General features: G+C 41.2%; 1 protein-coding gene and 1 long non-coding RNA gene across 20 annotated transcripts; one reads left to right on the top strand and one right to left on the bottom strand.

Annotated features, from left to right (window-relative positions):
• Positions 1-56,059: 56,059 nt before the first annotated feature.
• Positions 56,060-70,433, bottom strand: LOC309588480 (uncharacterized protein). 5 transcript variants are annotated; one of them, XM_082307873.1, is made up of 7 exons: positions 70,223-70,433; positions 69,114-69,287; positions 62,862-68,690; positions 62,543-62,747; positions 60,280-60,491; positions 59,436-59,564; positions 56,060-56,491 (listed from the first exon to the last, which is right to left on the bottom strand). In XM_082307873.1, the coding sequence occupies exons 1-3, from the start codon at positions 70,292-70,294 to the stop codon at positions 68,502-68,504; spliced, it is 435 nt and encodes a 144-aa protein (XP_082163999.1). In that variant the 5' UTR covers positions 70,295-70,433; the 3' UTR covers positions 56,060-56,491; positions 59,436-59,564; positions 60,280-60,491; positions 62,543-62,747; positions 62,862-68,501. The 5 variants fall into 5 exon arrangements, with proteins under 5 accessions (XP_082163999.1, XP_082164000.1, XP_082164001.1 ...); XM_082307874.1 differs by having other exon boundaries at positions 56,060-59,564; positions 62,862-63,247; positions 67,211-68,690; XM_082307875.1 differs by having other exon boundaries at positions 56,060-59,564; positions 62,862-63,223; positions 67,211-68,690.
• Positions 70,434-70,534: 101 nt separating this feature from the next.
• Positions 70,535-118,859, top strand: LOC309588482. Of its 15 annotated transcripts, none has more exons than XR_014227777.1 (10): positions 70,535-70,651; positions 88,162-88,374; positions 88,479-89,062; positions 89,688-89,795; positions 92,198-92,356; positions 92,884-102,656; positions 109,716-109,847; positions 110,880-110,962; positions 111,090-111,181; positions 115,426-118,859. It is a non-coding gene; the product is annotated as an uncharacterized lncRNA (long non-coding RNA). The 15 variants fall into 15 exon arrangements; XR_014227779.1 differs by having other exon boundaries at positions 88,162-89,062; positions 92,884-95,763; positions 96,100-102,656; XR_014227782.1 differs by having other exon boundaries at positions 88,162-89,062; positions 92,884-96,215; positions 102,572-102,656.
• Positions 118,860-144,179: the final 25,320 nt, after the last annotated feature.

The raw sequence follows: 144,179 nt of genomic DNA, 5'->3' as shown, positions 1-144,179 counted from the left end.
AGAAGAAAATCCCACTGTATTGAAAAATGCTCCAAGTACCGAGCCACCTGCATTGATTTTGAAAAATGCTCCAAGTTACAGTGCCACCTGCATTGACTGTGGCAGACGATCTCATTATTGAAAAGTTTGTGAGCATATGTAGACCAAAAAAAAAAAAGAAAAATAATAATGCCTGTACAATACAGTGCTCCAACCCTACAATAATAATGTGAAACGGTTGTAAACCTCAATCTAACACCAGCACAGGGTAGCTGCACACAGACAGGAAACCATATGCCATGTGGAGGGTGCGTTATCAGTAAAGACATTGCACTAGTAAAGGGAATAATGTGAAAATGTAATCAAGCACTTCAAATATTAAAATAGTCATAGTGGATCATCTGCATTCCACAATGCCAATATAAAAGCGGGGAAGGCACCAAGAGTAGCTTTACAAGATGAAGGTGCAGTTAATACTGACAATTACAAAGTCACTGCTAGTCACCAATAGTAGTAAATTCATAACCCTAGTGACACGCAGGATGGGACAGACAAGTGATTCATATAATAGAGAGACAAGGAACTCTAGAAATCTAGTCTGAGCAGACACATATTGCGGAATCCCTACAGCAAAGCTGCTGAAAGATTATCAAAATGTTTTTGAAGGTCTGAGATTTCTTCCAGGCACTCTGCACCTGGAAAAAGATTAAAGAATTTGACTGCTATAGCGCTTGCCCCACAGAGTAATTGCTGTATGAGGAGGAAAAAATGCGAGCTATAGAGATATTGAGGTGGGGGAAAAGGTAACTTTGCTGGTTGCAAAGTCTATGCAGGGAATCGGCATATGGTCATCATGGAAAAGCCAGCCAAGTTGTGATTTTTGCAAAGCTGAGCACCTTGGAGCTCGCTACAAAGTGTGTGTCATTGAGGAACCAGTGGCAAAAATGAAAAGCAGCCATCTTTGGTACTGAGTATTGAGGGTACTGGCAAGTGGATGTGCAAAACACTTACCTTACCACATTCTGGGCATCAGCAAGTAAACAGAGATGGTTAAGGATGGCATTTAAGATCAAGGCTGAAATGAAGATTATCAGTGCTGCCTGTAAGATATATAACATACAGGGTCTATTACTGATGAGACCTTCATGGACTGATACAAGGGCAGAGGAGTCGAAGCGGTGTCAAATCAAAACCTCAAACTCATCAAACTGTTGGAAACAGTCAGGGAAGTAACTCCATAGCAGAATGGAAGTAAGACAAAACAGCGGTTGTCTGCGATGCTGTATTTAGAATGCAGTTTCTGGGTTGCGATGTCCTGGCCCCAGTAGTGCCACTTCCATGGTTGATACCCGCAGTGAATTGGTATTTACCGCCCTGATCATTTTAAGCTCTTACCTGTTCTCAAACTCTCCCTGAGAGTATTTAGTCCTAGCTTCTCAGCAGCCATGTGGAGATGTTCTTTAAAAAGGCAGTTAGTGGCTTTTATGTCACATCACTCTGATTAACAGAGATGAGTCAATCATATTGAAAAGGGATTTTGGTAATAAGTTTTGTGTGAGAAATGTGAATTTTGGGTACAGGGATGTTGAACCATTTGCATCCTGAGGCTTTTAAATCTTTGTACGTTTCTATTTTGACAGCTGCCTTTGCCCACTATAGTGCTACGTTGGCCTATATGGAGGCAGTCTATTGTAACGTAAACATAATGACTATCGGAAATGTAAGCACCTGAGGAAATTTTGAAATTAAGCCCTGTGAACTCTAATGGCGGAAATGCCTCCTCTGAACTGGGCAACTTTGTACTTTCTATAAGGAGCCGCTGAAAAGTCTTTACTGGGAAGTACCTGTTTCCTGCTTCAGCCTGGCGCTTCCCCCGTGAGTGGGAACGTGCTTGAGAAACAGCCCCGCGTGCCTGTCTCAAACCTCGGTTGCAGTGGTCAGTATGGTGTTGCAGATGCCACTGTCAGAACTCCTTTAAAGACCTGCAGCCTCCTATCTCGGTGAGTCTAGCTGCAGATCTGGCTATCTGCCTAGCTGTAGAAAAGGAGCAAAGGCATTTGAGCAAAAAATGACCATCAACCACAGGAAAATGTGTCACTAAAACTTCTGATAGTAACCCTACAAGTCTTTTAGTGCACTGTTTCAAATAAAGTGTGCAGTACTATAAAAGAGACAGATGAGTATATGATTAACAACCTTATGTAAAGAGTTTGTAGCAAGAAATTGTGCAACTTGAGTAAGATCGTGAGATCCTCGGCCTGATAGAGAGAATAAGCCAAGCCAGACACGGGACAGTGTCTGGGCAGCGACTGGAAGGAACTGTGGAACAAGCTGCTCAAGGCAGACGGATATGTAAGAAGGGACGGATGCAGGGGAGGAGTCATGCTTATCTCCCAGAGTTATCGAAATGAGCAAAAAGTCCAAGATAACATCATCTGAAAGCAGCTCAATCAGTTTGTTGAGGGCAGAAAATATTTAAGAAAGATATAATGAAGCAACAGATTAAAATGCTAGCGATATCATATTCTTGTCATAAAAACCCCAGTTAGCCAATACCTGATGAGCAGTTGTAAAACATGATGCAATGAAGCCAAGGGAAAAAAGATAAAGAAATACACAGCGTTTCTGAATGGCCTCGGAGACCTTTTCACCTGAAGCCATACAAATTGCCTCATTGTTGTAAATTGCTGTTTGGATTTTGAGAAATCAGTTGAATTGTTAGAAGTTGTTACTGTGACCGTTGTGGACAGAGCACTGATGCTTCCAGGTAATGTGGTGTCCCAGACTCTGCAGTTTCCATTGGTGGATTTCACTGTGCTTGTATTGAGTTTGGGCGATTTACTTGGCAAAGAGAAATCAGTCGTAAAGCATTATTGTCATTCCACAACCATTCAAGTGGTGGGACTAAATCAGCATTTTAGGTTGCTAAAATTCTCTTAGACAAAGCTGCAGCAAAGAAAGAAAATAGATGGAAAGTTATTCTTGCCCGAAAAAAGTGCTCAGAGAAAACGTAAGAACATCCTGCTACAAAATTTGGTGTCATGTTGAGGTCGGACTTTGGTGCCTATTGCTCCAGCCTGCAGCCTGCAACAGCTGTCTGAGAAATAATCCTGTCTTGGTGCTCTGTAGAGTCTGTTTAGACTTATCTTTCCAGGCTCTGTATAGAATCATAGAATAGTTTGGGTTGAAAGCGACCTTTAAAGGTCATCTATTCCAACCCTCTGCAATAAGCAAGGACATCTTCAACTAGATCAGGTTGCTCAGAGCCCTGTGGTAGTTCCCTATGAAAATCATTATTTATTTAGACTTTGACTCCTAAAAGATTAGCTTTTAAGGCCTGAGTTAGTTTTTTATCTCTTGAGATGCAATATGTACTGGCTTCCAGATGATGAAGTGTAGGGCAGAAACCGTTCCATATAGTGTTGCTAATTTCCCTTACAAGTAAAGTGATAAAAGCAACTTGAAAAGTGTGATGTGGCCCCACTGGTGAAAGAGGGACAGGCCTTTCAGAGCAGACTTCCAAGAGTTCTGGGCTTCACAGAGGCATGCATTTAGTGAGCAACCAAAACCCATGGAAGTTTTTCCCCTCTGTCCTTCAAACTGGAATGTGTAGGATTTCTGTTTATACACATTAGTAGTCCTTTTGAGTTCCAGAGACAGCCTGCATATATAGCCATTCCTGTGAATAAACACTTTCAAAATTGAGATTTCATTTCATACTGCTTTGCTCCCCTAGAGAAGGGGAGTTTTCATCCACTTGCTCATTAGAGCACACACTGCTCACGTAATGGCCAGGACTTGCAAGTCTGCTTATCTGGTGTCTGCAATTTATTAAAGACCATGTGCTGAAGAGTTGCTGTAAAATTACGTGAGTGTGGAAGGAAGGTACGCTCGCCACAGTGACAAGTGATGAGGTGCAGATGAGCTACAGTAGTAGCTTGGTTTTAGGACAGGGAGGCAGCAAGTCCTGACAACGTTCTCACACTCCTTCCCTCTGAGGCATTGAATAAGTTACTCCCCTGCCTCAGTTTCTCTATCTGTAAAAACGTAAGAACAATGTGATGATAACTTGCTTCCCCCAAAGGGATTTGAGTGGATTAATTAGCTAATATCTTTTAAAATGCTTTGAAGGTGAAAAGTATAGTGCAGATATAGCCCTATTAAAAGTCTAGGCCCAAACATTCTTATTAATGAGTGTATTATTCTGGAAGTTCAGCATAATGTGCAATATAAAAAAGTGCATTTATAGTGATGCAGTTAGTTAATATTCATGGCTTTGTTCTCAGCTCATAAGTTTGCAGTGAGAATACAAAGATGGGAACGAGAATAAGGGATTATTGTAAAACAGGGCAGAATGCATGTTGTGGACTAATATAACAAGTCGTTTTGCCACTATAAAACTATCTTCAGACAGCTGCAAGGATTTTCATGTACTGGAGCTGGAACAGGAGAAAAGGAACAGATCTTGGTAGATTTGCTGCTATAATAATAATAATCCGTTTTCCCTTCCAGGCAAAGCCACGGGGCTAGACCTCGCTTGTTGTGGTGTTTAGTCACCTTTGCACTTTATCTTACCTGCAAATCTCAGGCTGGGAATCAAATTGCAGCCCTCCTCAGCAGGCTAAGTCACTGTGATCCACCTTCTATTGTTAAGGAGTCATTGCTAAACCAAATGCAGGAGGAAAATTACTTGTCCTGGGGTGAAACACAGAGAGGCAACGCTGTCCTTCTGTCTCGGGGAACCTGAAGGCAATGAGGCAGGAGAACTCTGATTTTTTAGCTTATAACCGAACCTGGTTTTTTTTGTTTTTTGTTTTTTTTTTTTTTTTTGCTTTCATAGTGATATTTCTTTTTGTGTCTGTATGATCTGAAACCATTACGACTTCTGTGCTTTCCTTTGAGTTAATATTTAATTCCTTCTTAAACATTAACCTTGGCTAGAGTTGCTTTTGTAAAAGAGGTCTGCTGTGCTAATAACACTAATCATTTCCTTTGAAAAGCATGGGAACAATGTGGAGCACTGTACACGTCTGAAAAGTAAACTGTCTTTTAATGACACATGTTACTGTTTCGCAACACAAATATTTTTTTGCTGTTTCTTCTGATGTTTACAAACTGTTCCTGCCCCAACTGCAATCCATGAATATTCTGTGGTGAACCCACCTCTTGTGCCTGCACTTTTGTAGTGAAGCAAAGCAGTAAGGCAGAGATCAATGTCGTTTTACTCTCACCATTTCATGTGCTATTAAGTCAAGTGCAAGTCAAATATAAATATATATGTAGCTATAACTACCAGATGAATGGCGCTTGGCACAAATGTTTCTCAACCACAGACATCAGGAAGAGGATTTTTTTTTTTAAGTTATCAGGCACCAAAGACTGCATGGTCAAATGAATATTATCTGTTTCTGCAGAGGTGCATGCATGGGTACGGTACCCTTGAGGTGGGAGCCCAGCTGGTCTAATCCCCTCTATAGGCAATGGGAATTCAGGGCCTGGGACTGTGGGCAGCAGAGGCTAGAAGAAGAAGAGGAGCTGTTTCCAGATGCTCATGGTGGGCTCAGGTCTGCAGGTGGAAGCAGGTTGCTAGAGGAGGTTTGGGCTGGGCTGCGCCGAGTGCCTCCACTGGGGCCTGGAAACCCCAGCTGTGCGGCGTGAGGCAGCCAGCAGCGCAGACCCGAATGTGGGGCATTGCCCCGCAGCTGGAAAAGGCTTTTCCTCTCCAACTTGGAGTTTAGCTATCCTTATTACCTGAAATGTGAGATAATGTCAATTTTTCTCCCTTTTCTCTCCTTATAGAGGAGTGAGGCTCCTCTATAAGCAGCATTTTAGGTAATTAATGGATGTTAAAAAAAAATATTTTCCCTTCAAAAACTAGTCTGCATATCAGCACCTTAACTCTTGGACTATTTCAGGCATAAGTTCTGAAACCGATACAATGAAAGCGAAACCTGGGCAGGGAAGGTATTTTATGCTGGCTGTGTTGGGGAGGTGAATGCAGTGAGGAGAGCCAGGTTTGGTGCCTGCCCCATGAAAGCCAAAGCCATCTAGGGAGCTTTAGGGCAAAGGGGGGAGAGTGGCAGATTTAATGACATTTTGGGCTTATGTTTCTATGAACAGGAGTGAAGGGGTTTGAAGCAGCGTCCTTAGCACCCAGACCCAGTAATGGTGGCTGTGTTGGGTGCTTCTGGCAGGTAGAGGTTTGAAATCACCTCTGCTAACATAAGTGCCTGCACCCTCCTGGGCCCCAGTGCTTTGGGCCAGGATGGCAGAGCTATGAGAGGTGCCAGAACCAGTGCTTGGTGCTGTCGTCACCCCGACTCGCAGGGCCCTATCTACCATGCATGCTGCTGAGCACCTGGCTGAGCAAGGGGGGCAGCAGCGCAGGACCAGAGAAGACGCTGAGGACCGAAGGAGGTGCTGCCAGGGTGGGAAAGGAGAAAGATGTATGGTGGTGTGACAAAATTTTTGATGCAACTGCTCTGTGGGAATATCTTGTCAAGGAAGGGGTGTATGCTACAGTCACATGTCCTTGCTGGATGCTGACAAGGGATGCTGAGACTCCACCAGGGCCTCCCACAGGAAGCTATTAAACCCACGTATTCTGGGTTATTTCTTCTCTAGGGCATGATCAAAAGCCTCATCAGTGTTGTAGTCCCAGAGGCCTCTTGGCTGCCTCTAAGTGTCCCTCCCTGCGCCATCATCAGAGTGTTTTTCTATGCGGAAGAGTGGGGCTACTGCCTGGGCTGATGAGGAGCTGAGAGAGGAGAGGACCTCTTCTCCTGGAGGAGGCACTGGAGGGGGGGTGGAGGTGAGGTAGGAAGGGATATTCTGGGTGGTGGGTAGCAGCAATAAGAGGAGCTGTTTCTGGACACCTATGGCTTGCGTGGCTCTCCTCTTCTTGCTGATGCTGTTCTGAGTACAGTTAGCGCAGGCTTTCAGCCCTCCGCTGCTGCAATTAAATTATCCTAGATACCTTTTCTGGAGGGCAGGAATTGTCCTAATTATTTTGCGGTTCTGGCAAAATCAATTTTTGTTGCTATTCCCCCCACATTTGCATAGTAAGCCATGGTGACCAGTCAGCAGCTCTGCAGAAAGCATCCCAGAAATGCTGCCCCTCCAGTTCTGCCAGGCTGGGTGACTGCCCAGTTTATCTCCTTGGATGTGCTGGCCCCGCTGAGCTCCCCCATGCTCTTCTTCAACCTTCAGCAGTCCTAGGAACAGAAGAGATCTTGGAGCAAAGGACTCGTTCGGGAGTTTGGTGCATACTGTTTTGCAGGATAGGTGGGAACAGAGAGCTGGGCCATTAAGTATTTGAAAGAAAGGAGAAGAAAACATTGACACTTCCTTCTCCAAAAAAGTTCTGAAGCTCAGGCACTGCTTTGCTCTCTCCTCCTCCTTCTACCTTGTGAAAATTATACCAGTCCAACAAGCTCCTTTACTCCTCACCCTTTACTTCCTGGAAAACAAAGACATGCAGAACTGGAAAGGACCTCCTGGGTTAATGAGTCTTGGCACTCCTGTCTCAGCAAGCATGTTGCACTTGCGTGATCCCTTTCTTAAATTTATGAGGTTTCTTCTAAAAGCCAAATATGATTTTTTTTTTTTTTTTTTTGTGCTAGAACCCTACATGGAAGCCATTGGACTAGCTTAGTGACTAGTACCTTTCTTGTAATTTGTAGACTAAAAACCCCCCTCTATCCAGTTGACATCAAATATCAGAAATGGCCTGCAGTTTCTTTTGCCTGACAGAGGTAACCCTGCTATCTTTCAGCCTCCAGGAGCTGTTTTGCCGCACGCCCAGCTGAACTTGGTGCCCGGACACCCATTGCTCCCTGTGCCTGCTGCCTGGCTGAGCTGACTCCCTCCTGCCCAACCTAATTTGTGTGTTGCTGCCTCCACTAGCTCTCTGCCCCGACAGGCTTCCCCTTGACTCAGATCAGCCTGGTGTGCAGAGTAACAATAGGTAGGAAGGTGTGGAAATGCTTTTGATGAGGAGATTGGCATAAGAAAACGTCATGAAAAGGAGTGGTATTTGCAGGAGACCAAGGTAGGTAGAAGGTGGGAGTCTGCTTTACCCATTAGACAGGGCCTCTGCAGGATGTACAGATCTAAAATGAGACAAAAATAGGAAAGAAATAGGAAATCAGAGTGGAAATAAGGGGAGATGGACCCAAACCTGAGTCTTGGGGAAGAGAGGGCAGGCTGTCGTTTATCAGGAATGGGCAAGAAGCACCCCAAGCAGAAGGGCAGCACAGTCAAACCAGTAAGCAAGGAGAAGGATTTTGACAGTTAAAGCGATGTGTTCTTGCATTGACAGATACACCGCTGTCATACAGCGAGCTGTGTTTGTGTTAGGCAGCAGGTATGAGATGACTGTGAACCCTGCAATGCTGAAGTATAAACTTCTCCCTTTCTTTGTATAAAAGCTCCAAGGATATCCCAAACACAAGACCCTGCATTTCAGATTTCTCTGTTTAGTCTGTGTGCTATAATTTAATCTAATATGACAAAATATTTGTAAGCACACATTTGTTTTGTCATGTGTGTGTTTTACTCCTGATCCGAAGTAGAATTAACATCTCGTTTGTGATGCTCTTTCTTTAAAAGAAAGAAAAAAGGCCTCCTCTCCAGCGCTGGCCTGATCTTTTGCTAATCTACCACGATCAAGTTTTATGACCCAGGGTCATGCTAATCCCCAGTGGTCATGTAGTTACTATAGTTTCACTGGTAGAACAAGGTTTGCGCACTGTGGTGCAGCGTCTGTTTCTGGCTGGGGTAATTCTGGACGTCTGCGTGGGCCCCGCTCCGACCTCTCGGCCTCCTTTGTAAATAGATTCGGTGACTCTTTGAACCAAGCAACGCCCCTTTTCCGCTCATTCAGCTTTTTCTTCTTTGCTTGCATGCTTCTCGGGTTGGGGGGGGGGGGGGGGGCGTTACTGTGGTCCTGGGCTTAATGTGACTTTGGAGTTTGAAGTTGCATGTTAAAAAAAATAAAAAGAGGGAAAGAAAAAAGTTTGCTCAGATTTTGTCTCCTGCTTCATAAAATTTTGTGTTGCTATTGACTTGCAGATAAGTAATCTTCCTAGGACAAAGGTTACAGTAAAACTGCAAAACCATGTAACTAGCAAACTTTATGGATTCAGTGGATGGACTATGGGTGCAAATATCAATAGTTCTCTACTGTCTTAAAAGATGAGCTGCTGTTTCTTTCTCTTCCCAGTTAACCTCTGCATACCTCAGTTTCACCATGTGTCAGATAGGAATAATGACAATTTTTACTTACTTTATAAATCACTGGTGATTCTTAGAAGACAGGATAATACCATATTAATTAGTTTGGGGCAAGGTGAGATAAAGCCTTAGAGATTCCTATCTGCTGGGCTTATCTTCTAACTAAAAGATATGCTATGATTCTGTTTGTTTGTTTTATGCTTGTGAAAAGGAAAACTCCATCAAAAAGTGTGATATTGCTTACATAAATGCTGCTATGACTCTGCTGGTGACAGACTGTTGTTTATTAGAAACCCATAGAACTCCAAGAGTTCAGTTTAAGTTGTGTTGATTTCTTGATCCATTGCTTTAAATTTATGTTTAAATTTAAATTCATTGATTCAAATTGCACTGAGAAAATAAGTATTCTCAATGGGCGTGCAATTTCCTTGTGCACCTCTTACTCACAGGAGGAAGAGCTGAAGGGCTTGGTGTGGAGCAAGGCAGGAGTGATATGATGCATGACTACTTAACATGAAGGCCCTGCTCAGTGCTGGGCAGGATTTCGGCACGTGCAGGTTCCCACCCTCCACTTCTGCCCTGGGACCTGCGGAGGGGGAAGCCAGGCGATGCCTCCTCCTGTTTTGCCTGCCCTGCAACTGGAGAATGTTGGTCTCCAGAAATGTCAGCCCATGTCAAGCTGCTTTCAGCAGCTCTAAGTTTGCTAATGGCGTTAATTTGCTTTAAATGCTTTTCCCCTTTCAGAGTCTCTGCCCTTTGTCAATGGGATGGGACCGGCCTCCTTTTGAGTTTGAAATGTGGAAACCTTTCTACTCACTTGCCAGGTGAGCTCTATGTTGGATGTAGCAAATGCAGTTTGATATCTCCAGCAGACTGTCTCCTCTCTGTGTATCTTATCCTGTAAACCCTTCTCAACCTGGAGGCAAAAGCTGAAATGTCACAAAGTAGGCAGCTGCTTCTTCCTAAAACACCTGTGAGTCATTTCCCAGTGGGCATGAAGATGAAGATAACCTGGAAGGCTTGCAGGGACAGGCTCCGTTCATCACCTTGCAGTTCCTTGCTAATCTGTTTTAACTCTCCCAGACACTTTTTTCCTCAGTCTTACAAAACATTTCAAACCTCTTGTCAGCCCGGAGGACCACGTTGACCATTGGATATAGGAGGAAGCTGGGGGTCCAGGAACATCTGACCTGAATCTTAAACTAGCATGCATTTAAGGTGTTTGTGAGCTTTGATTTCAGGGGATAATGACAGCTATTCTTATTTCCATTATTGTGAAAGCAGCTACTGACACTGCACATTGGACACCTGACAGTCCACAAACTGATACTGTTGTAGGTTGTCACCTCAGTGATGCAGAGCTACCTTTCAGTAATAATTACACAACACTAACCATGATGCAGAGATAATTGCTGAATTATTTTTAATATCTTGGGAAAAGCTCCATAATTGTACCAGATGCAACAGAAGTATGCTGTTTGTCTAAAAGAAGAAAGGACCTTATAAAAAGAGATTCTGCTCCCCTCCCCCCCCCCCCTTTTTTTTTTAATAGTATCTTCTGTTCTCCAGGTAAATGAAGGTGACGTACTGGCTGATGGAGAAGAAACTATTGCAAGTTGCAGTGTGATATGCTCAACATGAGCTCATGTGTAGCTTTAGAGGCAAAAGCCTATTTGCCGAGGATTAATATAATAATCCCTGCTCTTTTGTTTTAGTGTCTTGTATCTGAGCCGTCTGCTGAAGAGAGTGAAAAGAATTTAGGCAAAAGAATGGAAAGGGCTGGATTGCTTAACCCTGAAGTGGGGCCAGGCTGATATAGGGTGCCGCTGCCTGATGTATCTCTAGGCTGCAGCATCAGGCTGAGGGTGAGGTAAGCTACAGTTTGCTTCACTTCATGGGGCTTGAGGGGTTCTGGTTTCTAGCTGTATTCTACCCACAGAAAATTCTCTCATGTTGCTCATATTTCTCTCATTTCTTTTCTTGATGTCCTCATATTGTCAAACCCACCCATATAATTAAATAGCAGAAAAAAAACCAATTATTTTTTCTATTTTTTTTCGTATATTTGAGGTTGTGGGGGTGCACTCTTTCTCTTGTTTTTCAATTATTTGCCACAACTACAAAGGCTAGAGATGTATTTGTTTCGAAAAAAAATCCATCCACCCCCCACCCCACCCCCAAATGAAAGCTGAGTAGCTCACCTCATCATCTGGATGCAAGGCTTTAAGAAACTCCTGGAATAACATGAGAATTACTAAAATTGGGTAACTAAAATGAGATTTGTACTCAAGTTCATGACAAAACACCTGTTGTTTGGTGTGAAGGCCCTGACGAGCAATAATGCTAATGGCTTGTAAAGCCTGCAAGATCATTTAAAAATGTTCTTACATGAAGTCAGGTAGAAGCAGGAATATTTTTCAAAGATTTTTTTTTTTTTTTAATCTTGCATTGCATCATTACTCTCTCTGAATAGCTACTGTGCACAAAAACTGAGCTAAAAGCTTTGCGGTTTGTTCAAATGTTTTCATTTAACTCTTTGTTAAATAGTTATTTGGTATTTAGTTCCTCTCATAATTTGATATCCTTTGCTAATGCACTCAGGAGGACATGTATCAACAGAGCAAGTGTGTTATAAGCCTATTAATTTTTTATTTCTAAAGAGGTCTAATTTTTTCTTGATGTTCATTTCCTAAGTAAGAATTACTGTGCTAAACAGAGTAATTGTGAATAAAAGAAAATACTCTTGAGAATAAGTAAAATAACAAAATGTGGACATCATTCTTGTTTAACTCTTCTGCTTTAGTCATAAACCCAAAGATACATTTAACTTTTTTAATAGTTTGTGTGTTTGGGGAATATGTATAGTAAATCAGTAATTCAAATGAATAAGTCAAATGACAGTGGATTTGAGCTCTACATTCCCTAAAGCTTTTTCCGTTTTAAAGCTCAATTTCATTTACTTCAACACAAGTGTCTTTGGAATGCATTGCAATGTGGCCTCAAATATTTTGTGAAATAAGCCATGATTTTAGCTCCTAACATATATAAGCATGCTATTCCATAACGAAATGTACTCATTTGCTACAGGAAGAGTTGCATTAAAGATTAATAACATCAATACTTTGTGCTAAAATAAATTGCAAAGGTTTACTATTTATTTAGATCTGTCTATTTAGTTGCATTGTTATTTAAGAAGGGAACATAATAGGATTATGTCAAAGCTAAGCCATATCTTCCCATACAGAAAAAAAAAAAAGGCATGTCTGGTTGTTTTGTGTTTTGGTTTTGGGTTTTTTTGTTTTTTTTTTTTTTTGTTTTGTTTTTTTTTAAAGATTGAGGATTTATCAACAAAATCGTAAGTATTGCTGCCCACTACTGAAAGATATGATTTTTCCATCATCTGAGCGGTTTCTGGATTGAAAGACCTGGTAGATATATTGACTAAAAAAAGATTTTAAAACCCAGAAATTATTGCTGTAGCTAATGTAGCCTTTTTCTGCACACGTAAACTTTTGTAGCTCCACTAACAAAGACCTTCAGGTAGGTTGTGATTTCCTAGATCAGCACAACTTACATCAGAGTAATTCATCCAGTTGACAAAACTGTGGTCCTACTTCAATTGGCAATGATGTTTTTTCCCTGGAAAACACTCTTATTTTTTCAATGGTGGGGACTGCTAAAAGGAAGAGGGAGAGACATCTTTAAACTGTCTCATGCATTCTTTCAAACTATACATAGGCTTGTAGAGAATAGTGGATCTGATGATATTCATAAATATTCCCTTTTCCCCTCCTTTTCCCTCCTAAATTAGGGAGGGTCTTAGGGAAGGGCAATGGGAAGCATGAAACACAGGAAGAAGCATCTGAACATAAGTAAATTTCTGACACTGCATGTGTCTTTTTTTTAAAAAAAGTATCAAATCACACGTCGACAAGATATCCATCAAAATGAGTTATAACAAATAAAAGAACTGTGTGATAAAAGGTAATCACAATTTACAAAGCACCTACTGCGTGGGAGGGTGAAGAAAGGGGATAAAATTTCATTGGAGATGAGGCTTGCAATTTATTTTGCAAGAATTAATATGGAAGAGTCTTAATCAGTTATGAAACACAATGAAGTTTGTTAAATAACAATCGATATTAATAAAATATAAACAATAACTTATAATCACTTATTGCTTTTTTATCTATATTACCTGTTGAGAGTTTTTTATAAGCATATAAACTGATATACAAGATACAGGGATCTTTTGCTAATTAGTTACTCAGAGCTACTGCTTGTGACTCCAAACAACATGTTGTCCACTTTGAGTGCTGTGCAGTAAACAGTTACTATTGTTAGCCTCTGGGCAAGCCATGCCCTGGCATTATCACTTATTTTTTTCATATAGTCTGCTATGGAAACCTTTATGATATGAGTCATGATTTGCTGTTAAGAAAGTCCTGAAAATTCACTTTTGTCTGCTGAAAGCATATTGTCTGGGAGCAGCACAGCAAATACTCAACCACAGTCATCGCATTAGATCAAGACTCAATCGCGTAATGATAAGGTTTTCTGCAAAAGAATAGCAGATATTCACAGGACAGCAGCTTACTGCTTTCTGCCAGCAACATCTCGCTAATGCGCAGATAACATGGCAGTGTGTACCAGAGAGGATGCTCAGGAATTGAGGCAAGTTGGAGAATGGTTAAAGGCTCTTGACCATCTCATCCTTTGCTTGGCTGCCCCCGTGACTTCAGAATGATGTCATGAAGCAATTGCAGTCAGATGAAGATGGCCCTGTGAGGGGACTTAATATGCTTCACATGGCTGCATCAGCCTGCATGTTCGGCAGCCACCTATACAGGGAGTAGGTCCAGGATGTGGCACAATCAAAGTAATAAATTTAAAAGGCTCCCAGTGGTGGGCCTTCACTTTAAAATTGTTGGGTAAAATCCTACTCTGTTGACCTTGGGGTATCGCCCATTAATTTCAGGAATCTTCTACTTCTGGAGAATTGTGTGCCAAAGCAGAGAAGGAAGAGAAATTGAGAGTGGTTGGTGGTGTCTTGCAGTAAATTGTGCACCCCAGATTATTAGGATGCCCTTTCCATTTCATTCCAAACTTCCCTCCTCTATGCAGCCTCCTGCTGATTTCCTCTAATGGTATCAATCGTGGTAGGTTTTGGGTTTCAACCCACTGTTTCATGTTGAAGTATGCAAAAGCTAAAGGAGGATGTGAAAGAATGTGCAAGACCTTGAGGACAGAGGGGAACTTCCCTCTGAAACTCTGTGAGAATCTCCGAGGCACAGCAGGTATATTGCAACCAGGGTTAGGTCATAAGTTTTTCTCAACAGTTCTATAGTTAGACTGACAGTTACCACGTGAAAAAGTTCAGGCCTTGGTACCCTTTTGGTTACAAATGGTCCTAAATGCATGATTCTGTCTGTCATTCTGCTATGACTCTTGCAGAAATATAGTCAACGTGCGGACACACACGTGATGTGTGCTGTACTTGGCATTGCTGTACGAGCTAGGCTCTGCATCTGCAGTCTGTCCTGAAGCATAATTCAAGTCTGTGATGCTTTCTGCCGAGCCCCTTGGCTCATTCCTCTTGTTTGTGTTTGCTGTAAAACTATCTAAGGAACTTCTGTGAGATGAGGTTCCCGGTGTGGGTTTTGCTCTCCTCTGCTCCCACTGCCGGGTGCTCCAGAGGTTCTGATCAAATTCCAGGTTTGGTGCAGCACGGAGACTTTATCAAGGGAGAGCATGCTGTATGCAAAGCATGTTGAAGTGCCCTCTTATGAAATGAGGTTTGACTTTCTGTGATATCAAAAAGAACATTAAACCAGAATTTAATATATCCTGGGAAATCGTATTTCACAATCTGACGCCTGGAGCCCTTTTCTTTTTAATATGAGGATCAGAATTCTGATCTCTCTCATGGTTTGCCTAAACATTTTGTGTTAAATGACAGTAAGTTAATAAGTTCAAAATAGTGGGTGGTTAACTAGTGTTTAGCAGGCTCACACTTTGTCTGAATGGGAAAGCTCTTGGTATAAGATAAGAAGTGAATCTAAACTAGTAAAACTAAATCAGTGTAGCCACATCTTATAGACATTCCTGTTTTGGTATTAAACTAGATGGGGTTATTTTAGCTTCCTATTTATGAAGGCTTTTAAACTAAATAGTGAGTCTTACCCTGCCTTATCCTGGAACAAAGGTCTATCCACGTGAGGGAGTTGTGTTAATGCATCTCTAGCTGCTCAGCCATCTTGGTAGGATTGTTTAAAGCCTTTGAGGCAAGGAGAGCTACTGCAACTGTTGCCAAGTGACTTAGTGAAAAGAAAGAAGACGACACGTGCTAAGTGTGCAGTGACTCCTCTGATAACACGTGATAGCGTGGAACAATGGGGTGGGCAAGCTCGATAAGAATTTCCAGTAGCTTTGCACTGAGGGAAAGGAGCTACGATAGCCGCGCAGAAAGCGGTTTGTCGTAGCCTGATGAAATGGCAATTTTTGTGAAATGAAAGGAGGGGAGTAGGTGCCTTCTGCCCGAGCCAGTAATGGGCTGCTGAAGCCAGGCTGGAATTATCACGCTGGGACACTGTTGTGGAAGCTACTGTGAGCGTCGCCTGCTCCTCCCACAAAAGTAATGGTAACAAAGGTGGTAAGATAATGTCAGACAAGAGTGATGTTAGTATAAATGCTAATATGGCTGTTTCTAAGGGCTTTTTGAAATATCAGTAAAAGCACTCTTGTAAAAAAGTTCATAATATAGTTGCCCTCATGAGGAGAGTGTAGCATCTCCTGTGGTCATACAGCATGACTGTACATCACCTTTTCTCTGTTGTCAGATGAGATACTGTATGGGATCGATAATAATTTCATGTACTTTGCTGAGATGTGAACATGCAATCCTGCTCGTCCTAGCAGTTAGCTACAGCTAAGTCTTTTGAGTGGTCTCCTTAAAGAGAAAAAATGGATGATGAAGTAGGGTATATCTTGGACTCAGACAGTTTACAAACAATACCTATAAATCCCTAGATATGTTGTTTATCAATCAGTAGGAGAAAGTTTCTTGGCTTTCTAGCTAAGCCTGTTCTCCGGAGGTCTCTTAGTTTTTTTTCCTAAAGTGTTGCCACAAATCTTTCTCTGCTGCCTATTGATTACTGTGCTTTGCTGGTCTTCTCTCTCACATGTGCAAGGCTCCAGCAAACAGCATGTAGCCTCCAGCTTTGCTCTTTTCTACCTGTCACACATACATTTGCATTTAAATCCCACAGAAAACTCCTCAGGCTGTGCCTGGCTTGGTTCCTATTCGTGACTTTTTTCACGGAATATTTTGCTGGTGGTTCCTACCACCTGAGTTTTTTCTATTTCATTAGATAGTTTCTTTATCTGTACTAGCACTGTATCTGCTTTCTTTATCTGTACTAGCACTGTAGTCACCAGCTTCAGTAGGCATACCAACTGTGTGCTAGCATGGCATAACTGTTCAAGGTGAAAAGAGGTGAAAAATTCAGACCATGGAAACACTAGATGGCTTTTCCTAGACTAGACAGAGAAATATAATGTCCTTGATTAGGGTTAGGGCAATCATTACAGAGATTACATTGCAACAGTATGCAACTATTTTAAAATTTACCAGAACATACAAGTTCAGTTCATGGGTATGAAAAAATGAAGGGGCATTTAGGAAACTTTCAAATTCTCTGCACTGGTCCAGTGCAGCTTCATGTCTGCTCCTGGGAGAAATTTCACTAGCTCAGTGGGACTCTGCTCAGAAAGAGAAACCTTAATTTGCTCTTGCATACGTAGAGATGAATTATAGAAAAATTGTGATATCACAGTGCTGCAAGGATGAATGCCCATGCCATGGTGCTACGCCTTGGCTGACTCTGCAACTTACAGCAGCAGATAAAAAAAAAAAAGCATTATAAAAGCAAACTAAAACATTTTCCATATTTTTTTTTTCTTTTCAAACTGTCTCAAGAAGGTCTAAATTATATGAAGTTGGCAGGTTCAAGTGTGACTCAACTCATTGTTTTCATTCTCTCCTTTTGGCAGCCTTCAGTAATTCCAGATGTTATTTCTCTAACCACATGGAAAAATTCTTATTAAAAAAGGGGGTGTGGGGGGAATAGAGAGAGAAACTGTTTTCCTGCATTTGGTACATTTTTAAAGCAATGATGATGTTGCGTAGACAGTGCTCATGTGCAGCAGGCGCTAAGGCTAGCTGGAGGCATGCCCAGGAGGAGGCAGCCCCAAGATAAAAGGCTCTGTGTTATAGGGGAAAAATGAGAAGAAAGCCAAAAGCAGCTAGTTAGTTCAATAAAATGGTGTTCTGTCATTCTAGGACTCATTTGTTGGGAATTGTAAGGGCAGGCCAAATGGGGAATTTTTCCTGAGCCCACTGTATTGAGGAAGCTTGGAGAACTATCGTATCATATCAAGGAGAGAATGAATGTTTTTCTTGCACTGTGACTATGGGGGAATATATAGTTAACTCATAAATAATGCCTTGTTTTGAATGGAAGAAGGATCCATGTCTGTTTGGACAGTGTGCTTTTAGAGCACATGAATCCACTTACTTTGCTTGGCTTACCTAGCATTGCTCAGTTTAGGGAGAAATGGAGAAAGCACTTCCTAATTTAATATAGAATATAGGCTTGTGTCTGTTGTGGTAGCGCTGCTTTGCAAGGCAAGTCCAGCTTCTCCTGCATGTTTGAAGTCTCCTTCAGGATCCAGGAATTCCAGAGGTCTGAACCAAACCACCCCTGTGCTAGAGGGGCTAAAGGGAAACCCCTTTCTGCAGTTCCCAGCCCAAGGTGAAAGCAAAAAGTGGTGGACTGAACCACAAAGCGATAGTGCCTCGACAACATGGGATAATCCTCGGCTGAGCAAAGCTGAGCTCCCAAGCTCATGTCCCACCAGGAGAGAGCCCTCATGGTGTGTTTACAGCCCCCTCCTCTGGAGCCAAACTGCACCTTGTACCATCATCGGTGGCTTGCCTTTCCAACCTAGCAGGATGCTTGAGAGCATAAGTATGTAAGCTTAGGACCCTTCAAGTTTAGTAAAATAATAAATAGTGCATAGAAGATCAGCCACTCTCTCTGAGCTATAATGCAGAGTACCAAATCTTATTAATAAAAGCTGGTCTGGTGAATACACGTATAGCAGCAGGCTCAGAACAAAGCACACAGGAGGAAAAAGCAATGTGCTTTTGAGAACTGTGAGTTTTCCCTCTTAAATGAAGCTTTTACATAAAGGACCTCATTGACACCTCCTTATAAGACCAAGTTTTGGAGTTTTCTCACTCTTAGGGGAAAAAAGAAAACCCTTTCACTGTGAAAAGAAAGGCCAGCCTGCATCTAATTGGCTTGCTATGGTTTACTTTTTTTGCTGATATTGCTTTTTTTTTTTCCCCCCACAGTGCACAAGCTGCAGCAAAATGGCGTGATGCTAGCAAAAAAGAGAAGGGTTTTCTATCTGTAGGTGGTTCAGTGCTGAGAGCTCAGAGAGGGGAAAAAAATGCTCTGTTATGTCGTTGTTGGTAAAAGTGAGAACTGTTACTGGAAAATATTTTGTTTTGAGATTAGTTGGTGGTAAGCCATGACTAATGCTCATTGTGCCAATGTGTGCTTGCATTTGGGTTACCAGGTCCCCCTTCTGCCCCGCTTGCTTTTATGTTGCTGATGGAGCCTGCTAAAACTCGTACTGTAAGGTCTTTGGTGCAGGGACTACTTCTTCAAGATTGTTTGCACATTGCTTAATGTAGTGGGGGCCCTGGCTCAGGGCTAAAGGCTTTGGGCATTATGATAGCAAAAATAGTAAATTCAGTGGTGGTTCTTGGTTGCACTGACCTTTGCAGCATCTGGGTCACTTCAGTTTTGGGACTCTGGGGACCCAGAGCTGATGTTGGGTTTCATTCAGGGGGTGGAAGCCAAGACTCCAGCCATGTTCATTGTGAAGTTTTCAAAATGGAGAACAATTGTTGATTCAAGTCCAAGACATTTTCTGGCTCTGGTAATCTTGTGTTCAGCATGATCACAATTAAATACATTCAGGATTGGTTTTAGGGGCTTAGTGGGATGTATTGTGCTAGAAGCAAGAGAAAACAATGCATTTGTTACTGGTTTTTGTTTTATTTTAAGCATTTACTTACTTTGGGGTTCTCTGGTTTTGTGGATAACCCTGAGGATCTTCTTGCAAAGCTAGCACTGATTGCTTTACTTCTGGGTAAAAATAAAAATCGGAAAGAAGGCCACATGTAGCTTTTGTCTCCTTCAGGTATTCAAGAAAGAACTTGGCATACTAAGCTTCATCTGGCAAATTAACAAAAATCTCTGTCCCCAGATGATCAGTGATAAGACGCTATGCTGGGAAGTGATGTGATGATGCAATTGCTAACAGCTAAGAAGTGCTTGTTCTAGCACTGACTCTTGATGACCTACACTGGACCAGATTCAGACAGGACTGCTACAGTCAACAGCAGCTGCAAAGTTGTAACAGTATACATTTTCTAGAGCGTATAAAAGCCTGTCGGAAGGATTCACCCAAAACGAAAGGAAACATGCTTGGCAATATGGCGTCTAGCTTGGGTTGTTTTCTTCTGCATATTGTAGGGAGAGGACACAAGAACTGTGCTGCTTGAAAGGAAGACCTAAAGAAACAAGTGTTCATATAGAAAGGATTGATTTCATTCTGTTCCTCGGGCACTGTTTAAAAGAGGTGTTTGTATACCTTGGTGACATAAGTTAAAATAAACCATTAAACATTCCGGGTTTTCAAACTCCTCTTGCATGAGACAAGGTAGGGAGTACACTGAGGAAGTCCAATGTGTCTGCCAAAATATTGGACTAACCAGCCAGGCAAAAGCTGACAATATTGTTACTGACAGTATTTTTTCCTGCAGTTTCAGATACTTGCAGGCTTTAAAAATCTCTATGGATATCTTACACCATGAGGTGTTAGACAAAGTTCCAAGCTTTACTGAGTTCCCATCATTTTATAAAATTCTTTCCAGAGGGAAGTTTAAGAAAAAAAGACTTCAGTTTAGAGTCTTGTTGGCTGGCTGACTTCTGTTAAAGAGTGTTTGGTGTACTCTGACTCATCGTGGTTCTCCATACTTGGTTTGTAGATAGTTCTTTGCTTCAACAGCAATCCAGAAGAACCACCACTCAGTGATTAATGAGTGATGCTTTTCTAAAGTAGCTGGCTGTCATTTTTCTGCTTCTTCTCCAAGTACTAGCAAAGTCTGATATCTTTTTCTTGTGTGCAAAGCAGCTGTAGGCAGCAGCTCCTCAACTAGACAAATGTTCTGACTAGAGAACAAGGTTTCATAATTTACAGGATATGGCAAACTTTGTGTCTTTTGTTCATGGTGTAGTGATAAAGAGAATACCAACATGTCACTCATGAAGTCAAGGTAAGTAGGTGATGTGCTATCTTTAGACTGTGGTTAGACTCATTATAAAAATCAATATTGTTTTACTTAAAACCATGAAGTCACCTCCTAACTGCTCTCTAAGATTTTTCTTAAGAGAAGGAAGAGCTGAGCATGCTTGGTTGTTTACCCACAGGGGAAGTTGCCATAATTTATAGGTGAAGAGGTAGTGGAATCAATAGTGACAAGTACAGAACAGATATTAAATTGGGTAGCATGGAGCCTGAAGGTCCCTGAGGCCTGTGGCAAATCAATCCATCCAATGGGACAGGACTCTATTTTGATCCTTCATGTAGCTCTCCTTATTTCTTGCATATGTGGAATGCTGATCCCCATCACAAAGTGCAAGGACCATATGGAAGATGGAGTCATTGAGAAAGTAAATGCTAAGTACATTTTTGCAAGGGATAAGGCAGAACGTAGTCAGTTTATGCACAAATGTTATAGGGAGAGGACTGGCGCTTTGAAAGACTCTTAAAGGTATAATTGCAACTCTTAACTGAGTTATGCAGAAACCAGTATTATCAAATACTAATGAGTATGGAGGATAGGTGGAGACTTAACAATTGCTTTAGTTTCTGCATTCAAGGGGTGCCTGCCAGAAGTAACATTGTCTGGAAGCAGCGTGGCTGTTTCTGGCGATAGTTAGTTTTGAAACGCTTGACGTTTTCAGTAGTTTTCAGTTGACTCAGGCAGAGAAGTCTTAATTATGAAAGTGTGTAATGGTAGTAGGGGAAGCTCCACATAGCAGTGAATAACACTCCAGCTTACAGTGAATATAAAGCAGAACGTTTTTAAACAGAAGGAGAAAAGAGCAACGTTGGGAAGTGCTCGTGACTGCTATAAGGCTGAAGTGTTACTTCTGTCATCCTGGGGAGCAGATGAGCCTGGTCAGAGGCAAGATTGTGACTTGAGAGACAGAATGAGAGCGAGAGTTTATGAAATGGAAGATGCAGAATAATCCTCGCTGGTTAGACTCTGCGGGGCCAAAGGAGATGTTGAGCAGGGGCTGAACGCTGAGACTTGCAAGCTCTAGCGTGTTCAGTATCCATCATTTCGCTGCGGTTTGTTGGCAGTCCTTCACAGGGGCAGCATGTCCGAACCGAGGTTATAGCAGTTGTATCTGTCCAGCAGAAACAGGAGGCACATGAAGAACGGCGGAAAGCTGATCTCTACTTGGAAATCTTTGCCTAATAGGGAACGTAACAGTAACAATATAAGAACTCCAATATAAGGTCCTGTTGTCCTGCCTCTGATAGTGGTCAGTAATGAGCTAAAAGAGCAGGACAGACTTAGTGATGCTTTTTTAGTGTACCCTCCCAGTTTTCAGTAGTGTGTTGCATTCTGGAGCCACAGTTGATATCCTCGAAGTTAGTAGCCCTTGACGGATCTCTCTTACACGGCTTTGTGCAATTGCTTTTGGACCCCTTTCAACCCTGATGTCTGCAATATCCTGTGACAATGTGCTTCACAGCTGAATAATAACTAGTACAAGAAACAGTCCTTTTTCATAGAATCATAGAATCATTAAGGTTGGAAAAGACCCTTAAGATCATCGAGTCCAACCGTTAACCTATCACTGCCAAGTCCACCACTAAACCATGTCCTTGAGCACCACGTCTACCTGTCTTTTAAATACCTCCAGGAATGAAGACTTTTGTTTCAGAGTAACCTTCTGATAGTTTCATTTAGTGTGCCCTCACTTTCGTATTATTTGTCTCTGCAGTAAAAAATAGTTTGTTTTCAGATGCATAAATACCCTGATATGGGTTTGCCATGTGACCTCCCAAACAGTTTCTGATATTTTAAAGTGTTTGTCAAACAACGCTTCTAGAATGTCAGTGATGTCATTCTATTGTGTTGGTTGCGTGGTGGGATGTAGCGAGGATGATGGGACTTATTGCTGCTGACACCTGCAGGTCCTCATAAGAGAGAAGTTAGTTACCAGGCTCTTCATGTCTATCTTTAAAATGGTTAAGCTGACCGCTTAGGTATGTGTAGCTGGGAGAGAGAGATGTGGACTTCTAAGAGGCTGTGGTATGACTTGGTTGTTGTACTGTGCAGTCAGGATCATAAACTAAATAAAACCAGCATCTCTTAGAAATCTTGGATATGAGTAGTTAGTGACCAACACAGTTTATCTAAAATCCGCAGCTGTGTCTCATCTGAGTATTGTAAGAGGAAACAACTCAACCTGACTAAGAACTTTCAAGATCAGACCCATAGTACTGATGCTGCTAGCAGATGATTTAATCTGCGTATGAGACTTTAATTTCTAGAGTGCTACACTGGAATAACTGCTTTGGTGATCTCTGCCTGCCTAACACTGTTGCTTTTTATGACAGACAATGTAGGTCTTCCTGTTTACTTTCCCAACCAACAAGTCAGTCAAGTAACCTTTTAGGAAATACTGCAGGTCACTTCTGAAGCATGCCTCACTGCATGGAAAACTTTATTGCCGGGATGAATGATATTCTTGGATATTCATGGGAAATAAACAGCAATAATCCTGACAGGAGGTGTTGGCAGAATGAAGTGTGAACAGGAAGCGATTAAAGATAAAAGGCAATCTCAGGAGTTACCTGTAGCTCGCTGTGTGATTATAGGTGTGGCTGGAACAGGTCACAACAAAACATAGCACCTGCCGACAACAAAGTGAATTGGGATCCAAAGTTCGCTCCTCTCCCAGGCTGGACCTGTGTTATATAACCAGGCTGATCACACCGAATGAAATATCTGGTGCTTAACGCATGCTTTTTAGCTTTGACTGTGTTTCAGTGTAGATGGAAACAGATGCTATGTGTCTTATAAGCGAAGCTGAAGTGACTCCTGGATTAAGCTTCCAAGATGTTTAGCATTAAAACATTTACCTTCATTTTCATTATAATTATGCAGTGAATGAGGCAGGAGTCTAGGCAAAACCAGTGTGTGATCATGTAATAAGGACTGCCTCATAATGACAAGGGAGGCAAATGATGGTTGCACCATCATTAGTGTGTTTCCCAACCACTGTGAGGTGGTTTTTTTTTTTATAGGTTAGGGCTTTTTTTTTTTTTTTTTTTTTTTACTTTTAGTCCCATTGGCCACCTTCCTTACAGATTTAGTGTAAGTTTTAAATAATAGCGTACGTACTCTCTAATACAGAACGTCATGTGTATTATCTATGTGATTATCAAAGTATCATTGCCTGGTATCGATTTTTTTATCTTTTTTTTAATTTGCTATGGGTTCTCATTTATGAATAACAGGATATGTGTGACAAATGTGGGCCATGTATTTTGTGCATGTTATCCTCTTCCATTTCTGTATATACAAAGCCTGAATTCTTGGGCTTTGGGAAAAGAGACAGAAAAGATGAAATCATGAGTAATATTTAGTGTTTTAATGGAGCTCTCTGAAGTTACTCTTCCAGTTTACAGCCTGGAATTGATACTCCTCCACACCAATCATGTAGCCTGCCCTCAGCCTCCACCACCCTGACCTGTCTTCAGAGGAATCTTCTAAGTCAATCCAGAAGTGAGATGTTTTCCCATGGGGAGCAGGATGTGCAAGTCTTGCATGGGACATGCTCTTCCTGCAAACAGGTAGCCTTTATCTGAGACCTGTCATTTACATTTCAAGTGATGTGGTCAAGAGGTGAGTGGACTACACGGTGTAATTAGAACATGCATATGCAGCAGGTGAGTTCACAGGTCCGAATCTGAGCATCCCTAAACCGGTGGTGGTGCGAGGGGGAGATGGAGTGAGAAGATCTTAGTGCTCCATACCAAAACCCCTCCATGCTGAGGTCCGTCTCTGGTCCCTGCTCTCTCAGATGGAGAGTGATTACCACTCTCCCTTATTTATTCCTACTCTTTTCTTTCCCCTTTGTGATTTCTTTGTGCTAGTGTTTGCGTTTGTTGCCAGGTCTCGGCTTGCTCAGGCTTTTCAATTGTTTGCCTAGGTTTAATCTTCTTTGAAAGGTCAGTCTTGTGCTAAAGAAGGATGAGCGCTGTGTCAAGCAGTGCAGTTTTGGACGTTCTACAGTTCTGCAGTCTGGGAAGTTCACCATGTGGTACTCCTCATTAGCTCGAGCAACCAAATTTACCAGGAGCAGAATGCATTACTTATGCAAGTCTTATGTAAGATACTTGGCAGAACAATTTAGACATAATCATTGAGGTAAGAGGGTGGTTCCAGGATGTACCCACTGTTCTTAAAATATTAGCTCAACAAATCAGCAGTAGGTAAGCAAAAGGAGCAGACTAGTTAGCTAAGCAGTTTTTTTTGTTGATGAGTCTCTCTAAGGCACTGCCCCACCTGTGATGGAAAAAAGGCCAATCTCCCATCTTTTGAACTGCTGCAGAGAAATTTGCTTAGACACCAGAAATGTTGCTGCATTCCCTCACCTGGAGAGGGAGTAATCGTTTGGGACACATGATTTGCAGTTCAAATTCCAGCTCCTCCCTGGGTAGGTCTGTTTACTCTAAACTGTTGGCTGCGTTTGGGTCTACGGGCACTCACACACACAAATGGCAAACAGGTTTGACTTGACTGAGGACTTCACAGTGGGGAGGTTGGAGGCAAAATGCAAAGCCCTGGCAAATGAAAGACATGAAAAATGAAGCAGCCTAGTTATGTTTAAAAAGTCTTAAGTATCCAGCCTTTTGTTTCCTTTACTCACAGCTTTGAGGGGAAACTGGCTTAAGAGGAAAAGAATAGCTAGACTGCTCCCAGTAGATGTGTATCTTCATCTAGGCTGCCTCGTACAGTGCTTCCCCGTGCCGTTTCACTCCTGCATTGCACAAGGCTAAGTGACTTTACCCTCAGAGCTGTCAACTCTGGAAAGGATTGGGACCATCCGAACAATGACTAAACTATTTTTCAAAGTTTCTAGGATTAAATGCTAGTTCTCAGACATGCCTCCCAAGTGTTTTGCTATAGATATGCACATATGTTCTTTGAAAACACAGAACAGTAACCACATGAGTTTTTAATTGCTCAGAAAGATAAAATTTCCTTTGCTAGCACCTTTCAAAACAATTTTTATGTGTTGTTTCTAATGTTAGGGCAGAATAGTCCTTACAGATGTAACCCAAACATCTGAATATAAATTGCTTTAGAAGACATCTTTCACCAGCAGGCAGATGGAAATATTTCTGATGTGAAGGGGGAGGGGAAGGAGTCTGCACAAAGACGTGAGCTCTGACTCACCCCTTCAGATCTCCTAAAGGCCATATTTGCACTAGCCCTGCCAAGTGTGCACTATCGAAGGCTTTGTGCTGCTTCAGGGGCCCAGTGGAAGCCGTGCCTGAGAAGAGCTCCCATGGAGGCATGAGGTTATGGAAGCTGGTCAAAACACAGCTGTGAATCCCAACAGTGTGTGACAAAACAGTGAACTGTTGACTCCAAGCCTCATCTTGCACCTGCTCTAACAGAGCTCTGCATTGCTGCAACACCTACACCTGACCCCCTCAAATTAGGGCTAGGGCCCAGAGTTTTGGTAGGGAAACAATGGTTTGGAAGCTTTTCTGCTCTCAGATGTGAGGCAAAATGCAGACAACTTCTTCAGTTAAAAGGACATGGCATACGAAATAAAATGAAGTGTAAGGGAAACAATGCTCACGTTATTTGATGTGAATCATATAAAGCAACAAAAATATTGAAGACCATCAAAAATTCAGACAGCTGAAGCTAGCTGGGTAGAAGGTATGTAGGGAAAAGCTATGTTGTCCAGTGTAAAATTTCAAATTAATTTGCTTCAGGTGTGTTAGGGCTCTGTACCAGCCTTCAGTGAACATTCCTGAGTTTGAAATGTGCTATGTAGAAACTCATGACGCATGAATCCATATACAAGTTTTGGAAGTGAAATGTAAATTTTCTTTCTACAACAATTAATATTCCGTGAAAAGAGATGTGCTGGGTCTAGCAGTGTTGCTACAGTTTGTGTGTTGGTATTTGGAAAAAAAGAATGGGAGAACATGCATGGACAGTAGGACAGGAAAGCCAACAGCCAAAGTGCTTTCTAGAGACACTGCTTTGAGAAAAGAGAGTGATCATGGACTAAGGGCTTGGAGTGGGAAGGTAAAGATACCACCACCTGGGGCATGGTGTCATAAAGTAGATTGAGCCAAAACAGAATAGTGATGCTACAAAAAGGGGAAGATCCTGCCCCCACATCAATGTTCATTCCCAGCTGTTGTGGTACTGACAGCTCTTCTTTTTTCTTGGCTGGTTGGTTGGTTTATTGGCTCTGTGAAAGGAAAAGTGAATGACAGAGACGATGCCCTTGGGAGGGGACTGGGCCATGTGGCTGGGATAGGCGATGGAGGAAAGCGCTCGCTTTCTGCAGTGCTGAGCTGTTATGCTGGTGCTGGCCCGAGCTAGAAACCACCAAAAGGGGTGACAGCAGCTGGGGGTTCATCTCTCCCACATCTGACTCCAGAAATAGACCTAGCAAATGAGTACTGCAAGCTGGAATTGCAGGCAATTCCTATGTACCTTTTGCTCTCTGCTGTGTACGTGCTGCCCTGTGTTGTCCTCATGTTCATTAGTGAGGCATCTACTGAAATTTAGTGACATCACTAATGCTTTTATTTTAACCTCAGGAAACCTGGGCTGATGTTTTCAGATTTGGAAACTAGTGGCAGCACCAATATCTAAGATGTGTGTAATTTTCTCTGGGGAAAAAGGAGGAAATGATCATTTATAACTTATGTGAGTCACTGCTGATATTCAACACCATGTACTGTAAATGTTTCTATTAAAGAAAAATTTGTATCTATTCCCCAAGAACACTGCAGGCCATCTAGCAGTAAAACCAGTATTTCCGCTGAGGAGACGGAGGCTCTTCTCCCCAAGAAGCCTTTCTTTTTTTCTCCCGCATTATGTATAAAAGACATACAAAGCCAGCTGGTCAGATGGATTAGAAAGCACTGCACTACGTCAATGGGCACCCTTGTTTGTGTTGTTGAGAAAGAGATTCTAAGTTAAGAAAGAAAGAAATGACTCCCCTGTAATCGCCACTTAGGAGGAGACCCTAGTGAAGTTTTTGTTTTTTAAAAGGCTTTGGCAAAAGACATTTTGGACTCTCGGATTAGTTTATGTTCCCTCCCCCTCCCCACTTGATCCTTAAGGATTTGCCTGAGTCATGGATTTTTACTGGGCTTGTTAACTCTGTTGTTGTGGGGTTTTTTTGTTTTTTGTTTTTGTTTTTTTTTTTTCAGCCAAGGGGATAAAGAAATCTTTTAGCAAGAGCCACTCTCTGGGGATTAGCTGCGAACCGGCCGAACAACGTGGTGGCTCCCCGGAGGGGCTGACCCCTGACTCCCGGGTCAGGTGGTGGCTCATCTTTTGCCTCCTAGCTGAGGCAAGCTGAAGGTTCCCAACAAGTGTTTTCTCCGTCCTCACTGATCTCCCTCCATGCAGTGATGGGCAGTCCAGAAGACGGGCTCTGTGTTATCACAGCTGCTATTCTGCAAAACCAGGGAAAATGATAAAGTAGATAGAATATCAAAGGATATGGTAACTGTTATTGGAAGGAAACCGTAACCTCTTTTACCACCTAAAGGGACCTGTCTGCTTTCCTCCTCCATAATTTTCAGAGCTGCCTTTCCAGCAGGGGTTTCCCCCGCACAGCAGCGGTGCTTCAATTCATTGTGGAGTTGAAAGGTGGCAAGAGTGGCTTTTGGAAAAGTTTCTGTTAGAGATGGTAACTCTACCCGGTCCTGATGGTATCATGGGTGCTGTGGTGGTGGCAGAGAAAGGTTTCAAGGGAGCCGCTTGCACAAGATTTAACTGCTATATGAATTGAACCCATTTACTTTGGCTGGGAAATTACAAGTGATGTATTTGGGATGCAAAACACAGTAGGAAGAGAAGCCAAAAATTGAACTGAAACCTTACATGTAACAGAGGTCAGATTGTGTGTGTAAAGCTAATATGTACATGAGTATCACTGAACAAATGAGTTATGCAGATTAACTCTGCTTTTGAGAAAACTGGTTAAATACTATGCTACCCACTGTTTTACACAGTCTTTGAAATCCTGGTTGTTTTACAAAGCAGTCAACTGCATCTTTTATCAGGTTATCAAGGGCTTGGATCAATTAACGATGAATTAGAGTCTAACCTACTCTATTGAAAGGTCTGTCAGTCACTGTAGTGTACTGATAGGTTTTCAAGAAACAGCTGTGGAGAAGGAACCTTTCCCTCCTAGCTATTGTTAGAGGAAAAGTAACAAATTGCTTTCATTGTTGGAAGGGAGAGTCAGCTCACACAGTCAGGTTTAGTGATGTGTGTTATTTTTTTATGTGAATAAACTGGATGGAATTAGATGAACCTCCAGTGTATTAAAACATTGCACCTTAAAATGAGGTTTCCCAACAAGTCAAAGGAATTAAGCTCCAGTGCAACTTAGATGCCCTTGCATACAAAAAATGGGGGAAGAGGGGAAACAGTGTTATTAAATATACTGTAAATGTTTAAGTATATATGCATTTGATATATGTTTGTATTTGCACATGAATATATAAGTGTTAACTTTTTGCTTCCCAGGTATTAATTAGTAGTTGATTTGTTGTAAACATGCATGGCAGAGGAATGCTCTTAGAGGCTTTATAAAAGGAAAAGGCTGTAGCAGCTGTAGAGGTATTTAGGGAGGGTCTCTGTGCATGAGGAGGCAGGCAAATAGGAAGAAGTTGTATAAAAAGCTGGCAAGGAGCAGGAGTAATCAAGGAGGGGCAGGTGATCTGCAGTAAGCATAGGAGGAGGAAAGCCTTTAGGATTAAGAATATGGCAAACTTTGTGACTTTCCAGTATCTCCTTTGTCACTCACTCTGTGCAGACCTGGATTTTTTCCAAGATGGTTGCAGGTGATGAAATGCCTAGTCAGTACAAGCAGTCTTAAAACTGTTAGCCACGGGGAAACACAGAAAGCTGCAGTGTGCATTTCTCCAGTGACGGCAGCTGTCGTGAGTGCATCAAACTTACCCTATGGAAAGCTAGGGCAAAAAGTATTAGATTAGGTTCAAAGTCTCCCTGTTGACTGTTGGGGTCCTTACTGGCCTGGAGTAAGAGTTTGCAGCAGACTGCTGGGAGCTTGAGGAGGAGAACTGCAGCTGGCGGTTTCACATCTTGGCTGCAAAGAAGCCTTGTGCAGTAAGGGTCAGGTTGCTGAAAGTAAAGTGACATGCTGCAGCAGATCATGTCTCTTTTTCTACTGGGGACAGCCAGTGCCCTGTCCTCATCTTATTGCTCCTCTTCCTTGCTCCTGGCTGCCTACTCCCCCTGGCTGGCAGCAAGTCTAGCGCTCATCAGGCCCTGTGTGAAATGGATTCAACTCACTGGCCTGGAAGAAAACTAACGTGACAAAAAAGTGAATTGTTTGCTCCTGGGTTAATGAACTGAATCAGCTCAGTGAAGGCTCTGATGAACATTAGTTTGATGCAAGAGAAAGGGTGCATTAGCATGATTGGGTTGGAGAGAAGAAAGGGCAGGGCGGGAGCGCGGGACGTGCTACTTCTGGCAATGATGAACAAACTGTGAGAGTGACTCAACTCTGACATGTAACTTCCCCCAGAAGGGTCTTAATACGGGACTGTGAAACAGTAACTGCTTTTAGCACAAGCTGTGCCATCGCCTGTCATTATCATAAAGAGCCAGTGGTATGTGTGCTAAAACAAGAGATTACAGCGCACATGCAGGACTCCCAAAGCCATTCAGAGAGAGAGCAAAGCACACGATAGATGTTGGTCACGCTGTTGAATGCACTGCTGGAAGTCACTCTGGCACTGTAAAGATGAAGGTTGTATCAGAACTTACTGTGGGGGGAAATAAGTAATCAAGAGGAAGGGAGATTTATTCTCAGTCTCCCAATAACCATCATGAAAGCATCATCCTCCCAAAGAAGAAACTTGCTGTCTGTAGAATATGATGAAAAAGCGTTAATCATAGATTAATTTGCTTAGACTGGACTTTCAGGGTACTCCAGGGTTCTCATTTATTTTGGTTCTGAAAAGCATTTATCACAGCTTTATTAAGGCTCACGTGACAAGCGTTTTGGAAGCTCTGTTTCACATCAGCTAGCCAAGTTCCTTTTAGTTGTGTTGTGCTGGAGGTCAGGGCTGAGACCTTTGCCTCACAAGGCGACCCAAGAATTTGGGCAGAGAATTATGTTCTAGTTTATCAAAAGTATGAAGGAGAAAGTTTGCATTTCATAGTGTGTTCACAGCTTCAGTAAGTTTGAACAATCAAGTCTCTAATGAATGTAAGTAGTATGAGTAGAGGAAAGTTTTTCTGTTCCTTTAGTAAAGGAAAAAGGTTAGAGATTTTACCCTTAAGCTTTTTGCCCTTATGTCTTTTTCTCTTGTCATTTCATCCCCACCTTGCATGCTTTTTTCTTGTTGCTCTCCTTAATTAAAAACATATAGCTAAAGTTAACAGAGAATGAACATATTGCTTTACTAGGAAGGTTTTCTTTGCTCACAATGTAAAGTCAAACCATTTTCCAAGTAGTAAAATTCTGTAGACAGTGAATTGTGGACGTTCAGATGTGTCTGTAACTGTGGGACTCTCCCTTCACAGCTTGCACCCGGTGTTATCCACATACTTTCTGACACCTCTGTGCTTCCTTTGCAATTCTGTGTGGTCTTTGGCGGCAGAAGTACAAGTGCTTCAGCCCTGGGCTGACTGCACAGAGAGGTGAAGGACTCTCACCACCTTTCTTTGGAAAGGCTCTGGTATGGTGCAGTGCAAATATGATGGGGTAGTCTGTGGGCTGGGGTTAACTCTACCTGGATAAACCAGGCCTGTTGGTACTAACTTGCCATCTAAGACTGTGAAATGGCAAATGAGGACATCACACGTTGCCGCGTCACCCTTCAAATAGCTAGCGGCTTTCCTGCTGAAACAGAACATCACACAAAGGTGTCTCAGCCTGGGGTGTATCAGAGAAGGAATGAACCATGCATCTTTGCATTGGTCATGCTTCAAGGGATAGCCCTTAAACTTCAAAACCGAAACACACGTTTTTGTTCATTTTAATAAACCAGCCCATCTTCAATACTCTTTCAACTTAGTTGTAACATTTATAAGTATAACTGGAGCATTTAGGGTAGAGATATCCGAAAGAGCCAGATACCATACAGTTGTCCTTGATACAGTCATCTGTATCAACTTCAGGATTTAAGTGTCTCCTCAGATATTGCTGTAGCTTTAGGAAGCTTGGGGCTTTGCTGCAGCTTAGTCACATTTGAAAAGTTCATCAAGTCTTAGCAAGAGTTCTGATCTGACCTGAGCTGGCTGTTAGCTTTCACATGTTATTGGTATTGGCATTGTGATTCCTTCTTTCCTCAAAAGAAGCAATAGCCTTTATTCACAGGAGGAGGACTCTGTGGAAATGAAGACTCTTATTTCAGTTTTTTTTTTCTTTTAGTTATAAATACCCTTTGAAATAAATCTGCAAATGCAGGATATAATTCAGATCAGCTGGAGCAATACATTCAGTGGATCATGCACAGAAAATTGTAGGTGTTCCTCATGTGTCATCCAGATTTTTTTAAAATGTTCTTGGCTAAAACATGATGTTTTTGTGTGGACAGCAGTACTAACGTTCTGTTGCACCCCCCACCCCACTGCTAACCACCTGGACTTAAGCTATTTTTATAATTGCCAGATTTTCTATAAGCAAAATGGTTCAAATTTAGCATCTGGATGGAAATGCCTGGCATGCTTTCTGTGGTCATCTTTGATTGCAGACATTACAGAGTAAGGCAAATGTGCTGCAAACTTGTGGTATGTTTGCATCTTTGCGAAGGGATTGATGACTGGCCTAGCTGAGTTACTCAGGCATAGGCCACCCACTCTCTACATTTGAGCCTTCCTAAAAGATTGGTGTGTCTTGAAGCTGGAAATTGAGTAAACCTGTGTTGAACTGGAAGTATCCACAAAATCTGGATGTAGAGCCCAATGGGATTTTGAGTCTGGCAAATTGATTTAACCAAGAATAGCTATAAAACATGTGATATACGCTGATATTCTTTTCTCCAAATAACCTGAAGTTTTTCTTCAGCGTTATTAGAGAGGACTTTAGAGCGACAGTCTGGATGGGGACCCTTCAGTGTTTCCTCACACCTCTTTGCAGATGCCAAAATTATCTGTTCTCCTTTTCTGCTCTACAAGTTTCTTTCCATTTTCTGTTTTGTCTGAGCTCAGGCAAACTAAATAGAGAGCACTTTAGGTATGTAGAGTCACCTTCCCCTGGGCCTGCATGCTTTCTGTGACACTGTCTAGGCTGCCACCCTTGGATTTCTACAGGAAGAAAGAAAATTGTGACTGACTGAAGTACAAGAAAAAGGAGAAAAACAGATTCCCCCCCCCCCCCCCCCAGTCCACATGGATTAAGAGAATTCTCTCTGCTTTTCCTGATACAAGAAATAAATTATTGAAGTGAGCAGGAACATGGTGGAGTGATGGTTCAATATCATCTTTGATCCTGTTGCCTCCAGAGAAGCTGATCCTGAGCACTGGGGACTCCCACAGGTCCCGTTGCGGTGAGAGTCCCCGAGCCTGTGAGAGAGTGGCAGGTTGCTCCATCCTGACGGGCTGTAACTCCCAGTGCTCAGCATCGCTGGCACGTGGTTTCGACTTTGCTGCGAGGCCCTCAGTCTCTGACATTTACACACATTTTCAGCAGTGGGACAGGGTTCAAATGACATTAAAAGAGACAGTGGGAAGCTGACAACTGAGTGTCAACAGAGTCTCAGTTGTTGTCAACCTTTTGCAGAGTCCTACAACCGTTCTGGTGGAGGCGCAGGCCAGGTTGTAGACCTGAGTATCTCAGCCCCCTGATGTTTTGCTGGATATTATTTACCTATGGTTTAGGCCAGAGACTAGGAATCTGGGGGCTATAGGCTGAAATAATTTCTTGGTTTCTTTGCATACAGGCAAAACTGCGTGCTCAGTCCTCTTTTTGTGCAAAGCTCCAGTGAGCCTTTGAACATGGGTGCCATTAATGCGACAGGGCCAGGATTTTACCGCAGGCATTTTTACATCTGCATGTATAATCTGCTCTGAGCAGCTTCAGACAACACTGTGATTAAAAATACCTGGGCAGGCCTCCATAAGTGCTGTCTCTGTGCCACATTTTGTAGCACTGTACTGATGTTACGTGCGTGAGGTGGCAGGGGAGGAGGGTGATTTTCAGAGCAAGTATTGTGCAGGTAGTCCTCAGGACTATAGGAGCGGGAGCTCTCTTCAAATGATCATTTTAAGTAGTAAAATAGGGTGTTGCTTACTGGCCAACACAACAGGCACTTGCTTGAGGCTCCCAGCACCCGCTTTGAGGCATTGCAATACTTGTACAAACAGTTTTCCTTCCAGCTCTTATCCTTCACCGGTTCCTTACGCTTCTTCCTTCTGTGCTTTCCTGGTTGCCCCATGTCTTGGTGGTCTCTGCTCCTCTTGAGTGTGATTCCTGGGAGTGCTGCGCTTCTGCACCTTCCTGTTACGTTAGGAAATGTCTAACCCATTACCTTTAAGAAATGTACACAGTAGGAAAGACATTGCTTTCCAAAAAAACACAGCACAGGTATCTAGACCTGTTCGTTCCTTGGGTTTTAGGTCTGGGGCTCTGCTTTGATCCAGCCCCACAAACACTAGGTCTGAACTTGTGCCAGTGTCTGATCTGACGGTGTTTTGATTTGAAGAAACACGCCAGTATTTCTTTGATTATTTTTTTGATTTTTTTTTTCCATGAGAGAAATTAAACTTGAGTGGTTTCAGGGGGAATATTTTAACTATTTGGAACAGTTTCTGTGATATGAAAATGGTGTGATCGATAGTTGTTGAAATACAAGTGACAGCCAAACCCTGGGCCTCGTGTTCCTGTGCTCTGCAAAGGGCCTGAGCCCAAGACAGCTGGGGAATCCTCCCAGGCTTTGCAAATCCCTTTAGGTAAGTTCATTAGCAAGCAAAATAAATGTAAATCAGTTTAAATAGAAAGCTAGGTTAAGGTGGATAGTTCGAGAGGTGCCCTGGAGAAAGCCATTGCAGCCCTTTACCATTGACCTCGGTGAGTTCGCTATCTCCAGAGCGTGCCTGCTGAACCTTGTGCTTTCTGCTGTGCGCTAATGGAACCTCCTTGAACAGACTACCTGGAGCAAGGAGATGAGCCTTTTGTCCCGAGAGACTTACTCGCTCCCTCTTGTTCTGATCATGGGGCTGCTTTGGCAATGTTTTGGGTGGATTTTCTAACCTCTTGAAGTGTTACTTGGGCCCAGCATTGTTTGAAGGAAGAATTCCTTGTGCTGGAGCCTTTCCGTAAATAGCTCCAAGTGTTTTGGCAAATATAAATTGTAGCCTGGTATCGCTTACAGCTTTTCATTGCTGTCTACTCTTGCTGTTTCTGCTAAGAGGTGTGTTTTGAGCACCAAACAAATTTATGTATATCTGAAAAATGAAAACCGTCTCTGAGCAGAGAAGCTGATCAGTAAAATTATATCCAATTTTCTTATTGGGTGACTGGTATGCTAAGGTCATGGGAAGGCTTTGCAGACAAGAGAGTTGTATTTGGAGCCTGGAGTACACTTGGCAGTTATGTGAATTGCCAAAGATGTCTGAGAGAAATCAGTTTCTGTCAGTGTCTCGATCAGTTTGGTATGTAACGTGAACCTCTGACCAGCTCAGCAAGTGCTTCCAGCTGGCTCCTGCCCCCAGGCCCCACGGGCACAGCTCCTAGTGCAAAGGAGCAGTGTGTGAGACGACAGGGTTGTTGGAGAATGCTTGACTACGTCTAATTTTTAGGGGCCAAACATAGTCTCCACTGTTTGATGTTTGGAAGGAGGACTCCTATGTGTAGCAGTTAATTTCTGGTAGTTGCTGTTGTCTTTGTGAATGCCTGGGGTTGCTGCAGTCTGCCAAGTATATGCCCAGTGGGGCACTCTGATCTGCCCCTCTCTCCACAGACTTATGGAGCCTTTTCTGAATTTTTGCAGAGAAGTTCAGGATGGCAGTCGCTGAGGCTGGGACCCTGCAATTCAGCCATAGTCAAGATTCAGGATATGCTCCAGGTCAGGCTACGCATCAGTCTCGTCCTTTCCTTGCCTCCTATCTGCAATAATACATGATTACCCCTTCTTTTGCAGCAGCAGCACCAATGCTTATGCAACTCTGCTGCGCTGTTTCAGGGAGCTGATCCAGCCAAAAAGTAACCTGAAAAAGAAGTGACGAGCTGTGTGAACCAGCTCCCTAGGAGGTCATGTAAGTGTTAGTGCTGGCCCGTGGGAGAGAGTGGGAACACATATCCCAGAGTGAGGGAAGAGCTCTAGCTGTGTGTCGGAAGAGTTTATACTGCATACAACCTCAGTGATTTGGATGGGGAATTTATAACTGAGAGTCTTATCTGAGTCACTGACTAATTGTTAATATTACCATGTTTGCCCTGCAGTAAGTAATATCAGGAGGCTGCAGTCATGATAGGAGCACTGGTGTGCCTAGCTCTGTGTACACACCAGAGGAAAACTGCGCAGTGTTTGCAGTCTCCATAGATGTAACAGGCAACCACAAACAATGGCAATACAAACCTGCTTCATTCAGAAGAGCGATGCTGTTCCTGACAAAAAGTTCCTCTCACCCCTCCTGCCCCTGCTGGACAGAATACAGGGCAATAACTTTGGAGAGGTGCCATATATATATATATATATACACACGTATAGTGCCATATAAATATGTGGTACATCCTCACAGCTGCAGGGAAGCAGGACTTCTGGGCTATAGGTTGTCTCCATATTATAACAGTTACTGAGGGACTTATCCTACAGGAACTTGTCTGAACTGAAAAAGTCCTGTCTTGACTGCCTCTGCAACAACCCATTGCAGTGGGTTTCTGTCTTATCCAGTGTTAATTGTGCTCTCCTAAAAATTCACTAGATGTTCCTTATTTCTGTATCAAAGATGAGATGAACATTTGTTTCTCATTTATCTCTTCCACGGCATTCATAACTTTGTCAATCAGTGTAAGTTGAACTATATTAAACTTTTAAAGTGAGAGGAAACCCAGCCTTCTATGACCTGAGCTGTTAGTTGGGGGAAAACTGCATCTATAGGGGTGGGAACTGTATAGTCTCCTTTATGAAAGGGCTGAGTCTTCACCACTCCCATGGTGTGATCTGCTCTTAGTACGTCTGAGAGTTGAGGTACGTTTGCAGTTACATGCTGCAAACTGAAGGAAGAATTCCTCTAGGCACTGCTGTGGGTTTAGCTCCATGACTTGATTCAGCGATATTGTGGATTTTTTGTGTTGAATTTAGGTGTTATTGGGTACTTCTCTCTTGCTGAAACATTCCTCTGCAGTAGAAGTTTCTGTAGTGAGTGTGCGTATCAGCTTTTCAGCCACCACTGCCTAGTACCTGGCATTTTAACTTCGCCACCACTTATTTTATGTTATTACCCTGGACTGTGAACCACAGTTGAGGAACAGATATATATATATAGACCCCGTCACCCTGGAGCAACCCTCGGGGGGGGGGGGGGGGGGGGCGGCAAGACCAGCAGGGGCTGGTATCCTTTTTAACCAGTGCTGTCAATCCTTTATTGTTGAACCATTTAAAAGTAAGATGAGTGAACTACAAGCTTTAAAGGAGTGTACTGCTGCCCTGTTTTTGTGAGGATCACGGTCACATCTCAGAGTGTGTCATCTGTTCAGGGGCACACTGCATCAGCTGCTGCAGGTGCCTTGGTGTCCTTACTGCTGGATGAACGCAGCCTCGTTCAGGGAAAAAATGGGAAACATTTCAGGAATTGGCAAGTTTGAGAGGATTTCTTCAGTTACGATCATGTGGCTCCCAGGAATCATTTAAGGAACAACTCCCTTAGTTCAATTCAGAACAGAACTAGAAAGTGAATGCAGTATGCTCAAGTCTTGTTTCCTGTGTAAGGACAAGTAATATAAAGTAATTTACATCAGATCTTTTCTTAAAAACTAATGATCGTTTCCTTCCCCTATTCTTTGGTAACTCTAAGGATGTAATTAGATGTTAAATAAATTGGATTTGGCACAAGACAAACTCTAAGAAATTCCTGCTTGCCACTCCTGGTGTTCGTGGCTGGTCCTGCACTGCAGTTTGTTGCTGCTCTGGTTGTGCTGATGCAGCTGTTTGTGGGGTTGTGCTGAAATGATCCAGGTTAAACATCTCCACATGCAAAAATATCAAGCACAAAACCTGTTTTTTTCCTCTTATCAACTCAGATCTGTAGATCCATTCTGTTTTATTTATACACATCCCTGTGCAAATTCACACTAGTTTAAGTGAGGTGGCACTGGACTGTGGCATGGAGTAGAGGTGGGTGGCTTTGCATGCAGGGAAAATGGGTGGCAAAACAGGAGACTGAATTGAAGCGTGTAAACCAGTGATACTGGTAATTCCTGATGCTCCCTGTGGGCTGAGCCAGCTTCTGCTTTCCGTTCATATGCACGCACAGAGACTCCAGATGGAAATGGCCTCAGCTGGTGGACTACCTGTCAGTATGGTATTACTCACCAAACATGACATTTAGGGGATCTACGTTATTCTGAGATGGTTTTATACTTGTTTTATATTTAACAAGAAAGAACCTGTGGCCTCTCACAGACTCTTTTAATAGGAACAACTGTATTATATATAAAAACTAAACTCAACAGGACCCTTTACAGTGACTGGAAGGAAAATACGAAGTTGAAAAACCAGACTACTGACTTCAGCTCTATCTCTGTGTGTTTAGTGGCATAAGTTCTTCCTTCATGCCACAGTAGTAATGCCAACTTAGATTTTTGGAAAGGACTATTGGCTCTGAAGCTAAAAGATGGTACATAAAGAGAAAAGACTATTACAAGATAAACAGAGGCAGTTTCTTCTGAAGATCTTTTAGCATTTCCCTGCCCCCTTTGCTTACTAGTATAGGAAAGATGGAATGATTTTCAAGGCGTAATCCTTTTTCTCCCAGGCTATGCAGTTTCTACCTCTAGTACAGTAAGGTTTGTTTGAAGATGCTGCACAGTGGTCCCAGCCTCTGTTCGTTTGAGTTCGCTACTGCCATTTGATAACCAGAATATCAAGATGGGTTTGGTCTTTTAAATGCAAGGCTACGAAAAGTTGTTAGGTGTCTGTGCATTGTTGGATGGCACCCTGGTACCCTGGAGCCTGCTTAGGAGAGACTTTTACTTTTCCTCTAACCTCCACAGAATCAGCTAAGTCTGGATAACTCCAGATTTTGTCTCCTATGAGCATGCTGGTTGGAATTGATATGTAAAACCTTAAACACCCAAGAGCTCAACCAATTAAGAGAGATAATGACGAACTGGGTTGCAGCGAACTCCCATTCACTTGCAGCATTCTCCGGTTTAAAGTTTCTTTAGAGGAGATGCAGGGATAACACTCCGGGGTGGGAACACTTCCTTTTTAAATTACTAAGCAACATTATTGTCTTAAATGTAAATTAGATAATTAGCGAGGTCAAGAGACCACACAAAAGATTTTATTGGTTTGAATAAAATGCAGCCTGGCATCAACTAGTATAGTAACAACCGGATTTTCTGAGTTGGTATGAATCACCATGTTAGATGCAATTTCACCTTGTGTCTTTGCTCACACATCTACTGTGTTTCCAATTCATTATAGGGCTGTAATTACTTAAATACAGCTTTGCTTGCTATAGATACTGTATTACCTACTGCATTTCTATATAAGGGCTTGGCTTTAGTTTCTGTTCAGTCTTCATTCTATGCTTGATTTTCCTTTGACTTTTCTCTCCTTAGTGCTTTGTTTCTTCTTTTCTCATGAGGGTTTGTTTAGAAGTTATGCAGACTATTTTTTTTAAAAAACATAAAGGCAAGAGTTTAACAGGTTGTAAATTACAAAGCTGGAGTTGTCTTTTCGGCTATCACCCATGTGTTTTGGCTTTTACTACCTATTTGGCGTGCACTACTTTTTCATCCAGATGTAAGTAGTGCTACTAAAGTGAAAAAGCTGTGGCTGTGCTACAGTAATGTTTTTCACTAAGTTCTTCTTGTGCTAAGGGCTGTAAATCCTCCCAGCAAAAGCGATTTGTTATTCTCTAGATTATATTCTGAATGAATAACATAGACAAATGATGAGAGAAAAGATGCTGTATCATCTGGATCATGTGCAAAAGGAACAGGAATATTGGGAAGATGTGGTGTGAACATATATGAAGTTTATAGTAAGTTGGAAACTGAATCGAAGTCACGTTGTTCCTGTTTTAGAGCATTACAAGAATTATCTCCCTTTCCTCCAGATTCTCCCACCCTAAATTTTGGATTGGCATGGTTGTTACAAAGTACTTTAAATAATAGTATGTAAATTTTTACCTGCAGATGACATGGAAAATTTTAAATAGCTCCTTATTTTCTGGGAGATGTGGTTAAAAAAGCATTGTCTTGCCTTTATTTACACATGAGAGACAGGGTTCCTGCCAGCCAGCCATGGGAGCAGCGCTTCTCCCAAGTGAATTGCACTGCGAGGTGTTTAAAGCAGCAGAGCTGGAAGGGAAGGGAGGACTGGCTCTGCCAGTTAGGGAGACACGGCTAAATAAATTGAGCGCTTTATGCAGTGACAGGAGCTGAATCATGTGCCAGACAAAGCAGACAGCAGGCGTAAAGCCCAGTTAGCATCCACCAGTTATTAAGTAATATCTGACCACAGACATGAGGGTGACAGAATTGGATTTTATTTAATTCCTCACAGGCCTGTGAGGTTGCAACCTCGTGCTTTTACTCAGACCATGTCTCTTTCAGGCTAGAAGTGCAGCACCAAGGCTGCTGCGAAACCTCATTTTTATTTTCATGCCTCTCTGAAGCGGTATAGCACGCATCTTCAGCAGGTATGCTAGGTGCCCTTGTTACAGTGGGTGTTCGGTGTACTTGGTGAGACGGGGAAATGTTACTGTCTTTCCTGTTATGGACAGTTATTGCAGCACAAAGTAAACAAGGCCCAGACCCTCAAAGGTACTTTGATGCCCGACTCTAAATGATTTCAAGGACATTCAGGCCCTGCATGTTTCTGAGGCTCGAGGCCAACGCGATTTTGTGCGTTGACACCAGCAGCACAGGCTGTGTGGCAGGCAGCGCTGGCAGAGCCAGGATTTCTAGGTCCCGGGCTAGTGGCTCAACCGCTGGACCAGACTGCCTTTCCTAATCTTTTGTTCAGATCTCTGCCTTAAACCTGTCTGTTCTGCATGATGAAAACCACTGTGTTTTTTACGCTGAAGCTGTGCCTCTGAGCTTGAAAAGACTATGTGCTTCTTGGGTATGGGAGGTCTGTTTTGTTGAACTTCTGTGCTGTGGGAACAAAAAGCCCAAGTTACAGTGCTGGGTGAGCAACAGTCAGCACACACTCACCCCAGACCTCTTCACTGATTGAATCCTGCACTGTGAGATCATACTGAAATAATAGCACAAATTGCCAGAAAATTTGGAGTGTTTAGATTGTGTTTAGCAGGAAAATCTTCGGGAAAGGGTCCACACAGTAAACAAACGATGAAGTAAAGAGAAGAATGTTTCTACAAACTCTTTGATCACGCATACGTGTATTACATATGTGTGTGTGTAAAACCAGAGTTTAATAAAAGCACAGATGAATTCCAGGTAACTAGCAGACTGAAATTTGCCTTGGTTAGAGAATTCTGCTGAAGAAGTGTGCTTTTTTAAAATTAAATTTTCTGCTTGATGCCATGTGACTGGCTTTAAAAAGTGAGCGAAGCTACCCAAGCTACCCTTCACTTGCTTTGAATCTGCCTGTGAGTTAGAGAAGACAAGCAGCAGATAATTTTGATGGAGATTTAGGGAAGGGGGAAAAAAAATAAAGCCAGCTCGGCGCTGAGTATCTTTCTTCCCTCCCACTGCAAGGTTTATTGATGCTGTCTGCAGATTTGTGTTTGCTTTACTGCTGGTAGTTAGAACTGGTGATCAAAGGCTAGTATAGCTGTACCCATGAAGGGACATAATTGGTTGGACTCTTTGAGTCCTCTGTAACAATACTCGGTTTTGTTGTGTTAGGCAGCACTCCACAAAGTATAAAACATTGTATGATTGCTGGGGCAGTCGGTCAAATGTTTTCTTCTTGTCTCCATTCCTTTTATACAGGAAACCAATATAGCTCAGCGCTCAGGGATGAAAGCTTTAAACCTGGAGGTGCCTGGTGCTTCCTGAGAATCTCGTGTTCAGTCCCAAAACAGCTTTGCTGACAGATATATTTTTATAGCTTATTATTTTCTCTCCTCATTCCTGTTTCATTTGAATATAATAGACTCTTTATTTTTAAATGCTCATCTGTTCCTGCTGTTTATATCCTCACCCAAAAATCATAATTCTCTGGGTTATTGTCTTTTTTTGTTTTTTGACATCATGTTTGGTTACTGTTGAACATATGCGCTACAATGCCTGTATAGAAGGGACGTTGTTTATTTTTTGAGTAATAAATTTTCCATTTTCTTTTCTGTCTTTTCAAAAGAATCCCACATTCCAATTTGAACCAAAAGGTTATAGACCTATTTATAGTTTTTGAATTTTGGCAGTGATGTAAGCATATTGTGTGGTTTTATGACTTTGAGAGAAAAAGCTGGAGTTGCAGATGAATATATAAAAATGTTATTTTCCTCGTTCTTCCTTTAATACGTGGAGAAAATACTACTGATGCAGGTCCTCCTAGATGTAGCTTGTATGTTCTGAGGACTGCTCCAGGGTCCAAGCAGACCATGTCTTTAAGCTACTGAGGCAAGTTTCCCAGTGGATTCAAACATGATCAAATTCAATGGAATAAGATATACCGAATGGCTTCATTGCTTGGCAGTGTTTAAATGTGGAATATGAGCCCCATGCTACTAGTGAAGTTATTTTTCTTTTCCATACCTTCCAAAATTATCTGTCTTGTTTAGTCATTTAAAAAGAATAGATGCACAACTTTCTGGTGTGATAGTTTTTAATTTAGACAAATAAGCAGCATAGGGTAGAAAAACAAGTTTTTAGGAAACATAACATTGTATGCATCCCATCAGTTACAATTTGCTGGGAGGCATTACAGAAGAGTGGGCCTCCAAAAAGCAGCACGAAGTCCCAGGAGCTTAAAGGCTGCAGCATGCTGAAGACAATCACAAAAGCGACACAGCTACCTAGGCCGCATTTGTAAGGACATCCCAGTGCGTAAAAGTGTTCAAAAGAGATTTAAAATCTATGTAAGAGGCAGGCAGCATGCCTGATACTTGCATTCTTCATATAAAATCCATTTTAGGGTGCTGTCTGTGAGAGCCAGCCTCCCTCTGCTACTGCCCCCATGCAGACCTGCACCCTCCAGCCCCGGGGGGACAAAGTGGTGGCGTTTGCCCAACTGCCCTTTGCACGCAGGCAACTCTGCACAACACCAGGTCAGCGTGACATAAACACACCGTCTCTGACATGTTTGCAGCGGACTTCATTGAGAGTTCCTGCCCCTTGAAAGCAAAGCAAGCGGGTTCTTAGTTGCCCATCTATAATTAGCAGCTGCTGTGTCTGCCTTGGAGAGTATTTGAGAATAGAACTAGTGGGAAAAGAGACTTCTGTCCCAGAAAAACTGTAGAGATTAAAATGTTATATATATGTATATATGTGTGCGTTTATATAGAACATAACTTTATACATATATGTAGATATATAAATTTAGTCTCCAATTTAATCATAATGAAAACCCAAATCATTAAAATCTTCATTAGAGAATATTTCCTCTTCTCCAGATTTGTTAAGGTTCAGTCATAATGCAACATATTGAGACAGTCAAATGCTTTGCTGGAGTTTTGATATTCTGTGGAAAGAAATGGTTTTGCTGAAGTGGGATTTGCTGCTCAAAAGCTGTTTCAGGAATGCCTTTCTGTTGCATAACTTAATGTAGTACCTGGGAATTATTTTAAGCTCCTTGCAAAAGAACAGCCAGAGATCTATTACATTATAATTAATAATTATAGTGCAATTAATAATTACTATTATGATTACCTAACCCTTTTAAGTATGTGTGTTCTTTTTATGTGCTTTTCTCCTTGCAGATTGATCATCCTATTTATGGTATTTCTGTTTGCATGTATTTAGCACCTATTAAAATGAAACAAAGCGCATTCTCAAGCAAACTAGAAACTGCTTTGTATGAAATTAGAAACTGCTTTGTATGTTTGGAGGCCATCTCAGTGGGACTGGACTAGCATTTTTCACCACCCTGTGCTGATGGGGCTTGGACTTTGCGTCATGTCTTTTTCCCAGACCTTTGACAGAAAATGCTCTCTCTCTGTTCTCAGTATTTTGAGCATTACTGGTAATGGTCTAATGATTAACTCTTGGAGCAATGGGGAACCCAGTGTATACCATCATCCCAATATAGTGAATTCTGCCAGCTGCTGAAGGAAGGAAACCTCTGGAAGTTTGCAGAATATGACACATTTTGTAACCAGATAATGCAATTGGCTTTTCATGTTTCAGTCAACATTAAAGGTTATAGACTCTTTGTCATTGTCCATATGCCCCTTGGCAATTAGACAATTTTAAAATCCTCAGTGGATAGAGGTCAGTATGCAAGTCCGCACAGGAAATGTCTGCAATTGTATCTGAACAAATTCCAGATACAATTTTAAAGAGTCCTAGAAATCATTTTTTCCCTCCTTCCAAAATAAGTAATGACATAAAGGGATAAAACCACCTGCGTAAGTGGTCTCCAAAATCTAGTGAGATTAGGCCTAAATTTGGACTTCACTTTGAGGCCCTGTACTGCTTGCAACACCCTGTCTATACAAGAAAGATGAGTCAAGCTTTGTGTTTTTTGTTTCTTTTTCTTTCCTGGCTGTGATGGGGTCATCTGACGCAGTTACTGCTCACGCTTACCCAGATGAGCGATGCAGCAGTGGTGTATCTCTTGCTACGTCAGCGTTTTCAGCTGAGTTTGTGTATCTGCAGAAGTGGCTCACGTCTGCTGACATGCCTGACCAGCACGGATGTGCTGGAAGACTCGAGGGTCTAAAACACTATGCAGCTCTTCCTCTCCCTCAGATAAGCCCTTGCTAGCTGTGTTTATGTTGGTATCTCCTGGGCAGCTTTCCCATTCTGCTTCAGCTGCTTCTCTCAGCACAGCCTATTATGGGTAGGTCTCAAAACTTTTCCTTTTTCTCTCAGATTCAGATCTCTGCATTGTTGGGGAAGGACAGATGAGGCTTTGGGATTCAGGAGATCTGAGCATTGTCAGGGTTTGTTTATTTTTTTTTTGTGTTTTTTTCATTTTTTTCTCTTCCTCATTGAAATAAACTATAAAGAGGAGCAATAATGTTTGCCTGCTTCACTGGTTCATGCAAATGTGTATAACAGTTTTTGAGATACTTGCAGGAGAGTCCCCTTAGAAAGTAAAGTGTTATTTGTGGCGGTAGTGTGCTGCTATAATCATGTCTGAATCTTCCATCATTTAAACACAAGTCTAAGTTTTCTGCACCTCAGTTTGGAATCAGTTATATAATCATGACTAGAATCCAGGGTGCCCCGTACGTGAGTAACGTACCAGTTATTTGTGCCTTTTGTAGGCTAAAGAACAAGGCAAGACAAGCAATGGACGAAGGTTTCTGTCATGGCTCAGAACTGATATAGACCAGGTATTGCTTTCCTCCCTTCAGTTTGATAAGGTTTTCCAGTTTCTTCAGCCTGGTTTCTTTTATGCTGCTGTATTTATCATTATATGGTTCTTGGTTTTGGTTTTGGTTTTTTGTTGTTTTTGGTTTTTTTTTTATTGCTGATAATAGCTTATTGAGACTTGAGGAACTTTATTTGCTTAACCTTGGATCTCTGGAAGAGAAGCTGGTTACTTTGAACCTTTCAGCCTTCTGCTGTTAAAAGTGTTGAAAGAAGCAACTCTAATTTAGGACTTTTATTGCAATTTTAAACACACAAATAGACGCCTTCATTCTTACAGTCGACATCAAAAGGCCAGAGAGTCTGGAGTTTATCAACCATATATTGGTCATTCAGCATTAATCAGCTTACACATGCCTATGTCTCTATCAGGATCTCTTCTCCTTCCAGTGTGTTCACTCAGCCCCAGTGCTGGAGAAATACAAAGTCAGGAGGAATCCCAATAGGCCCCAGTTGTTACGTGCTGTAAGTAAGGACAACTTGGCTTCTTGACATACTTTGGTACAAACGTAGTGTTTTGTCACACGGATGAGTCTCTATGCTTATTTATACGCAATGCCATTACACTTCAGCCACAGAGTTTGGATTTTCTGTTTGCACTTCTCATGAAGATTGCTTAAAATAACAGATCCTAACTGTTGCAGCCTGCTTGGTTAATTTTATAACTGATAAAAACAATAAACTAATAAACGTCAAAGTGCTTAGGTCCAAAGTCCAAAAATGTAAAGAAAGAACAAACATCTAAATGTTTGACAGTTAATATTCAGCCCCTGCATACATGTATATTTGTGTGTTATAATGCTTCCCTTTTTGTGTTGTACAGTCTGTGCGTCATCACTGCTTAACTCTGCTCTGTGTTGTGCAATTTGTTTGGGCTTGCATCTTAAAAGTCAATATATTGGTTTTCGTTAGTGCTCTGGTTCCATAAAGCGAATTATCTCTTTAGATGGGAAATACGGCAGAAGAACGTTGCTTTAGAAGGACAATGTTCTTCTTTGTGTGTATAACCCTACTTAACAGAGATTGTTTATACTAGACTGCATGCCTTTTTTGTGTTAGCTAAAATAAGATTTCATTGCATGTGCAATACACAGAACAAAATTTTAGAAGCACTTTTCTACCTAAAGCGATGGAGTTAAAACATGCTTCCTTATTCTTCCCATTCTGATGTTTCCTCTCAATCCTACTATTATTACTTTCATTCACTAAAGATAAGCTCGCTTGCCATATAAATCTAGCAATAGGCAAACTCTGCCCTGGAAAGCTTATGTTAATGTATAAGAATGCTAATATTCTTGCTAGATAAGCTACTTATGCAGAACAGGAAAAGTTACTAGGTCACACGTGACCTGCAGTCATGCAGGAAGTATGTAAGAAATACAGAAATTAGCCCAGATCTCCCAAATTCCAATCGGTATGTTAATCAAAGAGCATCTTTCCTCTGTTCATTTCCTTTCTCTTGCTCTTCCTCATCTCTGGTACACACTTTATGGTGATAGTCCCAATAACAATGCATGACATAAAGATAATATATGGAATATGTGGTGGGGAAATTGTAAACTTTTTTTTTTTTTTTCTCCCCAGCAGTCTGTATTGTGGCAGAGAGGGTAGAAGCTGCTGGATGCTGTGGCTGAGGAGCACAGCTGAGAGGATCTACTTGTTCACCTTTGAGAAAAGGGGTCTGTCCCTCCCTTTCCCTGCTGCTGGCTCTGGTGTATGTAGGACAGTGTGCTACACTCAGTCAGTCCACTGGTGTGACAGAAGATGGGTCCTGGGTAGTTTTTGGTGCGTTACTGTTAAGGTAAGGGGGTGTACAAGTGCTAAGACCAGTTTAAGAAAAGCTTAGGGAATTTCCCTTATGCGGACCTTTCCACTTTTCTGATTCTCTGCCTAAATTTGTCTCTGGAAACCACCAGGAACTCTTTGAGAGAAATTATTCCATGGTGATAAACGTAGCACAACTGTTCTGTAATTTTGCTTTTATTCACTAGATACAGATCAGTGTTTTTCTTTTCTTCTAAAGTCTCCTTTATGTTGCGGGATTGTCTAATGACAAGCTCTTCAAAGGAGAGAAACAATATTCTTACGCACATGGAAGCCTTCCATTGTTTCCCCTGCTGCTCCTTTGGCTCGATGCTGTATTCAAGGAGTAATTGTGGGAAGTCAGTGCTCCTCTTCCTAAACATAAACTAGGTTGAACTGCACTCTTCCTGTCTGCTATTGTTAGCCAGAGCATTAGAAAATTGCTGTGTACCAACTCAGTCATGGAAAAGAAAAAGCAGGACAATTAGTGTTTTTTCACGGCTGAATGCAATGCCTACATTTTCACCTGCTGTACATAGGATTGTTTGTCAAATAATCTTAATGAGAGGGATGATTTCATTCCCTTTAATGAAATAATCTGGGGAAATAAAGCAAACAGGTTTAGGTTCTGTTTTTTTCTTAGTAATGACATTGTCTTTCAGACCAGTGTTAGCCCACGAAGGGAGCAGTTGTATGTTTGTTCAGCAAGCACGGTAAGGACTTTTTCAAACATTTATAGTCTCTTTAGCTAAGATAATTATTAAATAATTTGTCGTTAACCTTCTCCATGTTGCCATAAGAGAAGTCCGTGAAATACAGTCAAACTTAAAACCATATAAATAACTAGTTTCTATATTTCTTAGTGCCTTCTTGCTTCAGATTGAGATAGTTAGGTGAAAGTTGGAGCAAAATCAAAAACAAAACAAAACTTAGTATTTCTGGATATATTTATTTGCAGCAAAGAATTAGCATAAAATATGTGTCAGAGAAATGCATTACATGGTTGAATACTATTAGGGAAGATCTTATAAATTTGTTCTTTTCAAGCCTGGATAGTTGAAATGAAGCTCTTTCTGCTGCTAAAATTTTCTCCACTGATATATCCTGGAGATTTTGTTATTCACAATATTCTTTCCAATGCAAGGAATTTTCAATGAGGTCAGAAGAAGTGTTGTTTTAGGGCAAGTGTGAAATATTATATGGAAATTCCTAGTATAGAGAAACCAATTTATTTCTGTGTTTAGAATTAGTTTCAAGGTTTTTTGTTGTTGTTGTTTAAAAGATACTTCAAGAGCACTTAATTTTCTGAGCAACACACCTAGTTACCAACTGTTTTGAAGACTGTCCGCTTTTAAAACATTTATTTTGTGACATAGTAGTATATTTCCAAGTATCAGATACGTCTGATTTGGGCCCAAGAGATTAATCAACTTAATCTAATGTAACATTTTTATTCTTTTTGTTCCTGCTTCTTATAAGGAAGGAGATTTATATGGCATCCTTATAAGGTGGAAGGAAGCATGTATCATTTCATAACGTGACTCAGAGGAGCATATCATGCTTTTGATTAGGGTAAGAAAATTTTCTTTTTTTAATTCACAGACAGTGAATGATGATAAGTATGCTGGAAGGATTTTTAGGTTAATGAGGCATAAATAAGTGTAAGCTTTCCATGAAGAGATGAATAAAGTGATTGTAGTTACTGTGGCTGAGCAATGTATTTAAGAATATCTAGTACTGCGATTCAAAAATGCTCTTTTAATAACCTTTTTGTGCAGATAACCATAGGCCCACGTGAATGTGAAAAGTAAGGAGTCCTTTTCTGTGCAGAAGTGCTCAGTTTTAGAGCTGTGTTTGAAACTGCAAGTCTTCTGCAAAAGCAATGGAAAGACAAGGGTTCATTTGGCAGAAAGACTGAAAAATTGTAGGTCTTGAAATGTGAAATGAGAGCTAATAGCTTGTGTGATAACAAACTTTACTGTCCTACATGGTCAGTTGAAAAGACTAGATGGATTTTGGGATAGATGCTAATCTTAAAAATATATGTTTTCATGTTCTTGTGTTCCAGAAAAGTCATTATTGTGGGCTGAAAAATGGTTTAAAAAGTTGAAACCTATTATAATTTTCTGTCACAGCAAAGAGTTGATGGGTTTCAGTCTAGAGAAATCAAGGCCTCATTCAAACCAAAGCATTTAAATTCAGTAAAAGCTGCTGGAGCAGAGTCTATCTAAAATACTCTGGCCATAGTGTATGAGGTCAGCAATGTGGTATAATTGTGCTTGAGGGTCTGGTTTTCAAGGAATGATTTGAAGTATTCTCATAGCAAAACAATACTATCTTCCTTATCGCTTGTGCTCCGGGGTGCCATTTGGTCCTTGTATCTTAGGGTCTAAAATAAATATTCAGCAGTTCTGTAGGGATAAGGAGTAAAACCCTGGCCCAGCTTGAAGTCAGTGGTTTTATGTTGATCTCATATATACAGCCTAGAGTATTCCCTTTTTTTTAGAGCCATAGAGAGTTGTTGCAGTCCTTCGCAGGTGGTTAAACTGTGTGTACACCGAGCTGGAAGAGCATTTCTTGACACAGGATGAATGGTTCTGAAGACGTTTGTCCCATCTAAACTTCCTGGCCAAACTGCAAGAAACTGGAAGGGCAGCGAGAGGGTTGAAGCATGCTATGATAAGCTGTTTGAGGCAAATGTGGTGCTTCCCGTGGTGCTAAAGTAACACCAGTTTTACAGCTATGGGACACATGGGATTACTTGTGAAATCTTCCTGACATTGGAAGATTTCAACTTTATGTAGGTCAGATTTGCATGAGAGCATGGTTTATGTATGGGGCCTGTTGTTTTAAAGCGGAGTGTAATGACTTACCCATTGTCCGGCTGAGGGCTCTTTTTTAATGTTAAACACCCATGGAACTACGGTGGAAGCGGCCTCAGTTGGCCACATTTCTGAGAAAAGTGCATCACAATAGAACATTAGTCATCGTTGCTTGATAAAAACAAGAAGGGTGAATGAAAAAGCGTAGCACAATGTAGAGCTCTCAAGAGCAGCTTATATTGAAAGAGCTGCTTTTTTTTTTTTTAAGTGTGTGTGTGAAGACACTGCTGCTACTTGAAAGCCTCTCAGTTTTAGGTTTGAAAAACTACAGACTCCTTGGGATTGCAGGAGCTGTAGCAATGGTTGATTCAGCCCTTTATCCTTTGGAAGAAGAGAGAGAAAATTCTGGCTTCTGCCGTGGCATGAGGCATCTGATGTGTCCTTGAAAACAACAAAGTAGAAAAGGTCTGTCTGCTCTGTGTAAACATTCAAGAGTGCATAGCATTTTCTGGGTGAGCTGGGTTTTTGTCCTGAGTCACTACATTCTTCTTTCTCCACGACTGTGCAGTTAGCTGCTGCCTTCCAGCATGTTACACAGTGCAGTTGCATTGCATGTGAACAGTGTTTGGAGCACATGAAAGACTCTTTAAGTTAAGTAATAGTGACCAATTGCACTATATTGAATAAACGCTGTTAGTCTTTCTCTATTTCATTGTGCAATAAAAGGCAGTTTTCCAGGACTGATTAAATAGTGCAATGCCAGATGTTAGGATCTGTTGGGCTGTATGTAGATCTCAGGGGAAAAAGCAGATTCGATGACTTATGGAAAGACTTTTACTTATAAAAGAAAACCATACAGATGGTTTTATAGTCTCATAGTTGTTGGCAGAAAAAAAATAAAAGGAACTCTAGATGCAAAAGAATGATTTGAGCACTGGGTATGTTAGCTGGGTGTCGTGGTTTAACCCCAGCTGGCAACTAAGCACCACACAGCTGCTCTCTCACTCCCCCCTGGTGGGATGGGGAGAGAATCAGAAGAGTAAAAGTGAGAAAAGTCGTGGGTTGAGATAAAGACAGTTTAATAGGTAAAGCAAAAGCCACGCATGCATGCAAGCAAAGCAAGTATTTCATTCACTACTTCCCACGGGCAGGCAGGTGTTCTGCCATCTCCAGGAAAGCAGGGCTCCATCACGTCACAGTTACTTGGGAAGACAAAATGCCATAACTCCGAACGTCCTCCCCTTCCTCTTTCTTCCCCCAGCTTTACATGCTGAGCATGACATCATATGGTGTGCAATATCCCTTTGGTCAGTTGGGGTCAGCTGTGCCAGCTGCGTCCCCTCCCAACTTCTTGTGCACCCCCAGCCTGCTCTCTGGTGGGGTGGGGTGAGAAGCAGAAAAGGCCTTGACTCTGTGTAAGCACTGCTCAGCAATAAGGAAAACATCCCTGTATTAGCAACACTGTTTCTAGCTCAAATCCAAAACGTAACCTCATACTAGCTACTATGAAAAAAATTAGCTGTACCCCAGCCAAAACCAGCACACTGGGCTATCAGGATGGAATGATTTCTGTTTCTTCCTGTAAAATAATGTATCAGTCAGACATTAGCCAGCATTGCAGGAAAGTGGCAAAGATGCAGCAGTAAAGAGACCCCAATATACCTACCAGGTGATGCTCATAATGCTGAAGGCACCAAGCTCACACCTGTAGGTTCAAAGACTTAACACTTGGTCCTTCATTCCCACGTTTGTTCATCCAGCCTCTTTGGTTCTGTGGGTGAAATTTCATGGTGGGAGTCACTTAAAACTGGCTCATGTATTCACTGGAATACGAGGAGTTCTTTAAGAATATGAGGCATTTTTACATGTAATATGATTTAGAAGACTGCTTTTTTCTGTATGACTAATTTCATTATAATTTCAAGCTGTGATGTTACACAACAGAGAGAATCACCCTCTGCTGTTATAGTCCCTTTTATTCTCTGCCTCTTATTTGGTTTGCCATTGAAACTTTGGGACAAATGCCTCAAGAAATGGTGCAACAGTCTCTCTAAGGCTTTGGAGGCCTGGACAAAGCAACGGAGAGAACATGCAACGTGCAACTTATGCACTAGGGAATCAAGAAGAAGACATTTAGTTATTGTTTTTTGTTTTCTGAGTAAAATTACAGTTGTAATTAAATTAAAATGCAGAACTTGGGCTTATGAGGTGTTCAGCGCCCTCTGCTCCTTCTGACGACAGTAGGTCTGAAGAGTGACAGTTCAGATTTATTTTTTTTTCCCTCCCCTCCCACGGCTGTATACCACAGTGACATTTGTTCTAATCCCGAGATGGCATTTAGATTAAACATTTGGAATCCAAGTCTCTAACTCTGCTTAAAAGACTAACTCCAAGGCAGATGATAAGGCTATGAGGATAAGCTGCTGCTTCAGATGAGTGGAAATATTGTTTTAAAGACCTATGTGTGCATCACAGGAATTCAGTACTAGATTTGGCGCTTTTTTTAACTCCTTTTTGAAAATGTTGGGTTATTATTGAGCATAGTCCGTGTTTGTGTTACACTAAAATATAATTGACTATAAATGAGTCTTGACACATCATTGTTTTTAGGAGGTCACTACTCCTTTAAAGAAAACCTTTATTCAATGAGTTACAAGTGATGTGTCCTAAAATATAAATTTCCAATCATGGTTTAGACCTTACGATACAAAATAATTTGGTTTATGCTCAAGCAAATAATAAGCTCACTTGTCTGATATTATGCATTAAAGTAGGATTAACTAAGGGTGTCTTAAAAAAAAAAGAAAGAAAGAAAGGGGGAGTCCTTGAATATAACTTCAGAAGGCCAAGGTTTTGTACTTTGTGTATGCTCCCCATACATGTAACTTTGGATGGAATGACAGTGCAAGAGCAGATTTTGACAACGTCAAGGGGAAAATGTCAAAATTCCATTCACTTAATTTTGAGAAGAGGTGAGTCTTAGCTACATGTCTTCAGCATGTCAAAGGTAAAATGCAGTTGCCTCTGAGATGAAGTTGACAACAAAGAGAGTGATTAGGCAGTGTCAGTGACCAATTATTTATGCATCTCACCTTAAAGTCCACAAGGACCAAGACAGCCCCACCAAGAGTCTGGACTGAAGCACCCACTTGCAAGAAATGTCATTGAAGCAATTTCCGTTTCAGAGGAATTGAAGTTGTTATTAAGCCTGCTGGTAACTGAACAGGTTCTATAGGTGTGTATATTATGTGTTGCCTCTAGTGCCACTGGACAAATCCTTTTGGTGCTTTTTATGCCTCTATCGCCAAAAGTGGAAAAGAAGCAAGTGGGAGGCAGAGGGGGGGGAAAGGTTTGTCTTCACTGTTCTCACTGCTCTTTTTATGATCTTACCTTTCAATCCTGATGCTCAGGGAACTGCAGAATGAAAATATTGCTCAAAACTGGTTTTGTTCTTGGGTCTTTCTTTACTTAGAAGCACAGCTTTTAGATGAAGGAGAAAATTATTTCTTCTACTAAAAATTAGTAGGCCGGAGTTAATTGAGTATGCAGGCAAAACTACAGAAATCTACTTAATGGAATGCATCTGAGTTTCCAGGTCCCGTGCAGAAATGAGAAACCAAGGAAAAAATGTAGGTGTCACACTATAGTGATCTGAATGTGGGAGAGTCATTTCAGAGAATGGCATTTTTGGGGAGGGAAGATTTTTTTTTTTTTTTAATCTGAATTAAAATATGAGCGCACTTGCAAAGTGAGCTTAAATCTAATGAAACAAAATATGCGACCAAAATCTGGTAGTCAGCAAGGAAAATAAAAATAATTTGTGACGCAAATGCTTTCCATTAAAAAAAAAAACCCTCAGCATGGTAGATAGATCTTGTCCTGTTTGAAAATATAAGGTCTTGTATGTCTCTGCAAAATGTGCAAAAATGGGCTCCTACAATTTCAGTACTTTGACAAAGCCTTAAAAAGAGCTGAAAAGGAGGGAGTCCTCACTCTAAACGTCAGCGACTTGGCAAGGCTTTGGACAGTTGGCTTTAACATCAATGCTAGTGTTCAGCTGACATCCTTGTTCAGTGTATCTTTCTTACTGCAACTGGCAAGGGACAAGAGCTATTGTGACTGAAACTCTGAAAGCAATATTTAATTAAGTAAATTGGTGCGCTTGTTGGGAAACTGGAAATCATTTCTATGTGGCCTTTTTTCCTTTAATAAAGGCACTTGAAGGGATGCTCTTTGCATTCAACAAAGTTATATCTTTACAATAAGTACTTAGTGGTTTGCACGTTTCGGCTCTCTGTTTGCTTGGTAGGTGTCAGTGGTGGAGTTTTTCCTTTAAACCTATGCATTCTCCACCTACACCTTCAGGGGAAAAAAACACATATAGATGGTGTTTGGCTTGTGCTGAAGGTACAAATCCTTCTTATTAAAGTCTGAAATATAGTTCAGTTCTGCTTAAGGACCTGAATCAGGAAAAAAATAACAGTTCAGTGGGTTGCTTCCCCCGGCTTCCAAAAGTGTTTCTACATACACAGTGCTCATGGACATGAAAAGGGGAAAAATGCTAATGTTTTGGAGGCGAAAACAATTAGCAGCTTGTGCAGGGAGATGTAATCATTATCCTCTGCTTGGGCCTCCTGAAGAAGAGGGAGAAACAAAAACGTGAATACTAAAGGGTTAACCACAGCATTGGGAGCAATTTTTCTATTGTTTCTCTATTAATATCATTCACCAGCTTACCACTCATCACCTTTTCCAAGTAGTCTCCCTATAGCAACAAATGGCGCCATAGACAAACCAGATGCAATCTCGTCTCTGTTTTCTTTTCATAAGCATTTGCAAATTTGTTAAAAAGAAAAGTAAGGGAAAGTGGGAGAAAAATGTTTATTTTGTAGAAGCTGCACCAAGGAGCATTGAGAACAGGGGACTCTCTTTTTGCTGTAACCCCCTCTGCTATCTCATGGGCCTCTACATTTCTGTGGTATGATTTGATTTCCTTAAAGGAGTTGTTCTGTGTCATTGAAATGAACCTAGATTCTCTTCACAGCAATCTTGATGATCCTGAGCGTGTATTCTGAATATTTAAAGCATGCTCTCAGAGCCCTAGGTCCAAAATTGGACTCCGTTCCTCCCCACCTTTAGTTTGCAGCTAATTTTCATCTCTGTTTAATTCCATAACATAATATTAGTTTTTCTCAGTGACATATCTGCACATAATTGTTACATGCAAGTGTTTCTGTCCACAGCATGATAGCATGAATACATGGACTGGTTTTTTTCAGCAATGTTGCTCAAAGTCCTTAAGTTGAAATCTTTCCTTTACTAGGTAAATCCATTATTTTTCCTTAAAAAGAAATCTATTGTTTTTCTCCTTTTTCGGTCTCTAAGCGCCTTTCAGTTGTAGCTGACTTTAAAGGATGGAAAGCATTTATTTCTTTACATGGAGAATAACCATATGCTTTATTTGAGTGTAGGTTATTACAGTTAAAAAAAAAAAACCAACACAACCCAGCCCAACCCCCAAACTCGTGAAAACGAAGTCTCTGCAAGATCAGATAGTTTGTATCTCTCTTCTTGCAGTTGAATCTGAGATGAACGTGAAATGCCAAGTGTCTTCATTATAATAGCAGATTTCTAGGTTTTTACAATCAGAAGCAATTGTTACAAGAGTCACTTATTTTTCTTTGGTGCATCTTTTTTATAACAAGAAATTTTCAATGAGCTGCACAGATCAGGCTCTCATATTGTGAGTGAATGCTCGTCAGCAGTCCAGGTAGAACTTCTGGAGACTGGTCAGATGAAGTCATCCTCTTCCATTCATCCACTGAACTGCAGTAAAGGCTAGCTAAAACTGGATTTGAAATAGTTGTTTTTCTGCAGCAGCAATTACTGGAGTTGCTACAAGGAAGTTAGATGGTCATAAATGGGAGGAAGATCAGTTTAGCAATTGTGAATCCTTGCTGCTACTCATTTCTCAGTATGGAGCCTTGAATGAATGGAATTAACTTGTATTTCTTTAGAAAATACAACTGAGACAATATTTTACATTTGCCACCAAGATGCAGAAAAACTCATTAGTAAAAAGAAAATCAATGTTAGTTCCTTCCTATCAATTGCACAATTATATTCCAGTTTTTCTCATCTGATTTGATGATTTGCATATATGTATGTGCATATAGGCTGGTTGGCCTATTTAAATAGTAATGAAAAGTTTATTGCCTTATATGTAAGATTTTTTTGAGAACTTCTGTCACCTCTTTGACCAGTGGGGAGCTTTGCCATATGATGTTAGTGGACCAAGACTTTGCTCAGTGTTGCTAGCCCCTAACACCAGAAATCTGCTGAAAAGCCAGTCCTGTTTCCTGGCTGGAGTTGTGTTTGAGGTATCTGTGGCTCTTGGTGTTGAACAGGAGAAAAAAACCCTTATGCTCAGATGGATTTTCCTGACTTTTGAAGAGCATCTTGTCTCCTTATCTGTTGCAGACTGTGCTGTAAACACTTCTTTAACTACTTCCAGAGCTCGTTTCCACAGGCACAACATTTGGCTATGCCATCTGATTACCACTGAAACAGAGGAAAACAGTCTTACACAGTCACTTTGTTGCCTGCGTTATATTCTATTATCATCCAGCCGGTGTTTACAGGATGCCACAGTTAACGCTGCCCAGATGCTCTATCTGTGGGAAACCTAGAAACCAGGCAGCACCAACCACCAGTGTTTTCCAAATTCAACTGTCTTATCCGAGGTCTAGCCTGTTTGTGCAAGCTGGGATCACCCCATGGCCCGGGTGTGCTGTCAGTTAGCCCTGACAGGAGATAGCACTGCTGAAGATGTTGAAGTTTGTGTTGTTTAGGCCACTTACGGCTTTTCAGCAAACGTTTTGGAACAAAGTGATGTGGTTTCCCTGGCGGCTTGTTGACCTAAGAGCATTTTTTAACATAAGACTACGGTAGGAATACTGCCTCTTCTCTGACTAGAGGAACATTTTATGCATGTGCTAGCAAAACACATGGATATTGCAAGAGTTGCATGGTTTCCAGAAGACAGGCTATAAATGGAATTTAGCTTGTATTTTGCTTTGGTCATTATTTTCGTGTTTGAGTATACAATTTTCCATTTTACTATTTCACATACATGCTGATGATTACTAAAATCAGTCATATCAGCTTTCCAAGGATCAACTTTCTTAGGATAGCTTGCTCTTAAGGAACGCACAAAATAACGTTTTGTGGCAGATTTTAGAGCACACGTATCACATTCGCGTACCCACTAATCCGAAGAGTTGAAGAAGTAAAACCATTTTCAGCTATGCTGAGGGGATATTGGAAGTAAAATATACAATCAAACTATGTAGTGCCATTATAAATTCATGCCAGTGATATTATACTGAAAAGAGTTAATATTTTTCATAAAGTAAACACTTCAGAAATGGTCACATTCCAACAAACACATATCTGGAGTGTAAAAAAAAGTCAATAATTTGTAGCACCTCCATTTCCTACAAATCGTGTAAAAGGCACAGAAATTTCTAGCCTACACAACTTCAAAAAAATATACCTGTTATGTTTTTTTTCAATAAGCATTTAAATTTCATCATCCCTTTTTTTTGAAACTTTTTTTTTTCAAACCGAGTATTTCTATTTAAGAAAGGATTTTTTGTTTGTTTGTTTCCTGAGGAATTAACGTTTTGTTTCCTCTATATTTTGACCTTTTTATACAAGAAACTTCTGTGTACAACACACAAACGACCCCATTACCTGAGGTCCTACTATGCTTTTAAGCGTGTGAATAGACATTTCTTGCTTTAAGGGCTGGAGGTAGGGTTCTTTTAACTGCTTCATATCCACATTCCAAAACCTATTTAAAAACCTGAGTCTAAAGTCCAGCTGACAATGAACTCTATTTTCAGCTAAAACCCCCTCCTCCCCCGCTTTGCCACACACTGTTTCTGCTGCTGGTCCACTTGTGATAAAGACCAAAACTGTTGTTTGGCTGACATGCAGAAGGAGTTGTTTATCAAAAGGAGGCTATTCTAGGAGGATATGCTCTTTAAACAGAACAATGGGGATTTTGAAGATAACCAAATCAGTACTACATAGGTGTTAGATCTGTTTTAAATTGTTTCTGTGTTGGAAAGTAGGAGGGGGCCCGGGTATTTGGCTTTGAATCCCTGGCTTGCAAGTGTGAAATGGCTACATCCAAATTAGCTGCCAACTGTGCTTTGTACTGCAGCTCATGCGTATCTATAGGGCATGAGCACAGCACCTGGGGAGCACAGGGCTGGGGGTGCGGGGAAAGGGGCCTCAGAAAATCCAATTTCATTTTATGATCCAGCTGTACCTTGGGCTTCCCCCCGGGTTTTTTAATCCATCCTTGGTGCTGCCTAGTTCAAACGGCAGTTCCTAAAAGCAGATCTACAGGCAGAGCCATCTTTTACTAGTTAGATCAGGTTAGAGACACATACTGATTCTACTGGTATAAATTAACTGTTTTCTGGACATGCAGAGAAGTATCAATAGCTGGGAAGTGGGAGGAAAAACCAAGGAACCTCATGGAAAACTTAGTTCTGTACAGAAGACCAGCAGATGTATGTGATGCATTTTTGTTTGCTCACCCTTTCTGCAGAGGGAGAATATCACCAAGAATAAAGGTGACCTTCAAAGGCAAGGGAGAAGAACATTACAGTTTTCTGTCAAGCTCTTAGATGGCTATTTCTCTTCTTTCTAAGCTATGACAATCCCCAATTTTTTCTAATGAAAGCTTTTCTTTGAGTATTTTCTCAGATATTTGTGTTATTTTGGAATAAAATCCTAATACCTGTCACCAGGCCCAACTGTAAATTCCCCTTTCTCACTTACTTGTAGTGGTCTTTTGTGGTACAGTGATCTCATTTAAAAATCTGTTTCCAAAACTAAAAAGTGAAGATTGCCTATAAAGAAGTATCAACTTTTTTTTTTTTTCTTCCCTTCCCTGGCTAAAAGCCTGTTTTTATATAATGCCTCTATATATGAAAAGGAGTAGAAAACTTTCTTCTCTAGTGCTGATCGTATGCAAGTGATTTATTTAAGGCCACACAGTGAATTGTTTGCAAGAGTGGGATGATTCTCTCTGCCAGTCATCTGGTTAAAGCTCAGCCTAAATACACTTGGATGTTTGCAGGTAGTTCAGGAGAACATCTGGAGGTGCCCACTTTTCCTGAAATGTCTGTTTTGATTGATTAGGGAAGGGGAGAGGTCTTTTGTTTTCAGCTGGTAGACATCTGGTCCCAAAATTCAGGAATAAATGCTATTTTCAGCTGTAAGTTTCCTACCTTTTCCCTCCTCCAATACAAATGCAAACTTAAATTCTTTTAGGTGTGGAAAAGGCACCTCAGTGATCCCTGCCTAACATCACTGACACAGTGTGGCATCCTTACCTGAAGCCTGGATTTATTTTCTTAAAGATTCCCGCTAGGTAAACCCCATGGAAAAACTAACCCTTGACAGCTCTTGCTGTTTTGACCATCACCTTTTACAGCTAAGTGTGACGATGTGGAGCCTAGGAGGGGCAGTTCTCTTGTTTGTGCTAAAGCCAGCCTTGCAGTTTGTTTTTCATTCTGTCCTGAAGTGAAGCATTTTCAGAAGCTGTATCACACAACTGGGAAGAAAAAATGGTTATTCAGACAGACATAGGGACGCACTTTACGCAGCAAGGTAAACGGTGTAGGCTGATTATTGCAGTAAGTTTTGCCAGAGGCAGTGCTGGCAAGAGTGACAAATAATGAACCCTTTTCTGTGCTTGCTCGGAGTAATTGCATCGCAAGGGGACACAAGTATATCTCGGTCAACAGGGACAGCCCCGTAGTTTCCTACGGGTGGGCAGTCCTGGTGGAACTACGTGCTGTGCTCTGCTGTTAAAAGTTTGCAGACTGCTTCATACTTATGTTGCCTGGGATTTAACTAAAATAGATCTTATTAAACCAAAGTGATCCTATTTAACTGAAACAGATTCCTACAGAGGGATGGGGCTTTAATTAGTGTGTCTCAGTACAGATTTAGGGGCCTATTGTTTGCCCTTATGTTTGAAAATGCTGCCCTTGACTTTTTTTTTTAATCTTATCCAAGTCAAGAAACCATACTTCCATTTGGCTGCGTGGTTTTTGGCTTTGTTCTAATAATGCTTGACCCTACCCATGTAGATTTAATTGACTGGGAATAAGGATTGTGCCTAGTTATCGCAATAGCTCATATACACTGACAGAGGTGACAGAAACCAGTTTTTATGACAACGTAAATGCTAGAAATGCTACTTAAGAGGAAATACATTCCCATACTTCAAATAGCAAACAATTTAGCGGAGGAAGCATTTATACCTCGCAGTGCTGCTGGAGTCCGGTGAGCACTTCTCTGTTTTGCGGGTACCCACATGCAGAAGTTTGCCAGCGTATGAGCTCAGTGCATCGATTGCTGCTGCTTGAGCTCTGGACTTGCTTTGCTGATTGATTGTTTACTTTAACCACAGTGCTGGATGGAGCCTTTGGAGACTATCACAATGTAAATAAATATATGTGTGTTTGTTTCTAGCCTGTTAAAAAAAAAAAAGAAGAAAAAAGTCTATGTGTCAAAGAAGGGGGAAAAGCTGTTAAGGATTCGTTTGCATACCTTTGAGATGCAGGAGGTACAGGAAGCAACGGGTTTAGGGGAGGGCTAGCAAAATCGTTCCATAGGGGTATAACAATAGGGAAACACGGAGAGTGGTTAGATGCTGTTAGATTAGATTAGTGCAGATTGATTTGGCAAGTGGTGTTTATTTTGCTATTATTATACAGAGGTACTTAGAGCTTGCAGAAAAAGTCTTACTCCACAAATCAGCATGAAGAATGATTAGTTTGGTGGGGTGTTTGTTTGGTGGGTTTTGTTTTTTGTGTGTGTGTGGGTTTTTTTTTTTTTCCCCTGTATCATTCACAGGAAGAGATTACAATTTTTTAAATATTATTTTGAGAGTAAAAAGGCTAGACTAGAACTAGAAAAGGAAAGGTGGCAGTAAAGTATTCAGGCATACTAAATTGCTCTGCTGCCATGATTGTCCCTAGGCTGGACTTTTGTTCATCTTTTGCATTAGTGATATTTTTCTTTGTGCTTTTGCCCTTGTTGTTATAATTTTAAATGTGGCGAAATATGCTGACTCGTACCAAGTTTTATGTTTCAGCAAAGGAGAGACTGCAAATAGAAAGAACAAATGAATTCACAGTTGGCTAGAGCTAATTTTGTGTAGTAACTAGCTTACATCATGGATTTCTCTGCCAGTTAGCTGTTTGAAAGTAAAATAGGAGGCATGGCATGGCCTGAAACTGAGGGAAAGGTTGGAGTTTCAGAGGGACAGCCTCTTCACACCATTGCCAAATCACCTCTCATTTACTTTGCGTTTGTAGACATAAAATAGGGCACAAGTCTGATGGCTGCAAACAATCCTTCTCAATACTTGTGGTTTCCCTTCAAAGGTTTTACTTGCTGTAAACTTTTTCTCACTTTTTGTGGGGTAGAAACCTGGTGTAAGACGTGGCTGTGGAGCATCACAGAGGTTGACAAAATGGCCTGTGATGAAGCTGGGATCCCCACCTCTCTAGTGCACCTGCTGCCGCTCGCAGTGCTCCCCAGGAGAGCCTGGCTCAACACAGCCACCCTGCAAGTAGGTGGTGATGCTCGTAGCCAGTGGGAACCTTTTCCAGCAGTATGTTCCTGGACTAGACAATCCCTGTTCCACACTCCTGAGTCTCTTCCCCTACTTCCTTCTGGTACTGCTCTCTCCTGCTTCCTTTCTCCTGGTTTAGCGATTTCCTCCTCTGAGGACCACACAGATGCACAGTTTCATCTTGTTTACAATCTCTCTTAATCTCGATGTGAGGGCGGGCTTCTTCCGTTGCTTTGCTCCCTTGTAATGCAACTCAAGCCACCATCAGCCTCATCTAAAGGAGGGAGATGGTTTGTCATAGGAGCTTCTCCTGACCTCCAGCCCCCTCCTGTCAGCTACCTCTTTGACCTGCACCTTTAGTGGAGAAACGGATAATGGGCTCCTGCATTTCTTAATGTAGGCCTTTCTTGTTGGAAAGGGACCTGTATGATCTCTAGCAAATATATGTGTTTGCCACTATATTATTTTACTAGCACAGCCTTTTCCTGAGTCCCAAATGCTGGCCTATTTATCCACATTGGGTGACTGTTCTGCTTTCTCTCTCTTGATTTCTAAACCAAATTTAAGCTATCTATTAAGTGCTGCAAAAACTGTATGTAGTCTAGTACTTTCTGGCTTAGGTTAAACTGTAGGATGGATTTGTATTTTTCAGCATTTCCTTTGACCCACTTTGCTAAATTAGTTTCCAGTTTCCTTGAAAAAGAATGTCTTGTCTCCTTTCTGGTTTTGTTATTTCCTTTTGTTGGCTGAAATATTTAATAAAAAAGTTGTAGCAAGCAAAATCCATGGACAAAAGTGTAAGTGGAGGAAATTTCATTGGCTGAACAATACAGAAGGTCAGACATGGTGACCTTTATTTTAAAATGTATTTTCAGACCTTACTTAATTTTTAACTGAATACAATTGTCGAGATATTTTTTTCTTTGCTTGATTGAACTACTTACATTAGGTAAGCTGAAGATAAGTCTTTTTCTTGTTCAGTTTTTACTACTGTGATGCTTGTGATGATGTCATTGTGTTTGCTCTTTGGTCATCCACAGAGCGTTTCATAGTAGACGTGTTGCCTGGTAATAAACCAGTGGACTCTCTCTCCCTGTATTGATTTTTTGAGAGCAGAAAAAGGCAGCTTTCACATCTTCGTTATGCATTCTAAGTTATTTTAAAGAAGGAAGAAAGGAAAATGAGATGAATACTCTTCTTGCCCCTTCGTAGTCATCCCTTAAACACGTGGTACCACTCTTGGAAACAGTGAGTAATCCTTACCTTCACAGTTCTGCCAGCCTGGGTGTTTCAGGTGAGAAATGAAGTGTTTTGCTGACACAGGGCCCTGCTTACTCCAGTGGGTTTCTCTTTGTACCTTTTGAGATGCCAGAAAATCTAGTGCATAGGTCATGCAAAGGGAAATTAATTCGTTGCCATCTCGTTTCAGTTCCTGCTTATCCTTATCACGTGCCTGTGCCCTCCTCCGCGGGCTGGCAGAGGCTCTGTGGAGCGGCCCGTGACAGGAATAGCAGGGAGAGCTGCTTTGGGCTGAGTGGGGCTGGCTCCGTGCCTGCCCTTGCCACGTGTGCCTCAAGCCAGCGGTGTCACACTCTCTCTCCTCCTCTTTCGTACTCGCAGTGTTTCTGTATCATTTAAATAAGATAGCCCTGAAAATGTAGCATGGCAGTTTTAGAGGCTGACTTTGGGTAGGGTTTACTTGTTAGACACCAGATCCTATTCCCCTCTGTACAGATATACCTGCTCTGAATTTGCCTTAGCTGCAGGGAAGCACTCAGAGTTACAAACGTGACCGAGAGGAAAAGGGCTTGCCTGTGTTGTTTGGAAGGGTGGCATGAGAGGGGTGCATGAGGTGGTTGTGTCAGGGTTTGATGTCTTGGGGCTAGCTGGAGCTGTATCGGTGCAAACCGTATGTAGGAGGCTAGGACAAGTGTGGTGAAAGCCACAACAGAAGATCCTCTCATCTCAGCACAATGCACCTATACCAGGACTTTGTGGTATTGCAGCTACGTAAGTGTGGTTCAAGTGTTGTAAAGCAAAACCCTTCCAGATATCACAAATCATTCTCCTTTCGAAAGTTCTTCATTGTTTCAGTCTTCCCCCACCTCCCAGCCTCAAGCTCCTTAGCATCACACTCTAGACTAAGCATAATAAATCTTGCCCTCATTTGTTAATCTTCTCTTATTGCACACACTCCCCATGCTATGGAGACCATGGTACTCCTTTTGTATTATTTTCCTGCTTTCAAGGTATACCTACTGTTTAGCACTCTCCTCATTCACACCATTACTCAAAACCTGACATCTTTCTGTTTCGTGTGAATTTGACAGTGTGAAATGTGTGCACCAGAAACTTAACTGTAACCACCTGCTGTTTTCTCTATAGTTACCAGTAAGCAAATCCACTATAAGTATTTGTATCTCCACTTTGGATGCCAAAGAGACACTGATAGCTTTTGAGCCAATCATCTGTTGGTCTGACATGAAAAATAACCTCACTGGAGTAGGAACCTTGTCCTTCTCTTGTCTTTCTGCTGTTTGAGAATTCGTATTGTAGCTATGATAGTCTGGATATTGCAACGTTGTTGGAGCCATGTGGATATACCCAAATTTGTCCTAGTCCTAGGTTTGGAAATAGCTTCATTTCATAGAGTTAGCAGCTATAGCTATTTTTGAAAATGTTTAAAGTCTGCACATACCTGGATAAACTTTAGAGGACCTTTCTTAGCTCTTATTTTAGCAGTGTCTTTCAATGGTTCTGCTAGTGACCTTTTTCATTACGAGAATTCATGTTAATTCATGGCAAGCCAGGACATTATTATAAACCTCTTGACTGTTCCATTTTTTAGGGCTTTGAAATGTAATCAAAGGTGGATTTATCTGATACTAAGAGATGAAACAGTTACCAGCCTTAGGTTTCCTCCCTTTTATTTTTCTAGGAGGTTACTGCCAGAGTAAACTGAAATTGGAGGTGGTTTATGTTAATGCTGCAGCCTGTAGACTGCACTTGCTCAGGAGTTTATCCAGGAGGATCAGCTGATCCCGGTGCAGGATGGTGACCTCTGGCAGAGACACAGGACAGAGACAGCTGCTTCAGCTCTCCCAGCTAAACCTGCTTAAGGCGGTGAGTGGGAGTTGTTAATACCATTATTTGTTTAATTGTAGGGCTAATAGATTTTTTTTTTTTGTGTGTGTGCTTTATTACAATAGAATACATGAAATAGAAGCAGAGGAAAAATTGAGTGTGCTACTTGGGAGCTGGCTCCCAATTATTTTTCCTTTTTATTAACGAGAGTTGAAAATGAAAACTAACCAGAAGCATACTTGGCTTTAAACTTTCCAGTTGTATAAAAAGGCAGCCCACCCTGAAACATCTGGTGCCATGGGAGTGTACAGTGCTTTTAGGAATACAGGGCAAGGGTGAATTTTGAATTAGCTTAGTTGTCTTTTTTTTCCTTCAAATATAGATAGGCACTTCTTAGCTTTCTCAACTTTAGTACTTCAGAACAGGCAGCCGAATGTGTTCTGGGAACTATTTGCTAGGGAAGTCTGTTAGAAAAATGGGAATCCAGAAGTTATTTCTATTTTAATAAAGGGAGGATAAATTTTTTTAATGATGATAGCTTTATGGAAGTGCAACCCTTTCCCTTCCCCTCTCTGCCCCCCAATTCCCTTTATAAACAAAACAGATATAAACCAAATACTTGCTTTGCAAGCTACTGCAGGGATCACATTGCCATTGTCTGGTGGTTTGTGAAGTGCTGTGTCCTTGCTTCAATATGCCCAAGCCCTGAAGCTCCTAGGGAAAGACACGTGTACTATGGGAGCTACCTCCTATGCTCAGGCCCACTGTGAATCTGCAAGTAATGGTCCTCTCAGGACAGAAGTTGAGGGCACTTGGCAGTGGAAAGTACCTTGCCCATACTGGAGATGGTGACAGAATTGGCAATGAGGAGGTGACTAGTCATTCTGCAAGGCCTGGTCTGGGGCCAGTTTTCATTTTCGTCTTGTTCTCTTTCTGTTTTTCTTTCTCTCTCGCTTTTGTTATTTATACCAATGAGCAAATGTTGCTTATTTTTAGCAGTCTTTCCATTTTGCTCAGTCGCTGATCCTAAGTAATGGAATGCCTGCGGCCCTCCCTAGGGTGCCATCCCACCTCTAATAAGAGCAGACAAAAGCAAGCTTTGGTGTAGGGAGTTATTGATTTGCTTCCAGGCAAGTAGGAGTGTGCGATACATGTAAAAGGTGCCCATGCATACCATATATTAGCACTCCAACACCTTAGCAAATGGCCTTGCACGATCTGCCTTGGGCTGTTGGTGAGAAATTATTTCTTTACATTGTGTAGCTCCATAAAGCAAGCAACCTTGCAACTTGCTTATTTTAGAGCGTATAAAACACACTAAAAAACCAAACGCACCCAAATACACACACCCATTTCCACAAACAGACAAAAGCAAAGTCCTCCCTCAAGTGCAGTCAGTTTCAGTTCTGGGAGCAAAGTAGATGGGTAAATTCATGGAAGCAGATGTAAGATATACATAGATAGGAGTATGTGATGCAAGTGCCATTTTTTTCCTTTTCTCTTCTAGATGTTGTGTTACTGGGTTATTGCAGAGATGCTAAAACAAGGGACAACAGAGTCCTGAGGGAAGCAGTTATGGGAGGACTTCCACCGAGGTGTAGATGTCCAGGGAGCCCCTGCCTCACAGATTAGCAGCTGACCAGCAGCATCTTCCACTGAGTGTCCTAGCAGCTTCATGTCTACTTTCCTACTTTAGGAGACAAATGTATGACCTTAGACACTGCCCGTCTTCTAAACCACTGTAGGTTGGAAATAAAATGTAAGAGAGGGTGTATCCAACCTGAGACAACAAAGTTTATCCTTTCCTATTCTTACCAAAGTTTATCCAAAAGAACTTCAGAACCAAGCAGGAGTAGCTACATACTTAAACTGCAAGGTAGGAGATGCAGACTTTTATGTCTTGCCCATCCATGCCAGTCCTGCATCTCCCTGAGGTACGAGGGATTTGCTGGGAGAACAAGTGTGCTTGGTCATTGCTGCCTACTTTGCATCAACAGAGCTTCACTCCTAGACACTAACATTTGTATTGCTGTTGGTGAGGTGTTTTCTGGCTCATGCCTATTGCAGTTTCAGCTGGAAGGAAAGCATGTGAAGAGGTTGTCCCACACCCTCAGTGTCACTGGGATCCCACCCAGCCTGCAGGCAGAGCTGCGCAACTGCTTTGTTCTCTCAGTAGGGTCTGGCTTAGTTTAAACACTTTCTATAGGTTTTTGTCTTCCCCATTTCCAGGCCTGACTCATTGTGATAGGGTTAGGGACTTACTACATGCATGCTTATGCTGGTAGAGGAATCTAATTTGCTGCTAATGGAGGAAGACAGGAGGCTAGGGGATGTTACTCAGGTGTAGCCAGAACAGCTGATGGCCCAGTGCTTAATTTGCTAATGCCATATCTACCCAAGTGTTCTCACTTTTGCCACTGCTAGGGAATTACCATTGATTGCAATTGAAACATATTGGAGACAGGAGGAGGAGAAGAAACCTTGTTTAGGGAACAAAGTTATGTTGCCTTTGAGAGGGACCCAAATACCTTTTCTATCGTAGATCTTTGTAATCCTTCCACCTTTTCACCTGCTCCAGTTGCTGCTGGTTTTATCCTTACTTTGGTGGATCTCTGTGATGAAGCAAGTCTTTCTGTGCCAAGTCCCTGCCTTGTTAGTGTCATTCAAGATCCAGCTTTTATTAACTATCCATGAACCTGGTGGAAGGGGGGAAGGTATCTATTCTGAAGCTGCTCTTTTAAATTCAGCCCTATTTGTATACTATGATCTGCATGCCTCTCTGCCCCCAAATTACTAAAATTGCAGCACAGTTGTCCAAGGCTTATTTTTCAGTAAATGACTCTTATAACTGGCATTCAGATTAACTACCATCTTAGACTGAAATACAGCAAGACATTTAACATGTGTGGGATATGATACCCATCTCAAAGAAACACAACACTGCATCAGTAGATGTTTTTGTATTTTCAGGTAAGCAGGCTGGTGCTGGGGAAAAAGCTTAGTCTATTAACACCTCTGCTCAAAGCAAGCCAACTTCCTTTCTACATGGAATAATTATTTTTTCACATAAGCCCTGTAGTACCTCTGCTATGTTTGCACTTGTAAGTCTCAAACATTGCAGTACAGATCACCCTTTATGAGCGGAATCTGAGGTCATGTGTCTGCATTTAAAATTCACTGTGCGTGGGCTATCGTGCACTGGCTTGTCAGTTGTGTAGGTGTAGGGGCTATGGGCCCATATTTCAGGTGTGAAGAAAGCAGGGCCTTTTTTAGTGCTTAAAGCACCCATGTGTGCAACTCACAGCTATGAGTACCTTTGGCAGAGCTTTATAAATTCTGTTGATTCACAGCTGGCATCTCACCATCTATATGGGCAGGATTACAGATAAATATATACGTCCTGTACATAACAGGACCATTTAGAGCATCCCTACAGTGTAAAAGTAAAGTGAACTTGGGCACAGAAGTCATTATACCTCTGTTGAAGAACTGTTGCGGAGAATATTGAAAGGCCTTTTGTCTGCCATAGCCCAGGGCTCACAAGTGATTTTTGGTGGCTGGTGACCCATGCTTCTGTTTATACAGAAGTTCCAGCAAGGATTAAGGATCTTTAACCAAAGACAGTTCAGATATAGGTGATAGTGGGAGAACTTATTGTAACCAGCATCCGAAGGAAATGTCAGAGATAGGAAGGCTGCTATCCTGCATCATGAATCCTGGGGCTTTCACAGCTAAAAAGTTGCAGCTGGAGTTGGAGAGAGTGTAATGACACACAAATCTTTGGTTTAATCATCTTCTAAAGTCATGCCCAGGGTTGGCTTACAGAAGATGAAAAGAGCTAATGAACCCTGAGGAGGACTGATCTGCAGCTGTCCTCAATAGCTTTCCTGAAGGAGGTCTTTTTTCATTGCATATATAACTGCTGCATATTGCTGTTTCGAGCAGCTGTGTCTTGGCTGCTCCAATATGCTCATTGCTGGAACTATCTCTTAAAACTCTGGCCAGCACCTGAAAAAATATTAAGATGGCATTAACATCTAGGTTCCAGCCCTGGGCACAAAATACTTGAAATACGAGAAGCTGTCCATGCCCTAGAAAGCTTATTTTCTATCTGCAGACACTTAACTTTGAAAGAAGAAATGGGTAAAGGTGATCTAGTTATTTTCATCCAATATGAGCTGGCTAGACCAGTCAGTGAGATTCGTAACAGGTGTGAGATTGCAGTAAGATTGGAGCAATCTGGCAGAAATGCAGAAAATTTGATTAAAAAAAAAAAAGTTGTCAGTCCACACTCAGTAGCAGGGCTAGGGGAAGAACCTCAGGAATGAAGTGTAAGACTGAATTTCAGCTTCTTTTACTGTCTTGGCCACCAAATTCTTGTGTACCTATATACAAAACCTTTCACTGCTGTGCAAGACCCAGAATTTATACCTTGCACTGCTGTATGCCAGAATCTGTTAATCTTGCACCAATAACACAATTCACAAGGCGCATGCCCAAGTGAAGTAGTGTGACTGTAACTATGCTGGTGCCAGAAGTCCCCATATAAGGTGATTTCTTAGTTGTGCAGAGCATGAATTTGTAGAAGCAGATTGGCGTGACAACCTGAAGGGGAAAAAAGAACAAAGGAGAATATATTGATGCAGTATGTCCGGTGGTACAGCACTGCAAAAAGCTAATGGCTGTGCTGCAAAGAGGAAGGCGATGCCCTAACTTCTGAAATGTAAAACAAACAAACAAACAAAAAAACCCCCCAAAACCCCAAACAAAACAACAAACCTTGCTCAGTGGCTTTTCTTCTTTTCTTTTTTCTCTCCCCTTCCCCCCTCCCCCTGGGTATTTCCAGCTTTTTAAAATCAGAAATGTTTACTGTGGGGAAACTATTAATGAAGACCAGTGGAATGGTGACAGGAGTGGTAAGTGCATATAAATTCAGGAATGGAAGAGGTACGTTCACAAGGAAAAAAGGTGCATTACCAACACCTGTTAACTAAAATACGATAACTAGCTGGAGGTAAGAGTTTAAGGCTTTCCTCTGTGCTAAGAGGCCCATGTAGGGAAACTGGGAGAGCCTTGGGGTGAAAATTGCAAGCTATCTGAATGCAACGTTTGATACTATGGCTGTTTTTAAATTGCTGCAAGTAAGGTGCCTTTTTCTCCTAGCAAGGATGAAGCATTAAATTAGATGTTTTGCAAATGTTTAAATATATGCTTTTCTTAATATGTTATTGGCTAGTTAATATTTTGAATAAAATTAATCATTGTGAAAGCTTTAAAAATTAACTCTTTGCAACTGATCATTTAATCGTAATTAAAGGCAGTGAAGGAAACCTGAAACTTTCAGTAGTTTCAGCAGTAAAACTGAGGAGGCTATCTTCTGAAATTCTCTAATATTTCTGATGCAAGAACAGAGGCAGGGAACTTATTTTGAGGAATTGGTTTTGGAAAAATATCCCTGCTAGTAACTTCTTTTTTGTTCATGGAATATCCAAAAGAGGGGAAAACTTTGGGAAGAAAAAAAAAATAGAATTGCAACTCACTGCTAAAGGCGTTAATACGACGCTAAGGAACCATAGCCTTTCCACCATGTAGCTGGCAACTTTACCACCCATCTGCGCCGAGTGGGATGTGCAAGCAGAAGTCAGGGATGAAAACCCTCCACCTGTTTTCAGAAAGTAAGTGCGCGCACACTGAAGTTACTCAGCGTATTTGCTCTGTCTTTGGCGGTCTGGGTGATGTTGTTACTACTACTTTTCTGCTGTCTCATATCTCCCACCGCCCTGTGCCAGCTGATAGGGGAGCTGTGACATACCACACCCCCGCGGCCAGGAAGGGGGTCACATGGACTGGTCTCATCCAGAGCACTTTAAAGAAACTGATAAGCTCTATCTCGTTTAACTTGGCCTTTGGAAGACGCTTGTGGAAATTTCTGCAAAGGAGGTGACATCAGTTGTTGTCACAGCTGCTGTGTAAGTCTGCAAGACTGCGTCTGTTCAGTATCTGGCCGGGGTGTGTATGTGTGTGCAAGTCGATATTGTTAATAGATTGCATTTAAATCAAAAAACGGTTCATCCGAAGTAGGTGAGGAGGTTCGATTGCTCAGAATACGTGCATTATCATCGAGACTTGAGGCAATGATGGAGTACATAAACTTAATAAAGCAGAAAGACGACCAGCTTTGGAGGGCCGATGTTACATTTGAAAGAAACCTTCTCCCCGGGGAATTCCAAGTGTTAGTATGTGGGACATACTCCAGCTGCTAGCTGCTCAGACTTAAAATAAACCAGGCAAAATCCCATATTCAAGCTCTACCAACTGAGGCAAGCTGCTATTGCAAACCTTTCATCTCCCTTTTTCTTCTAGTTGGGTCAGAATGACAACAAATATTTTTGAAAGAGTATTTAAACCGTAGTATTTCGCACAGCTTTCCTTGTGCTTCTCTGAAGTGACGTGTGTCTTAACATAGTTATAAATTCAGTAAAGAATCTGGTCTGTACAGGTTGAAACACTGTCCCAGGAAGGCTGGAATTAAAAAAGGGTTAGGAGGAATATTTTTACCTTGTGTGACAATGATATTGCTGCCAATACTACTGCTTTCTAACCTAGGTATTTTTGAAATCACAGCATGACTTCATTAACAAAGGACTACTCTCCTTATTAAGTTGAACTGGGGAGACCCTTTTTCTTAAAGAGAAACACATGTGACTTTAAGGTGGTTTGCTTTTTTTTCCTTAACAAATTGAAGAGGAAATAATTTAATGTGTCTCTGGAAGATGCCATAGCAGAATTTCAGGAAAAAAGACGGCTGGGAGGTGCATGGTTGTTTGACAACTAGAATATGAATAACTTTGAGGAGGTCTGAGAATAGACTACAGTACTGTTTGCTTTGTCTTGTGGTTTGACATTGACTTTGAGTTTTTGATTTTTTTTTTTTAATTTTATTTTAATAACCCTCTGACTATAATTTATTTCTAAGGTACTGAGATGCTTGGGAGGGGTGGGAAAGAAGCAACTTAATGCAATCTATGCAAATAATGTCTAAAATTTTTTTAACATTATCCTATATGAAACTTCATTCATCAAGACTACTCAATTTTTCTGTGATAAAACCTGTTGAGCAATGTAGTACACAACGTTTAGGAATTTAATGCTCTTATTACTGTCAAAGCACAGATATCAAGCTATACTAGTCAGCTTGAAAAGTGTACAAGTGACTGACACAACCTACCTTCCTGCTTCTTCTCTTCTTCCTTTAGACACAGACACACAAATTCTTGTTCAAACCAACAAGCTTATCCAGAATATATTTATAAGGGTGAACTCTGCCAGGCGATGGTTAATCACATACAGTGCTAGGGATATCTTCTGAAGGTATCTTGAACACTGTGACAGAAGTATTTGTCACTCAAACTATTTATAATTCTAGGAGTTTGAAGGGCAGACAAATGTTTATTTTTTTTATATGAAATGGCAGCTCTTCCTTTGTACAAAAGAAATGGGCTATGTCTGTATGGACACGTCGGGCAGATCCGGAGCGTGCTGTTTTCGGGAAATGCCGTGTTTGCACCCAGGCGCACTGCTGCTCACCCAGTTAGCCTTTCTGTCTCACAGACGACTCTGTAGCTCTGTGGCAGTCAGCTTTTTCCTGCTGGACCCCTCGTTTCTGTGGACTGTTGGAAGAGGTCACTGCAGGGTAACTACAGAAACGTGAAGCTGTTGTCCACGTAGCACCTCCATTAGAAAATTTTTAAGGGCTTCCAAATTGAATAAAACTATGAGTCTCAGCTCTAGTGTTAACCACAATTTTACCTTTTTTTCCAATTTTACCTGGCGTGCAAAACTGTACTAAGGCCAGTCAGCCTTTGAGAAATAAGACTGATAACCATCACAATTTTTTTTTTTCTTATTTTCCTAACCACCTCAAGCAATTAGTTTTGAGGACTTTTTGACAAAGTTTACATGCAGGTCATCCTTCCCTCCTATTCCTTGTTATGTGTCTTGAATTATTCTTAACTCTGTGTTTCTGGGAATCGCGGGCAATGTATAGACACGACGCCTTCAGCAGGCACGCGAGGAATGTTACGAGGGTAGCAAGCTTCCCGTTTCCCTGGTCACTCAGAAGATTTATGTGCTAGTATAATGAGAATGAATGATGAGCTGTTGTTCATTGACAGAGACCTTATGGGTCTGTCTATACACAAGAGGTTTTGGAAGTTGATAACCTTTGTGCTTCAGCTTTTGTTTTGGATAGATAGAAGAGGAGAAAATAGTTATTGGTAGATGTAAAACTGGACGGACAAACTGAAGGGTATTAGCCAAGCTCTGGCAGTAAAGCTGAAAATCTGAGCTATTTATACTGTTGGAAACAGAGTTGGGGTATTTTCATTATTTTGGCACACAGTATAGGCTTTTATAGAGTCAGGAGATGCTCCTGCCTAGAATTTCAGTCTCTTCTATTTTTTAGGTCTCTCTAAGATGACGTGCTGTATCGCAGCTTTGGTCTGAGCACTGGCTAAGTATAAATGGAGGGGCAGATTTTGAACTCTGAAACTGAGAAGTCTCTAGGTCACTCTAAACTTGCCTGGAGACAAGGCATGTTAAAGTATTTTTTTGCCGTTCAAGAGCAAGATAAAATGTCCATAGACAGACCACTATTACTACTATACAAGTTATTCACTTCAACACCTTTCTCATATCATATCAAGTTAATGACTATTTTGTGCATCTGGTATACATCCAGAACCCCTGTTGTAAAGTCAAGGTTGCCTGAGATATCCCAGTTTGCGTTAGTAAATGCTATAGCGCACTATATTATTTTGACAAGTATCATAAAGCTATGTAAGCAGAAACCATACATTTAAGATTTTTTTTTTTTCCTAAAGCTTACAAAGTAAAGATAAAATACTGAACTTTGATTTTCAGATATATTACACCCCCTCCCCCCCATATCTTAAATAGTAAATTCTTGGGAACCTAAAAGATAAGAGCCTGAAGTTTTTTGCTTTTATATGCCTAAAATGTAGCCATCTTTAACAGAAGTGTAAGTATTATGTCTACTGGAACCACATAAATTCCAGAAGAAACCTCTGTCTTCTCTGGTATTTATCATTTCATAATATCCACTTTCTTAAAAATTTTTGTTGTCTCAAATGTTCCAGTAGCTCCACTTTATAAGCTCTTGAGGCTGATTTAAAATTTCACCATGCATTTTTGCAGTGTGATAGAGAACTCAAGCCAGAACTTAAGGGCTTAGGTCCTATTCAGAAGTTACCCATGTGCAAAAACATTTTTCTGAAAGATATGGGAAAGAACTGGGTGCTTTCATGCATGCGCCTGGAAGATAATTGGAAATCACTGTGATCTGTTTTTCAAAAATAAGAACCATAAAAAAACAACCCCCCTGGAACGACAAGAAGGAGGCACGTTTTCTTTTTGAAAGGCATTAACTTAGTGTTTTTATGCGTACCTACGATATGGTGGTTGGAATGACATTTGGAAGCACTCCTTAACAATACGTCCTCGTATCTGTGGTGGCTGTAGTGGAGACAGACTGTTATTTACCCCAGCGTCACTGTATAGCAACCCGTGGAAGTTAGAGGCGTAACTGCGTACGTTGCTTAGCATTGGCAGCCAGGCCAGATAGTGGCAGCGGTGGGGGGAGTCTTACGTATGCTGTGCAAAGCCACGGACAGTGACACTTGTTGAGCCAGGGGTCTGATGGAGAGAGGAGGCAGAAGGACTGGCCAGAACAGCCCCGTTCTCCTGCGTGGTGAAACCAGGGGAGAAGGAAGGGGACAAAACTGCTCTCTTGGGAGCTCCATTTTTCCTAGGTGTGGGCCTGTGCCTAAATGATTTCATTCAGCCCTGAACTTGTAATGGAAAATCTTGCATGATTACAACTTAATATACCATAGTCTGTATTTATGGCTGAGTTGGCTTGAGTTAACAGTACCTTTGGAGATACACTGCTTGCAAAACATGCACCACTAGCCAAAGCATGCCTTTTATCAAGATGGGTTAGGAATATCCAGTGCTTCCCTACAGGCATGTCACTACCTGTAGGTGAATTTAATAACACATATATTACTAGATTATTGTAGTGAGGTTTATATTGGCTTTTTTCTTCACTCTTTTGAATCTATTTATTTACTTAATTTTCCTACCATCAAGAAAAAACTCCTATGAATACTTGCAAAAGCAGGGTCAGGTGGTGAGACTGGATTGAAAGAAGATATTTAGGCTCTCAGGATGATGCTCAAAAGAGCCCGTGGGCTTAGCTATGCTACACAGCCAAGTACGCTGTAGAGATCCCTGAGCTAATGCCATGATCGGAAGCTCTGTTAGTGTTGTTGTGTTCTCCCTGGGCTAATTAACAGGGGTGCCTCTCAGCATACCTAATTAGCTCCATTCCTGCAGCATCCTCAGGGGCAAGGCTAATTAGCGTGGGTGCTTTGCTATACAGACACAGCTATATTGCCTCTGGGATTTAGCTAGCATCCATGCATGGCATTGCAATGTACCGTGTAGACAAGCCAGTTTCCTCAAAGCTACCTCAGGATCTCTAACAGCCTTTTGCTGTGTAGACTTGCCCGGTGCGTTAATGAGACCCCAAAAGCTTATGCAGGGAGAAGAATAGCAACTCAGGATGTGGGCCAGAGGGTAACATTTTGGGAGACAGATGTTTTAGGGTGAGTCCCAGGTTCATTTGCATTTACTTTACCTTTGTATCTACTTGTTACCTTTGGATTAAAGACAGGATTAAAAGTAAGTGCCAGCTATGGTGAGGCAAAGAAATAGGCCTATATTGAGGTGTATGAAGTCTGAACCTGCTACCTTGCAGCTTGCTAGTTTTTGCTTTTTAGGTTCTCAGCTAAAGTTACAGCTACTAAAAGATAGTCATGAACTAATGAACTGAAGCATTTTTAAAGCATATTTCCCCATTGCTGTGGTCAACTAATAATGGTAACGAAGTATTCTTTATGGTTTTACAGACCCTGCTCTCTCTGATCTTAAAGTGCTTTGCAAGCATGAGTAAGCACAGCTTCACATGAGCCCTGTGATGAGGCAATACAACAATTCCCATAGTATGAGTAGTAAATCTGAGATGCAAAGACCAACCAAAAGTAACTTGCATTTATTAGAAAAAACCACCTCCTCTCTGGTTTAACTTATTTTAGCACCATGCTCCTCAGAATTTTCTTGTACTGACATTTTTCTCATCAGAACTGTTTTAACTCACTGATATCAGGTGATTGCAGATTCAGTTTAGCTGAGCTGACCTGAAAATGTTGCATTGCACTATACAAGAGCTGCAGAAAGGTGGCTTATTATTCACAAAGGGGCTGTACATTGCAGAGAGCTGATAAACAAAAGATCCACTGTTTCTGTGTTCTGCTTACAGTATCAGTAGCAACAGGCTGCACTGATACCTTCCCTGATAGCTCAGCCTTGCACAGAAAAACAGTGCCATTTGTGGTTGCAGATTCCAGCCTCTGCATGGAGTCCTCAGGGGCTCAGCACCTCCCAGGAGCTCAGTGGGAAACTCTTCTTGGCAAGTGGAAAAGATCTGTCAGAGACGGCCTAATACACCTCTTAATCTTGCTTCACTTTATTCTCATCGCTCTAACAACCCCAAAGATACATAACACAGCTATCCAATTTTCTCTCCTTCCCACAAGGAAAGCCTGTGGCTACACCTGCATCATATCTGAACTGATCTTGGGAGTGGTCTGAAGCCTGCAGTGCTCATCATGTCTTTGCTGCACGGAGTTCAGATTGCCTGTGAGTTCTACCTCTCTGGCAAATGATGGTGATGCTCATTTATGAAAGACCCTTTCTTTACTGGCAGGAAAGACTGGATACATGGAAGTGACCTGGTCAGGCAAGGAGAGGTGGCTGCTGGAGTCCCTCTGCAGCCATGTATGCCCTTCAGTTCCTTGACATGCACAGATCGGCCCAGAATGCATACCAGCAGGTAAAAAATATAGACAGTCCCTAACTATGTCCTTAAGTTCAGCCTCAAGGATGAACGTTACCCAAAATAGAGAGCAGAGGTAGTCTCTGCTTCTCTTACTTCCAACAGGGAGAAGTATTGTGAGCAATGCTGAGCCTTTGCAGCATTTCTCTAGTGACGCAGGCAGGAGAGGAGTCTCTTGCAGCCACATCACCCTGTGGCTGCTTCCACATCCACATGCCAAAAGCAGCAACCTACCAAACCCTACTGTGGTGCAAAAGGGGCCCATCTTCCCTACCTTACTGCTTTGATCAATTGTAGTTAGGCACAGCAGGTAAGCTTTCAAACAAGAGGTAAGCAAGACCTTCTAGTTAGAGCTCTTTACAATACCCTTTTCACAGAAATGACTTCTGGTTTTAACAGATGATCGTGTGCAGTTAGAAAACAGCATTGTCTCCTCCTATGGATCCCCCTTCACTGAAATCCCAGAAACATTCTTGCTTGAACTATGTACAAAAGAAATCTGGGATTAAAAAAAGGCCTCATGAGCAAAGAGGAACAAGAGACAATGAGAGATGTGTGTCTCAGCAAGACTGCCACAGAGAAGCCTCAACATGTGTGCAAGGTGAAAAAGAATAACAGGATGACTTCAGCATGGGCTGGGAGGGCCCTTTTCATCACAGTCTGGCAGAGAAATGTATAGCTTCAGAAGAGGGAGGAAGTACAGATCCCTACTTCAGAAATATAAATCCTTTTTTAATAAGTGCCTGAAACTGTAGGAGTTCCTAAAGAAAGTCAGCTTTCCTGATCCTCATATTGTTAACTCTTTCCCTGCCTGATGGAATGCTGCTATTGCTTTCACTTTCCTGCATTGCTCACTCTCCTGTGCGTTTTGGGGAGAGAGTGAGTGCGCAGTGTTACCTTACACAAAGAGGTCTCCAAAAGGTCAAACATCAACACCAAGAACTGCACCAGAAATAGCTGGAAGCCAGGGCAGTTGCAGAGTTCCCAGTGGCCACATGATCCCAGTCTGAGACATCAGTAGGGTAGGGCTACTGCTTTTAAAGGAAAAGGCACACACATTCTTACTGAACTTGATTTTTTTTTTTTTTTTTTCTTGAGGCTTAGGTTCCAGTAACAGATTTATCTTGAGTAATGCATCTAGTCACCTAAGCCCTGTTTATAGTCAGTGAGGTTAAATAAGCATGTCCAGAGGGCATTTCATCCCACCTGTGTTAATTTGGGGGGGTGGTGGTGGTGATGGTGGAAATAAGTGCCCCTGGGAAGGGCCTGCCTACTCCAGCTGACCACACAGGGAGGCCAGGCAACTTTCTGGGGCTGTTTTTTGTCCATGGCAAAAGTCCGAGTAATGCAGTGCTGCCTACGTTCTTGAGTTGGTTGAAGCAAGGAAGTACTGGAAAATATATGAAAGAAGCTGTTACCTTGCTGTTCTCAGGCTGAAGCCCTGAACATTAACCAGGCATCACAAAAGTGTGATGGGGGTCCACACCTTTGAATAAAGGATGCAGATAAGAAAAACACTCGTGATTTAAATATGCTTGTACTTGAACAATTGCTAGAAGGATCTGAACACAAGACATCAAGTCAGTGTTTGCATGCTGGTTTTGGTCTGTTACTGTTGAAGTTGTGATCTGGTTTAGAAGCTATAATAATTTACAGAGAATATGATACCCTTGAAAATTATTTTGCAGCACAGATAAAACATAATGAATCACCTAGTGCCATAATGCAAAATTTTCCACTCCCCCCCTTATGTTCTATTCAGATATCTGCAATCCACCAGTTTAAACAAAACAAATGGTTTTTGATTTACTTTGTGCAACAAAAGTCAAGGCTAATTTTCATAGAAATATTTAATTTTAGTATTGACATAACAGTGACCAGCCCAGATTCTGACAATTCTATCGGTGCAGACTAACGTAGAACTCCTTTGCAGCGACACTCGCTCTGAATAAAAAGCAGGTATGCTAGCAGAGACGAGAGATTTCTCAGCCTAACATATCCCAGATGATTCCAGTCTGGGCATATTGCATATCTGTGCAATCTGAGTGAGGCTGGCAACTGCATCTTGCTCTCTGCTGCTAGGTCTCTGCTGCTTTTGTTGGAGCCAGTGGCCAGCCAAGGTGCTCAGCACCCGGCAAGGCTGAGACTGCTGGGCTCCAGGACAGTGCAGAATTCTGCTGAGAAGAAAAAGACTCATGAGAACAACTTGATTCTGTGCTTTTCCGTCAGTGGATTGCTCTACTGATTTTAGCAAAACTGCCCTTAGCATGTGTGTGGGAGGGGGTACAGTTCCTCTTTAAATTACCTTCCTTTGTGTAAAGCCAAATCCAGAGCAGTGATTTCTTTCTCCCTTCGCTCTTTTCAAATTTCTGGAGCCTCGCTGAGGAAAAAATAAATACTTAAAGAAATCTGGGGTTTATGTGAAGGAGCAAATTTAAGTAGGAAGCAAGCTAGCAGAAAGTTTCTTGCTGAAACCTGAAACTATACTGAAACATTAGGTCTAATGTCCCAGAGCTGTTTTCCTGCCGTTCTCTTCATGACCTGATTTATGAATTTACATGTGCCTAACAGGTATAATCCTGGCCTGGGATGTATATTTTGGTTCAGGCTGCAAATCCTTCCCGTGCCCTCTCCCTGTTTCTCCTGCTCCCCATGGCAGCAGAAAAATTAGGACAAGTTTGTAAAGGTTCTGTTTTCTTCCTTGGCCCATCGTGCTGGCTGGCTGACTCATAAGCCAAACATTGATAATATCAGCTGGCAGTTATTTAAACCTGAGGTTTCAGGTTAAGGAGTAACAATGAATGCAATTTAGCTGGTGAGAGACCATTTGTAATGCACGTGCGTGTGTTAGAGCTTGAAAACGTTTAAGGATTGTTACCACGAAGCCCTATGACACAAAATTATAAGATGCTATATAGGGAGTCCATTCTAGGGTGTCTGTCCGTTGTGATGATGTGGAGTTGTAACTGCTTCTCGGGTATCCCCCCAAAAACTGCAACTTATCCCTGGGCTCAATAGAGAGGACACCTATTGTTTTCCTTGCAAACATCACCTCTTAATAACAGAGGATCGCTGGTCACTTGTGAAAGAGGAAGGTATTGTATGGTAGTTTAAAAAGACATTAGCGTTGCATAAGTACCATTAATTAGTTAAGCTGTGCCTGAGAATGTTCCCATGTGCCAGGAGCTGGGACGTGGTCATCTCTGCCTGTGACCCATTAGAGCATTCCCTGGAGGTAGGGCATCCCAGAGACCCGCCCAATAGGCAGGTTGCAGGCAGCCACCCACTTCCACAGGTTAAGAGAGGTTGCTAACATAGACATAGGCCATTTGCAGGACAGGTGACCACAGTTCTCAGAAATGTCCACAGACAGATTTCATGGCCTCATTCTTTCAACACAGCAGCATCAACCATGATGCTGTCAGAAATGTTTCAATTTAGAAAACGTTCTGTGTATTCTGTCAGGGGAAAAAATGGCCACTTGCCCCCCCAATTTTTTTTGCTGTGGATGGACAGGTGGCTTGAGATTTTCTGGCACCTCATTCTTCCATAGCTTCTCTCCTGTACTGCTGAAAGAACTGCATTGCTGCTGCTGCTTTATCTCTTTGTGGTGTTGCTGGTAACAACTGTTACAGACTCCTGGGTGAGAAAGCTCTCACTGAGCCCTAGGCTGAAGCAGTGAAACACCAACGAATGTATAAAGTACACCAGCAGCAGACAGGAACGGTCTTAATTCCTGTCCTTTCCTATAGTGGCGGCAGGAAATGGAAGAGCCTCTAGGAAACATTCTCACTCTTCCTTTTCTTACCTTTAGGGCAAAGTCTGTGTTTCTGTTTCCAACAGTTGTCCACCTGCCACCCCTTCCTTGCCCCCAGGAGTTTAAATATGCATATTTTTTCTAGGGATACCTGAGAGATTATAGGCAAGACTTTATTAATATAGATAGTAAGACTTCTTAGTTTAAATATTGAAATACTTTTCTTTGACATTTACTTTCTAGTGCGTGGGTTTTTCCCCTAGAAAATCAATCCATAATACTTAGGTTAATAATGCTACTGTGGACAAGAAAAAAGGAGAGACTTCATATGAAATGAGATTTTCCTTGGAAGTCTGGTAGGTGTGTTAATGATAGATGAATGACTGCATTCATGTCATCCTCTTATAATGATTTTTGACTACTTTTTTTGTTTTGGGCAAAGGTGGATTTTTTTTTTTTTTTTTTTTTTTTAGTTTTGGAAATTCTAGTCAGAAGTGTGGGATGATATTGAGAGGAATGGCTTGGTCTTTTGCCTGTAGACCTTCTCCAGGGTTTGTGATTTGTTGGCCTATATGACTTTACTGAACTTCATTGTATTAGTTATATTGCACTGAGTTGTATATTCATTCAGGAAGACAGAGACTTTGATCACATCAACATGTATTACCTTTAGGCTTAGTCTTTACTAGGGATATTAAATTAAACTACTTGAAATCCTGGAAACATTTGTGAACAAGGCACATAAACACATTAAAACATCCTAGAACAATTTACAAATAGTTTAATTAGTGTTTAGAGTACCTTACCTTTAGCACATTTAATAGCCAAGTCAGTGTTTGAAACCAAGGTACTTAAGTGCCAAAATGGACATAGAAATTAATTTCAATCACCTAATCTCCCACTATGTCCTCACAGTTCATCAGAGGCCTCATGAAAGAGTCGTAATTGCCAGGAATAGGAAATTCTTAGAAAAAGCTGTAGATGAATACTGGAAATTCTAGGACAAAACTTAAACTTCAGCATGTCTTGTTTATACAAGTCCAGTTCAGCTGATTCAATTACAAACCATTTGTTCCTGTTGTGTAAGCATGACCCAACTGAGATATGAAAGTGGAGTTATTTTTCTGAAACCCCATCCCACTGTACCTCACAGCTGTGTCTTTTTATCTTCCAGTGTGGTTTTGGACAACCATAAATAGAAACCATGCAGACCTCCACCTCTAGTTGCTAGTTGTAACCTAGCAAAGTCTGTAAAGAGGTGCAGAATCCTGTGTGCAGCTGAATCTCCTGAGTTCCTCTGTTACCTACTTTATATTATGTATTTACAGCATTTTCGTTGTTTTTCCAGAAACTGATCCTACTAGTGTCACCTTGCAGAAAGAAAAAGCCACAACTATCGAAAGCAGGCAAAGTCTCTCATGAAAGTTCATTGCACCTTCTTTGAAAAGGAAATCCTTTGGCTGCTTTTAAAACTTATGAGGAAAGCCCCTTTCCAAGAACTTCATAAAACTTTGCAGTCCTCAGTCTTGCGCAATGGTAGATAGAAGGGGGAAATGCTTTAATGACCCGGAAGTCATCAAATTTACTTATCCAAATACAGATCAATTGACTGAGATCTGTTACATGGAATAAGTGATACGAATAAGGTGTTCTACCCAGATGCTGTGAACAAGTTAAATTATGCCTTCTTCCCCCTGCAGCATCAAATAGTTATGCTGTCACCATTGCTTCCTCTTCCAAAGTATTTTGTTCCGGTTTTATGCACTGCAATTGGTAGGGCATTCTGTCTCAGTGGTGGGAAAGGAATTTTTTGTATAACCTGTGTTTACTTCATAGAAGTTAAGATTGTGTACACGGTTAGTTTCAGTCTGTTCTGTGAGACAGTGGCAGCAGCATAAAGTACCAGTGGTGTATTCATACTGGATTTTAGTGATGCTGTGTAAATGCGTCCAGATAAGAAAAGGATTTCCCCAAACTGGGAGACACTTTTCCCCAAGATTTGTAAAAACGTAGTAATAGTTTTCTATTTGCGTACAGCCTAGTATTCAAATCCAGGAGAAGAGGAGGAGGAGTCAAGGTACAGTGAGAGCGTTTGGTGGTTATGGTCTAGCTTGACAGATACTATGTGTTCTTGTAAGCCTAATTTCTAAACCAAAGGAAACTGTAGACATTCGGATAAACAACTGATAGATATCTAAAGTTTCATTAATCTTGTTCATTAATCTCTGTTTCTGTGCCTCTGTTGTAACTACCTTTGCATGCTCTTCTAAAACATGTCTACTGTCTCCTTTTCAAGAGCTCCTTCTAACAGAAATGCACTTGAGAAGTGAGTCAGTAAAATATTTACCAAAACACCCCTAAATACACACTATCACATGGTGTGTAAATACTATTGCTCAATGTCCATGCAATGTTACTGATGATAACTTGGTTTATTTCAGTATTTCAAACCTTTTTCTTGGCCTTTTATTGCAATTCCTTGGGAATCGGATTATAAAACCTTCCTAGCAAGCCCCTCATGCGAGTTCCCTGTGCAATCAGCAATGAATGGTGATGATATCTGAAGCAAAGCTTTCAAATTCTTTAGTGTTTTCTAATCATATTTAGAACTACATTCTTCAGTTAGTTTTTCCTGCAAGTAAGACACTGTCTTTTCTTGCATTTACTACTATGTGTCAGGAATCACACAGCGCTTGGATGCGTTCACTAGCAAATAATACTGCTGCAAGGACTGTTCTTTTTCATTATTCCAGTTCTTGGAAGGGAAGAGTCTTTCTGTGTGGCTTTGAGCCTCTTAAGTCACTTTTGTTTTCTTCATTGAAGGCTACTCTTGGAAAGCTTTCTGTTTGTTCTCCTGCCCTGGCTAGTGGGGATGCTAGAACAGGGGTGCAGCTGGCTGTTCATATGTTTAAATGGGCAAACAAAGTTTTATTTTGAATAAAGCTAAATCCCCTTAAAGACTGCTACTTGTCTGCTGAGCCAATGTGTTATATGAGCAGTAGACTTCCCCTAGAAATGGTCAGGACTTCCAAGTTAATGGTAGGGCTATTGTGGTAGTGAGGGACCAGATTCATAGCAGCCTCTGGACAGGCTCTCGCTGGCCCCAGTGAGACCAGCTCCTTTTTCTGCTCGCAGGGGATGAGGAGGATAAGGAAAGGGCATGGGATCAAGGAGAAAACAGGAGGAGTCGAGTAGCACATGACAGAACTGAACTTGGCCCAGTAACAGAAATGTGAACCAGAAGGCTCTCTTAAACACTCTGCCAATGTTGTTTATGGAGGTGGGAGCTCAAGTGCAGGCACAGTCTCTTCTCTACAAGGGGCTATCATACATTTGCCTGTAATAGTTAAAATAGAAAGGGAAGTGTAGCTTGCTCAAATCAGTGCTAAAAACTCTGCAAGTGAGGAGTCAGGTGGGCAAGGACGATCTGGATGAAAAACGGGCTGGTTATTGATTGGGACATATGTATTGGGATACCAGTAAAGCAGAATGTTACGTAGAACAGTGAATGCCACCAAAAACACAAGAAAGAGTGCAGTTTTAATAACAGAATACAACTGCATTGTGTTTAGCAGATGTCTGCTACAGTATTTATCCTACCACCTGCACGATTTGCCACCAACGTAAAATCTGAGACGAGATGAAAGGATGGTGCCAGTAAGTGCTCTTTTTAGGAAAATAAGACTGATTCATTTACCTCTATTTAATGTAGTGTCCAAAATGTATTGTATGTCTTGCAAGAAGATCCGAGACAAAAGAATAAGTCCAGCCTTTGAGCCTGAGAGATTAAAATCCTGTACTTCTGACCTTTTCTTGCTCCTTGGTGTGCATGTTACGCCACTGAACACCAGGATTTGACCAAATCCTATTCATGTCAGTGGGATGACTTCTGTTCTGTTGAGTAAGGTTTTTATAGGAATGCACCTTGTCATATTCTCTCATAACATTTAATGTTAGCTTTTAAGGTCAGCTTCAGTAGCATTGCTTGACAAATCACAGGAATCAAGGCCTTATCCACCAATTTTTAAATATTCAGGAATCACTGAATTTTGACCATTGTTTCTATCCTCTCGTATCACCTACAGTAATACCAAGTGGCTACAGTATGCCCTGTCTGCAAGTGCTGTAGTTTGCTCCTAATGGCTCTTCTAGACTGTGAAATGATTTATTAAGATACGATCTATATCAGAGAGATTACAGATCAGAAGTAGTCTGATTAAAATATTTGTCAGGCTATGTTTGCTTGAAGATATGTTAAGAGACTAAAAGAATGATCTAGAAAAAAAAGAAGTTACTGTAATGAGTAAAATATTTTTCTTCTTAACTTTTTCTAAATTATTCATTTAATCTCTTCAAAGATTTAAGGAATTACATAAATTCCTGGATATTTTCCCTTACAGCAAATCCTACAGTACTGCCAAATGAATTTCCAAATAAATCCTTCCTTTTTTTCTATATCTCATCGGGTATCAAGGTGACAGCTAGCATGCTATGATCCAGATCATTGCTTCAACCACATAGTTTGCCCTCTGGCTAGCTTAGCTCTAAGAGACGTGCTAACATGAAATTAAAACTGTAGCAAAAACTTATGACCTAGATGCAAAATACTGGTGTTTAAAAAATTATTAAAGTTGCTAATAACTTAGTCTGTATAATTTTTCAGGTCTCACAAACCCACCTCAATTTAGGTGGCATGAAGACCACCTAAATTTATAAAGGACTCTGAGTTATCTCAAGGTATTTACACAAGTGCAGCTAAACTTGCGTTGCCTAGATTCAATGCAACAAACGTTGGAGTGTACAGTCACAATTTAAGACTTCTGCAGTTCATCAAGAAGCCAAAGCTTTGGCCGTGTGCTCTCAGGTGACTGATTAGGTAATATTTGTACACCTCCTACAGAAAAATAACAGGTTTGTATAGAGAAGTATGTAAATATCAGGCATTATGGTTATGAATTATGTTTTCCTGACTGACATAATCTGTTAAATTCACTGTTGAACGTACTTAGCCGGCATTCCTGATCTATACTTGTGGGGTTCCCTCTTCCACAGTGTGCGAGGACCTCATATTTCTTTCAAAGATCCTGTGAATTAGGAACACAGTACTGTCCTCACTTAATAGGAAGAACTGAGACTTGATGCCGTGCCAAGACTTAACTCCTCACGCCACATGAGCGAGTGTGCGTGCTGACCCTGGTGCGGCACCATGCCGTGCTTGCTGTGCGGTGCCGTGCGGTGGTATGGGCTGCAGGACGGGTGCCTGGAGCCCTCCTGGGGTCCCTGCGCTATGCCCCACCATCCAGCATGGCTGGGCGGTAGACGAACTGCTTATGGTCGCGTGGGAGGCAGTGAGTTTTCTAATACTTGTGAGGAAGCTTTGGCCCATCTGCCTTCTCTCCTAAGGTGCTGCGTGGAGGGAACCCAGAATTAATCTGGGCATCCACCAGGCCTGGGGGAGAGTCTGCCATGCAAGGCTTCCAAAATTGAGTTTTGTTCGCAAGGTTGGGACAGTGCAGGGTTTTGCGGGCTGCCTGCCCCCATGGGCTGAGAGGGGCCAGGTGTGTCTGCTGGCCGGTGTGCCCCCTTCCCCAGCTGCCAGTGGCTTTCCAAGGAGTGACGCTCCTGCTGGTGCCACTCTTGTGCCCTCGCCTGGCCCTGGGCTGGCTTCCTTGGAAAGGCAGCACCGGGCTGTCCGCAGCCATCGCACCTGCCTGCTGAAACAAGGCATTTCTCCTCCATTTCAACAGACCTTGGTTTAAGTTGAGTGCCGAGTGTTTACAGATTATACCCTCTACTTAATACTTCTGTGGCAGCTGTTTTTGTCCAGCTATCATCATGATGTAAATGTTTTCACCCAAAGATCCTTGGATACCTACTAATATGGTACACTTTCTCGTGTGTTTGCTAATTTTTATTTATTTGCCCGAGAAACTTGCTGAATTCATAATGTATATTTTTTCCACTCTACTTCTGTTTCAGAGTAATGTTTAATCCACTACTCGAAACAGCTTTTTCATTCTCTTCACTGTAATAAATTGCTAAACTGAAAGAAATGGAACTAAGCTCCTTTTAGCTTAAATTCACCGAGCTTTTGTTTCGAGGTTTAACAGTGAATCTTAGAAAGCTTGTTTTTCATTTGTCCTGAAACCTTGCCCCTCCTGCCTCCCCCTTTTCATGCCAATAAAAGGTAACCAGAGACAGCTGGGGGCTCTCTTTCTACCTCCCTTGAATGGGAGCGTCTTCTGAATGCCTCTTTCATGTACCTGCAAAGACCCCGCTCTGCTAACTGCTACGCCGAGGTTCTCAAAGGTTGAATAGGTTTTCATTGCCTGCATTTCTGGTCTGAAGCAGACTGAGAGAAATGAGTGTTAAGTAAACGCAGTGGCAGCCCTGCCAGCGTCAGCATTCCAGCTCGCAGTGTTGCTCTGGACCGGGACACCGCCGGCACAGGCTTCTGCACATCCAGCTGTCGGGGGGGTTGTTTTGCTTGTTAGCAGTTGAAAAGAAGAAGGATGAGAGGCAAAGCAAAGAGTGGCGAGTCTAGTTTTTATGAGGCTGTTTATTCTTTCTATAACAAGTGTGTGGTGCCTTATTGATGTTGAATGGGAATTTAATACAGTGATAAAGTAAAACTGTAAACTTACTAAGTCTGTTTTCAGCTGCCTTTGTTCTGTACCTCTAAGCATCTGCAGAAAACGTGTTCAACAGCACTCAAACACTTCTGCGAAATAATATGTGATCTTATTCAGCACCTTCTGCAGAGAACTGATCACCCTGCTGCAGCTGATTGAAGTCAATAGAAAATGAAGGTGTCTGTCTGTCTTTCTATTCCAGGCCTCTTGCATGTGAAGTCAGTGTTTGCAGGCTTTTGAGTGAAAACAGAGTTTTATTTTCAATTTTCTATCATGAGTATTTTATCAATATTCTGTTGTGGTTTAAAGATCAAGATTTAGGAAACACATGCTTGATAATAGAGGTTTTGGGATTTGCTGTTTTTATTAGGGCAAACCCCAAACACCCTATTGCCCAGCATACAGTGGAAGTTACACACGGAAGGACTGTGCATTCATAATGTGCTACTAATGTCAGAGTGTTGTCTGTTGCAGCAGGCGAAAGAACCTGAACTGGATGAATTAGGGCTTTGTTTCCACAAACACCTAGGCATTGTGTAGACAGGGAAGTTTCCCCCTTCTACCAAAATAACCCTATTCCTTACCACACGTAGGCACTCTTATATCAGTTCAAGACCTTCCCAAGTGAAGATAGTTTTATTCAGGAATGAGAATGTCCACTCAACGAGTTATCTTGCTGTAAAGGTAGCGTGGGTTATGCAGATCCTTCTACCTCGCCTCCTTCCAGTTGCTGCTCTGTGAGCTAGGGAGGTTACTCTTGAGCTGCTTGCTCAAGATCTTTCATTGCGTGATACCATTCCCTTAGCTCTGCCATGTAGCTGACTTGGACGATACCCCCTTTCTTGTTTCACTCTCACTGAGCTGGTGGCTGTAGCTGTATCAAGGGCATCTTGAGGCATGTCAGCATTATCTAGTTAAGGTACCTAACGTGGAAGTACGAATGATGGCCAGAGTAGAGCTGTGGTCATGTTAGTGTTGACTTCTCAGCCTAATATGTGTGATGTTAGGAAGAAAATGACAAGTGAAAAGGCTTGTGGCTGGATCATCACTGCAGATGTAATCGTAGAAATGGGAGCTGGGAAGAGTTACTAACATAACGCATATATTCTGCAGCAGTCCTGTGCCGTCCGTGACCTGTAGCAGACACTGCAGAAAGGTCCTACAGTGGAGATGGGCAGGAGGGCTGGCTGAGCAGAGAGCCAGCAGGCAGGCTGCAAACAGCCTCACCAAACCGGACCAGTGCATCTCCGCTGTGCCCTGCAGCACCGCTGCTTCTGCAACCCAGCGTCCAGCTCCATGCCAGTGGGCTTCTGGATGCTCAGAAACGTGAGTGAGGCTAACTCACCCTAATGATTTTCAACTATGCGTGCCCACAGCATCTGAAGTCATGTTTACAAAAATGTGTGCATAAAGCTGCTCGTCTTCAACAGTTGGTCCCAGAGGAAAATTCACGTGTTGACTTAAGAGTGACTACTGACAAAGAATGCTTCAACTTCTTGGAAATTGGATGTAAAACATTTTCAGAAAGGCAGTTTTTCTGTATGCTCAGAACCAGGCCCAATGCACCTTAGATTTAAGGTAATGAGAGTCACAAGTTCTTGAAAACGAAGACCCTTTTTCCCTCTCTTTCCCCTTTTTTATTGTTGGAAGTACATGTTACCATGTCATTAGGATTTTTTTTTTTTACTCCTAATTGATGGTGCTGTTATTTGAATAGTAATTATTTTCAGTTTTGTATGTAGCTGTTTGTCAGTTTATTGAAATGAACTGCCATCCGTGCACGCTGATCAAAGCAAAGAGCATGAAATCCCACGTGTTGCACTTTTGAGAGCGTCGACAATGAAGCTAACCTTTCACCCTTGACTTTCTTTTAACCCTAATTTTGAAAGACAGTAGCAAACAATTCAGCTAACTTCTTAAGTGAAAGAATATTCAAACTAGCTCGATTGTAATGCAGTGTCCTTTTCAAGTGAATGGAAGATCTGAGAGTAATGCATACAAATACAGAGGCTGGGTAAGTTCATTACTTTGGAGTTTCTAGTGTGGCAATAGTAGTGAAATGGTTAAAAGGTTGGCTTTAAAGTGGTCACAATTAGGCTTCAAAGTTAACACCCCACCCCACTGAGATGAATGGGAGCAGTTGACATTTCTTAGTGCTATTGTTTCAGTCTGGCTTGCTATAGCTTCTAAAATAAGACAACAGTACATCTGTTTACATTCTGCTTCCGCAAACCCAGATGGGCTAGAAACTTCATTGTTTTTTAAGTGGAAGCTTAGATTCTGGAGAATACAGCAATATCCACGGGGTATCTGTAGGAAGAAGAGCTGAAAGCCGCCTTAATCACAGACATCTCCCCCTTCCCTGTAAACTTCTATTGTCCCAGGATAAATCTGTAAACCACTGGGGGAAAAATAGAGTCATGTATATTTGCAGTACTTTTTACTTACTACATCACATGCACACAATAACTTCTCAACAAGTCCCTAGCGTGCAAATCTTCATAAATGGATGTGGGGTGTTGAACTTTTTCTCTTTTAGTAAGTAGCGTGTGCTGTAAAAGAAGATAAAGGTCCTGCTTTTACTGAACGGGGTAGCTTCTCTTAACCTCTCCTAACAGAAAAACTTCTCTTGTCTCTAGAAAAGCCAGAGTTTCACCCAGGAGCATTTGAGACCAGGTGTTACTTTCTGTCTTTGCATAAGTATGAACCTCCGAGAGTCATATAAGAAGAAATAAGATTATTGAGAGGTATGTCTTGCATTTTTCCCGATACTTTAATAGGGCAGCTACATTAACTGCAGTAAGATCTTAGGAGCTGGAATGGATTAATAAAGGTGCAAGTAGGGCCAGAATTTGTAGCAGATGGCCTCTATTACCCCATGCCTCAGTTCGTGTAGGGAGTACACAGTGTCCTCTCTGACTTTTGTTGAGGGGTCTGCACAGTGGCAAACTGCCCTCAGTAGCAGCCAGAACCCTATGAGAGCTTCTCTGATAAAGGCGGCCCATTAGATATGCTTAGGCTGTAGATTGAAACCAGCTGTGAATCTGTCGGAAAGATTTTCCTCATTGTGCTTTCATCAGGGTGGAAAGTTTGTGGCTCGTTCTGCATATATATGTATTTTGGGCTTCATTGCTCTGACTTTGCAAGTCCTAGAGTCTGCCAGCGATAAGAGCTGTCACGCATACAGGCTCCTTTTTGTACGCTGGCACCCAGAGACCCTGCCTCCCTTTTGCCCGCGGACAACACAGCTTGTGCTTCGGAAGTGACATCGTGGGCTCTTCCAAATGGTGTCTCCCAGATTTCAACCCCTGGTGAATTGTATGGTGAAGGCAAGCGTGCCATCTGTGGTTTGGGCTCATGAAACTTGTTTCCTGCCCAGCTTCAAGCAGCATTTTCACCCAAGTATAAAATAAAGCGGCCCTGAGCGTAGACAGGCCTCCAGGTTGTCTGAGACAACTGTGGGCATTTCAAGAGTGTAGGCTGTCTCGTGTCTTGTCCTTCTCTTCAGCTCCTGTGTTAATTGGGGAGTGCAGCAATCTGGTCTGTCTGAAGAAAATACCTGAGAAAACCCAGGAGGGATATTTATTTTGAAAGCTTTTCTCATGAGTTGTTTTATCTATTTAAAAAATGGCTTTAAAAATAAAATAATGTTAAATCATGCTGGAGAAAAGCAACTCCAATGTGACAGAACTCCTACAGTGTGCAGCAAGAACCACTCAATACAGCTACATGAGGAAGGGCATGTTATTTAATCAAACAGAGGGTTAGAGAACAGCATCAAACATGCATTTGTTATATTTGTTTCCACTTTCCGTTTCCCCAGTCCATTTCTGACTGTGGATCTCTATAGTATTGCGCAGACACGAGTTATGCCTTAATGCATCTTGTGGAAGAAAATAGATATCTATTAGACCTTTCAATACAGTCAAAATGACTTCTGCAAGGCTACAGTATATCAGTGGCAGAGCCTGGAAAAGAAGTTAGGAGGCATGTTGGCCAGTTCTGTATATTTCAACTAGCAAACTGACCTGCTTCCCTGTATTACAATGGCATTGTGATACCGACACTTTAGAAGCCTAAGCTTTGTATTCTCCCCTAACACGGAGAGTTTTCTGAATAGACCCGAAGAAAATATTATTGTAGCTTCTCTACCACTTGTACCCTAACCTGCTTTTTGCCTCATATTCAAAGGTGATTTTGGTAACAGAATTATCTTCTAGGGAATATGAAATACCAGGGATTCAAAGGGACAAATCCAGACAGGGCAGGAATCCGCTGTCATGATGACATTATAATGCAACTTCTGAAAAATTAGCATGTTATGAGAAAAAAAAACCCCACTTTTAATTTTTTAACTTTGTGCTGTTTTATTTTTCTTTCAGAAAAGAAAATGGAGCCTTCCATTTTGAGACTATTTAGTTTTGAGTAAATTCTTCATTTCCACTTTGTGGTGTATTTCTTTAGTCAATTTATAGTTTGCATGCCTACTGCTCCCAGCCTCTTTGCTGGTCTGAGCCTACTTGCCAACTGGTATTTGCCACTAGAGCAGCAAAATCCTTGTTCTCTTTGAGCAGCTTGGTACATTATGGCAGTCATTATCCTGTAGAAGAGGATGAGGGATGCACACTGTCACTCCTGTAGCTCTCATGAGAAATGGAATAGGAAAAGAGTCCAGCAAATTGAAACAAAATTGTTCAATTCATGAATACTAAAAATTGGAATTTCTTCCCAAAATAATCCCAAAGTTTTATTTCTTATTGGAAATTCTTTTTTTTTTTTTTTTTTTAAATTGATATTTACTTATTCTTCCCAGTGTAGGAAAAAAAATGTTGAATACCAAAGTATTTCATAGTATTAAATTCCCTCTTTTTTTCAGCTCTAATTATGATAAAGATGTATGAGGATTTTTTTTTTTTCTTTCTTTTTGTCCTTCCTTTTTCCACACTAGACAAGGAAAATAATTTAATCTAACAGCTTTTACATTGTGGTCTGTGGACCAGAGCTGGCTTGTAAAACTTTTTCTTTCAGTGGTTTTATTGTTCAAGAACTGATGTTTCCTGTTACTTCTGGCCATGCGTTTTGATTTTGTGAACGAGTATGCTTAGACAAAAGGAGAAGAATACTAATCAAGTATATACCTTTTGTACAGCTTTACGCTCTCATTAAATCAAAAATGACACCAGAACTGCAGAGGTAACAACTCCACTGAAAGATGGAGTCAACTGAAAAAAGACAGAAATGGCAGCAGTCAAAGAAATGTGGGACTTCTTCATGTCAGGCATTCAGTAAGGAAGAGGAAACAACACAGGTAAAACATAACACAGAGTATTGGCTCTGACTGCACGTATTTTAAACTTGATGGTATAGGAACTGCATTTTGGGTTGCTTTTCAAGGAACAGAAAGTCAATGGGGTTCTGGTTCGTGGCGAGGACTAATAAACCAAATAGTAATCAATTATGATTTAAATAGATAAGTGAGAGCTATATGATCTTAGCTGCTGCATCATACTGAGTTTTTTGTTTCCATATTGCTTGTTGTGGTTTTACTCTTCTAATGCTTAATTTTTGTGTAGTTTGAAGGTTGTTGCGTACGTGACTAGATTCACTCCCTACTGGGATATAGGCCAAGATTTTCAAAGTGATTGTTTATTTTGAATGCCTCTATTTTTTAAGGATCCAAAACCGAGAAATTTTAGAGAAGGGTGCCTTTAAAGAAGTGCAGAGCATGCATCTTTTAAAACTTATTTGTGTTTGGGGTGTGTCAATATGGCACGGACAAATGAAAATTAAAAAAAGGATGCAATCAAAATCCTTGTTCACTCTTCATCATTTCAGTGTCTGATCTTCGGTTTGCTGAATCGAGGCGAGCAGCTTTGGGTACTGCTGTGCTGGAACCCGGAATGTGTACCCTGCTGCGGTCCAGGCTGAAGGAAGCAAAGCTGAGCAGTGTGACAGCAGCCTGGCTCTGCGCTTCTCTTCCGTAACCTCCTAATTGCTCTAGGGCTTTACCTAGGATTTCGATGTGGTCTTCTGCTAAGATGGTGGTGAGATCAGTGCTGACTGTACCATGTGGGGAATAGATGTAACAGCAACAGAATATATATTATAATACATATATAACCTATGTATTCCATCTTTCTGTCCATCGTGTGGGTGAATCTAACCAGTGCAGGGGCACCAAGAAGACAGGCTTTTTAAAAAGACAGCATGAGCATGGGTGCTGTCAGGATAGCTGCCTTAGGGTTAACTTTTCCCTCAAATTCTTTCTTGCTAATACAGAGCAGTACTGTTTGGGTTGCAGAAGAAAGTTCATTTAAAAGAAATACTGGCGTGGAGTTAAAAAAAAAAAAAAAAAAAAAGTCCTGGAAGCATTTCTACAGGTTTTAGCTTTTTGAATGCCTATTTTTAGGACTAGATGTCAGCTGACATAGCTCCTTTAAAAATGCACTTTGGATTCAAGGAAAGAAAATAATGAAGTGTAAGCTGTAAAGTCTTAATTGTTAAAAGCACAACAATAGCTTAAAAACAGGCTGCAAAGCCTGCTCTCACAGCTGGAGGAAGGGATACTTTATTAATAGTTGCAAGGAATGGGTGGATAGGGCCTGAAAGAGGCAGCAGGGGATATAAAAAGAAGCCTTGTAACGTGAAACCATTGCCAAAACCCCTTACTGAACAATTTGTGAAAGAGCCTGCATCGCATAAGTATCAAGGTAATGCATGATGAACCCGATATAACAGCCTCTGACTGATATGCCTCACTGAAAGTTAAGGAGCACCGGTGCTGCGCTCCAGCTCTGCTGTGGTAGATAGTTGGGCAGGCTGGAGGTGAGCACACGTGGCTCACTAGTCAACAGCCTCTGTTTTCATGACTCAAAGTTTCTGGCTGGTAAGCCACAGATGATGGTTGTGGTGACTGGAGAGGGTACTTGCTGAATAATTATCACACTTCAGTATTGTATAATCTGATAAGTCCCCCAAATGTCCTTGCAACTGATAGCCAAGCTGCTCTGACCTGGGACAGTATCTCTGAACACTCATTTCCTGGGGGAGGTGGCAGGGAAGATCCCTCTCTAAAGAGATTTCGTGTAACTGCAATCCCCCCAAATTAAGTCCCCAATTTAAGTACAATTGCGTGTTTTCTGTGGCCAGGAGCTGACTGCACGGGAGATAAGAGGACCGCAAAATCCCCCTCGTTGCTCCAGCCTCTGCTGCAGAGCCTCTGTGCTCCCAGACTGCCTAGATGCCCAGCAGTGCAGTGTCCCACGTTAGGCTGTGACGGGTTGTTTATGACAGATCCAGGCTACTGCAATTTTCCAGTTATTCCTTAAAATAAGTCCTTAGGCAACTGCCAATAACCCCCAGAAGCTGGGAAAGCCTTGGGAGCAGAAGGGCTGCAGTGCTAGGGAAGTTTTGATTTCATTTGAAAGCATATATCCATAAAATCGCTTTAGCGCAGACTCCCCGTCTCATGCCGTGCTGACTCTGTGTGAGATCTGACATTGTTCTCCACTCTTCAATCACAAGAGCTCTAGGGCGGGGAGGGAGAGGAAATATAAGCAAAAATCTGAGCCTGATTTTTACCATCGTACAGATTTAATCTAAGTTGCCTGTGCCAATCATAATCCCTCCTTTCAGGTTTGTCCTTTCCATGTGGGTCAATGGCAACTCAATGCCTGATGCATCAAATCCAGGAACTTGCTGAGACTGTCAGTATCCCTGGCAGCATCACATGGCGCAGATGACACTTATTTTGACTGTTGTACATGGCAAATGTATTCTCAGGGCCAGTCTTTGCTGTGGGCATAGTATCAGCGTGGCTTCGCTGCTTCTCTACTGCTCCCCTCTGTTGTAAGCGTGTTGCACTGACAGGAAGCGTTGTCTTCACCTTAGTTTTAACCATGTTATTGGGTTTGCTTGTTGTTTTGCTTTTCCTAAAAGGATGTTTTCCTTTTTCACTAGATTGTAGCCAGTGTCATTGGAGTTGACGGGAATATCTGCTCCTGCTATTCTGCAGCAGATGTCCTTTCTAAAATCTTTCGGTTTCTTTCTGTATGCTGTACAAAGCAGGTATACCTTTTAATAGCTACTGTTTGTTTGCAAGGGGAATTGACAAGGTAGGTATTTCCTTGCAGCCTTTCCTGCACAACATTTTTTCTCCATCCTTATTGCTCTCTCTGGGTAGCACCAGTAAAGGGAGCAGCAGAGCTGCCAGATGAACTGCCATGTTGTTCAGGTTTGCTTTGGGTGGTGTAAGCAATCAGCTATTTAGAAGACCAGCCCTGCATTCATGTTGGTATTTCTGTGGCTATAACTGAAGTAAAAATGCAAAGGTAGATGTTGCTTGTGGCACTGCTGAGGAGAATTGGTGTTGCTAAGATGGTGGAGGAGTTGCATTTCCATGAGATGTTTGGGATTTTGTCTGCTGGATTCTTTTCTTTTCCTATACCACGCAAGAGAAATGTTTAAGGGGCTACCCTTTTACATACTCTGTAGGAACTTGTCCAGTCTAGTCATAAAAAGAGGGTGATTGCAACAGCATTCATTAATAACTTCCAGGTTGAGAATCCGTTTTCTTATTAAAGCCATGCTGGCATGTGACAGAAGGAGGGAGAACACCACTGCTCATCCTGTCCAAAGGGGGTATACATTTATTATTTCTGTTGGCACAGCCTGAAGTCTGGTTGGATTGGCTCCCTCTGCTCAAGTATGCTTTTGGTGAGAAAGGGCTCCCTTTCTTTCATACATCCTACCCGCGAATGCTAAATCATGGTTTGATTCCATGTTTCATCTGCGCCATACTGAAATATGTCCATCAGAATTTCCAGTTTGGTCCCAGAGAGGCCTTCCTTACAGTTTTCTAAATGATGAAAAGTTGATGTTAGAAATGCTGCTAGCCATGCATCTGATCCACAGAAAATATCACTTACATTAAAGGAAATAATTCAACCTCCTTTGTTCTTTTTACTCAGTTTGGGTTTAAAGTGTGCTGAGCAGCCTAGCTGCACCAGAACATGTTAATTGCTGCTGGGTGTTATTACTGTTATATTCCAGGAGAAACACATCCTTTGGCATGGTGATCCTGTGCTTCCTGAGACAGCAGGACTACTACTTTCAGTGACTGAGGCATGTTCCCAGTGAGCAGGGGCCCACACCCTGATTTTTTTGAGGTAGGCAACTCTGAAAGTAAGGTTATCTCCCTGCCTTTCTTTTACTGGCCTTTTTACTACTTTTAGGCATCGATTGCCTTCATGGGTCTTTTTTATGATTATAGCTACTACAAAATGCAGCTGGTTTGGGTTCCCCACCTAAATAGCTTGACCAAGAACCTATGATACTTGTCATTCTCCCTCTTCTTCAAAGCTAGACTATGATTAATGAAAACTTGCAGGTGGTTTGTTTAATACACTATTATTTTTTGAGATTGTTTTCTCTTCTCCCTCTCAGCATTGCAACTTGTGCAGCTTCCTTGTACTTTGTACCTTTTATTCAGAGTAAAAAAATAATTTTGCTCCTTACTTGGAGTTTGAACCCTTTGAAATGAAATCAAGTGAGTTTGCCTGTACTCAGCTGGTTAGGATCTTAAGAGTTTCTACTGTTTTTCTGTGTAGGAAGTGCCATAGCTGGTTAAAATAGATTTGATCTTTTACCTAATCCTCTAGATCAGCAGGTTAACTTGTGATTTTTTTTATCTACAGCAGTATCACAAAGTTGTAAGGCATCACTACAGTCTGACACTTCCATAAGAAAAAATGTGGGTTTAGCCAGGGTTTGTAAATCATAATGATATCTGAAGTTAGAGTCTATGAGTGCAGCTAGGCTATTGACTCAATTCTACAGAAAAAGAGAAGGTAGAAAAATACGAAGTACTGGTGATTCCATCACTGTCTCCAAAACCAGGACTAAGCATGATGACATAAACACAAATATATGACTATATAAACTATATAAGCATATATATAAAATATATATATGTATATATGCAATTCTGTACATGTTCTCCATCAGCTCTGGCCTCAATTAATGAAGTTACTAATATGCATGCCTTATACTATGTATCTATACATGTGATAGACATATGATAAAAATTAGACATGGGCAAAAATGCTTTGCAGAACTTGTGGTCCGAATGGCAAGATTTATCCCATATGAATGCCTACAGTGTGGTAACTGAAGTTCATTCCTCTGCTGTCCTAGTAAGTGGTAGCTGCTCTAGAAAGCCCTCTAAGCTTTCCATAACCAGATGTGCCACTAGTAATCTTTCCAAAATGTGATGTCAATGGAGCTGCAGCTGGTTAAAGGGCTATGCAGGGCAAAAAGTGGTATTAGTGGCTAATAAAGGCTAATTCTTTTGCAAGCAAAATTAGCTCGCTTCACTAGCTCGTTATGCCTTGAAGTGTCTGGCCATTGAACTATGCATCTGGCTCATTTGTTGCTCTCAAAGAGATCGCAACCTGACTGACAGATGTACTGGACTGGAAAAAAGTAGCCCAAATGAGTAAGACCAAGAGGACTTCAGTTTGTGCGACTTTAGGACAGTAGCAATCCATGCAAACAGGCTTAATAAGCAGAAGAGATGACCCCAACAAAGAATGTGTGTGATTTAGGTCCTGGCTCAGGGCACTAATTTTCCTCAAATAACTGGTTCCTAATGCAGAACTTTTTCGCCCACAGATGCTGCCTCCCACTGATGTTACACACGACTACCTAAAAGACCCAAATGTCCAGTAACTTGTTGCAGCAACCCTAAATAACTGCTAGAAACCTAATTTCCAGGGTCCCAGATCTTCTTGTGATGCTCTAAAATGATTTAAGCTGCACCAGAATAGCCTAAGCTCTGTGGATGTGTATTTATTTTTACTCACTGATGTTTTGGGGTAAATGCCACATCAGAGTGTTTTTATTATCAAGTTCCTGTTCCTGCACAATGCAGCTGTACCTATTCTAAACTCCATCAAAAGGGACCGTTTCCTTTTTTTCTTAATCTCAGATCAGTTTACCGAGAGCAGTTGTCCCCGACTTCCTTAAGCTTGCCCTGCATAAAAGCTTTTTTAAAGTCCTCCCTGCATCCTTTCTTTCCTTAGCGCATAGAAATGTGTGTGTATACATATAAACACGCACACACACACACGCCCATGCATATGTTAATCAGTTTCTGCTTCAGTCCTGTAGCCTTCCTTGTGCATGGTCAGACTGGCAAAGGACTCATGGAAATGGTTACTCCCAGAAAGTAGCAAAGCCCATGCTTCCTCGTGTACTTCGGGTGCTTCCAAATGGTTTTAAAGCCGCCTTTATTTATGAGATGGTTCAAATTTCTGAATTCTGTGATAATAGCACGCAGACAAATATGCACTAAGTTCAGGACTGATTACTTTTTCACTGTGGTATTGTTTTTGCAGGTGATTTGAGACTCAGTGTTAATACAGGTCATCAAGAGTGAGAGGCTGGTGATGTTGCCTTTAGTGCAATTAAACCCTTGAATGTTGTTCTTGGATTAAGAGTTTATAGAAACCACATGGGAATATCGGTTTATGTTGTTAAGCAAATTCTGGGTCCCAAATATTTTTTAATTATCAAACAGTATTTGAGTTAAAAGGAGACCTTGGACTAATGAATGAGTGAGTTTGGCTTCTGTAGCATGCCTGTGACATTGCTTTCTTTGCACCAGAGACCCCTGCGAAGTGCCGCCACCAGCATTTTGGTAGAGGGTGGAACAGGAAAGAGAAATCTCCCGTGAGAAGATCCATAGGTCCAACTCATCACTCCAAAAATGACAAAGGAGAGAACTACTAAATTATATAGAAATATGATGCTTGAAATTGGGCTTTTGCATCTGTGTTGTTTTGTTCCTTGTGAAATTTTTTCATATTAGCCATGGTTGGGTACAGCCTGGATGCCCAGCCCTGGGAGAGGCGAGAGATGGTGAGAGACAGCAGTATAAATGCTCTTTGCTTACTGAGGATCTCAGGAAATCATGCAAGATGAAACTCCCAGTATTTTCTTTTCTCACTAAAAGGGATATTTCTCATACAGAAAAAAAAATAAAGGCCCTTTGATCCAGTGGTAGACATAAAGATATACTTAAGAATTGTGCAGAGAGGAGTCTAACTTAGGGTGTTTAGTAAATGATAACTTTGCACATTGAAAAGATAATGAGAAATTACCGAAGTGAGATCTTGTAACAACCAGGATGGTAGAGAGGAGGATCGGAACTAACATTGGACCCAGAACAAAAGCATCCAACCAGGAAAGCATTTGTGGAGATAAGTTGCTTGCTTGTACATGAGAGATTGGTGCTGAAGAGCCCCCCTCTGTTTAGATGCCGCCACAGTTAAAATGGCAGAAATATGTCAACGCTGCTGACCATGCTCGGGCTGCAGGTGACAGCCACTTCTCCTCTGAATCTCAAGTATAGAAGTACTAGTACCATGTATTACCAGCAAAGACTGGTAGAATATGTAAAAATATCTTGACCTGATTGAAAAGTCAGTCGTCTGTTTCTTGCTGGATCAGACGGTTTCACTGTAAGGAAGCAAAGTACTGAAATGACGTAGAATGTGACATCTTCCTGCTCCCATTAGCTTTTACCATTGTCCTTCCTCTCAATTTGTGTTCCCTAGTAGAATAAATCTCAATTTTGTGTCCAATACAGTGAGTGGCAGGTTGCGATCCTTTTCATCCTTTTCTTATTATGGGCTACACTGTGGCCAGTGTTGTTACCTTTCCCTCTTCTTTGCCTGCTGAAGAAATTCAGCTCTATATTAATATTTTTGATTGTGTTGTGTTGTTATCACTGTACCTCCACGGTTTCAATTCTTCTTGGTACCCTCTTATCAAAGGCAAAAGTGCTGCTCAAACCTTTTTTTGCTTCTATAATCTCCCTGGTCTATCCTGCTGTAACTCTACATCTGAAGTTTTTTTCCCTGCTTTTCTGCCTTTAGTCTGTGAAGGTGGTTTTGTGCAAAAAATAACACCATGCTACAGCAATGGTGCAGTCGCCCCAGTGCTAAGCTGATAATGCAGACAGTGCTGAAGCATTTCTACTTTTGTGCTTTGAACTCCTTCTCGGAGCTGGTTTCCTGATTTGTCTTGTTAGCACTGATTTGCTTTGTACTCTTGAGTGCAATTGCTTGTTGGTAAGAGTTACAGCAACTAGATCCCCATTTTTCCCTAGCATAGGCAAAGCAGCAGTGACGACTGCCTCTCCCTGGTTTTTCCTTGGCAAACTTCCCAGAAAGATGTGTAGTTAATTGTAATTTGCTCTCTGTGGTCAGCAGCAATATCTCAGCTTTTAGTATCTCAACAGTGTCTCTATATTTAACTCTGTATGTGTCTAAGGCCTTATCTGCTCTCATACAGAGTAACTCCGTATTACAATTAAGTTGAATATACGCAGCAGAAACGATCGCATTTATTGTATATACAGTTAATTCCCTTTTCATTTGCTGTTTCATCTGCTTGTTGTGATTTCAAAACAAACAAACAAAAAACTCACCACCACTTTCTTTTGGAAAAATAATACCGCTTTCTGGGGAAGGCTTCCTCTGAGCATCTAGTATATCATACTAAAGCTGTTATTGAGTTTTAGGCAGAGAAGAAATTGTTTGTCAAAATGCTTCAAAAGAAACCATGAAATGAGCAGGCCATAAATCCAGGAGCAGCACAAGAGTGGGAATATGAGACCTGCAATAGGTAATCCGAGTCTTTTAGTCTAGCCTCCCCTATTTCCACTCTGGTGCTAAATATACTGCTGACGTCCTTGCAAGAAAACAAATGCACTGAGCCTGGACATCAGTGTTTTTGGAAGGGCAATGGGCACCGTTAGTTTAGGGTTAGTTTCATTTCTGTAAATTTCCTAGACGATACATGAAAAATAGAGGCCAAATTATTGTATTTGTGATTGTGGTGGTGAAGTTTGGCAAATATCAGATCATCTTAATAAAATGTTTAATTTTAAATCTAGCATTTCAATTGTAAAATATATTTTTAGTATAAATAAAGCTGACAACTTTCAATCCAGGTATATAGCATGCTCTCCAAGAACTCCTATTCTGGATTAAGTAAAATTTGCATTTGAAATGCATTAATAACTGTTGTAAGGCAAGAGGGTTATTTCAAAATGTTTAACTTGCCTGCAGCATTTGCATCAGATAAGTCAGCAGGACTTTGCTAGCCACTGTTGTATTGTATCTTATGCAGGAGACAGATAACCATCCCTGTGTCTCCTGGAATGAGCCTTTTCCTACTGTTGGTCAGGGGTAGTTTGTTTTTTTTTTACCTCTAACCTCAGGGAATGTAAGAAAAAGTGATATTATTGAAAAAACCCAAGGAAACAGATTCAGGTTAACTTGAAATTAAATTAAAAACTCAAATATTTTTTTGTGCGTGTAAAAATAGTATGTCGATTTTGAAACATAATTATCCAGCTCTTCCAGATTTCATGTCTTTCACCCATCACCATCTTCCCTGTCTAGTTTTATAATCATGCTTGGTCATCCCCAAACTGAATTTTTGGGGAAGTGTGTGATGTGCCACTTTGTACTCTTAGCACTGTTGATGGAGAACAGAAAGCCCATCCAGTGTTGTAAATGGCACCTCTTCAGGATTTTGCAGTTTCTCCTGAAATATTCTGCATTAATGACAGCAACTCTTGTTTTGAACTTTTATATGTAACTCTGTTTTATAATAGCTAACTAGGAATGGTTTCTCTTCAAAATGTTGATATAGCTTTGCAGCAAGCTTTTCAAGATCTCTTTCAGAATCTTTCTGTCACCATTCAATGAATAGTTCAAGTCTCTTTTTATAGCTTTGATCTCAGAATTTTCTAATTATTCCATTGTTAAATGAATTGTTTCATGGGTTTTAAAATATTAACTATTGTATACAAGTTGCTTATGAAATCAGGTAGGTCTTGTTAACGTGATTTATTTCAATGTGTTTTGTATAAACAGTAAATTTCACTAAATAATTATGAGTGTCTCGCAGATGAGTAATACTTTTTATAGTTTTTTTAATAAAAGACTTAATATGCCACCCCAATGCATGTGGATTCCTAACATCTGAATCTGATGTAAGTCACAGGGGTAAGGACTGGCATGTGCCACATGTCAGACATGGTGCGTCATGGCTTGTATGTGGGAGCACCCGCATCAGGTTGTGCCTCGCTGTGCCCCTTTCTCTCCAGGGGCACAGTCTCAAGTGGCAGTGGAAGGACCACGGTGTCAGCTTTCCAGCAGAGCATCCCTCTTCCCGGCCTCTGTGAGGGACAGTTGCCCCTGTTCAGGGATTGCCCCCTGAGGCTGTCACCTCTAAGGGGATTACAGAGCTGTGTGCTAGCTGTTTCTGGTGGGTCGGGATCCCAGCTTTAGAGTGAGGAAGCAAAGCTGCCCTGGAGATGCATGAGAGCAGTATCGCTGTAGTGCAAATTAGGGGGAGGCAAACAGAAGCATACGTCTTTTATGTGTGAGACTAGATGGGCTCTATAAAGCTTGGGAAGTGCTGCTTTTTGCTGATTTTTCCATTCTAGGCCCTACAGCAAGCTTACCGCTGGCTGACTCCAGAGAATCACCTCGTGATTCCAAGTTGCATTTTCTCCATCTAAAAAATCAGGGGTAAGGATCAAAGTATCTTGAGATAGTGGGATGAAAAGAACCATGTTTATTATGATTATACTGCTTGCTGTTAATATCAGAAAGGGAGATACTATGTTCTTACATTCGGAAAGAATCAAATGCTGTGAAACTAGTGGAATTGTAACAATAGCATGAGGAATGCTGGTAAAATACCAGCATGACATGGCTTGAGTTAGAAATATTATATTTTTTGCCACATGTTAGGAACCACTAACCCCGGTGGCTACTGTAACTGATTAAGAATTGTATGGGAATCTGTTTTCAATATCTGTGATTTAAAAATATCTTGGAATGTAACACTGGAAAAGAAAATATATTTCCTGAAATCTGCCTCAATGCCATTTTGTCACTGTCTAATTTCTGTTTTTCTCATGTGGTTTTTTTTACTTTTTTTTTTTTAAATTATTATTTTAAACACCATTTCTTCGTTTTCCCAAAGAACTGACATTTATCAGAGGTCACATGCTGAAAATCAGCTGTGTAGTTATACATGCTCTTTTTTTTTCAGGGGGAATGTAAGCATTTCAGGGAGAAGAATCTATTTGTCTTCCTGATTTCTAGAAGAAAAATAGGAAGGAAACTTGAAATGTTTTCTGTATGCTTCTGTCATGTCTATTGATTATTTCTTTTTCCTTAAAAATTTAACCATGACAACTGAAAGGATCTGGTAAAACAGGTTAGGTTTTTTCAGTTCTTATGGTCTCTACTTAAACTGCGTTAAGCACTTAAACTCAGCCTGACTAAACTGGAATGGATGCATTAAAGAAGAATTATCTTCTGTTTTGTAATAAGGAAATGAAAACTGTTGAGCTACAAGTATCATCATGGACACTTTTCTTCATAACCAGCTTAAACAGCTTTAACTCACTGATAGTATCATTTCTGCCCTGTGGACTTGAAAGCTCAGTGAGAAGACTTTCCCATGCCATAGAGAAGCACAGGATATCAACAGTTCTGAGACCAATTTCTAGCTCTGACACAGATTTCTCTGTGGCTTAGAACAAATTTTTTCTTCCTCATATGTTTTAGCTTACCAGCTATACAAAAACTCTGAAGTGCATGTGCTTGAAAATACTTTAAAGCAGTGAGGTGAAAGTTTAAAAATTCTTTAAAAGAAGTTTCCGTGAGGCCTCAGTCTGCTTCTGCAGTTGTCAGTGGAAGTTTTCCCATAGATTTAAATGGTCAGAGTTAGGTTTAGACTAAGTTCTGTTAAAATCCCAGCTATAAAGAGCTTTGTAAATTTAAAGTATTGTTGTCAGCAATTGCTTTCACTTAAATTAGTGACTTTCTGTAGGTATTCATGTTAACAAGGTTTCTAGTCTCCCTGACACTTCATTCAGATTAGAACTTGATTCTCCTGAGCTGTACTAGGAAGTATTCAGGCAATTAATTTAGTTGGCCCGATTCTTCCCCTTTCATCCACCTAAAAACATACCTGCCATCATCCTCAAAGCCATATCAAAAAAGCAGCTCATGCCTGAAATGTGAATTGGTACTGCCAGGTTGTCCCAGGACTTGACAGGTTCAGCATCTACATATTTGTCTATGGACCAGTGGTGAGCTGATTATATCCCCCTGCTAATTGATCCTGCATCTCCTATACACCTGTTGGCTTTCTAAGGTGGTAGTAGGTACCTTGTTGCTTTGGAAGGCTCAGGTGGGTAGCTTGTATGGCCAGAGGGTTGGCCACAGCTATGCAGATGGTCCCCAGTTGCTTCCTCAAGGTCACTCTCCTCAACTTTTTTTTTCGTTGAACTCCAGTGAGCTTGCTCTGGCCTGTGCTTCAATGTTCTGGTATGGGCTGAAGCAGATAGGACCTGAATGATAACTGGCACCAGCAGCAGCCTAAGAGCATGTGGTCTCCTGCTGCCTTGCTAGCTGTCCTAATGGCCATGCAAACATTTTATGCAGGAATGATTTCAAAGTGGCATTCCTCTAGACTGCACATCAATGGGAACGGTTCCACCAGAGAGCAGGCCTGTCTGTCTACTTCTATCAAAGACTGCAGTTGCAGGCTCCCGATAGAAAACTATGTATGTAGCATCCTACAGCAAGCCAGTGGAAGATGCAAATCTAAATGCAAAAATAGGTATTCCAGCAAGGCAGAACTTTTCTCAATGTCAGACTGAATCTAGTGGGTCTTCAGCCTGGGAGCAATGCTGCCAAATGGTTTGTATACAGTAGCAATGCTTAGCAGCAAACTATTGAGCAGACAGATGGAGGGACAACAAGTTCTTATAGTCTCAAGAAACCTTTCAAGTGCAGTATTCTGATTTGGGGAATTTTGCCCTCAGTGTCAGGAAAAGAATTCCCCTAGATGGACTTGGCTGCTTAAAAGCTCTGTGATTTTAATAAGGTTATTGTGGACATCAGAACTTCAGAAGCTGAAATGATGTAAGGTGTTGGAATAAATGTATATGCAGAGTTTGGTCTTCGTGGCTTTACAGAATTACTCACACTTCCTTTATTTAAAAAAGGAACCACATTTCCCACGTCCTAAAAGCGACAGTCCTATAGTGAAAAGAACAACTTGGTAATCCTCAGCTCGATGATAGGGGTCAGTGAGACGCAGAAATAAGTGTTCCATGAACACACTGATGCAGATGCACATGCAGGGGTTAAAGGGTTCACAGCTCAGAGGAAATAGTATAGTGACTAAAAGCTACCTGGTAAACAAGGTCAGCTCTGAGGCTATTGTGAGTTTTATACTCAGTGGCCATAACACTCCTACTCTAAAAAAGCTTATTTAATTTTCACTACAAGTGTAGAATGCCCAGATGAAGCAGTTCTTTTATAATTGGAATTGGCTGAGTTACTTTTCATGGTTGGAACTGAACTAGAGAGATGGTCAAAAATATTTGAATGGTCTTGGCATGTTTGGTACTGTGTAACTACTGACAAAATATAAATGATTACATGGTAACTAGAAAGATGCATGACAGGTTAGTAGTCTGAGAATGCCTTGGCAAATTAGATTAATGACTGCACGGGAGACACTCTGGTACAGGTCCCATTAGTCATATCATAGAATCATAGAATACCAGGTTGGAAGGGACCTCGAGGATCATCTGGTCCAACCTTTTTACCACAATCTAGACGAGATGGCCCAGCACCTCGTATGAGGTGCTCATACGAGCATGTTTGAGAATGAGATGTGTCCAGAAGCTTGAGCAAACACAGTCTGAACCAAGTGCTCATCCTGTTAATAGAAAAGACTCCCAGAGTCATACCATCGTGATCCGTCTTTCCGTGTGTGTTCACACATCCTGTTGTCTGATCCATGAAGCTGCAATGACTGGTCGGGGCACTTGCAGTCAGTTGTTCAAAGACACTTAGGGCAAACAGGTGTTTAGTGGAATTGCCAGAAGCTATCAGATACTTACTACTTTTGATTTAATGATGATTTTATGAAAATCCAACCTAGGGCTAGGTCCACCAAAGAACTTCTGTGGTCTAATGCACCTAACGGAATTTATCCAGAAAAGATGTACTATACTGTGCTGATGACCATGCCTGGGCACCCCGGGAGGGAATGCACAAAACTCTGCACATACCAAGGAAGCAACTGATAGCAGGTAGGAATTGTTTGGAAGAAGGATAGGACTTAGCTTACTTCACCTTTCTCTGCATTCAGGATGCAGTTCAGCCTCCTTCCTCCCAGGGCCCTCAGCCATGAACTGTTGTTGAGTGACGCAGCTTGGCGCTGAATGGCTAACATGATCTTCTGCAGTTTCCCAATGTACAAACAGCTCCCCAAAACTCTTTAGCCAGTTGTAGGCCCTTCTTGAGCTCCTAAAAATGTCTCCTTTTCAGCAGCTTTTCAAAGTGCTAATTTGCAGCCCACTGCTCCTTTTCTCACATTGTCTTTACTCCCTCTAAAATAAATCTCTCCTTCCCTGACCCTACTTAAGTTGTCTTGTAGTGGTTACAGACACCAGCCTCCCAATTCAGTAGGACTAACACTGATACTGACCTCCTATTTAATTTCTTTGCTGATTAGAATTAGTCTCTCCAACTGTTGTCTCAATGATCAGTCTTTTTGCAGCACTGATATTTTTTAGCTCTACAAACTCTTGCATTTTCTAGCCTGATGAAAGGTCCACACAATCAGCTAGTGTAACCATTTATACAGCACAATCCATGGAAATATACATAATAAGAAGGGAAAACTTTAGCCTTGTTTATGGTCATTTATGGTCATGTGCTGAAGTACCGTAACTGGTTTTAGATATTTTGTTTAAAAAGAAGTTGGCTAAATCTTGAGCTATGTAAGAAAAGTGATGGTAGGCTTGCAAAATAAGACCCACGGTATGATGTTGACAGAATTAATCATGTTAATTCCAGGAAGTTTAAAGTGACCTCGTATTGTCCACAATAAAAAGGAAATGAAAAAAAAGACAATATTTGGTTATTCTCATCAGTTAGAAAGAAAGAAAGAAAAAAAAAAAGTGGCCCTAAGCATTGTGAGGGGAAAATTAGGATTATATATCAGGGAAAAGTTTATAAACATAAGGATTCATAGCCAAGGAAACCAGCTGCCAAACGAAGCTTTGGAATCAGCACCACTGAAGATATTCAGGGCTCGGCTAGACATCCATCTATCAAAAAAGGATAAAGAAATCAGTCCAGCCACAATGTACGGATAATCCAACAGAGTCCCCTGCCAAATTTCTATCCCAAATAGTGTATGATTTAGTTGGAATGGAAAAGGAAAGCACTTTGGCTTGCTAGATCTTTCACTGATATAATCTTAAAAGCACAAATTTTTCTGTCTTTTACAAAAATTCCTTGTGACTTTTTAAAAAAAAATTATTTATTGTAACTGGAGTGTGTAGGCTTTGCTGCAGTTTCAGACACATTGATCCTAGCTTAGAATGTTATTAGATTTTATTGACATTTTTAAAAAAAATCTATTTTAGGATAAAAAAATAGCTCTTAGAATGAAAGATTGTTTCATGACTTCTTTTCATAACAATTTTCTGGATGTTGTCAGATCACTGATACCAAGCCTGAGGAAAGACTGTCAGGAAGATATTTAATTTTTTGCATGTTTAATTAGAGGTATGAAGGATGGTAAGACTGGAGGGTTAGGATGGTTATAATGGTATAGTTAGCTTTTTACCTCTGTCATGACTTCAAATACAGATATTTCTCATTCACTACTTCTGAGTTACTGTTCAGACAGGTGGTAATGACCTAGTTCTACTGGGTAGGTAGGTAACACTCATACAGTACAGTGTTCAAGACTGAATTGAGCTGGCAGGCTAAGACTACTGGTCATTAAGAACTGGGGTTCAGATTTTTAAGGGTATCTAGGCCTTTAACATTCAAGTAGTTGCCTGTTGCAATTTTGAGGAGTTTGAAAGCACTCATCTTGAGCTGAAGTAAGTGGAGTTAAGGTACCTAAGCTCTTTACGGAAAGCCAAGTAGACATTTCTCTGGATCATTGAACACCTTTAAAATTATAGATTAGCACCCTCAACAAATTTTCAGTGAAACTCTGATTCACCACTTTTCAATGCAGCCTCAATAAGCCTCTGATTTCCCCATTGTTCATACCAGCACATACTGTAAAAGAGAAGATGGATGACAGTTTGTTAGCTTTCAAGTATACTGCTGCAAGCATAGTCTCCTTTCACGGCAATGTCTTCCAAAGCATCAGTCATACCAGAGATAGCAGGCTAGCACAGAGATGAAGCAGATAATACAGTTTAAAGGGGCTGTTTCAGAAATGGAATTAGCCTTAAATAACAAATGAATCTTCAGACTAATTGAGCGAGTACTGGTTATCTGCAGAAATGTAACACATAGAATTTAATATTTGCAAGCACAGCATCGTCCATACCTTGCATTCCCTAATTTGTACTGTAAAAATTAGTGCTAGTTTCTAAGAAATGCTGTAGAGAAGATCAAGGCTAATTCTTTGCAAGAGTAAGTCTGCCACGTTGTCACTCTGCATTATGAAAATGTGTCACATGATGGAAGGGAAGTACGAATATCTGCTATCTGATGTATACAATTGAAAAGGGAAAACACAGAGTGAAATCATCAAGCCACATTAGCCAAAGTGAACAGATAAGAAAGGGTATAACACTGGAATTGTAAACAATCAAGCAGAGATTACACCTCTGTGTAGAACTGTGCATGCTTTTTAAATGTGAAAACTAAAATGTTGATAGTAGAAAATAAAAAAAAAATCTAGCGCTGTTTATCACAGAAAATGTTCAAAATGCTGTATGGATGGAGCAATAATAGTCACGCGTATAAAAAAATGCTATCTTGTGTGTCACTTGAAACTGGTCTGCGAACGACACAACTTACAAGCATGGAAATTAACTGCCACTGGACTGCAACTGGGCTCATGTACGTATGTGCATCCTGTGCTCTCACACCCAGCTTGTTGCCATAGCTCTGACGGCGTCACCGACTGTGTGCCACAGCTCTCGCTGCTGCCCCGCCAGCCTGGCCTGGCATCCAGCACACCCTTCTCAGCTACCACAGGAAACAGGTCTTGCATATGCTGCTCATCGCCTCTATCTTCCCTTCTGAACGTTTCTGTGAAACCACATGTGCTCAAGTTTGTAAATATGGACATCAGATAAAATGCAAGAAAGCCTCACCATCGGAAGATCTTGCCTTTGAATGTGGCAGAGTCTCTGTTTTCCTCGTTCCTTCCCCCTCCGCCATCGAGAGAGAAACCACGACGACAGGAAGAGTGCACCATTTCCTCTTGAAGAGACTCATTACTGCTGTCAGTAGCTCACATTTACCCAGATTATGCTCTTTCAGTGTTGACGCACTTTCAGCTGCACAAAATATGAGACATACCTGTATGTTTTAAGTCACTTAAATAGGGCATTTTGGTAGAGGAAACAGTCAAATCAGGTTACCACATAACGGGAGCTTTTATAGTTGACCATTCAGGCAGTGCTGCTGACTGCTGAGCTAGCTCTTAGTAAGAATGTGCAAGTTGTGCTGTTTTTACTTGTTACTTGTCTAGCACTGGACTTGTTTGGAATAATTAATTTATTCTTGCAGGTACAGGTGTATATCTGGCAACAAGAATTTAGAGGAATTTTCTGAAGCTAATAGAATTCTCACAAGACTTCCATTGAGGAGGGAGAGAGAAAACCTTGCTGAAAGAAGCTTTGAATGAACTTTAGAAAAAAGGTCCAAATACATTTGACATTCCCCTCAAAATACTCACATATTTGCCTGTGTCGAGCACACTTCATTACCCTTGTCATGCCGCTTCATAACTTCATGTTAACTCTTTATATTTTACCCACTCACCTAGTTCAGTGGGTTTTATTCCCTGGTTTTCAGCTACTACCCTTTCCCAGTTTTCACTCTTTCCAGCTTGCACACAGACACCATCTGGCTTTACCCCCGGGGTTTCTTAGACAAGGGCAGTCTAGTTAGCCTTGTGAAATCCAAACCCCAGGCAAAACAAAAAGTGTACAAAACCTCCACAAGACAGGCTTTCTCACTTCTGCATGAGGGGCATCTACATTACCCATAACAACTGTCAGAACAGAAATCACATCTTGAGCAGTAAGTTATCTTCTCAACCAACCTACTCTTTTCCCCAAACTTTTCCTTTCAGTTTACTGGAGTTACTACAAGTCTGTTCCAGTCAAGAGAAAGTTTGACTAGTGTGTGTGTAATTACAGAGCTTCAGAGTAGAACATCACGTAAGAAACTGTCTATAAAAATGCTTGGAATAAAGTAGATTGAGAACAGATTTACTAAAGAAATTAGGAAGTCATTCCAGCGTTCTTCTCTGTTCTAAATAACATAGTGCAAATAAATCTCTGAGGCAAGATTCTGGACAAAGACATTCCTTTGAAAAGAGACCACAAGATTCCTGGTCTTCTTAATGGAGAAAACAGAAAGAGTTGGTCTCAGTCTGGAACTCTCAAAATGCTGATTCTTTTGAACAATGTGGACAAGTACAGAATATTGTCCAATGTATTCATCCTTGAGCAAAAATAAACCAAATTTCTGTGTGCTCTGACTGTCTCATAGGAGCTGAAAAAAAAAATAACCGCTCCCTTTCTTTTTTATGTTTGCTAGTTTCCAAAGTTTCTAAAGGAATTTATTTGGGCAAGGCATTTCGAGCTGTATATCTGATTTTCCCTGAGAAATTATGATCTTGTTGCACAGTTCAGTGGTTTGGAGCCAGATATTCTTTTATTTCAGGCTTTGGGAATCTGAAGTCACTGGAGAACTGTGTATCTACATAGGTGCTATTCCCTAGTGCTGGCCCCAGAGTGAGGACTGAGGTGAGTTCTCCACAACACCACAGCCATGCCAACTTCTAAACTATAAAGATTTCATCTTTCTTTTTCATTGTTTGTTGTATTTTGTTGTCTCTCCTGATTTAACGGTTATTCCTGTGTGTCTTCAAAGGAAGAATACATACCACGGTCCTGCTCTAACAGCATAGGCTCAGTGAAACGAAGAAGACAAGCAAGTTTTCTTCTGTTGTACACCATGGAAAGGTAAAAACATAATCAGTCACTTTCTCTGCTTGGCAGTCACAAGATTGGAAAGGAGGGTGTATGTAGCAATAGTTGGAGACCAGCGATAGAGATAATAACTTTCAACCTTGTTAAATGCCCTGTGAAAAGCAGTGTATATTGCTGTCTGCTCTCAATATGACTGAGGTTGTATGACATTTAGGTGACAAAAGACAGGTATGTAAGAAGTAGGTGACATATCAGATGTGCTATCTTTGCTTTACAGTGTTCCCCAGTGAAAACAACAATTTCACTTTGATTTAATGACTATGCCCTGATGACATTGCTAGGTTTACATTTTGACATGATCAGAAGAGTAGAAGTAGACTGGCTGATGTTAGCAGGGAGCAGTGTCTGATATTAATTAGGTAGTTAGAATTTTGCAGTCTAGACCTGGGTTTTTGTTGCTCTTTGAGCTTTCTTCTAAAATGGCAGCCTTTTCAGTCAACACTGTACAAAGAAAAAACTTGCTGGTTGAAATTCTTGTGTCAGTTAACAAACTCAGATATTTAGTAAGAGTCTTAGAAGGGTGACTTTTAAAGGATGTGAGATGTAAATCAGTAATCTCTGTTTTTAATCACAGTGGATGCACAGGTTCCCTTTGAGTCCTAATGAAGGAATTTGGAGCTGGAGACCACAACATGTTTGAATTAATTTTGATGTTCATTTTGCAGATTTCCAAGGCATCTAAGACGTGGCTAATAATAATAGCAGGTGTTGTCTGTTTCTCTCAGCATGTGGCATGAAAGTAGTGTGGTCACACAGCTATGCATTATTTACATGGTGTCAACATGTCAGCAAGTGGGATGGCAGAGGGCCAGATTAAATCACTTCTGATTTTAAATACAGGACACTGAATAATAATGCTGTGTCACACTTGAGGACACTGGAATCTGGCAAATCAGCAGTAGCTCAATGTGCCAAGCTCATTTGAATGGTTCCCCCCCCCCCCCCCCACCAAAGGATGAAGGAATCAAAATCAAGAGTCAAGGAAACTGTGTAAAGTTTTGTTCTGTTTTGTTTTGTTTTGTTTTGTTTTTCCTTGAAGCAGAAGATTGTATCCAGTAAAGAGACACTCTTTGATCGCTTAATATAAAGATGCATGGGTCTCTGCCCTCAGGCAGGAGTGTCTACTCCTGAGAATGGGCAACCACCCTATGGTACATCTGTTTGCCATTTATCGTTGTTGTCTCTGTAAGTGGTAAATCTGTTTGGTATGATTACTTTCTTTCAGTAGTTTTTTGTAGAAGCTAGCACAACAGGTCCAGAGTCTCACATCGTTAAGTGTATTTTTAAGAGGCAATCACATTATTTAGAATGGGTTCTTTAAGGGTTTGAGGTCTCCCAAGAAAATCTAGGAGTGCTATTCTCAGCCATTGTTTCTTCTGCACCAGCTCTGATTTCTGTATCACTCCTAGACCTGGTTCACCTTACCAGCTGGTAAAAAACCTAACTCAGCAAAATAAAAACATGAATAGTTTTCTCTTGGTTTAGTAATCCAGTTGCGTTCACTGAGGAGCTACGTGAAAATCAGAGAAAGTGGAAGGTAAGGAATGGGCCTACATGCCAGGGAAGGAAGGATGCAGGGAGAAGTAGAGCAAGCAGGACTGTTAGATGAGCAGCTCCTGTGCACAGCAGCTATCTACAACAGTTGAAGGAAAAAAAATGTATAATAAAAATACCGTAAATAGAAGCTTCTGTCATGGGATGTACCTTCAAATACTTTACCCAGGAAAGTGAATGTCACTGTTCTCATTTTATAGGTAGGGTAACCGAGGGTGTGATGCAACTTGTTTGTGTTGGCACAGTAGAGCTGCGGACTAAAGCACAAATGGCCTTAACTCCTAATCAAGGACACTGCTTGCTGGCCCTCTGTAATGAGTATCCCTAGGACAGTGAAGTCAGCTGCTGGAGAGTGAGATTTGTGTTCATGGGGAAGATGAGACCCCAGCAGTGCACTCTCCTAGCTAGTACTCAACGGTCTCTTGGCAGCATTGTGTTGTTTCCTGCAATCAGCTCTGCCAGCGAATCTTCTTTGCAGATCCTATCCTCAACAGCTTTCTTTTATGTCCGTTGCATAAAGCTGAACTCTGTCCTCGATAGGAGCTGAACATTTAGGATGAGAGGAAACGGCCTCAAGTTGCGCCAGGGGAGGTTTAGATTGGATATTAGAAAAAAATTCTTCACCGAAAGGGTTATCAAGCACTGGAACAGGCTGCCCAGGGAAGTGGTTGAATCACCATTTAAAAGACATGTAGATATGGCACTTAGGGACATGGTTTAGTGGTGGACTTGGCAGTGCTAGGTTTACGGTTGGACCTGATGATCTTAAAGGTCTTGTCCAACCTAAATGATTCTATGAATTCAGCCATACTGCACAACCTCATCCTAGAATGGTTAATGCACAAGGAGAGAGCTGTTGGAAGGTTAAAAGAAGCATCCAAAATACTGGGATTCATTTTACCTTGTCACCATAATACCCTTTTTATGAAACTAGAGCTATGTATGCTCGTAAAATCCTTTTGCTTTTTTTATTTTAAAGGATAATGCAACCATTGGAGTCTGTGTGCAGTTCTTTCAAGTTAAATGCTTAGTTCAACATTCCACTTCCATTTCCTGGTAGAAAATGTTTTATATGAAAGCAACTTTAACCTTTCAGAAGGGTTCATTTACTGTTACATTTGGTAACAGCTTTCCAAAAAGTGCAGTCTGCATTTGGCATATTATAGGTTCTGGTTTTAATATTGGTTTAGGAAAGAAGAAAAAGAGTCATATGGCATAAGTCAGAAATAAAATATTGTGCCAGAATTCTCTCTATACATGAATTCACCCTGTGAGTGAGTGGTTTAAAGCAAGTCTGATCACTTAAAGCCAAGACTTGGGCTCAATCTATGCGTGAACCAGCTGGTAACAAATAACACATTCAACTCTCGGTCACAGGAAACTGTTAGGTTGCCTTTTTATAGACAACTACAGCCCTACAGCTCCTGAAGCACAAGGGAATATCATACAGACTTGGAAAGTGTTGAACACCTACCATATGCACATAAAGAAGGGTAATAAAGATGAAAGGCCTGAACTGAGCTTTAATTCCTATTTTTCTGCTTTTGATTTATCAGCTGCTTCTGCATTGCTGCAATTTTCTTTGGCCTAAAATTAGGTAGAAGATGTTTGAATTGCTTAGTTTGATCAAATCAGTCAAACTTAGGCTTCCCCCTCTTTCAGTAGAACAGATGATAAATGTAAAACTTTAAAGTACTTTCCTGCTTTCTTTTCAGCATTATTGTGCGTTCATTTCAGAAGTGCTGACTGCTATAACAATCCACTGCAGTGGGCAGTTCCCAGCCATGTGTCATTGTTACGGATGTGCTGCAGTCATGCTGAGACGGGTACTGAACTGGTAGAGCTGTATCAAGGTGACACTGAACTAGAGTTAGGGATGACTTGGTTGGGTGCAGAGCCATAAAAACATGGCTGAGCTGCTTTTGGGACCTTAACAGCTTCTCTGCATAGTGCTGCAGTATGCTGTGGGACTATCTCAGCTGTCAGGTTTGCTCAGGAGTCTCTGCACTGTGGTCCATTGCCATGTATGGATGTATTCTGGGAATTATCCTCCACAGGACTTCTGCCATCAATAAGCACCTCCTACAGAATAAAGGGCCTTCAGACAGGCCTGGCCATGAGTGAGACAATAAAGGCTAATTCTCTGTGCTGCTGGGCCTCAGATTCTAATAAAGGACTCAGAACTTGTAAGGGTAAAGCTTCAAAGTAAGTACAGATTTACAGAGGGAGCGCAGATAAGAGGGTTGTAGCCCACCCATTAAGACCACCTGGTCTTAATATATGGTAGCAGTCAGCCTTTGTGCGGCACACTCTTTCCATATCCTAACGCTGTTCCAGGGAGTCTGATTTCCAAGAATTGTGCTGGCGATGTACTCGTCAAAGATGGGTGCACTACAGAGGCTAAGTCTGTCAGTCATACATAATAGTTTTATCACCCCTTGAACTGTGGCAGCTAAATCTGACAGTGATGGTGAAGCAGAACCGTAGTAAAATAATGTTTATGACATTTAATTTCACTAATCTTTTCTGATGATGAATGCATGTCCAATGCTTTGAAGATGGAAAGGTCTGCAAAAATGCAAAGTATTATTTTATCTGGAAATGTGTTTTGTGGCATCCCAAAGAGTATTCACATTTCTTATTCCTTTTTTGTGCATGTGCAGGAGTTCTCGTGAATTTTCAGCAATGAGTCCATATGGGAATAATTTCATTGTGAGAAGAAGGCTTCCATTCTATCATGAAAAAAGGCTGCATGGAAATTACGGAAAGCTACAGAAGAAAGTATCAGTCATTGTTTGAAAGCATTGTGGCCTATGGAGATGGAAACCAGAATGTGGATTTGCCTCCAAATTTTATAAGCTTCTAGAAACCCAAATGATGAGAAACAAATGCGAAAAGTTCACAAAAGTAGTGGTTGCTTAAAAAAAAAAAAAAATTCTTAGAGTCCTGTTGCTTTTATGATGAACAGACCTGGCGAGAAGGATATTAATTATCTTGAATACCATTGTTTAAACAGCTAGAGCTATTCCCAGTATTTTTTGGTTGCCACCTAGATTAGTGTTATACTCCTCGGTTACTAACAATGAAGTTATCAGTCACTGGAACAAATTATTAAGAGGAACAGTGAGCTTACCATTTCTTGAAGTCTTCAAACTGAGAGTGGATGGTATGCTTTAGCAAACAATGGAGACACAGCTGGGTGAAATTATATGGTTGTACTAAAGAGAAGGGAACATGAGATATTCTATGTGGTCCTTTCTACCCTTAAGAACTATAGGTCTATAATTTCACAAATACCGTTGCAAAGAACTCCTTAGAAGTAGTGATGACCATAACAGCAATCTACTCCTGATTTGGGGTAGATTATTCCAAAGTATTTAAAAAAATTACAGGCTGTAGTATTGTTTCTACATGTTTCTGTCACTACAAGTCATATTACTAGCATAATTTTACAATATTGGAAATCCCTTTTTGAGGACTAAAGAGACCCTTCCTCTCCCCCAAACAGCTCAATGTACTTCAGTTCATGAAAGAGTGTATAAACAAGTAAGCATACATGCTGCTGCTTTCCTACCTGATGTATTTCAGTCATTAAAATCTGGAATAAGTAAGTGAGATTCACTCAGTGAAATAAAAGACAACCCATGATGGAAATTCTAAGACACTTCTCATTATTGTAGGCCATTTCAAAGCTAAACTTTAATTTTCTCCTCCCTGTAGGGTGATCTTGCACACTGTTTAAAAGAGAACCTTAAAAGAAGATTTTTTTTTTTCCCCCATAGCAGTTCTCCAGTTGAGAGCAGCTAAACCATTTTTTTCCCCAGATTTCCAGTGGTTTTGGGCATTGGGCGCTGCAGAAACTTAAATCTAGTGGAACAGTTGGTAGCTTGGGAAAGCTATATTTGACTGAACAGCTGGACATGAAAAGAAATAGTTGTTCCATCTTGAGATGTATTTTTCTTACTATAAAGAAAGAAGGAATTAAGTGACTACATGCTTGGAAGAAAGACCTTGCCATTTCATGATGGCTCTCAAACATCACCTTTATAACTCCATTGAACGGTTTCTCTGATAAAAAACTCGTAGCCTACACAACAAGGGGTTTTGACTATATGTATAACATATACTGTTATTGGCTGTTATTGGCGATCACCACAATGGTCACCAAAGGTATTCCTTCAGCATGGTTAAACCGTCTCATTAATCATAAAACAAAATTACTCCTGTGCCAGTATGTCTTCCACTCACAGAGGTGGGTTTGGCAGCATAGCTAGGACAGCATAGTTGGGATGTCCTAACTAAAACTAGAAGATCTGAAAAAAAATAATGGTATAGTTGTTCAACTATTTCAGGGAAAGCTGATGATTTTGTGTCCAGAATGGATATGCATAATTCCAGAGGCAGATTTTTAGATTGTAGTCAATGGCTAGTTACCCTTGTTTCTGTGATTGTCTAAAACTCTCTTCGTGGCTCACTTCTTCTATATATGCATGTTGTGCCTAAATAAATATCTCAGCTGTCCCTCAGCTGGAGGGCTGTCTGCAAGACATGCTTTAGCCAAACACAGTGTGTCACTCAGATACAATGAAGGGAGCACAATATAAGAGATCCCAGAGGAAATTTGATAGCTTGTCATATATAGGCATTCAGATTGCTTTATCAAGCAGTCTTTTCTGGTCTTAAGTTCCATAAATTTATAACTTGTGCTGATTCAAATAAGTTCAACTTTCTCAGCTACTGTGTTTTGCACTCTTGAGAAAAGAGAATTGGAAAAGCTAGATGCTGAAAAAGAGGAGTAGCCTCTGACTACTCTTAAGCTTTTCAAATATATTATCCTTTAAAAACAAACAAACAAACCAGTTTGTCAGAACAGTTTCAGCATCAACAGTGACTAATCTGTTTGCCATGCAAAGACCATAGTAAAATATTGGTATGTACATTTAATACTTTGATTTCATGAATCTACAAGAACAATTTTAGATTGATTTGGCTGAAGGAACTCCTCAGTTTTAGTCCCCTAAAGACCATCTGTGTGGCTCTCTTCTAAAAAGTATAATAATAAAAATTAAAAAAAAGGGGAAGGGGAATAAGAAGTCGCTAAACATTTGAAAGGCTGGAGGTCTAGACTACGTTTCCATTCATCAAGGTGGTTTTCAAAAATAATTTTTGAGCCACACTGCAAGGAAACTGGGAAGAGCTTGAACTGCTAATGTTCCCTTTGCTGTGTGGATATAGAGAAAACAGTTTTCTTGTCACACAAGGATTCTGTTGATTTTGAAATTTTAGGCCTGGCATGGGGCTCAGTGAATATATGAGTGACTTAAGAAACAAACAAACATATTTCATTTTAATGCTGACCTTTTTTTTTTCTTTTTTAACTTTCTAATATAAACTAAATTAAGTTTCAACAGGAGAAGATGCTTTTAACCGCAAAAACAAGACTTTGTTTTAAAAATGTTGTAATGGCACATTTCTAGAATTTCAAAACCTGTTTTTCCAATTTTTTTGAGGACAGGAAGCTCTTCTGGGAATAATTTCAGTTTTGATGAATTGTCAGTTGTGATCATCTCTCTTCTTCTCTATGAAAGCCCTGTTCTCACTCCCAACTCTAAACCCAGTCTTCTAATACTTTCCAGAAGTCTAAGGTATGATTGCCTTAGTTACCTTACTGATGCATTAGAGTAAGACATAGATTTTGGGCAACTATCTTTATCCACTGGTGCAATAAGACAACAGCGAGAGTGTTGCAATGATCATAATTGGGATTCTTCTTCCTCTACAAGTACTTCAGATTGTAATAATTCTGTGTTTTGCGCTTCTGTGGTTCACATACATACTGTTTCATGTCAATTATTGGTTCACAATTTGTTAACAACTAGATGTGAGTTGCACGTATGCTAGAAAGTCATTTTATTAACACACTGCATGCTTTTTTCCATTACACCTGTCAAGGAGGATTATTTTCCTATAAGTAATGACCATGGTTGTGTTGATGGCATAAAATCTGATGCCTTCAGTGAAAGATTACTAATGAACTCTGCTTTAAGAAGTCTGGATGGCTCTTATCCCTGGAAATGAACACTGGACTTTTTTTCAGTTTTGATGGCAATATTTGTGTATATTTGCATTACCCTAGAAATAAATTCCTTTCATGATTTTACTGAATGGACCATCTATTCTGCTAGGAAGAAACTAAGGCACAAATTGCCCTGCAGCCAGAGGAGCCACTCTGCAGGCTGGAGATGGAGGAGGCACCAGTGGTGGAACGGAAACACCAAGGGCTGGGTGAGGTCTGCACAAATCCTGCCAAATTATCCCAGTGAAAGTCCTTATGTTTCTTTCCTGTGTGAGAAGAGAAATCCAAGTTCAGAGCTCTGGAAAGAGGAGCTGGTTCATAAGTATTGAATAAGGAAGTTACCAAATAAGCACCAAAAAGGCCTGGCGCTGAGCAGGCCCTTCCCTTCCCTCCTCCAACTGAGTGCTACTGTATAATGTCACCAGTTAGTAAATGTATGTTACCTTATATGTGAACAAAGTACTGACATTTTTAATAGCTTTAATAGCTCGTAATCCTGCTGTTTAGTAATATTTTAAATGTGTTTTATTCATAAAATTGCATAATTTACTTAGGTATACTTCCATAGGCATTGCTAATGAGTACACCTTTAGAGTGTCAGGGCTCTGGGTGCACCAGCAGGCCCCCATGTCCCTGCCTGGCCCCTGGGGCTCCCCCCACCCTGCCCACGGCCCAGGACCCCATGTCAGCCCCCCGGGCTGTCAGCCCCTGCCCCAGTGATGCTGCAGCAGGGCCGGTCTCCAGCTCCCCATGGGCCTGCCCTGCCTGGCTGTGCACCCCACTGAGCCGGGCCCACTTATAGGCCCGCAGCCTGGCCTGGCCTTGGCCTGTACCGTTCTCCAGGGAGGAGCCCAGTGCCAGGGACTGGAGCTGCCCCAGTGCCCCCCAGGGTGCTCGCTCCTGGCTGGGGCGGTGGGACAGGTCCTGGCTGGTGAGGCCCTGCCCTGATGGACCCTTGGAGAGCCCTCCGCTGCTACTGGTGCCCCTGCTCCACGGAGCCACCGTCCCGCATGGCACCCTGACACAGAGTCTGTGGTGAGCCCTTGCTACCCTCAGTGCGCAGAAATACCGCCATTGTGTCCAGATACAGCAGACACAGCCTTTTCTAACAATATATTCTTGTGAGGCAGCACTGGCCTCCAGAAGGAAAGGGCTCCTCATGGCAGAGGTGCCGTCTTTCATTCTCAGGAATGAACCACGTTTCCGATGAACACAGGTATCGGAAACTGCCTTTTATTTTACCTTTGTTGTAGTGTATTCACTTGAAGTCCATGACTCTGGCGTGCTGTATGACAATAACGCAGCTGGACCAAAAGTGAAATTTTAAATCGTCAGCTTTCTGAAATTAAGTACAGGTTTACAGCTTTTCAGACTTGAAAATAGCTCTATTCTTTTGTTTCAGGCTTAGCTGAGAAAGAGCTGAGATTTCCTAATGCAGATGATATCTTTACGTAATAGCTCACATGACAAGTTTTCCATCAAAGATGGTGCGGGCCTTGTGTGGGGATTCCTGGCTTCAATGGGGCTTCCAGTGCGTCAGTCACAGTTAGTTCCAGCACAACCCATTCTGAAGCTCAGATGGCGTTAAGGATAAACTTTAAGATATATATGTATTCTCAGGTCTCTCTTTACTCTTTCTTTTTTCTTTTAAAGCAAAGTTTTGAAATTGTAACAAATAGTCTGAGGTCCATCTGGAGACTGATTAACACTGTCTCTGGGATCAAGATGTTTTTGTTGCTAGACAGCTGAAGGGAAATACATTTTCTCCATTTCAGTGTGTCTGTATATCCTGCATATTATCAGGAGCACTATTCTGAGCTAGAGGAATTAGTAGTGGCCTCTGCAAAGCATCAGCACTTCTCTGTAGTCCCAGAGAAGGATGGTGCTTCACGATGCATCTTTTTCCAAGTAATCGTTTTGAAAGATGCATCCCATTACCCTTCCAGCCTAGGAAACCAGAGTTCTTTTCTATTTTCTGTGCCAAGACTTCCTTCCTACCCATATTGCAAACCGGCAACACACAAAGAGCAGCTAGTGGAATATCCCATTAGCAAATGTATTACCAAAATTAAATGCCCTACTCATGTATTAGCCTTCATGTAGCAGAGCACTCTGAGTTTCATCCCTTGCTGTCTGTGCTAATCAGTAGCACTCTTTTGCTATCCAGTTCATTTTGTATTGTTTCAAGTCCTAAATTTGAAGCATAACACCAGTGTTATTTTTGGACTGACAGAGCACCAGTGCATTGTACAAGATCAATGGAGAGATTTTGGCAGTGGAGTAGGGAGCAACAGGGGCTTGTGGTGCTGCCCTTTGTGCTTGGAGTTGAGGCAGGAGTGAAGGCTTGTGACGGGGGACAGGACTGCACGCTGCTTTCTGTTGGGCACAAGCACTTTGCAGTTGAAGGCAGAGGAGATTTGGTTTTCGTGCACCTCTTGAGCACTGTGAAAGTGACAAACTGCTCTTTCATTTTGAAACTGAAAAGAAAGCACATCAGCTTGTGGTTCTGCTGAGAAATTAATTTGTGTCAATGACAATTCTTGTTCCTGAATCCTGATGATCGTTTGATTTTGCTGATTGTTAGTCTGGAGCATCTGCAGACTCAGGAAAATTTCAGCAGCTTCTATCTGACATCAGTTCTAATATCTTTCTCATAACTATGGGATAAGTACTTCTTTATAAAAAGAAGAATAACCCTTCTTGTGTACAGTTATATGGCAATTAAAAAAAGGCAGTTATTTGGAGGTTAATGGTAATGGCATTTAACTGTGTTATCTACTTTCCCTGCTTACAGCTGACTCATGGCCTGAACCTACAGCTACATAAAATGAGTGGTAGGCATCATAGTACACAGAAACCTTGTTGAAAATAATATTGCCTCTGAAAATCAAATGGCCTCTCAGGAGCCTAGTCTTAGTACTAAATTTTTACTCTGATCATATTTATGTCTTGAATTCTCACTGCCTGTTGGTTCAGAAGTAAGTTTGGTTGTTGCAACCTCATCCTGTCATTGCATTACTTAATTAGTATATTAAATATTATATAAATACTTATACATGGATGTTGTGAATAGATAATCTGCATCCTCAAAATTGAGAATGCAATTAAATGACTTTATATACCAGGAAGGCATATAACATTTTGTAATGTTGATTTCAGTACCAGCTAGAAGAAGGGGCAGTGCTGATAAATAGATTGAGTAGTTAGGTTTAATTCTTTGTTAGGATAAAACAGAAGCACTGGATTCTGGATAACTTTATATTGGCTGCATTCACTAAGAAATGATGCGCCTGACTATTTCAGGCAATTGAGCAAGCTTATATATATATATATGCATATATATATATGCATATATATATATATGCAAGCTGAATACAAGCCCTTTCTGTTGTTAGGAAATTATATACTTAATACTTGAAGAAAGACCCAGTCTGTACATTGGGACATTTTTTTCTTTCTCACCTTTGGCAGCATGTCTCCTATACTTTCACACTCAGCTCAGAATAATATTCGCAGCTGTTGTTATCCAGATGAAGATACCTACTATCATAGATTGGTCCTGACCTGACTTCATCACACCTCAGCTCCTCCCTTCAGCTTAAATTCTTGCAGGAGCAGCTTAGGAGTTTGATTGAAGGAACTTGTTGTTTGTAATACAGCTATGAAGGGCAGCACTTCATACTGACTTGCAAGAAGAGAAGATTTATTCTGGACTTAGGAAATGTAACTTTTACGCATATTTTGGAAAATTGAAGGGAAATAAGTAGCCTTCTACTCCCTTCCCCCTGGAGCAAAGAAATTTGACAGCTGCGAATGGAACAGGCTGAAGCCATTTTGGAGATGGATATTTAAGTTGTACAGCATGGATGGGATTCTTTAATAAGTATTCTCTCTTTTTCTTTCATTACATGAAGTTTTGCTTTTCTTGGATCACACAGATTCTTGTAAAAATGTAACAAGCTACTATTCTGAATATACCAAATAAGAAACAGATGGATCTCTTTAAAGAATAGTCTATCAGTAATATTAATGGGATCTCATGTTGAGGGACCAGGCACCTCCCTTTCCTCATGCCAGCCTTCTTGGCCTGAACAAAGAGGCTCTTCTAGCAATGACTTGCACATGGCAAAGGAGAAAAAGCAGGTTTTGGTAGCTACAAAATAAAGCACAGCATTTTTTATCTTTTCACAATGTATTTTGAATGTGCTATACCCTTGGCTATTATGCACAAGGTTTTCTGTGGTGGACTGATTTAAACACAAGGCTTGACCCTGTTGTCAGTGTCTCACACCACAATTCAACTGGTCTAACTCCATTGCCTCAGTGGAGTTCCTCTGACTTCAGTGTGGTCCTCCCCAGTTAATACCATGTAGAGATATATTCACGTGACTAAGCAAGAGCCTTCTGAATGAAGAAAATTCCAGTTGGTATAGTGTACAATAGGATGTACATAATACTCCTTAGACACCAACTTACGCATTTTAGATTAGAGCTTTACTTCAGGTTTTGCATTACCTTTTTCTTTAGCTGAAGTGGCCCCGTACTCTCCTGTTTTCTTGCCTTGTGACACCTTTCTCAATATAGAAAGCTTAGTGGTATGAATGACTTAAGTACTGTGTGGATGGCCATCCTCTATGTCTTCACGAACAACAGCTTCATGTCACACATAACATATATTTCTGTGCTATATAGTATCAAAACCTGACTTACCTGCTGTGCTGAAAGTAAGCCAGAATAGCAGCTTCAGAAATGGCTGGAGTATGCCCTTTTGATCTTATTGGACTTCATGAGTATACTTGGTGTGTCAAGGCTTGGTTTGCCTGTGAGACAGCCAGTGGGTGAAAGCAAGCGTGAGACAGATTCTGTGATTCTTGTAGCCACCCTGACTGCTCCCACGGGTGTTATGGGCAAAGCATGTGAGTTACACAAAAGATGCGCTTCAGAAAAATCAAATAATAAAGCTGAGATGTTTCTTTATTGCTGTTATTTTCTTTAACTTGGGATATTTCCAAAGTTGGGCAGGCGGGATGTACAGTACTTGTTTGTTGATAAGATGATAACTTAACCTAGATAAAACCCTTACATACTGTTATTTTAATGAAAGAAACAAAGCTCATTGTGCTGGTTTTGGCTGGGATCAAGTTAATTTTCTTCCTACTAGCTGGTATAGTGCTGTGTTTTGGATTTAGGATGAGAATAATGTTGATAACACATGGATGTCTTAGTTGTTGCTAAGCAGTGCTTACACTAAGTCACGGACTTTTCTGCTTCTCACCCCACCCCACCAGCGAGTAGGCTGAGGGTGCACAAGATGTTGGGAGGGGACACAGCTGGGACAGCTGACCCAAACTGGCCAAAGGGATATTCCACACCATATGATGTCATGCTCAGCATATAAAGCTGGGGGAAGAATGAGGAAAGGGGGGATGTTCGGAGTGATGGCGCTTGTCTTCCCAAGTAACCGTTACGCGTGATGGAGCCCTACTTTCCTGGAGATGGCTGAACACCTGCCTGCCCATAGGAAGCAGTGAATGAATTCCTTGTCTTGCTTTGCTTGCCAGTGTAGCTTTTGATTTACCTGTCAAACTGTCTTTATCCCAACCCACGAGTTTTACCTTTTTTCCGATTCTCTCCCCCATTCCACTGAGGCGGGGGAGTGAGCAAATGGCTGTGTGGTGTTTAGCTGCCTGTCGGGTTAAACCACGACACTCATGTTTAAAAGAGAAATATAATACAGTAAACATCCTTTTGTACTGGCCTAGTTATTTTTCTAAACTTGTGTGAGGCTGAGGTATTTGCCTTCCAAAATAGAATTTTTGCAAGAGTCTGCAAGTTCTGTAATACCTTTTCCAGTATCCATTGAGTGAGCCAAAGGTCTGTGGTCAAGCGGGCATCTCAGTTACAACTCTTTATTGAGCATCTAATGCTTTAGGCTTTAAGTACCAGAGACCTTTCTCTACCTGAGCAAAGCTGTTGAGCATTTAATTTTCAACTTCATCCTAGTTCCAAGCAAAACACCAGAAAATTAATCCAGTCTTCAACTGGTGATGTCCATGAGTCTTGGATGTCCATGATGTTTTGGTTTAAACTATTCAAAGTGATCAGGAAGATTTTTTTTTTTTAAATTTGATTTTAAAACAACCTGAAAACACAGGGAAAGAACTTACTTACATTTTCAAATTTTAACCCTATTTCCCTTAGAGCGCTGATTTTTTTCAGTAGTTATTGAAGTCTTGTTAGGATGTCCTGTTCAGATTTTCTCACCTTTAATGCCTTTTAGAATGGTTTTAAAGTAAATATTTCATATGTCCAGTCTTGTTCTGTAGATGTTATGGCCACTCCTCTCAAACTGTAGTAAGACTACTTGTTGTAAACAAGTTAGAGATCAGAATGGAGGTAGATGTGAGTGCCGCTACCCACAGTACTGAGGGTAATTATGCCAAGTTACTGGCCTCGGGTGCTCCCACTCAGTGATAACCCTCATCAGTGCATCTGGTTTATTGTAGAATGTCAATGTTAAAATGAATATGTTCCCTTGCTACCTTGTGACCTGTCAGAGGACTCCAGATGGAAACACCCTTCTTAGAGAGGAGAGATTACATTAGGGAGTGAGAACTGATGTGAAAATAAGTCATATTGGCTTCATAAATAGGTCTGTGTTCAGGATCAGTCTGATGTGAGGCTACAGGAACCTGATGCCACCATCTGTGCTTAGACTTGCCACAATAGCAACCATTACAATCTACTCCAGGCATTTTGTGCTTCTGTCTCCAGCACCCCTGGGATCCTCCCAGGTGGCTTAGAGGGTGTTCATTAGGGACATCAATACGAGAAATAATGTTTCCTTCCTTTATAGCTGGAGCAAATAAAAGAAGCCCAGCAACTGCTTTGATGCTCTGGGGCTGAATACGCCCCAGAATGAAGTTATGGTGTCAGTATGGTGGAGAGAGTAGAAGCATTTGCCATATCTTGAAAGGAAGAAAAGGATGCACATGGAAAATTGCCTGGTTTATATTTGGTATTCTCTTCTCATAACAAGTGTTCCAGTAGCACAGGCTAACTTGCGTTTAGAAATCTTCCTAGAAACATTCAAAATAGTTTGTCTTTACAGTAGATGAAGATTGCTCAAAAACCTGAGCTCCTGCCTGGTGGGATGTCTGAGGTTTCAGAATATGTGTAGTTTATTTTTGTCTTGAATTAGAACAGAGAGTCAAAAGTGTTTGCAGAAAAGAATTTGAAATGTTTCTCTTTGATACTATCAGATCAAATATAAGAAAAAAAAAAACCCTCTCCTTTCAGAGAAGAAATGCTGGATATTTGATAATGACAATATTAATGAGCTTTGAAAATGCCTTATAAATTCAGGGCAATGTCAACATTGGTATTAGTGGTGGTGAAGTTTGTTTAAATAGCATTTAAAGCAGCTTATTCACAAAACACAATCTTCTGGATGTTTAGAAATGTCTTATTATATTATTATGCTTAAAGCTTATAGTTATTATACTTAGAGCTGACCTGTTGCTCATTTAGCTAGAACTGAAAAGTTATTCTTGCAGTCTATCATATTTGCTTGGAAGGAAGAAAGGCTGGCAGAAAGCGGCATTGCTGATAACTTTGTTTCCAGTGAGGAGGCACCAATAATGTTCAGGTAAACATCCAAAGCATTAGGCCTTCTCCATCAGAATGGTGTTATGTACCAACATGTTCCACTGTCAATTGTAGCCAAAAGAATCCTAGTTTAGTGCCTCTGAACAATACTAGTACATTTTTTTGCAAAGAACAATACTGGCCATGCTTATTCATGGGATAGTCATTAGCAGTTTGATTAGCATTGTTCTGAAATATGGTTTTCCAGCCAAAACCTAACAACCTTCCCCTCAATCCCCCTCTGTGAAAACCATGCTAAAACTCTGTAAAGAACAATGAAGTTTTACAATCATTTAGTGAGCGCACTTTTGTTCTTCAGTTGTGTCTGTACAATAAGGGGAAATCTGCAAAGTGGTGAGCATCCTTGTCCCTCACTAAGTTCAAAAAGAAGCACCAGAGTTTAGTTAGTCTTTAATATCTCTTTCTAAGAACTTTCAATTCAGAATTATCAAGATGCCCTTATCAAAATGCTCTCATTCAGCAATGAGGGAGCTGTCTTTTAAAAAAAAGACACCATGCCATACTGATTTGCAAAAGCCCAGGTGATTCCATGGCTCTGAGAAATCTGCTCTATGTAAGGACTTATGTACAGTTTGATGGGCATTTTTGGTATTAAAAGCAAGACACAGGTCCAGCTCCTGAACTGAAGAGGCTAGGTACTGCAGCAAGAGCTCGGTACTGGGACATATATGAATCTGAGCTTCAGTAGTGCTTGGTGGAAGAAGTGTTCTTTTGCTTTATGAGTTTGGGGTTGATTAGTGTGAGTGATTGCCTCTGCAGCCCAGTTTTCTGTTTCCAAAGTCAGCACAAGAGCAAAACCAGGAAGAGACAAGACTAATGCCTTCTGCAGATTATGCAGTACATTACGATTGAGACTTCCCTGCTTTCAGTCTGTGTTACAGAGGTACTAACCATCATCAGCAGGAATAGACCTGAGAATTATAGGATACTTCTTACCATTTCTGTAACACTTACGTGTCTCTCCAGGTGTGCAGCAAATTAAGCTTTCTGTCAATGGATATAAAACATAGGTATGGATCTGAATTTTTAATCGTGTCAGGTGAAGATGAACGGGGAAGATGATATAAAGAAAATTTAGCTAGTAAAGTTTGCTTCTGTGTTTCAAGGCTGGACTAATTACTGAGAATGCTGAAAGATGTGCATGACAGCCTACTCTGTATCTGTTATGGTGGTAAGCACTGTGCTCATGGCCTTGACCATGCAGTTGTCACTCAGCAACAGCAGCTAGCAATTCCTGACTTCTAATTGTCTATGGACAAGACTTAATATCATGAGGTCAAGGGTTAGAGCCTGTTGAGAAGTACAGAAAGCTGTAAAAGATAGTTGCCCAAACTATCTGCAAAACAGTGATGTGTGAAGGCCAGGGGTGGCCTATCTGGCTTATGCCATCTGTTCCAGGGGAACTGAAAGTACGCACATCTCCACTCTCTCTACTGCAGACTTGGTGAGGTTTTCTATTAACAGGAGAGTGTTTTACTTCATCGATCTGTGAGCCATTGCAAAAGAGTTCTGCTCTTTCTGTATCCTTCAGTGATGGCAGATAGGGTAGAATGCATGATGACTGAGCTTCAGTAACTTGTTTGTAGCCATGGAAACTTGCATAGAGGAGACATCCCTTCTAGCTGGCCTTGTAGAGATCACAGAAATGAGTAGACTACATCTTTCTCCTTGATGACCTTGCCTACACTTTTTCTCTGCATCCCTGGTGCAGCTACAACCTGTAGAATCATGGTGGAGTGTGCATTTTGCTGGCAAAAATCAACATGTCAACTGATAGTTGTGGCACTTGCTACAGCACTGTATTTCATCCCCAGGATTTTTGTCATGTGTTGCCACCAACCTGGTATTGGCTGAAGACTGAGAATGGTAGATGTCAAAGGTCACCTCTGTCATCTCAGAAAGCTGCCATTTCTGTGTTCTCTGACACAGCCTTAGGACATCTGCCAGCATCCCTGGCACCACTTCTTGCCTTTAAACCTGTAGTCTGTCTAAGGGCAGTGCCATAGCGGATGGCTTAGAATGACATGTTTCAGCATATGAAGAATGCAGTTGTCCTAGCATACCTCAGAGATTTAAGTCCTGATACTTTTCTGACATGCAGTCCTCACAAGTATTTTTAAGGCTTGGGAAGATCTATGGGTAAGAAAAAATTTTTTTTCTCTTAATTTGGAAAGCATCAGCATAAGGATCAGGACTTGGACTGTTATCCTGGACTCACAGCAATACTACATGTCTAAGACTGAGGACTGCAAGGAGGTGCTAGGATTTTGGTCTAGGCCAAATGATGGCATGGGACATGACCTTCTTAGAAACAGTTTCAAAGATAACCAAGAGAGAGGACCTATGATTAGCTAAAGTTGTCAGTGACTAGAGGATGGGAAATGGGGAAGAGAGAGGCAGTGGACACTTATCTCTACATTTTTCGATTGCATTCAAGCAGGACTGCTATAATGATATACATGACATCTTGTGTAAGGCTGAAAAGCTCTCTCTTCTTCATGAAGTTAAAGAGGCTTGTTTCTGCTGAAATCCTGCAGAGATGGAAAATGATGGCTGCCTTCCCTGCTGCTGAGAAAAGCTTGCAAACCCTGATAACTGATCTTGCAGTACTCACTTCATTGCCAGTGTCCTGTGTTGGCAGTCACACACAATTATTTGAGCTGGAAAGCTAGGGCAGCATGTATGAGGTGTCTGTTTTTGTGGTTAGAACCTGGGTTTTGGCTTGTTGCAATGTTGAATTATGAGTATTAGTAATCTTTTAAATCTGCTAAACTGAAAACTTAACCAGCTAAAACCTGGGAGTGAGAGACCCAAACCTGGGAGAGACCCTTGTGCGGTCGAGGTTTCATTGTGGTGCTGAACAGACCAGGTGAAACAGGGAGTTTGCGAAGTGCTGTTAGACTGGTTGCAGGGTAGGGGGGGAAAATCACAACTATTTATGGAGCATCACTAGGCTTGAGGAACTTCCATGACTAAAAGACAACATTAAAGAAGATTGATATATACACTCACAACCCTGTAAATATGTCCCCTTTCCTGTTTCTGCCTGGACAGATTGCTCTGACTCATCTAGATTGTAATGAATGCTCTTGTCTGCCTTTTCATCTGAGTTGCACTAGAGATACGTAGGTCCTAGATATTGGACCTGTGGCTCTCCACTCCCTGGGCATCTATCCTATTCCTGTCTGAAAACTATATCTGTCCCTGGATATCTGCCATGCCAGCCTGCTTTGTGCAGGTGCCCATAAATTGTGAGATTTATATGACCATGTTCCTGGATTACACGTGACCAAGCTCCAAATCCTTTAAGGATTTGTTTTGGCTTGCTGTCTTGCATGTAACCTTCAGTGCCTGTGGTTTGGTCCAATAATGGCCTGGGATCCTGATGGTCCACATGGCATATAGCACATAAATGGCCCATATAGCCATGCTGCTCTGATGCAAATCCTTGATCCAAAGGAAAAGGAAGTTCCCTGGGATCACTCTCACAGTGAGACAGATCAGACATTGTACATTACAGCTGTGGCCTTAAAGTGGTCACAGAGATGAAGGCATAAATGTGGCCATAAATATGTTAAAGGATAGAAGAGCACTGTAGAGGTTGTTGTCTGTTTTGCAGGAGAGTTGCACTCTGTGGGTAGTTGAAGGTGATAGCAGCAGTATCCAGTGAAGCCCAGCATTTTTCTCCACGTGGAATAGTAGGAAAGGGGCCTTGAACTTACTTACAAAGGAAGCAGGACATCCAGAAACATCATTTCCAAATTTTTCATGACTGGAGAAGGGGAAGAAAGGCCTCCAGCTGGGAGCAAAGGCAATTCAGGGCACAGTGAAGTACACAGATGATCACAAGTTTTTCCAGAAGAAATGGGTGTTCTGACTTCATCTGAGATTTTGGCTGAGTTAAGTCTGAGCTGCTAGAGCCAATCTTTGGTCTGTGTTATGGATCAGTGACCACTTTTAGGTGAATTTACTCAGGTTTCTATCATTTTATGAGTCAGACAGTATGATGTTATCCATGTATGAACATTTCCCTCACACAAATCTTTTCAGCAGCCCGTGAGCTTGTCAATCTGGGCAGAGGTAACTGTTGTGATGTCAAAAAGGAACAGCATTATTAGGCTCTGTTAAAATGGGAAGAGATATTTTTCCAGCCAATTAGTACTGAAGAAAAAAAAGCAAAACCCGTGTCTTCCTCAAACACAGCACGCCATGTACTTCTTATTAAGGACAATACGTGTGCTGAGTGTCACATTTCAAACTTCAGCTGTTTTTGCTGTTGCCCTATTCAAAAACAAGTATGGTTAGAATTTTATTACAATGGGAAAAGTGTGTGTGTATATTTGTTTCCCACTGTTCCATAGCACAAAAGCTGTTGGGAATTTGCTCCCATTTTAGCAAGATGTACTGGTGTTGTGTTTTGTTTTGTTTTTACCCTAAAGCACTAAAAAAATCAGCTTCAGAAGTGGATGAATGTGTGAAAACAAGAGGCTAAGGAAGAAATTATTTTCCTACTTTAACTAGTATTGGTGCTATTACTGTGATAGTTAGCTGAATGCTTCAGCTAAGGATCTCAAAGTATGTAAAATTAAAGATATAATTAGTGTATGTATTTCTGGAGGTTCAACTGAGATCAGGCTATTATGTGATGTAGTACGTTACTTCTGTAAGTAGCTTTGTGGCTTCTGTCTTTCACTGAAGGAATCTTTTTGTTGCTGGATATGAGCCTTTTAGGGCTCTCTCATATTATTCCAACCACATTATGCAGGGTGAAAGGGTTAGTGTACATGTCTAATTTGACAAGATAGATTAAGTGAAGGAACCAGTCTTTATTGTTGAGATAGGGAAATGAGGTGAAGGAGACATATGCCAAAAATCAGATAGATTAAGGCTAAGAACTGAGGCCATGTCTTACAATTCCCTTAATGATAAGAGAAAGTATTTCTGTTTGGTTATGGCAAACTAACACAGGTAGTGTGCTGTACTGAAGTGATGTCTGTTAAGGTCTTTTGGAATTCCCCTCTCTTCTCCCCTGCCTATTCACAGCAAAATGTATTTTCACTAACAATGATTCTGCAGTGCTTTTGTACTATATGTACAGGAAGCTGAATGAGTGTCTGGGGACCTTTTCACTGGATCTATAAAAAGTCTGTGTCAATAAAATCCTGTCAGATCTATCCTTCAGTACTATGATTACAGAAGAGGAAAAAGAAAGGCATTGCTCAATGTGACTGCAATATTCCAGCGCGTAATCTTCTCCCATGTGGTCATGTTTCCTCAGATAAGAAAAATTGCCTCTCTGGTGTCAGTGGGGATGGGGTCACTGAATGGGAACAGGAGCGTTTTCATTTTTTTCACAATGGACAGTTGTTTTGTGTGTTTTCCTGACTGGATAAACTATGTCCATGGTTACTGAGCAAAGTTTATTTCTGTAGGAAATAGGTAACCATGTTTGTGCAGTGGGGGTATCAGAACACAGAGGATTTGAAAGGAAGGGTCAGCTCTTCACCTTGTATAAAATAGTGCAACTGATTTATGCCCAGAGAGGATTTGGCTTGAAGCTTTAATTGCTTTCTTGGCTAAGTTCTGTTTTCCTTATGTGTGCTCAGACTATCAAAAGAGTGTTTAATGTTATATTTCACCAAAACCTGTTGCTCCTGCCACCCTATTTGTTCATTATGTTCTCTTGAAGTATTGCTGCAGAGTAACTTTATTTCATAACTCCAGTAAAAATGTATCCAGAACTACAAATGGCTTTGTGAATGCCAACAACATTCCTAAATTGTCCTTTCTTGTTAAGTGACCAGTGGAATGCTGACAGGCTATAACTGTAGAGTTAAGCTTACCAGATAATTTATGCCATTGCTACACTGCTTGTACCCTGTGTTTCCACATTTATCTTCAGGTTTCCACATTGCTTTAGGTATAAAGGGTGCTGTGACCTTGTGTAACATTATTGCCTAGAGCACCAATTGAACTGTGACTGCAGCTTCTGTAGGTATGAGCATAAAGCTGAGTGCTGTGGAGAGTGAGAAGTGTTGCTCAGAGCAGACTAAAAACCCTGCCCAAAAACCGGGATGGAAGCTCAGGCAGTTGGTTTCTGCTGAGTGCTATGCAGTTATCCTGCCTAAGTTTAGGATCTAAGGCCCTTCCAAATTAACATCTACTTGAACTGGATTTACTCTTGAATACTGTGTAGTTCTTACAAGGACAAAGTCATGGTACTTTCCCCAAAGGGTTGACGGCATAAAAGAACAATGGCAAACAAATAGTGGGCAGCAAAAGGGATATTTTTAAATCACTTTTACAGGTAAGAATCAAATGCATAGAGAGACTGAATGATTTACATGGGATCATGCTAAAAAATGTGAAATGTGGAGTTAAACTGAAATTTCAGGTCAGTGCCTTAATGGCAGGATGCAAACTACTTTTGTTTCACTGTTGCTTTGTGCTTCTTACGTGCATGAGTGTATCCATATTTTGGTTAGCCTTGAATTATAGTCAAGTATTCATGGTAGAAAAAATGGATGTGGCAAATTCAGATGTGACTGTATCCCTGGCTGCTTGTTACCATATTCCTGAACCAGGTGGTGGAATGGGATGCAAGAAAAGTGCCTCGTCTGTCTCCGTGCAGAAGCCACCTGTGTCTGGTTTAGCAGGGAGCTGATTACCTAAGGGTGGCTGGCTGACATTGTGGTGGAGCAAGTCAAAAAGCATTCACTGAGACCATTTCCATTATAATATATACTATGATCTTGTACAATAGGCTAGAAAATATGTACTAATTAGAAAACTCATCATTACATTCCTCATATCCTCCAAAGGATCTCAAAGTTTTTAGATCTTTGAAGTCTCTCTAGAGGTGGCTAGAAAGGTGTGAAATTGTGCATTATACTACCCTCATAGTAAAAGATCATTTTTGCATGGGTAATGTACCTCTCTGAACTCTAGCAGACTTTTCGTGTTACCTTTTCTCTCATTGGGTGCATATTCTTGGTATTCGGCAGCTGTAATGCAATCTGATACTTGACAGTTTGTGTTGTACAATCAACTCGCTACTCCTATAGCGATAATAATGCCTCATAGTTGCAGCATGTTTTTATGCAGCACAAGAAAGTCATTAGTCCTCACAGCATGCCTGAGGTGCTGCTGGAGGCTGCAATGAAAGAAAGCAAAATCAGGAATTAGAGTAATTTTTTTGGTTCATGCAGTCCATCTGAGGGAAGCAGGCAGATTGGAGCTTCCATGTCAGTGGTAAGCCTTTTCCTTGACTGACACTCTTAGGGGCAATGTCAGCTGAAGCTCTGTGTGGGCTTGAATGCAGGAGGATTTATGATGATTTGTATTACAGATCATGGATTTGCTGCAAATAAATAATGGGTGTTCAGCCTGGGGCAGAGGCAGCTTCAAGGGTGGACCAACAGCAGCCCACCAGTGCCTGTGGGAAGGTTATCGAGAGGGTGGTGCTGGGCTATGCACAGCAGCACGTGGTGGGAAGATGAGAACCAACAGACATTTACTGAAACAAGAGAGGAGTAAACTGTACACAGGGAGAAACCTTTTCTCCATGAGAGCAATCAGGCAGTGGAGCAAGTGCCCAGAGGGGTTGTGCGATCTCTGTCCCTGGAGGTTTTCAAGACCCAGTTGATCATCGCCCTGAGCATTCTGGTCTGACCTCATGGCTGAACCTGCTTTGAGCAGGATGTTGGACTAGAGACAACCTGAGGTCCCTTCCGACCTAAAGTATCCTCTGATCTCATGACAACTTACACCACAGAACTTTACCATGTAATTTCTTGAGGAAGTAGATACATTTTGTTTTAGTGGAATCATACATCTCTTAGAAATTATTTGATTAAAGAATTCTATCCTATTATACTATTTTGTTAATTATGCTTGTGGTTTAAAAAACAGATGACAGCTTAGCTCAAAACTCTCCATTCCAAAACTCATAGTAAAACCAAAAACCTCCTACCCCTTCTCTGCTTTTCTTCTCTTCCTCTGTCCTCTCCAGAAAAAGTCCCAAAATAGAACTAAAAAATCCCCTGATTGTTAAGTGAAATACCAATATAGAGGACAATATTTATTGGTCCAATCTTTGGTTCCATTTCTGTGTTTTTAGTTTGTGTCTTTAAACTAAGGGCCATGTCATTTGTTCTTATTCAAAGAAGGTTCTGCTAAGTCATAGGGACACATCTTGTAGAATAAGGGTGAATTATGGGCCACATGGGGGACATTACTTTTCAGACATACATTGGACTGGCAGCTGGAAGTTCCCATCATCTCATTTTAGGGGTTAATACTCAAGAATAACCAATTTTTTGTGTCTGCAAAAGTCAAGGAGGAAAATATTTTTATATTCTTAGAAATGCTATATTATATTACAGAAATGAAGTTGCAGAAACTACAAGAGGAGAACAAATGGCATGACATAGTTCCAAGATATCTATTAGGAATTCTCTGAGTTAAATCCATGCTAGAAATTCAAGCATGCTTTTTGTTTGGATCTTGAAATGATCTAATGCACATGGCTCAGTTTTTATTCACTGTGTACAAGGTTGGGTATATATTCAAGTCATGAGTGAGAGGATAAGATTTTGAAATCTTTGGCTTGCTTTTGGCATTCAACTGGAAGAAGAACAATATAGGAATCACATTCACATGGTATTTGAAAAAAGAATAGGGTTATATCACACTGTCAACTCTGCCAGCTTTATTTACCCAAGTCTTCAGCTAATACCACTGATATCTCAATAAGGCTATTGATTTGGTAAAGGAGGATTTAGGCAAGTAATGGTGGCAGAAGTAACTTAAATTTAACTTGTTTATCCCTACACCATGAAGTGTGTAGGGACTCACAGCCCAGAAAGCCAACCATATCTTGGGCTGCATCAAAAGAAGCGTGGCCAGCAAGTCGAGGGAGGTGATTCTGCCCCTCTACTCTGTTCTGGTGAGACCCCAGCTGGAGTACTGCGTCCAGCTCTGGGGTCCTCAGCACAGAAAGGGCATGACCTGTTGGAGTGGGTCCAGAGGAGGGCCACAAAAATGATCAGAGGGATGGAATACCTCTCCTATGAGGAAAGGCTGAGAGAGCTGAGGTTGTTCATCCTGGAGAAGAGAAGGCTGCGGGGAGGCCTTATTGTAGCCTTTCAGTACCTGAAGGGGGCTTATAAGAAAGATGGGGACAGACTTTTTAGCAAGGTCTGCTGCAACAGGAAAAGGGGTAATGGTTTCAAACTAAAGGAGGGTAGATTTAGACTAAACACAAGGAAGAAATTTTTCACAATGAGGGTGGTGAAACACTGGAACAGGTTGCCCAGAGAGGTAGTAGATGCCCCATCGCTGGAAACATTCAAGGTCAGGCTGGACGGGGCTCTGAGCAACCTGATCTATTCGAAGATGTCCCTGCTCATGGCAGGGGGTTTGGACTAGATGACCTTTAAAGGTTCCTTCCATCCCAAAGTATTCTATGGTTCTATGAAATATATTCCTCTTCAACAAAGGCCCATCTCCTGCCTCTTTTTCTCATTCTCAATGGTATTGTACTCCAACTGTAGTAAGATACTTAGCAGTGAAACACAAACACCAGAAAGGAATGAAATAATCTCATATAGTTTAGCTGTCTAAAAGTTGTACCTATCTGAAGCAGTTGCTTTGGCTACTTCTAAAATTGAGGCAAAGTAATAGGTCTTCTATCAAAGCTGTTCATCCCATCGCAGGAATATCTACTTGACTAACTTAAAGTTTGTTCACCTTTTAGTTAGTTAAGGCTAAATGAGATGATCCCCACTGTAAGCATGGTAGAATTTCATCTTCTGTTTGCAGAAGTGGTCATATTTTTATATATTGACCTTTCCAGGTGGAGCTGAAGTAAATTAAGATGGTATTCTAGTATTCAAAAATAGCCTGTGAGTCATTACAGTGTATAATGTATTCTAAGAAACCTACATTCTCCCAGCTATTAAAAATAATATTTTTATTGTCTAAAGTGGCAATCATCTGTTGCAATTTGTATATTATGTAGTAGATTCATTCCTGCTCAACAGCTTTCTGAGCAGTCATTTACTTTACTGTGCCACAAAGTGGGATGCAAGCCAGCAACATAACAAAAAATTACGATAGTGGGTACAAACCTATCAGTAGCACACCTTGAGCTCAAATATTTACTGTATGTAATGTTTTTGGTCCTGTAGTGCACAAAGAACCTTTTGTCCAGAAAGCCAATAGAAATAATGGAGAATCACTTTATATTTTCTGCAGAAGGCACTGAGATTAGCCAGAGCAGAAAAATACCAAAGTGTCAGTCCTGATTATGCAAACATCAACTCAGAACAAAGATTTTGCTTTTATAGCTGTAGTTTTTTTAACAAGTACACTGTTTCTCAGAAATAACAGAAGATCCCAAACCCTGTTACAGTCCTAAACACACTTCTGCATCAAATTCCCCAGTCTCTTGGCCATATATTTAAGGTGAGCCTGTTAGCCAGGGATTACTGAGCCCAGCAAAGACAAAGTGACGTTAAAGGTGGTAAAGCTACAGTCAGAATTGCAGCTGCAGTGTCAATATATCTGATGTGTTCTCTGTTCTCAGACCTGAAAGGGTTAGTTAAAGAATGGGTTAGAAAGGGTACGTTATAAAATCTTGCAGTGGTGACTATGACGAATATGCTGCTTCAGCGACACTAGCACTGAGGGAAGTATTTTTTTCACCAGATCTCTGTTCTCAGTGGGAAATATCTGGACCTTGCTCATGGTCAAGTGGCTGAAACACAAATAACTTGCCCTACATGAAATAGACTAGTTTTATTGAATTACTTTTTTAAACATCTCTCCAGCCAACTTTGTGCTTGGAACAAGACAAGGTCCCCTCTTCTATAAGCCCCCTGTGTCTGACAGATGAGGCAACCCCAGGGTTCCTCGGCACTGCCTTACTTGTGTTTGACTTACTTGCAGAACTTCAGTCTCCTGCTTTATATTGCCAGTAGGTCCAGCTTTCAGCAGACCGCGCTGGCTCTTCAGATGTTTTAAATGGAACAATGCATTATTCATATGCCATAATATGAATTCATGGCCCTTCCGCAAAGGAAATTACTTCTACCTACTTCTAAGGCTTCTCCCATTCAAGAAAATTAAATGAAGCACTCAGAGATGTTTTTAATTGCTTACGACTCAGTTGAGAAACTTCTAAGAATGAGTTTCTTTTTGTAATGTAACTTGAGAGCTCATTCATTGAATGTAATTATGCTGTATGATGGATTGGGAAGTATAAGTGGAGAGCTAAATAAGATGGAGATGACAAAATAATGGTGATAAAAATAATAGTGCTTGGGTTATGTGATACTTCCTGGCTGTGTACATCACCACACTGTCACTGTCTTTGAATACTAATGTGGCCTTGTGGCTTCTTCCTGTAGCATATATTTAGTAAATGGCATGCATTCTCTCTCTTCTGGACTTTAGCGTACAAACGGCTTGGCTGCGTGCTTTGGAGCTCTTTAGAGAGGTGGGAGTGAGCAGGCATTTCGTCCTCTCTGTGGAGTGACTGCAGACCTGCATCCTTGGGGTCAATGTGCTACCCCTCTCATCCGTGAGACCGGGAGGTAATTTTCACAGTTATGGAGACTAGCCATGCCTCTGCTCTTTCCCTGCCTGGGGGCTCAGCTGGAGTCCAAGATGAAGCCTCCAGAGAGCTGTAAAGGCTGCTGGGAGCAGACCCATGTGTGTAACACTGTAGTGACCCAGATAAGGCACTGAAGTTGTTTACCGCTAATGAAACCTCCATGACTTTTTCAATAGCAGTGTTAGAAAAGGCTTTTATAGATTCTTTAACACAAAGCAAACACATTTTATCAGTCACATGAATGAATGTGTTTGCCTGTCTAAATTGCTGTATGGTACCAGGGCTGTTCCTGTTAATCTGTAACTAGGAGGCTGGCTGGAGAAGAATCACTTTGCCACTTCAGTTCAGTGTTCACTGGGGCCTGCAGAGGAGGAGAATAGCCCACACATTCATAGAAAGTAACTAATGGACGTGGCTGAGGTATAGCTTCAAAGAGAGAGCAGGAGCACTTCTAAACATGAGATGTCAGGAGGAAGGGCTTATTGCTGAATGTTTTCTTTTCTGAGTGCTAACTTTCGCTGTAACTTAAGAAACCAGACTACATGTGCTTTCCAGACTCCCTGGTTTTGTCTAGTGAGACGAACCCAGCTTTTCCCACTCTTCTGTTTCTCTTTTCCCACCCTATTCCAGATGTGCAGGCCTGCATAAACCAGCAGGATTCCAATTATAATGATACTTTCCCATTCACTATTCATCCAGTTTTTTCTTGATGTGAAAATGAAATGTGACCCAAAATAACCCAGCTGGGGGGGACACACGATGACTCTATCATTATGTACGTGCAATTTATTTTTCCAGAGCTTTTTTTTTGGTTTTTTTTTCAAGTACTAAACCAAAACAAAAACCCACAAACAGGAAGAACAAAAAATTGGATGTATGCAGGATACTCCTATTCAAACCAATGGCATCTGAGGACAGGAATTATCTCCTAGATGGAACAAATGAGTAAGACCCCGATACATAATGATTACTAATTAATAAAAACAATATCAAGACTCATAGTGACGAGACTCAGAAAAATGACTTCTGCAAACAATACCAGCATTCTTGCTAGGAGGATACAGATGAATCATAAGAAATATAAAGAGCAAAACCTCTGACACTAAGTCCTGGAGCAAAATTTTAATTTACTTCAGTATCAGCTTTTCCAGAATCACAGAAATATGGAATAGTATAGAATAACTGAAAAGTAAATATTACAGTATTTACCCCACTTTTAATACTGACTAGGGGATTGTAATGCTGTTCTATTTTTCCTTTCCAGGTAAGCCGTGAAAGCAAAAAGAATGCATTGCTTTTTGTTGTGCAGCTTGTACATCAGAATTGGGATGTGTGGCATTTTACAGGCTAAATAACCAATATCCAGAGGCAAGCTGACGTATAAGTCAGGAGTGTAAGTTTCTGTCAGCTCCTGTGCACTTTCCAGAAAAAAGAGCAGTTTTTAAAGAGTGAGCCATGGTGTTTTGAGTTTGGGAGGAGGCTGAATGAAGGTATGAAGACTTTGAAAGAAAGGCCAGAAAAGACCCGAGAGAAGAGAGCAAAGAGCCTGATACAGCCAGTGGTCATGTATCTCCAGAAAAACTGAATTGATCATGTAATATCAATTTGAAGAAAGAATGGCTGGCTTTCTTTGGCTTTCTTTTGCTTTTATCTGAAAAGCTCTCAACAGTGCTTTCCTACAACAGCGTTTTGGGTTTTGCTGAAGACAAAATCTTTATAAAACTTGTTATAAAAGAGTCAATAGGGAAGTTGATTTGATTTTTGTTGCTAAACAATCCAAGGTTAGAGCAGTTTTGTTAACTGAGTCACTGCTCTGACAATTAAACCCACCAGGATAAATAAGAATGTGCTGAACTATACTGAAGAACTGTTTTCAAAATCAGCTGTTTCCAATGAATTTGGCTCTCGGATGTGCATAGCGCCTGTCCTGTGCCAGAGCTAATTGCTGGTCTTAAGGTCAATGCAAAGGTTTCAGGAGATCCACAGGAGAAAGTCGTATCCTGATGTAAAGCCCAGCCTCTCAAAGCAAGGTGCTCCAGGCAAAGTTCTCAACCTGATTACTCCATTTCTGCACCTCAGGAGGTCCTGGCCCTTAAACAACAAGATTAAAGCTCTGTTCAACAAAACTGTCACATATCCATTAAGTTAAAAAATTTGTTGACCTTAACTGTTTCAGACACTTTGGTCTCATTTCTCTTTCCATCCCCCATAAGCTGCTGAAGTTTTTAATGATTGCAACTGGTCTCACTAAGGGATATTTAGTACCTCTGAAAAATTGAGTTCCTAATTACTGTATCCTTCCAGGAGCATGCAAGGCGTAACTCTGCAACAGTGGTGGAAAGTGAGGATGCTTTTTCTTCTTTTTCTTCTCTCTTGGCATTTACTTAGTCACATACTTATTACTTTCAAATCCTATTTCTCATGCATTTGGAATAAAAGACAGTACAATCTTACAACAGGGAGAACCATGTAGTTGGCTGCATATCTACAGACCTGTTCACAAGTTACCAAATGTTTTAATAGGAGTGCCCTGCTTTGTCATAATTCTGAATACAGGACTGCAGGTTCCAAATAACTTCATCTTTTTCAAGTTTTATTGTATAATTAACATTTTTTCCTAGAATATTTTCTTTGTAAAGCACTGGGATATAGTTGGAACTTTTTCTATGCTCCTCTGCTTGGCTAGTATCATTGTCCAATTTAATGATAATCTGTGCCTCTAGCAGTTTAAATGATTGGATTTTTGCAGAACCCGATGCTCTGACCAGAGCAAAGACATACCCAATCATATACATTCTCATGGGCATACGTATATCATTTTAATAATTGGTTTGAAATCTAGCTCTTTACCATTAACACAAAAACTAGACTCAGAAGGTGTTATTCACGTGAAAATTCTCATTTACATCCAAGGAGATTTCCTAGCACAGGGCTAATCTATAAACCTAGAAATAACAGAGATTTGCCTTGCAGCACTTATTCAAGGAACTACATAGCAAAGTATGCCTTATCAATTCACAGCAGCCAGAAGAGTTGCCTGTTGGTATTACTTCTCACTTCTTCTCAGTGGAACCTGATATTCTAATGTTTCTTATTTTTGTAAATTAGGAAATAAACATAAAGGTGGCATAGGTGAGAACACAAAGTCACAAAGGAAGTCGTCGTGACTGTAGCCTCTATGTCCTGATACATAGCCTTTTCCTGTGCTGGACGACTGTACCAGCCCAGGAGTTCTTCCTTTCGCAACGGTGCTGAGCTACCTTGTAGAATGCAAATAATATTTATTCTCTCTTTCATTCATCCCACTGAAAACTTTCTTCCAAAATTAAATGATGGAACTTCTCCCATGCTGTTTTCAAACTGGTGAAACTCTACTGAATTCTCAAGTTTTTGATGGCTGACAAATGGTGGGACAGGAGAAGAACCAGCCTCACAAATTCTGCTTTAGAAGCCTGGTTAAAATAAAAAAAGTCACGTTTAAAAAGGCTGAGCACTTGCCTGTGCACTTGACAAGATTTTAAACAATTAGGCAACCAGCAATGGCTTCTGATCCCATGGAAACGGCTGTAGAAAAAAAAAGGCCTTCCTCCATTGAAAAGTGATTAGTTTAAAGCATTCTGTCCCATTTTTGGCAGTTTGATGGCAGTTTCCATGGGGATAGGAGTAGAGGATTGCTGAAGTGTTATCATAACTCCTGCAAATGACACAGATGGAGGTTAAAAGATGTCAATTATATTTCAACAGCACCTGTAAATGTATTAATTTTGGGAGAGTGAGAAGGGAAAGACAACAAAATGTTTTTCTTCTTTCTCCATCTGCAATATATCTCTGATGAATGACACAACTAGTCAGAATAAAATAAAACGATCTTTTTGGCCTCTCATTCATATTTCTGCAATGTAATAATATTTACCGCTTTGAGAACACGATGACCAGGGTTGTTAAATTTCTTCAAAAGTAGATATTGTTATGCTTATTTTGTAAATTGGACAGCTGAATCAGAAAAAAGGTTAAGTGGCCAAAAGACCAGTGATATTGCTGGAAAAACACTGTCTGCTTGTTTCTAAAGCCCTGGCCGGGTGACTGTACAGCTCAAATAATGACCTTTTTTTCAGGATTCCTATCCCAGGGCCCTGGGGGCACCAGCAGGCCCCCATGTCCCTGCCTGGCCCCCGGGGCTCCCCCCACCCTGCCCACAGCCCAGGACCCCATGTCAGCCCCCCGGGCTGTCAGCCCCTGCCCCAGCGATGCCGCAGCAGGGCCGGTCTCCATGGCCCCGCCCTGCCTGGCCGTGGGCCCCCCTGAGCCGGGCCCACTCACAGGCCTGCAGCCCGGCCTGGCCTGGGCCTGGCCCTGTCCCCAGGGAGCTGCCCCAGTGCCCCCCAGGGTGCTCGCTCCTGGCTGGGGCGGTGGGACAGGTCCTGGCTGGTGAGGCCCTGGCTGGGGGATCCTCCCAGGGAGCTGACGGCCCAGGCAGTACCCTGGCAGTGAGCCCTGGCAGGGGCTGATGGCCCCCAGGCTGGGCTGAAATGGAGTCCTGGGCCACGGGCAGGGTGGGAGAGGCCCCAGGGGGGGGCCGGGCAGGGGCAGGCAGGGCTGCAGGTACCCTTGGGGCCTGGCCCTCCAGTGACAACAAGTGACAAGTGCAAGAGTTTTCTTGGGAGTTGATTTTTGAAGCTTTTCAGCTCTGGCAGTCCCAAACCAGAAAAGTAAATTTTGTAGCTTCTGAAAATGATCTCATATCGAGTGCTGCAGCATCGTGGCTTTCTAACATCTCGCCCATCTGCAATGTAGGGAAATGATGGCACTCGAACCCAGTGCTCTCTCTGTTTTAGCTGACGGTTGGGCCTGAAACCTGAAGAGTTAGAATTACTTGTGCTTTGATAATTTTTGCACCCAGTCAAACAGATACCTAAAGGGATTTTTTGGAGAGGAGGAGGGGAGATTTGGGAGGGGAGGAAGAGAGTACACAATTCTCACAGACCCAAGCTGCGATAAGGTCTTCTTGTAACCCTTCTTTTTCTTTGTTTTTCTAGCTGGTAACATTGAGGACATAGTTTGTGACTGTGAATTGTGGAGTATGTGCATGGAGATTAAAATCTCTTCAATAGATTCATGATGTTAAAAAAATTAACTATGCAGATTGCTCATGGAAAATCTAATTTTAAACAGGGTTGCTTAGCTGTGATTTGTTGGAGAGCTGCACGGCATCATTCCTCTGGTCTGATGTGATGAACATTGAGGTGCTAATACGTATTCCGTACTAGCTTGTAATTTCCTATGAAGGACATAGGATGCACTGAAGAATAGATATACTGGCCTTCATTTAATGTTGTCTCAGTACTGCATTATGCAAATACAATTTTTTTTGTCTATGGGTATTTGTGACAAATACACAATTCAACTATTATTAGTTCCAGTTTCTTTTAAAAAAGATATTTGTCTATTTTAATACATTTCAGTTTATCTGTACTCTTTTAAGTTGTGCTGTGGAACTCTTTTCAGTTACAGCTGAATTTCATTTTAATTTCAAGCTGACTCCTAACCTAATCAACATTCAGCACATTTCTATGGTCTGCCTAAATCTATTTAAATGAGGAAAATATTCTTTCCACTGTCCTATTTGGATAGGAAAAAACATCAATCATTTCACAAGTGGTAAGAAACTGAGAGAACAAAGGTTTAAAGGTGACCGCTACATAATTACTTAGTGCATGACTCTTGACGCGAGTGTTTCATGTCTATTCATTTTCAAACCTCCATCTGTAGTTTTATAACTTCATGAAGAGTCTGCTTTGTTAGAGAGAATTGCTGAATCAGATTGTGGAAGTGCCATTTGCTAAAGTTCCAGTCTGAATTTTAAATTTTCTGATTTGTTTTTTAGATAGGTATTTAAATAATAGCAGACCTTTTTTGATCAAATAATTTATGTAAATTGTTTAGCTTTGGTCAGGAATAAATGGCACAAACGATGACTAAAGAAATGCCTGATCTCACAAAGAAATCCAGGAATTTCAGAAAATCTGTGAAGAGGATAATCACAGGTTGAAGTGCAG

The sequence above is a fragment of the Platalea leucorodia genome, assembly GCF_965183815.1.
Source record: "Platalea leucorodia genome assembly, chromosome: 3".
Lineage (NCBI taxonomy): Eukaryota > Metazoa > Chordata > Aves > Pelecaniformes > Threskiornithidae > Platalea > Platalea leucorodia.
Note: the sequence above shows the minus strand (reverse complement) of the source record. Positions and strands in the feature narration are given on the sequence as shown.

Coding starts and splice junctions, on each gene's coding strand:
- LOC309588480 (XM_082307872.1), bottom strand. CDS start 70,294: ATGGGTGGTAAAGTTGCCAGCTACATGGTGGAAAGGCTATGGTTCCTT. Junction 69,288..70,222: donor TCGTATTAACGCCTTTAGCA/GTGAGTTGCAAT, acceptor TTTCCCCTTCAG/GTTGTCACGCCAATCTGCTT. Junction 68,691..69,113: donor CTGGCATACAGCAGTGCAAG/GTATAAATTCTG, acceptor ATATTTTTTCAG/GTGCTGGCCAGAGTTTTAAG.